At 48.7% G+C, this 143,224-nt stretch overlaps 1 protein-coding gene across 2 annotated transcripts; it reads right to left on the bottom strand.

The window, feature by feature from the left end:
* Positions 1-34,611: 34,611 nt before the first annotated feature.
* Positions 34,612-105,572, bottom strand: VIPR2 (vasoactive intestinal peptide receptor 2). 2 transcript variants are annotated; one of them, XM_058723607.1, is made up of 13 exons: positions 105,385-105,572; positions 103,193-103,292; positions 80,543-80,650; positions 75,096-75,193; positions 54,285-54,382; positions 48,667-48,808; positions 43,268-43,418; positions 42,547-42,607; positions 41,000-41,069; positions 40,400-40,491; positions 37,255-37,384; positions 37,140-37,181; positions 34,612-36,444 (listed from the first exon to the last, which is right to left on the bottom strand). In XM_058723607.1, exons 1-13 carry the CDS (start codon positions 105,445-105,447, stop codon positions 36,271-36,273), a joined length of 1,329 nt encoding a protein of 442 aa, XP_058579590.1. In that variant the 5' UTR covers positions 105,448-105,572; the 3' UTR covers positions 34,612-36,270. The 2 variants fall into 2 exon arrangements, with proteins under 2 accessions (XP_058579590.1, XP_058579591.1); XM_058723608.1 differs by lacking the exon at positions 80,543-80,650.
* Between the last annotated feature and the right edge of the window lie 37,652 nt (positions 105,573-143,224).

Below are 143,224 nucleotides of genomic sequence, written 5' to 3'. Positions count from 1 at the left end.
CCGTGAAGCTCATAAAAGAGAAGATTAATAAATACATCGACTGATGAAAATAGAAAACCGTAGAACAAAAATGCCGTAAATAACATCAAAAGACAAAGTATGAGATGAAAAATATTTGCAACACATAAGACAAAAGTGTATTCTCCTTAAATGTAAAGAAAGCTCAGATCTATAAGATGGACAATGCACTCGAAAATCAGCAGAGACTTAGAAAAGACAGTTCAGGCAGGGAAATACTGATGGCCAGTCAGCACGGCCAAATTCACAACTTCACTACTAATTCAAGGACTGTTTCTCAAGAACAGTAATACCGTTTCCCTCCATCTGATTGGCAAAAATGCTAGAGCCTCACACAACCCAGTGCTGGCAGGTGTGCTCTCAAGTACACCAGCAGAGGGGGTACCTAACCCCAGCTCTTTGAAGGTCATTTTGACATGGTTTGTCAGAATTTAAAAGGCATTGTTGCTTCAAGGAGCAGTTCCCCTGCTGAATTGTTTTCTGTGGCTGCCCTCAGAGCCATGCACAAATACATACACACACCTCTGTTCGCAGTAGCGTTTTGTGCGACAGCAATTCAGGCGTCTGTCAGTAGGGGGCCAGTTCCGGGAGGTTTTATTATGACCAAGACACGGAGCATGGCGTAGCCATTAGGAACAAGCTCCAAAAATGTTAAGTGAAAGCCAGCAGGTTGGTTTGCAGTAGTATGACATGACCTTGCGAATTTAAAACATTAACACCTTCCTGCGGTCGACAGAGGTGACCTTTGCTGTGGGGCGTGAGGAGATCTTGTTCTTTTGGCTTCTGCCTCCTTTTTGTATGCGTGGATTCTACAGTGTAAAAAATGACCTTCTGTTATTGGAGGATTTGGATGTCCAGACAAAATTGAAAGCAAATACAAGACCCCCCCCAACCCCCCCCCAAACAAACACCTCTCAGTGGATCAGAGACTTGGGACGACCCTGAGGCTGGTGCTCCCGGAATCTAACACCAGCTGCTAGGAGAAACTGAACAAACACAAGGAAGCCAAGGAAGCCAGGCTCTCTTTGGCCCAGAGCGAAGGTTCCCTTTAATGATCTAGAAATTTTTATATTAATGTCAAGCATGGATAGTATATTGAACCGTTATCTGTAATAAGAAAATGAGCCATTAATAGTTTATAGTAGGGAGTACGTCTACCAAGCTCCAACTTACCCTAAAAGAATTTAACCTCAAGTTGATATAAAATTGCTGAACCAATAGTCCTGTGAATTAGAATTCTAGGAGCTCATGTGCTCTGTGATGAGTGTATGGGTGCATGTGAGTATATGTGCATGTTTTGGGGATGGTGGTGGAATAGTATCGAGGTGGGAATTTAGAAAATGTGTTCAATGTGGGACTGAGATAAGAAGTGTACTGAAATATTGAAGGAAATTAACCCAATAGCCAAGAGGTGCTATGAGTGTGTGTGTGTGTGTGTGTGTGTGTGTGTGTGTGCGCGTGCGTGTTTTCTCCCAGCAAGGAGGATTCAGAGGAGAGGTCCTATCAGTATTTTTAAGCAGGGCATTTAAGAGAATAGTTGTAGTACCCAGGGTAACACTCATTAACAGACCTCAAACATCAGCTGACAGTGTGGTGAGAGTACCTCCTGCTTGGTGCATCATAGGTGGTGGGGCCTGTCCATGTGGTGACTCGAGCTCCAGGTGTCTTCCACTTTCGAAACTGCATTTCGACATAGGACTTCCAAGGAGAGGAGAGGGCAGAGCAGGGACGCAGGCCACTCCCACCCACAGCCACTGACCAGGGCTGGTCACGTGGTTCCAGGCCACTTCCAAGAAGTCTAGAACACAGCGCACCTGTGAGCAAATCTTACCCAAATGTCTGTGGCATCTGGGTTTGTGCTCTCAGGGCTTGAATTCTGAGGAAATGCAGACAGCTAAAGACCTAAGACTGTGTTTTCTTTCTTTTTTAAATTTAAATTCAAGTTAGTTAACATATAGTACAGTAATGGTTTCAGGAGTAGAATTTAGTGATTCATCACTTACTTATAACACCCAGTGCTTGTCACAAGTGCCTTCCTCAATGCCCATCACCCATTTGGCCCATCCCCACCCCCCTCCCTTCCTCAACCCTGTTTGTTCTCTGTATTTAAGAGTCTCTTTTAGGGTCACCTGGGTGGCTCAATGAGTTAAGTGTCTGACTCTTGATTTTGGCTCAGGTCATGATCTCATGGTTCATGAGATTGAGCCTTGCATCAGGCTCCATCATGAGTGTGGAGCCTGCTTGGGATTCTCTCTCTCTTCTCTCTTTCTCTCTCTGCCACTCCCCTGCTCATGCTGTCTCTCTCTTTTTTCTCTCTCTCTCAATAAATAAAGATTTCAAAAATGCATAGGGTCTCTTATGGTTTGTCTCTCTCTCTCTGTTTTTATCTTATTTTTCCTTCTCTTCCCCTATGTTCATCTGTTTTGTTTCTTAAGTTCGACATATGAGTGAAATCATATGATATTTGTCTTTCTCTGACTAATTCGACTAGGGTAATACACTCTAATTCCATCCACATTGCTGCAAATGGCAAGATTTCATTCTTTTCAATTGCCAATTCCATATATATATATATATATATATATATATATATATATATATATATACACCACATCTTCTTTATCTATTCATCAGTCTATGGACATTTAGGCTTTTTCCACAATTTGGCTATTGTTGATAGCACTGTTATATACAATGGGGTATGTATGTCCCTTCGAATCAGCATTTTGTACTCTTTGGATAAGTACCTAGTAGTGTAATTGCTGGGTCATAGGGTAGTTCTACGCATAGGGTCTCTTATGGTTTCTCTCTCTCTCTCTCTCTTTTTTTTTTTTTTTTTTTTGAGGAACTTTTTGAGGAACCTCTCTACTGTTTTCCAGAGTGGTTGCACCAGTTTGCATTCCTACCAACAGTGCAAAAAGGGTACCCCTTTTTCTGCATCCTTGCCAAAGTCTGTTGTTTTCTGAGTTGTTAATTTTAGCCATTCTGACCAATGTGAGGTGGTATCTCATTGTGGTTTTGAATTGCATTTCCCTGATGATGAGTGTTGTTGAGCATCTTTTCATGTGTCTGTTGGCCATCTGGATGTCTTCTTTGGAAAAGTGTCTGTTCATGTCATCTGCCCATTTCTTCAGTGGATTATTTGTTTTTGGGGTGTTGAGTTTGTTAAGTTCTTTATAGATTTTGAATCTAACCCTTTATCAGATATGTCATTTGCAAATATCTTCTCCCATTCTGTCAGTTGCCTTTTAGTTTTGCTGACTGTTTCCTTCACTGTGCAGAAGCTGTTTATCTTGATGAGGTCCAAATAGTTCATTTTTGCTTTTGTTTCCCTTGCGTTTGGAGACATGTCTAGCAAGAAGTTGCTGCAGCTGAGGTCAAAGAGGTTGCTGCCTGTGTTCTTCTCTAGGATTTTGATGGCTTCCTGTCTCACATTTAGGTCTTTCATCCATTTTGAGTTTATTTTTGTGTATGGTTTAACAAAGTGGTCCAGGTTCATTCTTTTGCATGTCATGGTCCAGTTTTCCCAGCATCACTTGCTGAAGAGACTGTCTTTATTCCATTGGATATTCTTTCCTGCTTTGTGAAAGATTAGTTGGCCATACGTTTGTGGGTCCATTTCTGGTTCTCTATTCTGTTCCATTGATCTGAGTGTCTGTTTTTGTGCCAGTAACATACTGTCTTGATGATTACAGCTTTGTGATGCCCCCAGCTTTGGTTTTCTTTTTCGAGATTGCTTTGGCTATTCGGGGTCTTTCCTGGTTTTATGCAAATTTTAGGATTGTTTGTTCTAGCTCTGTGAAGAATGCTGGTGGTATTTTGATAGGGATTACATTAAATGTATAGATTTATTTGGGTAGTATAGACATTTTAACAATATTTGTTCTTCCATTCCGTGAGCATGGAATATTTTTCCATTTCTTTGCGTCTTCTTGAATTTCTTTAATAACCTTTCTATAGTTTTCAGTATACAGAACTTTTACCTCTTTGGTTAGGTTTATTCCTAGGTATCTTATGGTTTTTGGTACAATTGTAAATGGGACTGATTCCTTGATTTCTCTTTCTGATGCTTCATTATTGTTGTATAGAAATGCAACAGATTTTTGTACATTGATTTTATACCCTGAAACTTTGCTGAATTCAGGGATCAGTTCCAGCAGTTTTTTGGTGCAGTCCTTTGGGTTTTCCATGTGGAGTCTCATGTCAAAGACCCGAGACTGTGTTTTCTATGACAGTTGAAAATAGTCACATTTTACAAATTCCTGATTTATTACCTGTGACTCCTCGTTTGTCTTTAGAAAATACTGTCAAGAGTTTTTACTTATGATTTCTCCCAAACACACTGTTCATCCTCTTTTTATTTTTTTATTTTATTCATCCTTTTTTAAAAAGTAGTTTCCAACGTATTTACCAAACCTGGAGTCACTTTAAATATTCCCATCGACCTGTTGCATTTCACTTAGTGAGCAGAAAGCTAACGGCTCTCTCCGACTGGGGAAGAGCCCAGAGACCTGGGGCACCAGCACTCCTGAACACCATGATCCTTGGCTTCGTTGGGGCTGGACCAGCTATGATTATCTGTTGTTCTAGTGGCCCTCCTGCATTACAGAGAGAGCCCTGGGGCAGGGCAGCACTTGTGCTTTGATCTAGGCTCCCCCCAAACTCAGGAAGTGGCTTTTGGCAGGTTGCTTAACCTCCCATGTCAGCCCTGTGATGTAAAAAATATCAGGAGAACAGGTGCCCTTGTTTCCAATTGCTTTTGAGCATCTCTGCTGGGACGGGCTGGGAAAGTCTAGGTTCATGGCTCATGGGCTGCTGGACTATGCATGCCTCTGTCACCAGAACTAACAGATCCCTCTTCTTTACTGGGATTCTGCATTCCATTTTATTGAACAAAATATCCCACTAGTGTGGGGGGTGGGTATTAAGAGCCCACCAAGCTCTGAGCCTCTGATTCAGAAGCACACTATTCTTTTAGTTGATGGTGTCTCTTCTTCCTGGTTTTGGCTGCCCAGCTTCTGGTTTTTCCTAGCACTTCATGGGTCTCCTAGATGGACAGGTAGGTGGGGGCAGTGGCCCAAAGGACAATACAGATAATCCTCTGGTGACCATGGTGAGGGGTTGGAAGGAAGGAAGATGACAAAATTATTTGCAAAAATAAAGGCTTTGGGATATGAACGGATGTTCTAGTATGTGCCCCTGCTGCCTGCCTATCTGGAGAAGGAGAGCCGCCCAGCCCCGTGTGCAGAGAGCACAGCAGGAAGCCTGGTTCATGACTGCTGGAGAAGCAGTCAGAAGGCTCCAACTGTCTCCCCATCCCCAGCCACTAGTCTGCCATGTATCCTAAGAGTTACATAATTAATCTCCTTGGCTCTTGGGACAAGGGGGCACTGCTGAGAGGGATGGTGGCCTCCCCATATACTCTCACAGCATCCAACCCTGGAACATGTGTCAGAGTGGCTGGGCGATTGAGGCTGGTGGACGGTTAGGATGGGACCGGCAAATTATGATGGAAATCCTGACAGTGAGATGAGGGCAGGGATCCCTGCTCTGGGGATGTGGAGGGTGGGATGGTACAGGTGGGGCTGGGGGCTGGGGGGGCGGTGGGCTGGCATCACAGTCCTGGAGCCAACAGGAGGCATATGGCAAAGATGCCTGTCAAAGGGCTTCTTGATTATCTTGTTATACAGGTGTGGAAGCCTGGGAAACCTGTGTCCTGGTAAGGATAGCAGGATAGCCCAGGGCCTCATGGAAAAGGGAAGAGCTGTTTCCAGGGATTCGGGTCCTCAGCATGAAGTGCGAGCATAAGATGAAAGTCTAACCCCAGTGATTCCTCCCTTCCTTCCTTCCTTCCTTCCTTCCTTCCTTCCTTCCTTCCTTCCTTCCTTTTCTTCTTTCTTTCTTTCTTTCTTTCTTTCTTTCTTTCTTTCTTTCTTTCTTTCTTTCTTTCCTTCCTTCCTTCCTTCCTTCCTTCCTTCCTTCCTTCTTCCCTCCCTCCCTTCTTTTCCTTCTTTCCTTCATTCGTTCGTTCCTTCCTTCCTCCCTCCCTTCCTTCCTCCCTCCCTCTCTCCCTCCCCTTCCTTCCTCCCTCCCTTCTCTTCTCTTCTCTTCTTTTCTTTTCTTTTCTTTTCTTTTCTTTTCTTTTCTTTTCTTTCTTTCCTTCCTTCCTTCCTTCCTTCCTTCCTTCCTTCCTTCCTTCCTCCCTCCCTCCCTCCCTTCCTTCCTTCCTTCCTTCCTCCCTCCCTCCCTCCCTCCCCTTCCTCCCTCCCTCCCTCCCTCCCTCCTTCCCTTCTTTTCTTTTCTCTTCTTTTCTCTTCTTTTCTTTCTTTCTTTCTTTCTTTCTTTCTTTCTTTCTTTCTTTCTTTCTTTCTTTCTTTCTTTCTCTTTCTTTCTTTCCTTCTTTTCCTTCCTTCCTTCCTTCCTTCCTTCCTTCCTTCCTTCCTTCCTTCCTTCCTTCCTTCCTTCTTCTCCTCCTTCTCCTCCTTCTTCTTGTTTTAAGGCGGCTTCATGCCCAGCCCAGAGCCCAATGCAGGGCTCGAACTCAAGAACCTGAGATCAAGACCTGAGCTGAGATCAAGACTCAGGCTCTCAACTGACTGACCTGGGTGCCCTTGATTTCTTCCTTCTCAACTGCAGTCAGTGAACCACGAGTGGGTTAATTTGTGTACTGCTTTCTCAGTGTCTTCAAAAATGAAAATTGCTTGTCTCAGTCCTGTGATGGAGTTTGCGGATTTGAAAGAGGAGCCGGTGAAATCAGCTGTTGGCTGGCGCCTGGCTCTGCGCTGCGGCTTCCAGGGAGCTGGCCAAGCACTCGCTGCCGAAGTGTGGGGAGACCGGGCCGCTGGGCCCCCTCTTCTGCGGCGGAGCAGGTCCTGACCCATTGTTCTCCCATCGTACATCTCAGCGCCTTCCCCAGCGCCACCGCCCTGCGACCTCTCCACAGTTGCCACCACCAAGATCAGCTTGAAAGGTCAGAGAGAAACGTAGTCTCGAGTCTGTGCTGCTCATTGTGACCAGTCTTCAGTGGGCCCAGCCTCTTACTGCTCAGTCTTCAGAAATCAGGCAAACTCAGAAAATGTCAAATCTCTACATGTTGATGGTGAGGATGTGTCACAAGTGTGATGCATTAGATGCCTCAGGATATTTGCTCCCTTCATTTGAAAGGTTAGGCTTCATATGAAAATAATAAAGAAGTCCCCAAAGGCCAGGTATCTTTTTTAGAAAAAGCATTTGACCAAATGTTCTCTAATGATAAGAGCGATCAATGAATGAGGTATAGACGGAATTCGACTGCTAAAGCCCTAACGTCACACTCAAGGTGGGCACCTAGACCAAGAACGGGCAAGGTGCCTGCACTCACTGCCCCGTTCCACACAGCCCGCAGGCACGGCAAAGAAAAAAGAGGCATCCAAACCGGAAAAGAAGTAGGTTGTCCCTGTCTGCAGATGACGTGATTCCATATGTAGAAGACCCTGAAGACCCCCAAGACGCTATTGGAAGTAATACGTGAGTTTAGTAAAGTGGCAGGACACCAAAGTCAGTTGCATTTCTGTATACTAAGAGAGAACCACCTGACAAGGAAATTAAGAAAACAATCTCATTTACAATCGTATCCAAAAGAATGAAATACTCAGGAACTAATGTTTTTGTAGAAATAGAAAAAAATTCCTAAAATTTATATGGATCCAGAAAAGACCCAGAATATCCAAAAACAATCTTAAGAAAGAAGAACAAAGCTGGGAGCATTACACATCCAGATTTTGAGATACACTGCACGGCCTGCGGTGAGGGACAGGGCCTAACTGAACGAGCTTACAAGCTGCGTGGGAAACGGCCTGTGCTTGGAAGGAAGCTGGCTATCCCCGCGCTCACGTCACCCGTGTGTGCAATGTAGCAGCCACGCTATTTTCTCGATGCTCCAAATCCTCCTGATGCTCAACTCGGGAACTGCTAATCTTCTGGATTCCAAGAGTTTACGTGTTTGTGAGCTATTACCTCTTGCAAGGATGAGGCACAGAATCACGTGTTGATCCTTTAGAGCTGAGCCAGCATTGAAGGGAGAGATTCCGAGGACACTTTGTTCTTCAGGCCACCCACAGTTTGATGTTGGGCAAAGGAAAGTCACATTCCTCCTCGTGGGAGGCTGACAAGACTGCTGGAATGCCCCGAGAGAGGCCTGCTGTCCGCTGGCCTCCCCACGGGCCACCCGCATCCAGACGACTCGTCATACTCCTGAGGCGGCATCTCTGAGCTCCTCCAGGCTTGCGCCTCAAAACTGCCATTTTGACTTAATTATAGATGGCGTCCATCTTAGGAAGTGAAGGAGAACATTCACCCCCAATTCCTGCAGGGAGGCCAGCAAGGGACCCAGAGGACCTGACTTGGTGAACCAGAATGCCACAGATGCCAGCTCCCTGCTCCCCAGGGCTGGGGGCTACAGACAGACTGGCGGACAGGGATCTCGTCCAAATCCTCGTCATGGCCTTGGGTGTGACAGGGCCCTGCTGAAACCGCTCCCTCATACACTCTGTCTCTTGAGAAGATTCAGAACAGGGCTCCAGCCACTGCCCTTCAGTTTGGGTGTCCATGGTGTCTGAAGGGCCAGCTGGCTGTCATCGGAAGCCATTGCCCCGGGAGACCCCTGACAAGGTGGGTGGAGGGTGACAAGGCACAGTCCAAACTCACCCTCTTCAGGAGGTATGGTGGGTGTGTGTTCTGAAGCACAATCTGGGTCCTGGATGTGTCACTCGGTTATTTACTTGGACTTGTGAGTGTTGTCTTGTGAACCTAGGGTGGAACTTTTGATAGGGAGGGAGTCTTGAGTTTGCTACACTTAAAGTTGTGGATTGAAAGTGTTCCCCACATGTCCTTTGATCTCTGGTTGGCGTAGCGCTTGAAACCATCAGGCAGGCCTTCCTGCAAAAATTTTCTTCCTCTGCATCTGAACCTCAGAAGGAGGTGGCCCTCCAGAGTCACTGTCCCCCACGTCTGCCCGCACCCAGCCCCGCGGGGCTCTTGTAAACCTTGTGCTTGCCCTCAAGGAGCTGAGAGCCCCTGAGGGAGGTGAAGAGAATGAATCGACACCCGGCAGCCGAGGACTCTTAAAGGCACTGAGGCGTCAGGCCTCGAGAAGAGTGAGGGTGACAGAAAAATATGCACACGTGAGGCAGGGCTGGAGTTAAGCTTGAGGCCGGGTCTTCCTGGGTCGGGGGACAGGGAAGGATGGCAGCATGGTGCCCCTCCAAGGGCGCAAGGGCCCAGGGTCCAGTCCGCTGGAGCCCAGGACCCCAGTGTGTGCGGCTCTGGTGCGGACTGTGGCCCCTTGGTGTTCTTGGGGCAGGTTACGGGGGTGGGAATGCTGTGTGAGGGGTCCTGCCCAGGGCTCCTCAGTGACGTCTGCCCTGGAGTGGAAGACGGGGAACACGTCTGGCCAGCAGGGCTGCGTCCCTGCAGAGAGCTTAGGGCACGCACGTGAATGCCACACCGGCCGCGGGCTCAGGAGGGCCGTAGGGTGGGGAGGACGGCGTGCGACAGGCAGACGTGCAATGCCTTTGGTCCTGTAGTTCTGGGTTGCATTCTTAAAAATGAGGCATCTGAAGAGTGAAAGCGTCAACAAACAGGCGGGCGGTGCGTATCGACCACACGGAAGGGGCGGACTCTTCCTGTGACTCTGTCATTGGCACTCAGGGGTGGATGTGGGCCGGGATGCCTCAGCGCCCTCCTGCTCAGGACACCTGCACAGCCTCACCTGTTCTGGGGTCTGAAGCAAGTGTTGAACCCTCTGGGGCTGGGGTGTGTGCTCTTTCAGAAGGTGTAGCCTTGTTCAACGGCAAAAGCAAGTCCATACAAAGTTGAATCTTACTATGTATTTATTTAATGCTCTTTTGGAGTTGAGGTAGGTAGGTGGTTACTTACCAATTCTTCCATGATTCCTGCATCTTCCCCCCAGCCCCGGGAGTTATCAAGGCAACACGAGCCCTTTGTCACAGCAGAAGAGCCCTGTTGTCATGTGTCCCCTGAAGGTGGCACCAGGCTGACCCCATTCTAACCTTGGGTGAATGGCTTTGGGTAAAAGAGAAGGAGGGATTTCAGGGGGACAAGCCACATGTAGGTGCCTAGAGGTGTCATAATGGGGTAGACAGAGTGGGACAGGTGGAGAGACCAGCCTGGCCACTGCAGTGAAAAAGGGGTGCACCTGGGCCCGATGGGGTGGACCCTTCAAAGTGAAGGAGGGTCTAGATAAAGCCAGTGGAAGCAGGATGCCCCAGACGGCTGGCCTGCCCTGTGGCCACGGAGAGGGGGGCCTCCTCCCTGGGCTCATCTCCTCAAGAGCAAACAAACAGGGTGGGCTGGCTAGGGTCTAAGCTTCCCTCCAGATCAAAAGTGCCGATCATGAAGGGCTGACAATGAGTCCACGACCCCAAAAGGGTGAAAGGCCATCTTTCTCCCAAATCTCCCTTTTTACGTTTCTCATCTAGGGAGGCAGACTTCTAGGGCTGAAGCCACGGGGTTGCTCGCGTTCTGTGTGAAACCTGTTAGACTCTGGCCCCCTCTGCCCCCTGGCCTGAGAATGCTCACGATCTCACCTCTGCTTGCCATCGGGGGAGCTGGGGTTTCTTCTCCAGAGACAATAAAACCCCAGGAGGAGGTATCTATATGTTGGGAATGGGTAGGCAAATATCGAAGGCTTTGACATGAGGCAGAGAGACTGAAATAAACCAACTAAAAATGATCCCAGGGAAAGCAAAGATAAACACAAGAACAGATGTGTTCTTCAAAAGGTTTGAGAGTATGCTAATGAATAAGAACACGATGCCACACACAGAAAGTAATCCAGGAATGGAGAAGGGCTCCTGGAAATCAGAGACATGATTTACAAAAAGAAAGATTCAGTGGAAGTGCTGGGAGGTAACGTAAGGAAACGTCCTGGAAAGTAGAGCAAGGTGACAGGACACTTAACAATATCTAACTAGTAGGAATTATGGAAAACGATGGAAAAAAGGAAGGGAGAAATATCAAAGAAATGTAAGAAAAGTTTCCCAGAGTTAAAGGACACAAGTCTCCGGATTAACTGGGCCCTCCAAGTGAATGCAAAAAAAAAAAAAAAAAAAAAAAAGTCCCAAACCCAAAACCAAATCAAACAAACAAGAAAACTCAAACCTAGGCAGACATCTAGCATCACTAGGTTTCCGAGCACCAAGAGTCAGGAGAAGACCCTAGAGAGTCCCAGGGGGTGGAGGGCAGAGGGATTGATGGAGGGAGATGAGATTCAGGTTGGTAGTGATTCTCAGCGGCCACAGCGGCACAGGCGTCACTTGGGAGAAGGCTTTGCTAGTTCTAGAAGGAATGGTTTCAACCTGAAACAAAGGCAGGTCACCAATGAGATGTAATAGTAGTCGCTTCACATAATCAAAATCTCAGGTAATTTTTTTTCTGATGTACTCTTTTTCAGAAAGCTACATGAGGATGTAACCCAAGAAAACAAGGTAGAAAAAATCAAGAGAAAAGACTGGGGCCCCAGGAACTAGCTGACCCTTGAAGAAAGGCCTGACAGCAAATCAGGTCCCTGGGATGACGAGTGGGTAGATGGGGGCGTCCTGGGGGGGGAGGTGGTGGGGATCTGGGACAGGGAGAGGAGAAAAGTCTCTCCAGATGATCTGACTGCTCAGTGTAGTCGAGTTTGTAGAGAAAATTAAGAATACACAGGCAGGGACAGAGCAAGAGAAGGGGAAGGAGTGTAGAAGCTATACAGCAATGGAAAATTAATCATAACGCTATGCTCAGCTTTATGATGAGCTTTACCTTGTTAGAGCGTCAATGCTGATTGTGCTAATTAAAATCAGGATTTAATTGTTGGTAGTGGAAGGAAAGTTAGGAGGTCTATGAAAGCCAAATCTTTTCACTTAAACAGAAGTCAGTATTTACAATCGATCAGTGGAAGTCCCATTTTTAAGACTTCCTCCGGAAATGTGTCAAGTACCAGAAAACCTGGGATGAGGCTTGAGAGTGTCTGCTTTGGGAACCTGTAGAGGAGATGTGATTCGCACCATTTGATATTTCTGATCATGTGTGTACTTTGCATCGATTGCCATGACCCGGTCATCCTGATACTGTTGTTATTTTGTTTTGAGTTCTGCCCCCTGGAGGCTGTGGCAGCCCTCCGCTCTTGGCACCTAACTGAGCCCGTGTCTCCCAGCTGCTGCAGCTGGCCTTTCACCAAACATCTGTCTCCCCACCCCCCGCCCGCCAAGGGGAGGCCTCACCTGGCTGTGAGCCTGTGGCCTGGGCTCCGTGGCGGGCACAGCTGAGCTCCTGTGTCTTCTGGGAGGAAAGCAGGGGGCGGGGGGGGGGGTGGGTGACAGGTCATTGTGCTGGCATGGTCAGGTGCCCCTGCCTCCCAGCAGAGCCCTTTGACCCCAGTACCTGCTTCTCAGGTGAAGCTACACTTTGACCCCATGCCTGCTCAGGTGACTGTGCTCTCGCTCTCTACTATAAACCCATTCTCTTACTCACAGGGAGATGGCCAGGACAGCCACCTCTGGGTTCAGCGCCCTGCTCTGCCACTTGCCACCTGGGCACTTCGGGTGAGTTGCCTGTCCTCTCTGAGCCTTGGTGTCTCTGCCTGTAACATGGGGTAACAGTAGCACGTGCAGCACAGACTGTGGGGTGATGAGTGTATTTCCTGTTACGTAGACGCCCTCGGTGAGTGTCACTGTTGACGTCACAGTTCTTGTGGAGCACCGTGAACAGTGGACGGTGTACACGTGGCCCCTCGTCCCACGGAGCCTACAGTCTCCCGGGCCTCACCCTATACGGGGCCAGTGAGGAGCAATGCACCTGTTAATGGTCTGGTATTGGTGCGCTTATCCATGTAACTGATCCAGATGGAGGCCTTCCATTTGCAAGGCTCTGTTGGATCACTGACTCCAGAGAGGGGGTGGGCAGTGAGCCGGGGTGGCAGCCCCGTGGCTGGGAGGAGGCCAGTGTGGACGTGCAAACCCTGCTCGCTGCTTCCTCATCGCTTCTGCTCAGTGGTCTTCCACGGGCCGTCCTGACGCCCTGCCGGCAGCTAACCCTCTTCCCACATCAGACTTTCATCTTGGTTTGGGATGGAAAATTGTCTCATGCCGTTCTAATTTTTCTTCACGTGATGATTTATAATGTAAGCTGAGAGCTTTGGATCATCTAGGCTCTTTTTGCAGCTCAAGAAAGCTGTTCTCTCTTAAGAAGCCTGCTCTTGAGTAAGAAGCCTGGGGTTTTAAGACGCAACATCTGAGAGGAGATTTTAAAAAGTGATTTAGAACCCTAGTTGGCTTTGGTTCTAAGCTTTATGCAAGCTCCCATCCCCCAACCCTCAGCTAGCAAATCCCATGGCTCATTTGGTTGCTGTGGGGAAACAGGGAATTTTTAAGGGAAAATAAGTTCTCTCATTTTATCATCTCCCCCCATAGTGAACCTTTGCATTCTGGTAAAGAATCTTTGCTTTTCCTAGCTACTTCCTTGTCCAAGATTATGAGAAACATGTCTCTGTTCTGAACCCCCCCATCCTGGAATAATAAAGAAGTCCCCAAAGGCCAGGAATATTTTTTAGAAAAAGAATTTGACCAAACATTCTTTCATGAGAAGAATGATCAACGAACGAGGTATAGAAGGCACCCAGATTATGGCTCTTGGAGGTACGCCTTGTTTCTGGGTGAAGTTCACGCTCTCCTCCCCTGGTCAGTGGCCTGTGACCTAGCCTGTAGGAGGCAGGAGCACGTGAGAAGGCAGGGTTCTCATACCGAGTGCATGAGAAACACTGGGATAGCTTGTCAATGATGTAGACTCCTATCTGTGTCCCTCCATGTGAGGCAGTCGGTCTAGGATGGGTCCCAGGAACCTAGGTGATTCTTATCTTCGACAAATACCAATACATCTGGTGATGACTGGCCAACTCCAACAGAGCTTGTCACTTATGGAATCTGTAGACAGCAGAGTCCCAGAAGTTGAGACCTGGAGCTAGGTGTCGATGGTAGCCAACATCGGAGATAAGGTGGGGTGGTCCGTCAGGCGGCAGAGCAGGAAGAGCGACCCGGCTGGAAGGGAAGCAGAGACGATGGGGTCAGAGTGTGACAGTTCTAGACTTGCCTGCCGATCCCCCTAGCTGCTGTGGGGCTCCCGAGCTCTCCTCAACACCAGATGACACGTGAGCTCCTGTCACACAAGGTCCGTGGCTGTTGAAGCTCTTTCTGCCCTAATCTCCTTGTGCTTTCAATAAATTCATTAATCAGACCCTGAGCAGGTGTTTATCGCCTGCCACTAAGGTATCTCCTACCTCACAAATGGATGGATTCTTCTCCATTGGGTCCAGTCGATCAGTTAGGAATGCTTTGGCTCCAAGTGACAGAATATAATAAGTAAAGTCCTTTCAGTTTACTTACCTGGGCAGGTGTACTTATTTCCTATGGAAAGAGGTCTGGGAGAAGGTGGCTGCGGGCCCCGGCCTGGCGATTTGCTGATGCCAGGGCCGAATCCATGCAAGGTTGTCACATTTCCCCCATGATCACAAGTGACTGCTCGGGTCCTCACATCTGTGTCGTAGGCAGGAAGACACAAGGAAAAGGTGTTTTATAAACTGGGTCGACATCTCTCATTAGCGACGTGAAGTGGAGGAAATTATTCTCAGTGGCGTGGGTGGGGCCTCTCTAATTACTAGAAAGACGTTAAAGCAAACACCAAGGTTTCCCTAGAGAAGATCTCCCTCAGGACTGTGGAACAGATATCTTGCCTTAGTGTCCAGTCTGCTGGCCTGGCCTGTGGGTTTTGGGCTTTTTGGCCCCATAATTGCATGAGTTGATTCCTTGAGATACCGCCCCCCCCCCCGACCCCATAGACAGTAAACACGGCAGGTAAGTAAACTGAAAGGGTTACGTCTGTTGGTTGATTTGTGTTTTCTGCAGCTATGACCAGAGGATTCACATTTCAGATGATTTTCAGATGATTTAAACAGCCCAAAGCTGGACCTCTGTGGTGCTACGTCTATCTGCAGAGAGGAAATCTGAAGACTCGGCTTCAGGCTGAGCCACCTCCACCCCTCCAGCCTTGGCATCCTGTGTTCAAGTTGTGATGGATCCAGCCCCTGAGCCAAATGACACGCCTCCAGTGCTGTAGACATGACTTTGGCCCTGCAGAAGCAAGGCAGGCACCTTTTCAGAACAACTGCCCTCTGTGGACCCAGAGAAGCCAGCCCTGTGAGAGGGGGGCGGAGTTTTTGATGTCAACTTTATGAAATGAGTTGTTCCAGAAAATGTTCTGCTACGTCGGTGTTGAGTGATCTCATAACTATCAATGCAGGCCAAAACCCACCTTAGCAAATTGTTTTATAATTAGTTAATTCTGTGTGATCAACAAATAATTTATAATCCTTAGAATTATGGCACACTAATCCAAAAATCAACACCGAAAACCCTAGGAAAAGTACTCAAACAATCCTCGAACAGAATAGAAGTCGCCTACTTCTGGGGCCCGGCTTTCCTGAGATAAGAAGCAAGGCCTGAACCCCAGCCCAGCCGCCCCAACCAGCAGGCCTAATGCCTCTCGTCCGCCCTCGGCCTGCTGAGCGGACAGGAGGGGAGCTGTGCTCTGCAGTGAGTCCTCAGGCTGGTGGGCAAGCCTCCCTGTGTCTAGAGCTCCGTGGTGAACAAGGGGTTAATTTGGCAGTCCCTTAGGACCCTCCATGGTAGAGTCAATGCAGATTCCTTTCTATTCTTGGAAGACAGTTTTCTTGCTACTATGTCCCTGATGATGTTATTGTGGACGTACTAAAATTTATGGTGATAAGTTGGTAAGTGGTTTTTGGCCTGAAAACATAACTCAAAGTGAAAAGTAAATTAGGGAAAGATATTTACTTTTAGATAATAGAACCCGAGCAGTCCTCCTCAATTTGTCCTCTGAAATTTTCATTGCAATTCTGCTTAGAAAGTCATGTCTGTGTCAGTAGGTGGAGTTCGGCACAGGCAGGTTGGGCTCACCAATCTGGAGTCCTGGCTGTCAGCCCGACTCTTCCTTGGGTAGGATCGTATGGGTCTCTTGCTCTAGAAACCATCTGCGGCCTTCTCCCTTATTTACCACAGAAACTCTTCTGACTCTCCTGCCAAATACGCACCTCTGCCGGCCTGTCAACTTCTGAAGGCTCAGTAGAAGGAGACAGAGCAGAGCCTGTCAGGGTGTTGCTGGGCCCAATGTTTGGAGGGTCCATTTACTCACAGACTCTGCTGGAGCACGGGTTCCTACCTTTGTTTCCCCAAATGGGCTTCTGGGCATTTCTGGGCATTCACGGTCTCTGAAACTGTGCCCCCAAGCCCCTACCTACATGTCATTTTTCTGGGGATGCCGTGTACAGTAAAACCTTGGTTTGTGTGCAAAGTTCGTTCTGGAAACATGCTTGTGATCCAAAGCACTTGTATATCAAAGCAAATTGCCCCATAAGAAGTAATGGAAACTCAGATGGTTTGTTCCAACCCCCAAAATATTCATATGAAAATAATTACAATATTACGGTAAATACAAATTAATAAAGAAAATACAAAATGTAAAGAAAAATAAACAAATTAACCTGCACTTACATTTGAAAGCCTTCGTGGCTGCTGTGAGGGAGATAAGAGAGAGGAGGGTTACTGTGTAGGACGACTTTCACTATCACTAACAGATGTTGACACAGTACAGTGTTAATAAACTCTTGTCAGAGACTGCATTTAATGTAACTGGCAATGAGGCAGCAGAAGAAAGGGTCTATATCTGCAGGCGGCCTGACCTAGAATGAAGCAGAGGACTGTCCATAGGTGCTTGGCAGTGACAAAAAATATACTAGTGCCAGTTGTGGGCACCTTCCGGTGTTCTGAACAATCACTGATTTCTGCCAAACACCATGGCCTGAGACTGAGCATGCGAGCATGGGAGACGATCACCCACAACCCCCCAGAGAGAGAGAGAGAGAGAGAGAGAGAGAGAGAGCGAGAGCCATTGGCTTAATTGTGATCATGTGACGTTTGGCATCATGTACGACTCATATTGCAAGACATCACTTGTTTATCAAGTTAAAATTTATTCGAAATGTCTGCTCGTCTTGTGGAACGCTCGTGGAACAAGATGCTCGCAATCCAATAGGTTATGGCTGGCTGCCTTCATCGGGGATTTCGGTTTCTTACAAAGGCAGGTACTGCTAGAAATGTCTTCGCCCATGACCTTGGAAAGGAAGCATGAATCAGAAGGATGCTGACCCTTTCTGAGTCTGGGCAAGGGTGAATGGGAAGGCCAGACAGAGGGAGGTGTAAATTCATGAGGAAAACATACGGAAGCATCAGAAAAATCATCTCCCTTCTTCCTCAGGATTTAACCATTTTCTTTTTTCTCCAAACTTAGGGAAAAATATTTTCTACTCGAATCTTCAAATGTTTCTTTTGCTTCAAATCTTTACATGTATAATTAGTTCAAAAAATATTAACGGAGTGTCTCCTGTGTGTCAGGCACTCTTATAAATTCCAGGGCAAAGAAAAAGTCCTGCTCTCATGGAACTTGTATTTTGGGTGGGTTGACCAACAAAACACAATTATTTTATGAGTAAACCAAGTAATGAATAAGAGGTTGGTTTTTTTTTTTTTTTTTTTAATTTTTTTTTTCAACGTTTTTTTATTTATTTTTGGGACAGAGAGAGACAGAGCATGAACGGGGGAGGGGCAGAGAGAGAGGGAGACACAGAATCGGAAACAGGCTCCAGGCTCCGAGCCATCAGCCCAGAGCCCGACGCGGGGCTCGAACTCACGGACCGCGAGATCGTGACCTGGCTGAAGTCGGACGCTCAACCGACTGCGCCACCCAGGCGCCCCGGTTTTTTTTTTTTAATGAAGATGCCAGACATTCTTTCTCTCTCCTTCCTCTCTTCTTTCCTTATTTGTTTCTTTTTTCATTCCCCTTTTCCTCTTTTTCTTTTAGAAACTGGCTTTAGACCTGTAAACTGAACTCTGGGCAAGAGCCTTCCTTTATAAAGAAAGCTTGAAAAAGCATTGTCCAGCCCTAGTTTTTCACCCAAGTTGTGGAGTTTTTGAATTGTCTTGAAGCGTGACTTTGCTGGCGGGAACTCGAGTCCTGGGAGGGGGCTGTGCTGTCCCGGGGAAGGAACAGGCCGGGGAGAAGGCCTGGGAACCCAGTGGTCTTGGTGGTGCCTCAGCCACTCATGAGCCACACTTCCTTCTAGAATGATCTGGAGAGAACCACATCCTCAAGATCTGCTCCTTGTTTGGTTGTAAGGGGTCTTTGAGGAAAATGCAAACCAAGGCAGACAAACCTTGCACTGGAGATGCCCCAACAGGGCTGCGTTTCCCCGAGAACAGTTTATTTTTTTGATTCACAGGCCTGTAGAGACCGCTACCTTTTCCCAGGAGGCCAGGATGGGTGCCGGCACTGGTGTGTTCCCTCAATGTCCACTCTCCCGTGGCAAAGCCTGGAGTGTTCACAGGGGCGGAGCCGAGCCCCAGCCCCTTGGTGGGGACTGACCACTTCTCTCTGTCCTCTGTCACTGTGTTCACACGCGGGTTGGTAAGCCGTGTCGTGTCCTCTAGCAGCGCATTGGAGGGGCCCTTGGACACAGCAGCTAACATCGGAGCCGCCAGACTCCGGGGGCACTCTGACCTCTAAGTGCTGTTCTCTGCTTTCTGGTAAAGAGGCACACGGAGCCCAAACCATCCCCTCTCATGCTCTGAAGTGACGGCTGAGGAGCTAGATTTACATTATTTTTTCAACAAAGATTAATAATCGTTAGATGCTTAAGTAGAGAAACAAAGCAGCAATTAATTAAGTCTCCACTCAGAAATGTTTTCCCAGCCTTTCCCATCGTGAGACGTTGGCTGCAGCCTCTTGTTGTCGGAAGATGAAGTGGGTCAAGCGAGGCATGAAGCCAAGCCCAGCCTGGTGTGCCAGTGTCCCTCTCCGGGTTGGGGTGCACCGCCCTCCTATGTCACTGTCATCAGCGCTCCAGGCTCCGACCAGCTTTACGAGGAATGGGAGGGAGCCCTCCCCGTGAAAAATAGAGAGGCCCGTATGCCTGCCGGACGGAAGGGGGCTATGCTCAGAAGTCCCCCTGTGAAGCCTTTTGGATGTCTGAGCTGAGGAGGACTGGGAGTTGGCGTCACCAAAACCCCCAGTTTGTGCCTGTGGGAAACGAGGTACCAGGGCACCTGTTGTGGGGAAACTTCCCTCAGAGGCTCAGGGGCCAGTGCCACTTCAGTGAGCGTGTGTCCCTGGCTCCCTGGTGCTCAGGATGGCCCAACTCCAGGGCCCGTCAGATCTAGGAGTCAGGAGGCCCCACGTCACAGCAGTGGCACACGGTCAGGTGCACAAAAACACTGACGAAAGGCTTTTTTCTCAAAGGACCCACTGTCCTCCCTGCCTCCACCCGCTGTCCTCCTTGCCTCCACCCGCCGTCCTCCCTGCTTCCATTGTCCTCCCTGCCTCCACCCGCCGTCCTCCCTGCTTCCATTGTCCTCCCTGCCTCCACCCGCCGTCCTCCCTGCTTCCATTGTCCTCCCTGCCTCCACCCGCTGTCCTCCCTGCCTCCACCCGCCGTCCTCCCTGCTTCCATTGTCCTCCCTGCCTCCACCCGCTGTCCTCCCTGCCTCCACCCGCCATCCTCCCTACTTCCATTGTCCTCCCTGCCTCCACCCGCTGTCCTCCCTGCCACCACCCGCCGTCCTCCCTGCTTCCATTGTCCTCCCTGCCTCCACCCGCCGTCCTCCCTGCCTCCACCCGCCATCCTCCCTGCCTCCACCCGCTGTCCTCCCTGCCTCCACCCGCCGTCCTCCCTGCCTCCACCCGCCATCCTCCCTGCTTCCATTGTCCTCCCTGCCTCTACCCGCTGTCCTCCCTGCCTCCACCCGCTGTCCTCCCTGCTTCCATTGTCCTCCCTGCCTCCACCCAACGTCCTCCCTGCCTCCACCCGCCGTCCTCCCTGCTTCCATTGTCCTCCCTGCCTCCACCCGCCGTCCTCCTTGCCTCCACCCGCCATCCTCTCTGCCTCCACCCGCCGTCCTCCCTGCCTCCACCCGCCATCCTCCCTACTTCCATTGTCCTCTCTGCCTCCACCCGCCGTCCTCCCTGCTTCCATTGTCCTCCCTGCCTCCACCCGCCATCCTCCCTGCTTCCACCTACCGTCCTCCCTGCCTCCACCCACCGTCCTCCCTGCCTCCACCCGCCATCCTCCCTGCCTCCATCCACCATCCTCCCTGCCTCCACCCGCCATCCTCCCTGCCTCTACCCGCTGTCCTCCCTACTTCCATTGTCCTCCCTGCCTCCACCCGCTGTCCTCCCTGCCTCCACCCGCCATCCTCCCTGCTTCCATTGTCCTCCCTGCCTCCACCCGCTGTCCTCCCTGCCTCCACCCGCCGTCCTCCCTGCTTCCATTGTCCTCCCTGCCTCCACCCGCTGTCCTCCCTGCCTCCACCCGCCATCCTCCCTGCTTCCATTGTCCTCCCTGCCTCCACCTGCTGTCCTCCCTGCCTCCACCCGCCATCCTCCCTGCTTCCATTGTCCTCCCTGCCTCCACCTGCTGTCCTCCCTGCCTCCACCCGCCATCCTCCCTGCTTCCACCTACCGTCCTCCCTGCCTCCACCCGCCATCCTCCCTACTTCCATTGTCCTCCTTGCCTCCACCCGCTGTCCTCCCTGCCTCCACCCGCCATCCCCCCTGCCTCCATCCACCATCCTCCCTGCCTCCACCCGCCATCCTCCCTGCCTCCACCCGCCATCCTCCCTGCCTCTACCCGCCGTCCTCCCTACTTCCATTGTCCTCCCTGCTTCCACCCAACGTCCTCCCTGCCTCTACCCGCCATCCTCCCTGCTTCCATTGTCCTCCCTGCCTCCACCCACCATCCTCCCTGCCTCCACCCGTCATCCTCTCTGCCTCCACCCGCTGTCTTCCCTGCCTCCACCCGCCGTCCTCCCGGCTTCCACCCCCCCGCCCTCCTGGCTTCCACTCACCATCCTCCCTGTTTCCACCCCCCGTCCTCCCTGCTCCCACCCATTGTCCTCCCGGCCTCCACCCGCCGTCCTCCCTGCTTCTACCCACTTCTGTAGAAGTTTTTTTTTTTTAATTGGATGAAAGGTTCAGGTATTTTAGAGGAGTATTTGAAGTTTAATCACTACTATCAGACATACTTTTTATATAGTCTTGATCTGAATTATCACAAAATCCAGTTGTGGAGATCTGAATTGTACTAAGAAGATTTACTCATAAGAAAATACATTTGGGGTGCCTAGCTGGCTCAGGCATTTGAGCATCTGAGTCTTGATTTTGGCTCAGGTCGTGGCCCCAGGATCGTGGGGTCGAGGCCCGCATTGGGCTCCACACTGAGTGCGGAGCCTGCTTGAGATTCTCTCTCTCTCTCCCTTTGCCCCTTCCCTACTCATGCACACATGTGCATGGGCTCGCTCTCTCTCTCTTTCAAAGAAAAAGAAAATAAAATATACAATTTATTTGGCACTTTGATATTTTTCAAAATTAATATACTCATATCATTAATTAAAGAAGCTTTCCTCTTCATTTAAAGCCATGAACAGGGGCGCCTGGGTGGCGCAGTCGGTTAAGCGTCCGACTTCAGCCAGGTCACGATCTCGCGGTCTGTGAGTTCGAGCCCCGTGTCGGGCTCTGGGCTGATGGCTCAGAGCCTGGAGCCTGTTTCCGATTCTGTCTCCCTCTCTCTCTGCCCCTCCCCCGTTCATGCTCTGTCTCTCTCTGTCCCAAAAATAAATAAAAAAAAAAACGTTGAAGAAAAAAAAAAATAAAAAAAATAAAGCCATGAACATAAAATATTACACGAAAGTTAACGTAAAACATAAATAAAAAGCCAAGGTAAATACTTTTTTTTTATTACCCAAGTCAGTCGAGAGCTTGTCCTTTCCTTCCCCAGTGGTCCTCCGCTCTGTGTGGCTCACGAAGAGGAGTAAACCTCACGTCCTGTGCGGGGAGGAAGGGAGCGTCCTGAAGCCAGGCGGAGTCCTACAAGCAAGGCCAGCTCTTGGCAGGTGCTTGTTCCAGGAGACAACACCAAAGGTGAATCGCCACAAGAGTAATCGTGCAATTGTGTGTTAAAGCCAAAGCCTGAAATTAAGCTCTTGGTCGGGAATAACTTCATAAGAAGAAAATTATTTTGATCAAAATGGTAAGATTTCATTTCCACTTAAAAGTGTGATGGTGGCTATAACTTACCAAGTGTGTGTTTTGAATAGTAAATTGTTCTAAGTGTTTTATACTCATCATCTCTCATTGTCCAAGCCACACCTCAGGCAGGGTAAGCGGTGCTGTAGTCTAGAGGAGCTAAATTCGTTGCAACATTGCCCCATTGCGAATGGCAGTGTACTTTACGTGATAAGGACGTGCCTGTAACCCAGACTTTCACTATAATGTTTTATTTATTTTTGAGAGAGAGGCAGAGCACGAGCAGGGGAGGGGCAGAGAGAGAGGGAGACACAGAATCCGAAGCAGGATCCAGGCTCCGAGCTGTCAGTACAGAGCCCGATGCAGGGCTCGAACCCACGAACTGTGTGATCATGACCTGAGCTGAAGTCGGCTGCCCAGGCGCCCCTGTAACCCAGACTTTTGGAAGTTTTGTTTCCATTGTGTCTGTTGTATTTTTTCCTTCTCATCACAATATCAGTGCCCTGGTACCTCCACCCCTTCCTAGACCCGTTCTTGTGCCCCTGATTTATACACTAAATGTGGATGGCACCTGCTGCAGCCTGTCCTGATTTGTCTCCTACCAGCCATCTCCCTTGACTGGGAAGCAGGTGCCTTGGAGACAGGTGCTCTGTTCTGTCCACTTCCGAGTTCCCAGTGTCCTAAGAACACTGCCTGGTAAATATGAGGCATTTTATACATGTTAGCTAAATGCAAAGAAGCATGAGCTTCTGAACTTGAATTAACAGTGCTTCCAGGAATAGCCACCTTAATATTTTGTGAATTTGTTTTTAGTGTTTTTAATGTGTTTTATATGAATGAAGGATTCTATATACAATTTAAGTGCTTTTTTTTTTTTTTTAAATTTAACTTCCTAAGCATTATTTTTTATTCATTAAAAGTTCACAGACATCCTTGGTCACATGATATCCCAGTAAATGGGCACATTGGGTCTAGCCCTTTCTCCTAGTTCCAGTCTGTGGGCACAGTTCCTGCCATTGCCATGTGTGCATTTTGTATATAAATATGTGCTTCAAACCGGGTTAATTTGCTTAGGATAGAGTTTTTAAAATTTTTTCTTAACGTTTATTCATTTTTTTTTTTGAGAGAGAGAGAAAGAGAGACAGAGCGTGAGTAGGGAAGGGCAGAGAGAGAGGGAGACACAGAATCCGAAGCAGCTCCAGGCTCCGAGCTGTCGGCACAGAGCCCGACATGGGGCTTGAACTCAGAAACCGCGAGATCATGACCTGAGGTTGGATACTTAACCAACAGAGCCACCCAGGTGCCCCTAGATTCTTAAGAAATAAAACTATTTGGTCGAAGTTTACAACATTTGTAAAGTTATTGTTGTATTTACTGAAATGCTTTCTTGAAATTTTGGACCAATTTTGTCCTATCGGTAGCATTCTATGTCGAATATTACTTATTTATTTTTAGAAATTATTGTAAGTATTGGGAATAAAAATTCATCACTTTACTTCCTTGTGAGGTTGAACAATTTTCACATATTTATTAGGCATTTTTCTTTATACTTTGTCGCTTGGCTACTTATTCATGGTGTCTGAGCAGTTTGCTTATGGACTGGACCTTAGGAATACTCACTCCTTTTCAGTTCCCACAAATATTTTTCTACATTATTATTTGCCTTTGAATTTAGTGTATTGGTTTTTTTATATGCAGAACTTTAAAATCTGGTAAAATGTAAGAACTTTTGTGTGATAAAATGCAGCAATTTTCTCTGACATTAGAAAGGACTTTCTCAACCGATGATAGAGACATTTACCTGCTTTTGACCTTTTTTGTTTTTGTATCTTCTTTTGATCTTTTTTGGTTTTGATTTTTAGTGTATTAACCCCTTATCCATCTGAGATTCATATTCGTGTGTAATGCGGAGCACCATACATGCTTATTTTTTCTTTTTTGGTTTTAAAAGTGAACTCTGGTTTTGTTTTCCTCAAGAGGAACATCGACGGGCCCCTGTTTAGGCGAGGCACCCACCGTCAGTGCCTGGCTGGTGGGGTGCACATGAGCACCCATGGACCTCCTCCCCCGCCGGGACCCCAGGGGCAGCACCGTTCGTTTCCCACCACACATGTATGCTCTGGACTTGCACTTCCCGGGGGCTGGCGGGGCCTGGATTTGCCATTTATGGCGACAGGCAGCAGCAGAGCTGAGCCGCCCGGTCAGGGGGACATCTGCGAGGACCCGACGGCGGACTCCAGCCGCCTCCACGCCACCTGCGGGTCCCTGGTCCAGCCCGAGCTCCAGCTGCTCTTCCCCAGGGTGGCCGGAGGGAAGCCGGATGCCCACAGTGTGGCTGCGAAATAGGCGCCTTATTCGACTTTGGCTTCAAACCAGATCCACCTGCCATTTGAGAACAGGATGATCTTAAGGAAAAGATCCCATCGAAACAAAACCAGGAACTTTTTCTCTGAGGAAGAACTCTGAAATTTCTGGACTGATTATTTTTCATTCCATACCGGTTGCCGTAGCAACAAGAATCTTGTGCTAAGGCAGATAGGAACCAAAGTGACATGCTTGAAAAAATGAGTCACTGTATTTTAAATTAATTTTTGTTCCTTGTAAAATTGAATATTTTCAAATGTATTTCCAAGGAAATAAGCCCAAGGCCTATATAATCTTGACCTGGTCTAGCATGAGCTGCCCAGACCTGCCAAAGCCCGCTACCCACCCCCCCCCAACCTTGGGGGCTATCCTCATGGAAACTTTTAATAAAAATCTCGAACCCTTCAGAAAAAAACCCAATTTTTCTTCTTAAGGACATATGTGAATGTTAATAAATCTGCGGTCCGCATTCCTAAGCGATGCATAGCGGAGGTCACCGTGCCCCTTCTCCACGGGTAATTTGAAGAAGGACAGGTAATTGCACAAATCCCCCAAGGGCTTTGGCCTCTCCTCCGGCTTCGATTTCCCTAGATGTCCTGTCACCAGGCACAGCTGTGCAGCCTGTGAAGTCCCAGGTGCTGAGGCCGCATCCCGCGGCCCCAGGGGCACCTGGGCGGCTGGTCTTCAGGTACAGGTGCCTCCTCCGTGCACGTGCAGAACGAGCACCTTGAAACATTTGTGAAGAGCCGGTTTAAAATTTACTGGGATCTGTATTTCCTGGAAAGGTCTCTTGAGGCTAGTCTTTAGGAAGTCTGTTACTAAGTAGCTGTTTTCTCGCTCCCTGCAGAGGAAAGTGTCCATGCACGATGCACCTGATTGGAAATAAAACCCGCAGTAGCCTGTTGGCCAGCTTGTTCTGAAACATCCACCTCATGGATTTAAAAATCCCAAGGGATATGTCTGTGAGGTGCTACCTTGTAACGTGGGCCAGATCCCTACATACTTTTGGAGGCAGCTTGCTCTCCTCAGCCATCATCCACCAATCGTTATGGGGCCAGTTGATGGGAACCCGCTTTCTGCAGTGACTTGTCTCAGGGATGAGGATGCAGGGTGACCGAGACCTCATTCCTGTCTCAGGACCTCAGAGTCCAGCGGAAAAGGGAGCCTGGGACCTCCCTAGTGAGCCTTATCACCAGGGGTGCGGGAGGTTTGCAGAAATCGGAGGACGAGCAGCACAGAGGAGGGTAACGGCAAAGCAGGAAACGTGACGCAAGACTTCCCTGAGGCTGATCCGACTTGGAGAGAGACTGGCCATCTGCCTGTGGTGCGGCGGCGGAGGGCATTCCGGCCGGGGCCAGAGCGGCTGTGGCGGGGGTCGCCAGCCCGTCCGTGTGGGGGGAGCAGAGGATGTGTGTGAGGCTTTTGCGACACTCCCACATTTATGGTGGCAGAGGGCTGCCGAAGGCGACGGGGCTCTGGACCCCACGCCGCCGCGGGACACGCCAGGGAGCGGTTTCTGTGGCTGCTTTGGGGCACAGGTAGCGGCGGGCCAGTCTGACTGAGAGACCAGTTAGGAGGCTGCTGCTGTGACCCCTCGCAGATAGTGAGGCTACAAAGAGGGGAACGCGGAGCAGCATGAGAGAGGGAGAACAGGAAGACGCCTGGGTGTATCGGCCACGGTGGGGGGCTGGATAAGGAAGAATTCTGGAAGACTCCAGGGCTTCCGGCTTGTCAGGGCAGAGGAGTGACAGACTGGGGAAGAGGCTGTTGACGTGTTCTCGCAAAGTGGAAGCAAGGTCGTTCATTGACTTCTCTGATTTTCTTTCCTAATGTCTGTAGTTTAAGTTATGAAATTTCCTCCAAGGGTTGTTCTAGTTGTATCCTGCAGATATTGATGCAGTATGCTTTTGTTTTCATTTGGTTCAAAATGTTGTATAGTTTTTTTTTATGATTCCTTCTTTGATCTATTCAGACATGAGTTGCTTAACTTACTGTTGGATATTTCCTTGTTCTTTTTGTTACTGATTTCTAGTTTAATTCCATTGTGATCAGAGGACCTACTGTGTATGGTCTCGCTCATTTGAAATTTGTTAAGACTTGCTTTATGGCTTAACGTATGGTGTATTTTGGTCAAGGTTCCATGTGTATTTGAAAAAATATACCTTCTGCAGTTGCTGGGTAAAGTGCTCTATGTGCATTGATTAGGCCAATTTGGTTGATATTTTTGGTTAATATTATTCACATTTGTCTACATCTTTACTGATTTTTTATAACCTTTTTCTGTCAATTCCAGACAGAGAAGTGTGTTTAACTCTCCAGCTATGATGGTGGGTTTATCTATTTCCTCTCTTAATTTTGTCCGTCTTGCTTCACGTGTCTTGAAGCTCAGAAGGTGCCTGCACATCTAGGACTTTGTCTTCCTGTCGAGTTGACTCCTTGTCATTCTGATGTGGGAGGCTGCTGAGAGTGGGACGGCGTGTCAGGGGATGTGGGACACGCAGGTGGAGATCTGGGTTTGGAGCCCAGGAGGAGGCGCCGCGTACCTGAAGACGTGCCGTCGTGTGCATTGTGGCTGAGACCGTGTTACGTGAGCTGGCCTCCTCCTTCTCCAGTACCTTTGATCACCGAGTGGCCACGTTTCGTCCTTTAATACCCTTGCTAGGCGCGTAGTAGGCTCACTAATTTGTGTTGCGTTGCTCACGGTGTGCCCGGCAGGTGGTTACTACAGGGACGCACACGGGTGCGCATTTCAGGTCGGACCCGAGAGCTGCCTCAGGCAGTAAATGCCCCTCCGATTACACAGGGTGCTTACTTGTTCCTCCGGCCCACACGTAGCTCTTTCCCGTAATGTTGATCTTGTTCAGGGTGCCCGGCCTGTATGTGACTGACTCCCTGCGCTTCTCGGAAGGATTGGCACACGGCCCTCGTGCTCCTTGCAGTGACCTCTCCCACGTCAGAGTCTCCGTTCGGAGTCTAAACCACAACTGACTTCACCACCCTTTCTCGATCAAACATTTTTATTGTTTCCAATTCTCTGACATTGATACTGTAAATAACATCACGATGACGGTCCTGTACCACGTCATCCAAGGTCCCTCACGATGACGGTCCTTGTACGTGAATCCCTGTGCACAACTCTGAATATTTGATTAGGGAAAACCCCGAGAGACGAACTCACTAGCTGGAAGGAACATTTCCGTAAGTCCCATTTTCTAAGTGTCGGTATTTTTCTTAGTTACTTACAAGCTCTTCACAGGGAGCTGGACCTCCCTTCTGTTAAGAAGTAGCAACAGCTAACCCTCAGCTCTTATAGGATTAGGACCGATTCCAGGGCTTTCCCCAGTTAACAACCGCATCCTCTCAGAAGTCCTGGACCGGCCACAGGTCCAGCAGGTGGAGGGAGTTCAGGGCTCACACGTGGGTCCTCTGGACCCAGGGTCTGCTTGTTAACCCCCAGGCTGTGCCGCTCACGGGGACCCCTCGACCATGCAGTTGTAGGGCCTCCGACAAGCTGGCACATGCCGCCTCACCCGTCCCGGGAACGGCTGGAGCCCCTGGGATCCTGTCCGCTGGAAAGTGCTCACTGAACCCCTCTCTGATCAGCTGCCCCTGGACGGAGGTGGGCCTGGGGGAGGGCTGAGAGCCAGGAAGGCTGCAGGAGCCCCTCGGAGAGCAAACGGGCTCCGGTGCCTGTTAGGTTCCCCTCTCATTTACGTGAGAAAGTCCCAGGGCTCCTGGTCCAACTGTCCCCTTTCTGCCTCCGGAACGACTCCTGTTCTCTGGAGCGTGCACCCTGCAGGAGTGCTGAAACACTGGCTGAAACCGACTAGGCCTCAGGGCCTTTCTGGAAGAGTAGGGAAGGACAGAGGGGCTGCAGGGCAGTGTGGCCGATCCCACGGGAGGACACCTCTCGGCTTTGTCACCGGATGGAGCACCAGCCGTCTCTCAACCAGGGCGCTGACGCCAGAACGGGGGCTGGGGCGGCAAACATCGACCGGACCCTCCCCACATCCAAAGGGGAAGGAAAGGGGGCTGGGGCTTGGATGGACTCTCAGGAACTCTAGTCAGAGGAGAGTCAAGCATCTCGCTTCTCTTGTTCCCTTTGCAAACAATCATTCTTTCAACCTGCAGTTACATATATTTTCAAAAAGTTTCTCAGAGATGCTTCCCCGTGTCCCCCCAGGCCCCGGGGGCTCTGGAGTTGATTTTCTCTCTTACCTCCTCTCCACAAGCCCTCCCCGGGCATCTGATGGAAAGCAGGCCTCGCTTCCTGGAGCTGAGGGGCTCCCTTCTGCAGCCGCCCCCCAGTGAGCTCTCCGGCCAGTCTGCCCATCACCCTCCCCGAAGGCGGGCTGCCTGGAACCTGCTGCGCTGCTCACCGAGGGTTCCTGAGCGTCCCCGCTGACCCAGACCCAGACTGCCGTGACGCGTCCTCGGCCTCAGGCTCCCACTGTCTCTGGCCGGCCAGCCCAGTCATGTGTCTTCATGAGTTTTGTCCACGTGGGCAAGGAGTTGGTGGAGGGGCCACATGAGTGGGAGTGTGACGGTCCTCAAAATAGGCGGGAGGGTGGCGAGGAGGCCCAGATTAGTCAGGAGCTTACCCCAAACCACTGCAAATGCTGCGGCTTCTCCAGGGCAGCGCTGACGCTGTGGGCCAGGAGCATCATGTGCATTTCAGCTCTGCCTGAAGGTCCCAGCACAGACCCCCAGGAAGCTGAAGCCTGTGCCCCTTTCTAATTTCCTCTGCCGGGTGCTCACATCCAAAGAACCGTCCTGCATGCAGGGAATCCACCCTGGCCAGGGCCAGAAACAGGAGGGGACTGCATGGGGAGCCTAGGGAGACCTTAGTGTGACTGGCCAGTATGACTGGCTGGATGGCCACAGGACTAGTGGGTTTTTTGAGACAGGGAGGGAGAGAGAGAGAGAGAGAGAGAGAGAGAGAATTGTGCAAGTGGGGGAGGGGCAGAGACAGAGGGACAGAGAGAGTCCCAAGCAGGCTCCATGCTGTCAAGCACGGAAAGCACGGAGCCTGACGTGGGGCTCGATCCCACAAACCCTGAGATCGTGACCTGAGCGGAAATTGAGTCGGATGCTTAGCCAGGCACTCCCCCTCCCCCGGCCCCTTTACAGGACTGGTGTTTTTATGTATCGCTTTATCGGCTCTCACCCCCAAACAAGCCGGACGGCCGGCAGGCACGCAGTGGGGGCTGAGAGCAGGGCTGCTGTGGTGCCAGCTCTGGGGGCACGTTCACCTCGAGGCCCGAGCAAAGCGCCTATCTGGGCCGTGCTGACCGAAGGGTGGACGCCGTCCCTCGGTGGCAGGGACGTCATCAGTGTGTGGTGCTGACCAGAGTCTGGGGGCACTACGACGATGTGAGGTGGTTTCCTGCCATCCCCGGTAACCTGCTTCGGCCCCCACAGCGGCCGCTGTGGGCGAGCAGGCCGGCCGGACAAATGTGCTGAGAGATGTGGACCCAGGACTCGCCTTCCCTCCTTGTGGGGTCGCCGGGGGCCCCGATGACAGGGTCCGTGAGGCACACCCGGGCCCAGCCTCACAGGTTTTCTCAGCGGTGCCTGTGGCACAGGGGGCACAGTGCCACACCGCCACCCTCACAGTGCTCTGAGGCGGTTCGGGACCCAGCCTGCCTCGTGTTTGGGGCGTGACTGTCCCGCCCAACCTCTCCTCCCTCCCGTGGGGCCTTTGCCACCTCTGTCTTGATTCGCCGTTCCAGACCTCGGCTGGCAATCCTGTCTGCTGACCCTGGAGGGTAATTCTCACGACGGACCCCTCCCCTCACAGCCCCTCACGGCCCCTGCCATCCTGGTGTCACCTCTTGGCTAATCCCCAAATAGGATTCTGGGCTGTGACTCACTTAAAATCACATTGCTCCTGGGAGCCCGCTGACAGCAGAGTGGGGGGGGGGGGGCAGGTGGTCACGCTGGGGTCTCAGCGTGGAGCTACCGTCTGTTAAAGCGGAGGGCACGTGTAGCCGAGAACAGCTCGCCGGGTGCGGCTCAGATTCATGCTGGACGCTCTCTCTTTGCTCTCGCCTGGACCCAGTCGAGTAGATTTTATGCATAGATTTCTTTCTGGTTTCACAGGCCAGTGAAAAGCGCATGTGGAATCTGTCCGGTTTGGAGTTGTCCGAACTCACGTGAGGTGCTCCGCTGTCGGTTGTCTTTCCCCCATGTCCCTTCTGGGGTGAGTGGGTCTGAGATGCGCCTGTGTGAGCACGGCAGACAGAGGAGGAGGCGCCCCACCACCCAGGCCCTCGGACACCCTCCTTCCTAAGAAAAACTTCCACAGGGCAGGAAAAACCAAAGGCTGTTAGTTCCATAAGCCAACTAATATCTCTTTATTTTTATTTTCCGTTTTCGAGAGAGAGGGAGGGAGAGAAAGTGAGAGGGGATGGGGGAGGGGGGAGGGACAGAGGGAGAGAGAACCCCAAGCCTTCAGTGCAGAGCCCGACGTGGGGCTTGAACCCACGACCCGTGAGGTCATGACCTGAGCCGAAATCAAGAGTCAGACACTTAACCGACTGAGCCACCCGAGTGCCCCCAGACGAATCTTTTAAATGCATTCATTTTATTCTAAAAGTGCCAGAGTAACGGCATGAACACGCAGTCTCTTGTCAGCAGTGTGGGTCACTGCCGTATGGGCGTCCAGGGACTCCTCTGCCGTCCCGGTGCCACCTCTTGGCTAAACCGCCCTGCCAAGGGTGTGGTTCCCCTTCTCTTTGCCTCACTGGCCCCTGCCCTCCTCCCCATCCTGCACAGGCCAGGGCACGGATGTCCATACGGGACCCTTCCTCTCCCCCGCCCTCCCCCCCCCCCCCCCCGCCCCACCAATTCACCTCCCGAAACACTGCCTCAGCCGTGTCATTCCCCAGCTCAAAAGCCTTGAAAAACTCCCGGGTTTCCAAGGAGCGCCCATTTCACCCACTGTGAGCATCTGGTGATTGCCCGTCCGCCTGCCTTCCTCCGCAGAGCTGAGTAGAGCCCTTCCGCAAGCATTAGCGATGTCGGCCCTACGTTTCCTCTGTCCGTTCCATATATCCCCTCTCACCGCATTTAGGGCCTGTTTCTTCCTCAAAACCCTTCTTTCCCTTGCTGAACTGCAGGTGCTGTCTTCTGCAAGGCCGTGAGCAATCACAGGCTCAGATACACCGACAGACAACGGACATGTGGGTAACTAGGCACAACGCAGACCCGATGTGCTCATTGGTCCGTGAGCCGCGGTTTCACTCGCAGGGAAGTGTTCTATGGGATCAAAAGCACAAAGTCCGGGGCGCCTGGTGGCTCCGTCAAGTGTCCCACTCTTGATTTCAGCTCAGGTCGTGATCTCACGGTTTGTGAGCCCCGCATTGGGCTCTGTGCTCACAGCACAGAGCTGGATTTTCTCTCTCCCTCCCTCTGCCTCCTTGCCCCACCCCAGGTAGTTCTCACTCTCTCTCTCTCAAAATAAATAAACTTAAAAAAAAAAAAAAGCACAAAGTCCATGCACCTAAAGGAATTTTGAGTAGTTCACATGTTTTCTTACAGCACGGACACCATTCCTGGGCTGTGGACACCATTCCTGGTCTCCTTTTCCCTCAGTTCTTGCTCTCGGCTTGGAGCTGCTCCTGGGCTGTGTCCACCAACCCTGCCCAGATGGAGGCCTCTCTGGGCCTTCTTCTCTGCCTGCAGTTCCCCATCTCAAAGCCCCAGAGGCTGTCTGACAAGGAGGAGCTCTCTTTGGAAGGAGGTAAGAGAAGGATGCGGGAAGCCAGCCAAAACCCTGTCCAGAGGCAACAGGGAGGCAGCATGGAAATGCATCCCGTCCCCACAGTGTGTGTGCTTCGTGCAGACATGCAAAACTGGAGTTAAGTTTATGGAGACTGCGCCTTCCACACGTCCAGCTTCCATAGAGCTAATAACAGATCAGGGTTTCCACTGCAGGTTAATCGATTTGGGAGACCATAATCTACCCACACTAGGTAAAACTCTGCAGAAGCATGAGTCCCCTTGTAGCGGGCTTTAGTGTAGTGTGTTTTCAAGTCTGAAATGACTCTATTTATGTTATGATTTGAAAATAACAAAGTTTGCATATTCCAGATTCACAATTAGTTAAGCCATAAAAGCCGTGTTTCTAAGGTGTACTGGGTTTGTGGACTGTTTCTTTGGCTTCATTACCTGCAACCTTCAGTACATGAGAGGATATGTATGATCCTAAATCTTACAAGGTCCTGTGCTAGCTCTGGGGGTCAGTGTTCACGCTCCAACCTGCCACTCAGGGCTCCGTCTGGGACACCCCTGGGCAGGCAGAGGTGGGGCTGTTTCCATGAGCGAGGAGATCACCTGCTGACCACCTCTGCCCGCTCCACTTTCCCTGTGAAACCTTTAGAGAGGATGAAGGAAGCAGGCATCTTTCTTCCCATCTTCCAAAGAACACTTTTCTGTATAAAAGATGCCCTACATCTTTTTGCAAGGTCCACAAGCCAAGCGGTGCCTCTTCAAGTACCTGGCGGTCGTGACGCAAATCTCCCACGGCCTCTGCTGTGTCTCGTCCCCGTTTCCCAGGACTAAAGAAGTTAATCTGTAAAATTTCAGCAGACCTGTGTTGAGGTGGGGCGGCCACCAGGAGGGAAAAGGAGCTGGCCATCTGACCGCAACGTCAATGGGCCAGGCTGAGGCTCTGCCTTAAATCAGGAGCAAAGAAGTGCTCACAACCCTCGTGCCTCAAGGCAGGCAGATTGGGGGCCAGGAAGAGAGGAAATGTCGTGATGCTGGGGTTCATGGGTGGGGACCACAGCCTTGGCGAGAGGGACTGCAGCTGCCCGGAGCTGACTGTGTGCCTGCGCCCGTCATTTCCTCTTCCGGGAGCTTTTGCTGTGGGAGCACGAGGGCAAACGTCCAAGCACTCGCCAAACCACCAAACGTCCATTGGCGGGCGTGGACGGGACAAACCAATACACCCCGTGCCATGGAACAGCATGCGGTTGTTAAAAACAAGGCCCGACTGTAGGTTCACAGGCAAGATCCACACAATGTGTCTTAACCAAAGAAGAAAGTTGCAGAAGCTTCTACACAATAATATGACCTTATTTCCACGACGACCAAGAAGAAAAGGAGAGCGGGAGACAGAGGTTTGCATAAACAGAGGAAAATACCGGGAACAATATCAATGACTCATAATATTTACCTCCAGAAGCGGGAGGGGCAGATGGGAGACGGAATTCAGAGATTTTTCACATTGTAGGTGACATTTGCCTATAATATTTGAACTTCCATAACTCCTCTGTTTAATTTCTGTAGCCTGAAAAAAGGCCACTTGAAAACTGCCTTTCGTGGTTAGAAAGGAGCGCGCACACGTTGGAGAGGCGGGATCTTCCTCAGGGTGGCCCCCAAGCACACTCAGCCCCGCCCTCTCCCCCGGTGTCCTTCCCCTCAGCGACTGGACCCTTCCATCCGCCAATAGCTCACAACATACGGATACCCGGAAGCCTGGGGCTCGACCGGGCACCGAGCCGCCTCTCCCAAGCTGGTCCGTCTCACCTGCTTCTAGTCTGGCCTCCTGCAGGTCTGAGTTTTAGCAGTGTGTGGCAGTCCTCCTGAAGGGAGGTGTCTGGGTGAGCAGGGAGTGTGCCAGAGCTAGGTTTTATTTGCCTGTGACATACGTGAGGCTTGGGGTCAGCGTGCAGACACGCGCACACGTGCGTGCACACGTGTGTCGGCCCTGCCCCCAGTCAGCAGGTTCTCGGGTTCCTGTGTGTGTGCAGGGCCCTCACCCCCAGGGCTGCTGGGGCCACTGTAAGTCATGATGACCGTGGACCAGGATGCTCTAAGGAGGATGTCCTGGAAGGCGGCCTAAGTGCCTTGGGGAAGGGTGGCTGTTTCCAGCGGCCGTGAAGGTGCCAATGCCTTCTCCTTTCCCTCCTCTATCAGAGCTCCGCTTTACGTGTGGATTTCCCCTGAAGGTGATGGTGCTCAGCTAAAAAGTGCAACCTCTCATCAGTGTGAGACCCGAGGACCACAGGACTTGCAGAGTGAGTCTACCAGCCTACAGATAGGAAATGGGGTTTTATTGAAGTTTCCACACGTGACTTGTGGGTGTTCCATACACATGGACAACATTTAAGATGACACATGTTGATTCTTAGACCACCAGCTCCTGCTGTTAGTAAATATTCAATTTCCCGTCCCCCTTCCCGTTCCCAGGCAGGACAGACCGGTCGACGCCTCACTGGGCCTTGGCCATGCCGGCTGAGGAGAAGGTCCCTGGATGGCCAGTACATGTCTAACCCCGGAGCATAGCCTGCGGCCCCACATAAGCCTGGGTCTGGCTCTCCGCTGGCCACGTGGACCCGGTTACAGTAAATCATCTGAGGTGGGGGCCCTGGCTCCAGGTGGCCTCTGAACACAGCCGCTCTGCGTCCCTGTCTGTCCAGGCCTTTTACACACACCAACTTGAGCTGCGGGACCCAAGACTAGCGGCTTCCACTCTGGCCCGCCCCCGTCTGCCCCACCCCACTCCCTGGCACCGGCCATCGAGGCCGTTGGCCCTGTGGCCTCGGTCTGTGGTGCCTCAGGAAGAAGACTTAGTGGCCTCATTTTGGGGGGGGCAACGGTATCATAAAAAGGGTTGAGGAACTGAGTGCAGCAGCCGGATGGGGTTTGGGCAGAACGCCCGTCTATGGGGTGTGCAGGGTTAGGGCCGGGACAGTGTGGCCTCAGTCTGCTCGCTGACTTTCTGCCCCCTCTGTGGTTGCTCGGCCACCCAGACCTCCCTCCAGGTCTGTAGACATCAAGGGAACTGGAAGCTAGGACTGCTGCTTGTCAATTCTGGACAGAAGCGCTCAACACATTTTTATATTTTGTTAGACTAATTCTCCATTTAAACAGAAATGACTTCAAGATGATTTTCATTAAGAGGAGAATAAGATTCTGCTCCCACTAAATAAAATGCCTAGAGTCTCTGTCGCCCCGATGACCAGATCCCACAAGCCCAGCCTTCTCACTGCTCTTGGGGGAAGAGGCCTGAAGTGGCCTCATGAAGAGTCTGTTTCAGTGGTTCAGGGCCCCTCACAGAGCGCAGGTGCCCTTGAGGGGTGATGTGCCACCCCTCCTGCTATCATCTGACAGCTGTCTCTGCACTTTCCTTGGGCCAGGCCAGCTGTCCTGGTGGACAAGCGGGGAGAGGAGGCCCTGGGGCAGGAGGGGAAAAGCAGGGGCGCCCAGCAGGGGCAGGTTCCACCTGGACTGGCCGGAGTCTCACAGAAATCCTCAAAGGGCTTCTGTGCATGAGTCCTGCAGACAAGAGGGCTGCCCAAGTGGGGACCGGCCAGTGGTGGGGGTCATGCAGAGGGAGGGCCCAGCCCCCAGGTCAGGCCACTGCCTCCTGCCCAGAACTGGCATCGAGATGAGAAAACCCCCTTGATTTCTTCCCATTACAGTTGGACCCGAGTTCTGGTCAGGGGCCATCTCTGTCTCCCTGTTCTCTTTGAAAATGGGTCTATTTGGCCAGACGACATGGCCAGACGTCATGGCAAAATGACCTACCTGCTGGAGTTTAACACTAACTGGACTTAAGACCCAGTTACAGCGTAACCCAGTCCCGTGATGGGTGAGCAGAGGCCAGCCCCATCATGTTATGGAGGGTTTCTCTACGGTGCTGGCTCCAGGGGAGGCCCGAGGGCTCTGGGGAGTCTGCAGCGTGGTGGCACGCTAGATGACCGAGGTCTCTGTCTGCAGGAAGGATGGGGCACAGGAGCCCCGGTGGAGCTGCAGGGCACTCTCTGAGCCGTTCCTCGAGACCGACGAGCTGTGGAACCTGTGGTCCCGGCCGCAGGGCTGGCTTGGACACCAGCCCCGCCACTTCCTCTTCAGCTCACTCTGCACCTGCGGTGGGGGCAAGGCAATGAGGAAGTGGGGGTCACACGGGGTGTGAGCTTGGAAACGTAAACTCGGGTGCCCTCGAGAGAGGCCCCCCGGGCCGGGTCGGCCCCGACAGAAGGCGCCACCCCAACAGCGAGCTCCAGGAGGAGAGGTGACAAAACAGAAGGAACCGGGGGTTTTCCTGACTTAGGGTGGGGAGTCGGTACTCGGGAGCCCAGTGACAGAGGTGAAGGGTGTTTGAATTGATGGAAGGGAGAGGGATGTGGTGAGCAGGTACACAGAGCTGCAGGACAGGAAGGACGTGGGAAATGGCATTCAGCGGGCAGAGCAGGGCTCAGAGGGGCTCACGCATGGACGTTCTGATGAGATGTGGGCTGCGAACTCAGGGGGCAGGATTCTCATCTGTGCGTCCCTCCCTCCCCACTCGGCCCCATGTCCAGGGTCAAGGAGCAAGATGGTGACCGTGCAGAGTGGCAGGGTCCCTCCCAACCACCCAGCCGGAGAGCCTTCCCGAGCAGGGCCGGGGGAGGCCAGGGCGACCGGCACTGCTGGTGTGGAGAGAAGGAGGCGGCCGTGGCCATCTGGGGCACTGGGGCTGCCCGACAGCAGACCTGGACCCTCGTTCAGGTGGGGGGGGGGGGGGCACATGAGGAAATCCCGCACAAGCTGAATGTCACCTGCTGTGACAGGGCACGTACTTCACTGTTGAGAAAACAGTAGAGAACCGCCACCACCAGGCCCTGAAAATGAGAAAGGGTCGTCAGAGGCCACTCGCCAAGCTGGGGGGAGGGCACGGTCCCTTCCCAGGTGTACCTGAAACGATCCGATGCACAGTTCAAACAGTATCTGGTATTTGGAGGAGATGCCGATAGGAAACACGGCAAACACCATATAGTGCACTCCAAACAGGGGGATGAGCAGCAGAGTGGACTTGGTCAGCCTCCTGCACCGAAGAGAAGGGCGCCGAGCTCAGGCCTGTGCCGGCACGTGCACGCAGGCCCACGGCCAGGGCCTCCCCCGTCTGGGCCTCGTATCTCACGGATTTAAGCGACACCCCCGCCCCCGCCACGGTCAGGGTGTGCCAACGTGGGGAGGAAAACGAGCATGCCCGGGCAAGTTCTGAGACGATGTCCCCACGAGTTCGCCAACTGCGACGCCGGCCTGAGGGGCCTTAGTGCCCCGGGGTCGGGGCCCATCACCAGCACCTGAAGGGCAGAGTTTTACTCTGGGATCAGAAGAGCAGACTCAGCAGGGGTGCAGCTGAGCGCAACGTGTGGCAGCAGGGCGGCGACCCACGCTCTGGGTCCCACGCGTTCTGTGGAGCATGTGCAAACCCTCTGTCCGTCACATTCCCGCCCTCCCCGGTCCGGTCAGAAAGCAGATCTTCCGCTCACTGCATCATGTGCTGGGCTCGCTCTGCCCTCCCCACAGCTGCACCTGTTGTCTGTGTCCCCGTCCCCATCCCCTGAGCGAATACAGCCTCTGTCTCCAAGCCAGTGCTTCTGGAGCCTCAGCCGCACCAGAGCCACCTGGAGGGCCAGCTCCACCTTCGGGCTGCCGGCTCTGAGGTCTGGGGTGTCATCTGAGAATCCGCATTTCTATCAGATTCCCAGAGGTGCCACGGCTGCTGACTGGGAACCCTGCTTTGAGAACCACTGCTCTGAGCCGGGAACTCTCACCACTGCACGTGACCATCATGCAGGGATTCAAACAGCTCAGTCCAGCCTCCTCACTCCTATTAAATCAGGTCTCTGTGGGCAGCACTGGCCCTGGCAGTTCTGGTTGGTTCCAGTGTGTGGCCAAATTTGACCCTTGCAGCTCCAACAAGGTCTGTGTCAGGAGCATTGGGGTCAAGTCGGGGCTGGTCAAGAATGAGGGTCTTGTCCCCAGGCCAGTCAGGCCACCTGGTGATGTGCGTGCAGGTCAAGACGCCCTAATGAACACCCTGCAGCCTCATGCTGAGGGAGATGAGGGAGGAGGCCCCCCCCGCCGACCTTCTCTAGTTCGTTGACCTTACCCAATGCTTAGAAAAAGTCATGAATTTCTTTACATATTTTTGAGGCACATGCTTCAAAGCTAGCACCTAGAGCCTGGGATGTAAGTTCTGGAAGTTTCCATCTCTTCTGATTTCCCTCACAACAAAATACCACGTCCTGTGGCATTTACAAAAAGCAGGGTGTCTCTTATTTCATGCAATCTGCACAAACCCCAGAAGCCCGGGGTATGACCTAAGCCTCGTCGCAGAGGATGGCCCATCAGCAAGCATTGCCCCTTCACAGCCCCAGACGTCTAACCTTACAAGGTTGCTGCCCTTAACACCTCGGTTCAGCATTAGCCTGTGGACAGAAGGCGGGGCTGTGTGGGGGCCTGTGTCCTTCAGTTCACTGTGAGACGGGAGCCTGTCTGAAGGCCCTCCTGTACTATGCACCTTGGCAGCTTGCTATGATGCTTGTCTCTGGAGGGACTTCCAGCGAGGCTGGTCCTGTTCTGTTACTGCTACTGTTGTAACAATAGTTACAGAGAAGAGACATCAACATACAACCAGAGGTCAGCGTCACAGACATGCTCTGCCTTTTTTGCTATCCTGGAAAAAGAACAGATTCTATCTCCCTACTTATTTTTGTTTCTAAAATACAAGCAGGTATCTGTAAGACCTACCCTAATGAACACTCCCAAAGAACCCGCAGAAAAGGTCAGCATGGGAGCTAGACCAGACTGTCCCCAAATCAAAATTTCAGTTTCCAGGGCAACCGAGAACAGTCCCAGCCCTGAGCTGCAAGTGTGGGTGGGCTCCAGGACCTCCAGGTTTATCCTTCGTGGTTCGATGTGGGATCCCATCTCTAGGTCTGGCCTTTTATGCAGCCTCCTCTGACGGGCCGGGCAGAGAAAGCGGTTCCTTGGATTTCACGTGCCCCGGGGCACAAGCAGATGTGTCTGTTTACCAGACTTCCCCACAATACTTACTAGTGCCGGGGACTAAATGTCTTTAAAATATTAACTCAGTTAATCTTCATACCTTAGTGACAATTACTATTATTTCCACTTTACAGATGAGGAAACTGAGGCAGAGGGCAGTGGAATCACATCCCCAAGGCCTCTGGCTGGTATGTAAACCCAGCACCGGGCCTCTGACCACGAGAGATGCTGCCTGTCTGGCTTCTGGGTCCACTCCTGTTGTCTAAAGGGTGGAGAGGAAGGAGACACTGCGTGGGGCCACCCCCGGCCACTAGTCAGATAACCTGCCCAGGGTCACGCAGCTCTGGGTGGCTGAGATTCCAAACCTGGTCTGCCTGGTCCTGAGGCTCCCACGGGCTGGACCAACCACTCCACGCCAGTGTCCACTTTATAATAGAGATGCGGGTTTTACTTTTTCTTTATAAATTCTCGATGGCAATTTATAGAAGAATCTTTACGTTCTTTCATAGTCCTCAGGCCCTCATTAATTAGCTGGATGACTGTGGGTGAGTCACTTAGCCTCTGCTCTCTTCCCCAAGATGATTGCCGTCTTCATGTAATCACTCAGCCAATAAACGTGAGTTACTACGAGGCCCAAGCCTGGCATTAGGTGCCAGCGTGAACCGCGTGGTCTGATGGGGAGGAAGAATGAAGCATAAAACACAAATAGTGTGTGGCCAAGGAGAACAGGCAGATTACAAAACGGAAAAGTGGGCAAATGCTTCGGTAAGCAAGCTCACTAGAGGATATCCATGCTGAAATGAAAGACGGAGGCTTGCCCCGAATACTAACCATGGCACCATGGCAACCGCCCCCCCCCCTCCCCCAGAGAAGACACTGCTGAATTAGCCACAAGCACAGTCCTGCCCCTGAAGGGGGAGAACCTGGGCCATTTCTTGGTGCACAGACCCAGGACCCTAGTGTCTCTGCTCTCCATACATGCCCATCCTCCCCACTCTCGGTTTCCAGGCAGCTCAGCCCTTGGACCCACACACATACTCACCTATACTGTGACTGGTCATTGCCGCCGACGTCTGGGGACGTCAACTTCTGGAGTAAAATCCGTATAATACTAACAAAAAGGACAAAATTGACCTGCACAAATAGAGACAACATGTGGTATGTGAGGTGGGTGTGTGGCCAGGATGTGTCAGCCCCCCTGGGTCGTCTCCTCGCCTGGGACAGAGCTCCAGGCACCTGTCGCAGAAGCTCAGGAGCCCTGCCCAGCCTGGGTCTCCCCCAAAGTTGCAGCCTTGTCTCTTGACTGCCTCGTGTCTCACAAATGAATTTGAGATGTGAGATGTTAAAGGGAAAAGCAAGTGAGCCCTAACATTGTGACCTGGTGACTGTGACTCCCACAGGTCTCCTTCCCCACAGGGGAACGCGCAGCTCTCTCCGCTGCCCCCGCCCTCACTGAGATCTCATCCTGAAGGGGGGCGAGTCCACCTCTGCGACTGTGGGAAGGGGCCGGGCCGCTTGTGTGTGGTTCTCCAAGACCGAGGAGAACAGGGCTATTTATATTCAGTACAGGGAAAGGGGCTTCTTCTCTGCCCAAATGTGCAACCCGAGGGATAACTCATGTTTCGATACCGGAATTACTTACTATAATAGATATTAAAATTGGTGTTCGTATAACCCACCAGGGAACACTGTGGTCATTGGTATCCCAGCAACTATTGAAAAGAGAGAAGGAAAATCATGTTGCCTCTGATTCATCCACAAACCAAGCACCCAAGGGTCCGTGCACTGCCTGTGGCCTCGCCCCTGACGCGTAGCTCGTGTTCATGCCAGCCAACATCAGAAAAGGGAAGTTTCTCTCCCGAAAATTAATTTCCTCTCACCTCCCAAATGTTTTGTATTTGTATCTTTCTTAAGTTTATTTTTGAGAGAGAGAGAGAGAGAGAGAGAAATAATGATTGGAGGGGTGACAGAGAGAGGGAGACACAGAATCTGAAACAGGCTCCAGGCTCTGAGCTGTCAGCACAGAGCCCAACGTGGGGCTCGAGCTCCCCAACTGCGAGATCATGACCTGAGCCGAAGTCAGATGCTCAACTCAAGCCCCCCAGGCGCCCCTGTATTTGTGTCTTGAATGAAGGGTCAAAATGCCTCTGGAACAACTGAGGCAGGCACAGCTAGGAGTGTCTGTCTAGCAGGGTGTCTCCATTCTCGGTCTCCAGCATAAGGGTGGTCCCCAGTAGGAACTAGGATGGGGTGCTTGCAAGTGTCTCCATTATTCCGTCTGTCACCCACACCCCCACAGTGGGGCTTTGCAGCCCCTCCCAGCAAGGGCAGAGACCAATCCATGCCTCTGAATCTTAGCTGGTTTTGGCAGTAGGATGTGGAGCCCTTGGAACCTGCAGGATAGAAAGGAGCCTTCCGGCTGGTGCTGCCTCAGACTCGCCAGCTCTCGGCCGACCCGGCAGGTGCCCGTGGTGTGTGAGCAAGCCGGGTTGAGGCCAGAAGAATGCCATGTGCACAGAAACACACCATGTAAACCGTGATTATGTAAGCCACTGAGTTTCAGGGCGGTTTGTTACCGGGAGTAGATAAGTGGTAAACCCTGAGAACCCTTTATGAGGCACAACATTCATGGGGGGAGCTGGTGGCACCTGAGTGTGGGGCCATGATCCAGCTCACTATGTATGTGAAACAGAGGAGCTTTGGGCCCTGCTCACGCTGCATTTTAGAGAACAACTATCTCAGAGAGCTGCACTCCCGCTGGCCATTTCAACCTGGTCTTCAACTGGTCACCTCTCCATACTTGGCTCCGGGCAAACAGCGCCTGCGTTTTGCTTGGTTCCCTTTTGTGAACACTGCTTCTCCTACCTGATGCTCCTCCCCTCTCTGCCTGCGTTATCCCAACCCCAGCTTCGCGCAGGACCTGGTTCAGTTCCCATCCCTCACACGCAGCTTCTGCAAACACTCCCGCCCCAAACAATTCCTCCCTTGTGAAGGTCAAGGTCTTCCCCATGTTCAAATGTTCAAATGATGGCCGTGTTACTCTCCGCGTGGCTGCCACTGCAAACGCAAACCTGCCTTCCAAGCAGATAATAAGCTGCTTTCTAGTTTCCAAAGACGTAACGATGCCAGCAAGTAGCCAGCATAGCTCAATCTCACTTTAAGGGCAGAGTCTATGAACACAGCACTCACCCTGTGTCTTCTAAGGAGAGCCTGGCCGCGGTCCATGCGCCTGTGCAGATGGTGGGGATGCCTGCAGAAAGACACCAGATTCCCCCCAACCCCGCGCTAGTTAGCAGCTGTGAGCCCTCCTTCACCAGAGTCAGCAAGGACAAGGGCTTTCTGACGGAGAGAACAATCGCACAGAAGTTTATGCTCATGCCATACAAAGCAGTGACGATACACATGTGTTTGAAAGCTGGAGCTTCTCTGGGTGGAATGCGTCATGGTGCATCGTGAGTGTGGTTACTGTGGGCTGGAGCGTGGCAATGATCGCAAGAGGTGACCCTCGCTGTGAACGTGGGTGTCTCGTGGCTTCACAGCCCTTCCAGTCCTGACTAGTGGAGGCTCCTGCTACCTGGCATGTCATTGGGACCTCCTGGTAGAGGGCTTTCTCCTCCAAGGCCCTTCTTTCTGACTTTCCCACCACTGGGGGAGCCCCAGGAGTGGGAGCTTAGAATAGCTTTAAACCAGGTTCCTGATTCCCAGAAATATGCAGGTGTTGTCTCCAGGAACCTAGTCACCCGAGAAAAGCCCGTCCTAATAGGACCTGAAGAGCATCGTACAGGGGCAGCAAAGGGTTTTCTGAACTGAGAGGTCTGCGTTTATAGATGAGAGGGGCAGGAACAGAGGCCTGGAGGGTTGCTGGGTGGGAGACAGGGTGTCGGGCACACACGGGGAGGACAGTCCTTACCCCATCCGATTAGGAGATAGGCCACGAAGCGTCGGCCGGGGGAAAATATGGCCACCAGGAGGGTGTGCAGGTACAGCCCCTCCACCAGCAGCCAGTAGAAGTTCGCCATGATGCAGTACTGGAAAAGCACCAGGCTCAGCTTGCAGCCGACCTGGAAAGTCACGGACAGAGCAAGAGAACATGTTCAGGCCATGATAAGACAGCTCACGGTGGGCAGAAGTGCTCCAGGGCACAAGCAGGCACACGTTTGTGTGACGAGCTGAGGACACCAGCACAGCAGTGTTAGAGTGAGGCCCCTGGCGTCCACAGCCCTGGGACCCAGAACTTGCTGGAAGAGAAACACGGGCAGGAGGCAGATGTCCACAGACGCCTCTGAAGGCAGCGAGCTGTGGGACTGTGGCAGTGAGCACACCCGCCAGTGCCCCCTGCCCCCCCCCCCCACCCTCTGCTCACCTACCTGCCCCGCTCGTCCTCACCACCCACTTGAGAGGAGACAGAAAAGTAAAGGGCAAAACAAGGGAATCCAGCAAGCCCTCACGTCTCCAGGCATTTTGAAAGAGGTTCACTGGGAACAACCACACAGCATATAAAATAAATGTATTTTAACCTCTCAGACCTTCACATGAACGTACGGGTGTTTTAGCCTCTTGAGCAAATATGAAATTGAGGCTTTTAGTCAGTAAGTTTGTTCAAGTGTACTAAAGTGATCAGGACTTCATTTCTATTCTTCTATATCTCTGCTGCCTCCCCTCCCGAACACATATGTATCCAGGTGCGACAGAGATGCACGCATACTTCCACGTGCTTATATGTATGTGTGGGTATATTTGATATATGCGTGAGTATGCCTCTATAGATGTGGATATGCTCACATACATGTGGATATACCGAGACACGCGGATGTTCTGTAGAGGAATATGCAGGTGGACACACATGTGAGGTAGACACACGTGTGAGTATGTGGATATACTGACATGCTGACCTGTGTATTTGGGGGCTGATGTGCTTACAGAAAACTCACGGTAGCCCTTCCAAACTGGTGCCCGGGGCTGATGGGAGCGCTAACCAGGTGGCCCACTGAAGATGCCCCTGCACTCTCTCCGGTATTGCCACCCTGACCCTGTTCCGGTCTCTCTTTCCTAAGTAGGGCAAGGCTCAGCTTATCTTTGTAAGGTGCTGCACGGAGAGTAGTTGCGGCTAGTTGAGGCTGAGGGCCAGATGCCCGCAGGGCCGGGAGCAGGGCTGGCACGTGGAAACCACCCACAGAATGTCATGACCCGGGTGCTGTGAGCGGAGAGGCGCATGTGGGGACGCAAGTACGGGAGCAGGGAAACTAACCGAAGTGAACTTGTGACTTGGTGCCACAGAAGTGCGTGTTCCGCGCCCACCAGACGGCAAAGCTCTGAAAAGCTGCACGTCATTGACCTCTGGGAAAGCCAAGCGGCAATGTTTGTTTCAGTTTTTAAATACACGTGCCCTCTGGTCCGCGGTCCCTCGTGACTTCCTTCTGAGGGAAGAACACGGTGCATGAAGACACGTGTGCACTGACGTCTGTGGTGCTTGTAACTGGTGGGACGATGAAATAAGGTCACGTCCACACGCTGCACTATTGTGCCACCATTCGATGTGACACACCAGGGGACTTGGAGGGTTGCCATGGTGTCCTGCCGCTTGAGGAGGAGAGACGCAGGAAAAGCCTGTTTAACTTGACTCCATTGTCTTGGTAAAACAGCGAAAACGCCGTCTCTGCCTTTCTTCTCATTTGTTCCTTGACCATCAGCACAGTGTACAGACAGGAGGTCTGCAGTGACAAGCTCTCTGCTGACCTCCCCTTCCTGGGTGGTGGTTTCAAACTGCATCCCTCAGGGCAGAGAGCATGGCAGGACCGCCTCTGGGACACGCTGCAGCCCGGACAACACACACACACACACACACACACACACACACACACGTGCATGGGCCAAGGCCCGTCCCCTGGTCCCGGAGACTCCCACCAGTGTGCATGGCTGGAGTCAAGGGGAGCAAGCCAGGGGCTCCTGCTGAGGGTCAGCGTCCAAGCACCCACCTGGTTGTTCATTGTCTCTAGACTAGACTATGACTTTCCAGAGGCCAGACAATCGCCAGGCAAAGCCGTGCAGAGAAGGAGGCCGTGTGTGCAGAGCTGGGCGGTGGTAGGGAACTGGAGGTGGGGCACTGCCCCCTGTTTGGCTTTATGGTGGAACACAAGGCACTTGGCCTCGAGGCCCAACTCCCTGGAGAGAACAGGAAAAGCTGAACCCACCTCCAGGTTGTCAAAGGTAAGAGTGAGTAACACACCTCACCGTGCAGAAATGTAAGGCGTGTCCCTAGTCCCTGGGAGACTTATGGCATCTGTAGTTGTTGGTTAAAAACAACAAAAAAAGAGGCTATTTAAATGTGTGAAAACACCATGAAGCCGAGGGCTACGGGGTGAACGCGGCCCTTGGCGCATATGTGGGCCTGGCACGGCAAGCGACAGAGCTGTGTGCCTGTGGTGATGTCCCCTTGTGCAGCTTCACACGTGTCCTGTGTCACAGCAGTGCCACACTAGAGGATGTGGGGCTCCCACCGCACCACGCAAAGCCCAGACCAGCAGTCCTTTCAAGCATAGATCCGAATGCGGACAGAATAAAGTCTGAAGGTACATGTGTGTTCCTGTGTGTGTGAGTCCCCCTGTGGGTGCACCCATGCTTGTGACTGTGTGTGTGCACCTGTGTCTGCACACCAGTACCTGTGTTCATGCAGGTGTGTACCTCTGTGAGCATGCATGTATATGTTTGCATGCATGTGCGTGTGCACACTCTCACTCCCTTCCTCCTGACCCCGGCCATTCTGACCTGGGCTGTGGACTGGCACAGCCACTCGGGGGGCCCAGGAGCCTCCATGATGTGCAGACGCTCAGCCTCCAGCCTGAGTCTGTGCCTCCCATCCTATCCCCAGCCCCCCCTGGGGCAGCAGGCAGTGGCCAGGTCAGAACTTAGCTCTGGGCTGGGTGCATCCCTGTTCAGATGTTATGGCTTCATTGCAGAGCTCATAGTTGCCATGTACGTCCCGACCCAAGCCCTCCCTGGGGCAGGCTGCACTCAGGCTCTCAGGGAGCACCTTGGAAAGCCCGAGGGTGGGTTTTTGAGAATCCTTGTCAACTACACATGCCATCTGTTCTGGTCTCAGTGCTAATAGACTGCCTGTTCCAGCCCCCTCGGCAGCCAGGAGACACACTGTGCCCAGGGGTCACTGTTACGTCCAGGGTGTGTACAGAGAGGGGCCGGTGGAGGGAGAAGCCTTCTCTTGGAAGGAAACAGACTCTGTCGGGTTCCTGGTCCTGCAAATGTCTTGAGAAACAGACTCCTGGACCTATGTGGAGGAGATGTGCCCTGTGTTCGTCCTGGGAGCATAATGTTGGTTTGATCAAACCCAGCTGAGAACAAAAACGTCCACACAAATGCAACTGTAAGAAAAGATGTTTTTTCTGTGCCTCATGCTGCGGGCTGACTGCATCTCTGACTAACTTACGCAAAACCTCCAATTCTCTGGGCACAATAAGAAGGAAGACGCAGTCCTCCTTCTCTCCTGCCTTCTTTCCTCTGTTGGCACACAGCTCAGTGGCACCGTGCTGGAGGGGTGCAGCTGGGGACTGGGCAGGGGGACCCTGTCCCCGCTCCCTCCTTCTCACACTTCAGTCCTCAGACCTGGATCCTTGGGGGATCTTTAATGCCAGAGCGTGCTGTGCACCTGTGGCTTGAGCCCTGCCTGCGGCCCCATCGAGTCCACCCAGCTGCTGGGCTTCCCTCAGCCTGTGTCCTCATTCACAAATTGCTCTCTGGAAGGTCACTGGGCACTCACCCTCAGTGTCCGTGCAAAGAGCCTTGTCCTCTAAGACTCTCAAGAAATGGCTGGGCGAGGCCCCAAGTGTTGGGAATGGCGGAGGGGTCTGTGATTCCCAGTGTAGGGGCAGGCGGGGTGCGGTGGGCAATGGCAGGGCACTTGCTCCCTCCGGTCCCCGTCACTTCACTGCCCCTCAGGAGCCCACCAGGTCTTGTCTATGTGTCTGGGAGCACGGCCCCGGGCTGGACGCCCCACCAGGGCCCAGTCCTTTAATAAGAAGGAGAGGAAGGAGGGCTTCTTCCAGCAGAGCTTTGAGGCCCCCCAGAGAAGAGAGTGGAGGTTTCTCAGCAAGAGGAGAGCCCGGACTGGCTTTGGGGCTCACCCCTTGTCACCTACGTGGGAGATTCCATGGTGGGGCGTGAGCCCCAGGGGCCCTGATGTCCCCTCAGGGGTGGGAGTTTGCTAGGTGAAGGATCTTGTGTTAATTTTATTATTACAGCAAACTCCTTTTATTAACTCAGTCCAAGTGTGTTATGAGCTGATTATCCCCAGAAATACGTTCACCTGCAGCCTCGGAAACAGCTGACGTTCTGTGATGTTGCAAAAGGCTTCACTGTCTTACAACTAATTCCAATCTGTTCAGTCCAAAGCCACAGTGCCACGCAGATGAGTCCATCTGCTTGGAACTCGCGAGGAGAGCCGGCATGCTGGCTCCTTAGGAAGACAGGGGCCAGCCTCAGAGCCTGCGGTCAAATCCAGACTGAGGCACCGGAGCCCAAGGCCCTGAGGACACTGCATTGTGCGGCCGCAGAGGAAACTCAGTGGAGGGACTTGCGTATCGGAGGGCACAGTAAATGCACCAAGCACTAAAGGCCCGCCAACACCCACCACGAACACAGCCAGGGGCGAAGAGCGGCACCAGTGGTGTGCATTTCTAGAAATCATTGGCACGGCCTCCCTTGTATCAAAGAGCTGGGCCCAGGCATACTCACAGATGCGCACTGGGCTCCTAGCAAGTGCTGCAGGAAGGAGTTCATTCATCACACAGGTGACTTCCTCCCAGCAACCCATGGAAGCATCTATGCTCATAATCTGGGAGATTTGGGGTGAAAATAATGGCGTTGTGCATCTGCATCAGGTTTTCTAGCCCAGAGCGGCTGCTGATTACTGGAGGCAGTGCCCTTGTGTTGTTCTGCCTCTGCCTGGGCTTCAGTGCTCAAGGCCCGTGACCTCCAGTCTCTGGAGGTGCCTGGGACATTGCAGGTGCCTTTGTCATTGCAGGTGAGACAAAGGTGAGTGTGCCTTTGTCTCACCTGCCCACCTGGACCTGCTCTGAGCCCCAGCCTCTTGGCCAGGCCCCTGCGCTTCTCGGGCCTGACCCCTTGCCCTCACCAGTGCCTCAGAGACCCCTGTGTGCTGGCTATGGGACTTCATCACAGTGTGAGCTGGGGACAGAGACAAAGGGGTGGGGCAGTAAGGAGGCAAGGGCTCTGGGGCCGTTCACAAAGGCCACCCTCCCCTCAGTGACAAGATCCTGCTCACAGGGATAGCCTTACCCAGGAGGATGGCTGGTCAGGGCAGTGCAGCGTGCCTGAGCTGGAGTACAGAATATCGTCCTTGACCAACACTGAGATGGCTCTTAGGATGAAGGAGAGGAACAGGTTCAGGTGGATGTAGTTCCGGGTACAATGCAGCTTCCTGTGGTGGGGAAGGCAGGGATGAGGGGTGGGGGAGGCAGGGATGAGGGGTGGGGGAGGCAGGGATGAGGGGTGGGAGAGGCAGGGATGAGGGGTGGGGGAGGCAGGGATGAGGGGTGGGGGAGGCAAGGATGAGGGGTGGAAGGCAGGGATGGGTGGGGGGAGGGTTAGATAATCAAACTCGGATGTTGTGAACACATTAACAATTACCTATGTGGCTTTAATCTTAAGGTTTTCTTCTTTTTGTATGGAAGTTACTGTTCCTTACTGTATATTTGGGATGTTTTCAGTTTTGCATTATGGTAACTATTTTTCTACATCAAGCTTTTCCTTTATTTTTTGATGAGCTCCTTAGGCTGGGGTTGTGAAATAGGATTTCAGGATAACCCTGTAAAGCAAACGGTGCTGAGTCCGGAGCCTGCAATGGCGTGTGCCCCCTTCCAGCCGCCAAGACCCCACCTCCTCACAGCCAATTTCCTGCGAGGCCCATAGCAGTGATCTGCCTTGGAACTCAACTTTAATGATACCTTGCTTCTCTGAAAAGTGCTCGGAACATTTTGTTTCTAATTCTCTTGTACCACTTAAATTCTGCTCTGGAGAACACTTATTTGGGCATTTGATTTGCCGTGGACTTTTAATTCAGAGCCCTCAGGAAGCAAGCTTCACACAAGCGCGCTCCCACAGTCACTACTAGATCTTTAGGGTTAAGTAAAGGTGCCATTTTTTGAAGGACATTAGAAAACACACCACAGAAGTCTTGCATGAGAGGCTGGAAAGAAGCAGCTTATCTGACCACCTCCCCCCAGGGGGTCAGTGTGATTTCAGAAAGCCACCTGAGGACTCAGGATTGTGGCCAGAGTGGCCAGGACCTAGAGGGCCAAAACCCAGGTGAGAAGGGAGACACCGAGATGCACCCTACGTCCTCCCTCCGCCTCGGGTCTCCTCATGTGAGGCAGCTACCCACACAAGGTGTGCCGTGCTGGGTGAGAGGCCAAGGGATGAGGCCAAAGCAGTGGCTAAGGAAGTAAGGCTGGGAAGAAATGTTAGCAATCTCACGCACTGAGCAACGGCTACTGGGATTCAGGGTCTGCAGGAACAGAGGCGCTCCTGGGCTTTAATTAGAAACCTCGGAAGAGCTATGGTCTAGGCACTATGACAAACCAGAAACAACAGACTTCCCAAAGCTTGAGACATGGTCTCAAATCAGCTCAACCCCCGAGTGGCTCAGGGTGATCTGCCCATCTTGTTAGAAAAATTAAATCCTCTCTGTAGCAAGATATCACCCAAAGCCTCTACAATTTAATTATTTGTAATTTCAAAAATGAATTACAAGGCGTGCCGGGAACAGGAGCTAATGATCAAATTCAACAAAAACCCCAGGGAATAGAAGGAGATTCAGATACTGGCATTTTAAGACATGCACTGTCTTGCTCAGATTTACATAGTCAAGAAAACTGATGAAGAGGTAGAGAATTGTATTAAAGAACGGAATTGATTATAACAATCAAATGGAACACTGAAAACTCAGAAAGAACCCTGAAATGAACAAATAGCTGAGTCTGATGTTAGATCAGACGTAGTACATGAGAATACTCTGAATTAGAAAACATATCAGTGGAGTAAGTACAGATTAAAGCAGAGACAAAATGAGGGAAAGCACAGAAAAAGTGGAGGAAATATAAGGGAAAATGGTGAAAACCCCGAACCCATGACAATACGGTTTGGGAAGAAACAGGAGACAAAAAAGGAAGAAGCAATATTTAAAGAATACTAGGTAAGAATTTTGGGAAACTAGTAAAACCCAGTAACAGATTAAAGGAATGTTATTAACGCCGAGAAGGAGAAATACCAAGGAAACCGCATTAAGTCCCATGATGGTGCAGCTGCTGAAAACCCGAGACCAAACAAAACCCTCGAGGCGTCTGGGGAAAACGACGCATCCCTTCAGTGCAGCAGCAGTGAGACTGGCAGCTGACTTTAAAAAGAAAAACGAGGCTCATGTTTAATGTGATGACAGAAAATAGTTGCCGATAAGGAATTCAACACTCTTGAAAATATTCTCAAATGAAGGCAAAATTAAGGCGATCTCAGGCAATCAAAAACCATGAGGAGTCATTGCTGGCAGGCCTGTGCTGACAGATACCGAAGGGGGTCGTCAGGCAGAAGGGGAAGGACCCCAGGTGGGGACACGAAATACAGGAAGGAACTCGGGGAAGATGAAGACGTCTCTAAATAGATACTGACTCTAAATGACGGCAACTATAATGACCTATGGCCTTAAAATAGACGTCGGATTAAAATACAGCACAAAACACAAAAGGCATGGGTGGGGGTAAGTGGAATTAAAATGTTGTAAAGTCTCGAATTGATGGGGAAGTGGTAAAAATAGCAATTGGAGGTTAACTCCTAGGAGACAAGGAGCGTGTTGCAATTTTGGGGTGATGCCTAGAAGAAGAACAGAATGTATAACAATCTTAAAGGGAAAAATTAATAAAAATATTCAACAAATTAAAGGAAATAGGTAATGCGTGTGAAAGCCTGCTCCTCGCGGGAACAGCTCTCCTGGAAAGCGGCCTCTTTGCCCCACGTTGTCCTGTGCCCACTGCCCCTTGGGCTGGCTGCATTCACTCATCTCTCAAACCACCGTTCTCTCTTCCCTTCCCTTCCCTTCTCTTCCCTTCCCTTCCCTTCCCTTCCCTTCCCTTCCCTTCTCTTCCCTCCCCTCCCCTTCCTTCCCCTCCCCTCCCCTCCTTTCCCCTCTTCCCCTCCCTTCCCTCCCCTCCCCTCCCTTCCCTCCCCTCCCCTTCCCTTCCCCTCCCTTCCCCTCTCTTCTCTTCCCCCTCTCCTCCCCTCCCCTCCCTTCCCTTCCCCCTCCCTTCCCCTCCCCTCCCTTCCCTTCCCCTCCCTTCCCTCCCCCTCCCCTCCCCTTCCCTTCCCCTCCCCTCCTCTCGTTCCCTCCCCCTCCCCTCCCCTTCCCTTCCCCTCCCCTCCCCCCCTTCTCTCCTTCCCTCTCCTTCCCTTCCCCTCTCCTCTCCTCTCCTCTCCTCTTCTTTTTTCTCCTTCTCACTCTCTCTCACCCATGACTTTCCCCTGAGTGCAGTGGGGGGTTTATCGCTGTCACTCAGAGATGAACACACACTAAATCCAAATAAATCACATTTGCTGAGTTTCTTAGCTGAGTCCTTTATCCCTCAGCGCTCAGTGTAACATTTCACTTCCGAGTATGGATCTGCACTGGATGAAGGGTGGAGCGGAGACCGTGGCCTCCAGAGAAGCCGCGCTGGAGCCCGCTCAGGCTCGGCGGCTAGAACGGAACCCCAACAACTCCCGAGGGTGGAGGGAGGGGCAGGCAGTGGCGCATCGGTCCAGTTCTGCAAGCTGGGTGCTCCGCACCTCTGTGGGCTGCCCTCCTCTCTCGGGTAGGACGGGGACAGCAGTGGCACTTCCCTGCCTGAGCTAACGTAAGGACTGAGTTAATAAACACCTATAGAGTGTGTGGTGTGGTCTGTGTTAGCAACCGGCGCGGTTACTCCTGGGCTCGTGGGATTGGAGCTGCTTTGTCAAGTGCCCGGACCTCACACGCACTCAAAGATGGTGGCTGTGACGACCACCCAGCGAATCCCACGCAAAACTAGGTCGTGTGTTTGTTATTCAAGTCTATGCTGCACTTTGGACTTGGCGTAGGAGATACGTCACACCGTTTCTGTGTGTGTAAAAGAAGAACATGGTTACTTCATGCTTTCTTAGCTATGAGGCCACTATGAACAGCAAGTGTTCCACGACTGTAAGTAATTCTGTTTCCTGAGTGGTATTACTGGGTTGGAAATGGAGTTATTTTTACAGTCGGGAGTTTGAAATCGACACTTGTGGCATGGGACACATAAGCACAGCTGACAGATGGAGGCAGCAGCGTAAGTGCCTCTGTGGCCCAAGGTGGAGGCGGACCTGAGGGCTTGCACATCAGCTCTGGACACTTTTCCTGGCGGCCGTGACACTCCGAACCAGCAGCAGAATGACACCGAAGCAGACATGTCCTTTCCTAACCAAGTGTCACCAGTGGGGGACTAACGAGGTCCATGTATAAAAGACTGTTTGATACTCACGATGCCATCTGAGATTCTCTTAAGGACCCACATCCACATTTGCAAAACTTCCAAAATGCCATCAGGCTGGCTAATTCAGTATGTCATGTATCACAAATCTGAGAGAAATCGCCAATGCCGTGGATACGGATTGTTCAACATGGGAACTCTTTAAACATAAGCTGAAATTCCTCTAGTTCAAGTAACCCTTATCGAGTCACCAGCTTACCTCCCTACATTTTCCCCTTCTTTTTCTTTAATCTTTAACCATTTGAAGATTTAAAAATACATAATAAAATACGAAAGATAGAACAGATATCAATGTTGCACCAGAGTTGTTCCTTTTCTTTTCAGAACTAGAATATGATGGTGACTACCCCACACGGTTCTGGATTAAAGGTACTGACGTACTCTTTCTGAGAATTACGACCCTCTAGATATGTTTGAGATGCCTGAAAAAAATAAACGACTTTATTACATTTGAAGGGATTCTCAGCTGCGTTCTTCATCAGCTTTCACTTGTTTACTTCCAAGTATGGATCTCCTAATGGGCTGTCTGTTAGTTTCTAAAATATTCCATTTGTTTTATCTTTGATTTTATCTGAATACTGGCCAACGTTTGAACTAATTTGTGTGAAGATAAATAAGATTAAATCCCTGTTAAAATAAGTGGGATATCATCCAGTTTACTTAGTGCTGGTGATACTCAAGCTTTTCGAGCCAGAAGCTTCTGTTCTGAAACCAAAGCCTCTAACCCTGACCAACCAGCTGTATACAGTGTATGTTGTTAGTTACTGAAAAGACCTACCAGCGGTTCAGGTCGGGGGGAACTCTAACCTCACCAGCAGGTGAATAACGCAAAATTTAGAGTGCTGACTGCATGCCACAGAGCTTCACTAGCACCCACACTTTACAGGTCATAGACAGGTTAAGTAATTTGTCCAAGGTCATACAGCTACTAAGAGACTGACCCAGGATTTGAACCCAGGCAGTCTGACCCCTGCTTTCATATTCTTGACCACAGTGTAGTGTCTCTTAATAAAGCACTGATGCCCCAAATGTAGCTGCTTTCTGAGTAGCAAGGGCGAGATCACATTGCTTCTATATTTTCAAAAGATTTGCACAGTGGCTAACATTCAGTAAACAGCAGTTGAACTGAATTCTTGTCCAAAGGCAGTATTATCTCTTTATATAAGAAATGCAGAATAGTTAAATAAAAATGTAAATATTAGCATCATATTTCACACAAGCATTCCCCGAGGGAGTTTTACTGATTTAACACACAGAGAGAGGGCTTGGAGGGAGTGACCTTCTGTCCTCCTCTGATGGGCCTAGACGGCTTAAATGGACAATTTCTGGTCTCTTAGTGCAGAACTGCTCATTTCTGATACTTACCTGAAGAGGCAAAGAATTATGCTTCCGGTTGTCAGGGAAATCAGGGAGACACTGTAGCCCAGCGTGTAAATGGCTTTCACCAGAACGTAAAATGCAATCTGCAAAGAAAGAAAAACACACATGTGAGCTTTTGGTGCCCAGCAGTGGACAAAGCATAGGTTCCCACATCCGGCCACATGCTTCCTTTCATGCAGGGCTCTTGGCTGCTGATGGCTGGGCACACGAGAGACAGTGTCACTTCACAGCCCACCTCCATTCTTCTTAATGCTTATTCATTTTTGAGAGACAGAGTCCGAGCGGGGGAGGGGCAGAGGGAGAGGAAGACAGAATCTGAAGCAAGTTCCAGGCTCCGAGCTGTTAACAGAGTTCCAGGCTCTGTTAACAGCGGGGCTTGAACCCATGAACCATGAGATCCTGACCTGAGCCGAAGTCATATGCTTACCCGACTGAGCCACTCAGGTGCCCAAGCCCACCTCCATTCTGAACCCAGACATTTTATTCACCTCTTTAAATGCCCACCTTTTTCCTTAAAATTCATCGTGGATGACTTTGTATGGAGCAAGGAGAAGACTGACCTGAAGGGGTTCCCAGCTTCACTGTCTGATCACTGTTCTGCTGCTGAGACCAGAGGGGTTTGGAGGGGTGCTTCCTGTGAGAGAGCCCCAGCAACCACAGGAACTGGCTGGTTTTGCAAATGTGTTCTGACCTAACTGGGTTTACACTGCCCTGGGCCCTGGGAGTGGGGACCATGGGACATTCTGCACTGGCCCTGATTTCTCCATAGCCCGGTTCACACCAGCTTAGTTCGAAACTGTAGAGGGGGGTTGTGCCCAGCAGGGACACACTGAGAAGAGCCCTCACCCTGGGGTCATTGAGCTAACTCAGGTGCAGGCTGGGGCAGGAGGGGTGGCCCAATGAGGCCTTTGCTCCTGCAGCTTCACGGGGCTCGGTCACCGCCGCAGGCCAGCGGACCCCTGTAGGCTGGCCTGTACCCACCACCCATCCCCTGTGTTGTTCTTAACATCAAGGTGATGACTTCAACAAGGGTTTTCCCTCTCTGTTACCCTTGTTATTGGAGGCTCAATACTGAGTAATGACATATTTCAGAAGTAAACTATATAATATTTGGAAAAATGAGTTTCTAGTTAAGATTTAATGAGAAAATGAAATAAATTAGTCTAGCCTCTCGAATAGTTCAGGCAATCAAGGTTAGCTTGAAGTTCGACCTGGCAAGCTAATGTATTATCTGATATCAGGAGAATTTTTCCTTGTTGAACCTTAAGACGTAAACCAAGATCCCCGTTTTAGACTTTAAGGAGTCTGCACCTGTGATGACACTGTTGGCATTCTTTTTAGCTCAAGAAGAGAGGCGAGGGCATGCTGGCATTCTGAAAGTGTCTTTGAAAACTCTAATTTTAAGTCTTTGTCCATTTTCTATTCTCTGTTCTGAGTGAGGGATTATAAATAGGACTGGTGATTTTGTTTTGTGGTCAGAGTTCACATTAAATAACGGAAAATGCAATATTTTAAACCTACCAAAAGCTTAGAAAACAATATAATGTATACATATCATATAATATCTAATATATACATAACATGTAATATGTTACATACATATTAATATAATACATCTATATATCTATAATATATGTTATATGTTATATACATATAATACATCTATAATATAATACATCTATAACATACCTACCAACAATCACCAAAACCAGGACGACAACTGAGTCAGACCCCGGGGATGTCCCAGGTAACCACTTTGCTTATGCTGGGGTGCTGACCCCCATGATGCCCTCGCAGGGTGTGTGCATGTGATCAGTACCTTGTGCTATTGCTCTGATGTTTTAGTTTTATTCTGTGCACGTGCTGCGTGTAACTTTTATCTCCCCGTCAACTGTGTTATTTGCTGTCCAGTATTTACTTTACCTTGTTTTTTAGTGCTTTCTGCCTAATTTTACCATTGCTTAAAATTTTTTTTTATGTTTTTAATTTTATTTTTATTTTTATTTTTTTTTATTTTTTTTTTTTTTAATTTTTTTTTTTCAACGTTTTTTATTTATTTTGGGGACAGAGAGAGACAGAGCATGAACGGGGGAGGGGCAGAGAGAGAGGGAGACACAGAATCGGAAACAGGCTCCAGGCTCCGGGCCATCAGCCCAGAGCCTGACGCGGGGCTCGAACTCACGGACCGCGAGATCGTGACCTGACTGAAGTCGGACGCTTAACCGACTGCGCCACCCAGGCGCCCCTTTAATTTTATTTTTGACAGAGAGAGAGACAGAGCGTGAGCAGGGGAGGGGAAGAGAGAGAGGAGACACAGAATCTGAAACAGGTTCCAGGCTCTGAGCTGTCAGCACAGAGCCCAATGCAGAACACGAACCCACGAGCTGTGAGATCATGACCTGAGCCAAAGTCAGACGCTTAACCAACTGAGCCCCCCAGACGTCCCTACTGTTGCTTTAAATAGTCAAGTCTTTGCTAGGCTTCCTTATCTATCTATCTATCTATCTATCTATTTATTTATGCTTACATTATTTCTTGATTCTCAGTTCTTTCTGGCTTCATAGTCTCCCCTGAAGCACATTCCTTGGGCATTTTTAATGAGGGTTTGCTGGTTGTGGATCCTGTTGGTTTGTTTTTCTGAGATGTCTCCTTCCCTTTCATTTTTGGGTGGAAGTTCAGCTTCAGCACAGTCTGAGTGGACGGTCATCTTCTCCAGGCCCTTGGAAGGCACCTGCTGTCTGTCCTGCTGCTCTTGTGCATGCAGGGGGCCGTCTGTTCTTGGTCTCTGGCATTTTCTGGCATCGGCACCATTGCCTGGCCGTGGCTTTCTCTCTGTATTTGGGGTGATCCTGCTCTCCGCATTGGAGAACTGGTGCATCACCCGGGCTGTTAGCCATGGCATGTCCTCCTGCCAGGCCTGCCGTCAGACTGACCAGCTGTCCTCCCGAGTGGTTCCCTCTCCCTACCGCATCTGGTGCTGCGTCCCTGGTGCCCACACTCCTCACTGCAGAGCCTGCCTCTGAGCTCCTATGTAATATATCTTCCTGACTTTTATTTTTAGGTCGATTTTTTCCCAGATAAGGTCTGGCTACAGCATCTTGTTTCAGGTTTATATTTTTAATTTCCACTTTTTCAAAAACATTTCAGATGCACTCATGCCTGCTCACTTCATTACTTGAAGCTTTGAGGATGTAGCCTCACTTTGGTACCTGCGGACTTGCACACACAGTGGCCCCGTCTTTGTGTAGTTTGTGCACTGGGGAGACAAGCTTGTCCTCGGACTTGGTCTGTGGGCACTTGAGGCCTGGGTGAAGATGCTTCCTTCCAGAAGCACCTGTGTACTGGAGCCGGGCACCCCCGCTGCATCCAGTTCAGGACACTTTACGTGAATGTCCCAGCTTAGGGTTTCTGTACCAGGCAGAAGACACAAATGGGAAAACCCAGCTTTCGGGGGGACACACCTGTGGTGACAGATTTTTAGATTTTCCTCCTGGAAAGCAAATGCGGGTAAGAAAATTTTCTTTGTCACCTCCGTGGTCTGATTTTTGGTCTAGCTCTCAACTCCAGCCGCCCACCACCATCTGCACTGGGAAGCCGTTCATCCCAGCTCTTCATGATGACCCAGCAGTTGCCCTGGGAACCAGCCGCCCCTGTTGCCTGGCACCTGTTCTCAGCTCTTTTATTGAGATTTTTTTTTTTTTTTTTTTTTTACTTTCTTGAAATCTCAGCTGTGCATTTTAAAGCAGCATTGTTATACCTTACTTAGTATTTTTGGGTGATTTGTAGTGGGAAGTTTTTACCCCCAATTTCTTATGTAAGATTTTTATTTCTTGCTGGACTTGTGGTATTACTGGTTAATTTAATTCATTCTGCTCAACCCATTACCGAGCACTTAATTGGAACCAGACACTGAGCAAGGTGCTTTGGGTACAGGATGAGTGAGAGAAGGGCCCCACCCACGAGGAACAGGACACAATGCATGAGCTGGACATTGAGATAGGTATGAATTAAAAAATTTTTATGTGTTCACTAAAAAAAAAAGGAATAAGAGAAAAAAAGAGGAATATACACATTTCAATTTATATTACTTTGCTTAAAGCTGGTTTAGGTTTTCCCCATCTTATGTTTTCAATCATTTAAGAAGGGTTAATTTGGTCATTTGCAAATTGCCTCTGCTAAGGCCTTTGCAAAGCAGAGCAGACCCCAGGGCGAGCTAGAGACCTCAGTGGAAGGCAGCACTGGGGAAGTCTCACAGAACAAAGCACAGAACAGCCATGTAGCAACAACTGAGAACCGTGATTACGTGCAGCGTGCAGTGCTTAGCAGACAGGAAACTTTCACACAGCCGACTTTTAAGAGAATGAGGCAAATCACAAGAAAATCAGGGGTGTCTGCAGGATGACAACTTTTGGGGTTTCTTCTGGGTGCACCCAAACTCCTGTAACACCACCTATGTGGACAGAACTGAAGAATAAAAATTAATGTTTAGAACATGAACCCTGAAGGACTGTGTGGAGTTTTCCATCTTTGATGCAAGTTTAAATTTATTTTCACTAGAAGTGGCTAAAACCAGCTAAGTGGTTTCAAGAACCGCACAGAGGGTCTACACAGGTGCTTTTGTCCCCAGGTTCCAGGGTCTTCCCAGGTCCTACCTCCCAATCCCGCTTTCTTCCCTGGAGGTCCCAAGTTAGACCCTCTTCCTCAGCCCCTGAGAGACCGCACATCCCCATTTGGGGCCTTCTGAGTAAATGCTTGTTTCCGAGAGGCTCCATGATCCTCGGTCCATCTCGTCATGAATACTGACTTACATTCTGCATGATTCCCAGCTGCTCTTAGAGTGATGTCCAGACCCATTCTCACACCCAACTTTGACCCAGGGCCCTGGACTCCCCCTTGCCCACCAAGGGAGTTCAGCCAACAAGAAGGAAACCTTAAATATTAGAAAGAGCGTTCACAAGAGAACAGATGCAAAGGCTTTATCCTTTTACTCTGGATCCAGATAAGACAAATGAAGAGTCATATGAGCTCCCAAGTGTTTCGATAAGTTGGAATTCACTGTGTATAAAAAACAGGAACAAAAGGCACAGTTATATTGCCCAGCACATTGCAGAGAATCATTAAGTATTTGTGGGATGAATGAGTGACTGCACTGTCAGAGTGGAGAACATAGGTAAATAGAACAGACACAAATAATCAGATCTATAAAATCCTGTTTTTAAAGCTCATGGGACATGCTATGTATGATCGTAAAACTGAAAAGAGCAATGCAACTAATGAATATCCAACTTTGTTCTTAAATACACCTTTTTTGATTTTTTTGTTTGTTTATTTTTGAGAGAGAGAGAGAGAGAGAGAGAGAGAGAGAGAGGGCATGAGCAGGGAAGGGGCAGAGAGAGAGGGAAACAGAGGATCCAAAGCAGGATCTGCGCTGACAGCAGGGAGCCCGATGCAGGGTTCGAACTCACGAGCGGTAAGATCATGACCTGAGCTGAAGTGGGACGCTTAACCGACTGAACCACCCAGGCACCCCTTAAATACACTTTTAAAGAATAAAATTAGAACTAGAAAAACAGTAATTCATTTGAAAAATTTTGAATGGGAGCATTTCATAACAAATGTGTCAAAATTATAATCAAAGGCATAATTACGGCCTTAAATGTCATTGTTAATAAATAAGAAGATAAAGCATCAACGAAAGAAGCCAGAAAAATAACGGAATGAGCCGAGTAAGACAAGAAGGAAGTAACGATAGAAACAAGTCAGAATCAGTAGGCTGGGGCTCCCCAGGAAACAAGCCCACGAGGACACAAGTTTTCGAGTGTTTATCTGACATAAGTATGAAAAGCCTAGAACAGTGAGGACTCTATAAATCGTTGACATAAGTAAGTTAGGAAATGGTCAGACTTACAACACCACAGAGTAGTTTTTTTCTGTATAGGCCAAGATGAGATATGCAGTTGCCAAGTATCTAAAGGGGAAAAATAATGAGAAACAAATATCTAAATTGTATTTTATACACACACTCACATGTTTTAATTAAAGTACTAAACTCTGTGCTAACAAAGTCAAGATTTTACGAAAATGGATAATACTCTGGAAGCGTAAAAATTATCAGAACAGATTTAAGGAAAACCTAAAAATATCAATAACCAATGAAGAAATTTTTAAAAAGTTGATGACATACAATCTGTAAAAGTGACACTGGACCCAGCGGCTTTAACAAGTGAGTCCTTCCATATTGTCTAAGCCAAATTATCCCTGGGATGCAAAAATTGTTCCAGAGCATAATAACAAAGGAAAAGCACAACATTTTATTAATGAAACTATCATAAGTCTGGTATCAAATCCAGACAATATACTAAAACAAACAATAAAAATAAACAAAACTTACAGACTAATTTCACTTATGTCTGCAGAGGGAAAAGTCCCCCATAACTGTGCTCTCCTCGGCTACGCCTCCCTGAGCGGCCCGCGCTCCGCTCCGTGTCTCAGCCTCACGCCCTGCCCTTTGTGGCACATCTACCTCCCTCGGGATGGATGGACCTCTGTCCACCAGCCCTTGCTGGACTCCTAGCATCATTCCCTCCTTGTCCCTCTCCTCCTTCTCCAAAGTGTTGATGGGTCCCCATGTGGCTCCTGCTCTCCCCCCTCCACACACTCTCTCTGCAGGGTCTCAGCAGCTACATGCAGTGCTGACTCAGAAACCGGAACGTCTAGGCTTGACTTCTCTGGCACTTCCAGGCATTCTGTCCTCTGGCCTTCTAGAACTTTCTACCTATGCATTTCTAGGCGTCTCACATTCAGCATGCTTGAAAACTAATGCATGAACACACCCCTCTTCTGCAGCACTTGGCCTTAAATCTGGCCCTCCTAATGCCCACCCCATTTCCCGACATCAGCACAGCAATTCAGGGTTGTCTCTGTGTGCGGTCTGTCACACACACTTTCAAGCAGTCAGCAAACCCTACCACGCAGGGGAGGGGCAGTCTGACTCTGAGCTTGCTTCCTTCCCATCCATGCAGCACACACCCTCTGTGTTCTGTCTACCCCGTGGCACTGGTCCTGTGGGCCACAGAGCAAGCTTCCACACCGGCCGTTTTCAAGCTTGGATGCAGGTGAGAACTTCCTGGCGCCCCCTTGTTGGTCTTGGTGGGGCCTAGGCTCCCAGGTGACTTTAGTGTGCATCTGGGTCTGAGAACCGTGATACCAATGGTTCTCCCAGTGTGACCCCCCAGACGAGCAGAGACAGCAGCACCCAGGAACTTGTTGAGATGCAAACTCTCTGACCCATCTGTCCCCACCTGCCCCAGAATCAGAACCCCGGAAGGTGTGGTCCTCCAGGTGAATTTGATGCAGCTCTGCTTCCGGAACCTCTGGTCTACACTGCAGATAGGGGTGAAATGTAAGTGTGACCTTCCCTGTCTCTGCTCCAAACCCCGCACAGAGGCTGCTTGTGAGCGAAGCTGTAACGAGGTCCCTACTGGCCCTCCTCAACCTTGCGCCTCCTACAAGGAGCTGGGAGCAAGTGCCAGCCACACGCTGTGTCCCTGCATTTCCATCTTTATTCTCCTACCCAGCCCTCAGCAGTTTTTATGAGGGGCCCTTCCTCTGGGAAGCCACCCTCCCTGGTCCTCTCCTGCCCTCACGAGGTCACGCTGCGGTGGCTGGAACTCCATGAGAACAGGCACAACTCCTGTCCCCTTCCCGACCCAGCCTGCAGTGGGCCCCTGGGAACCCGAGGTGCAAAGCCTTTATGGTTTTCAAATCTCTCGTTACCATGTCATCCGATCTTGAGACTGCGGGGAAACAGGCCGGGGTGACTGTCTCTGCCGAGCAGAAAGGGAACTGCAGCTCTAGGGCAGTGAATAAGTGGCGTGGGAGGGGTGGGTTTGGTCGCCCGGTGCTGACCCCCAAGTCTTGGTCCTTCCGTGGGAAGTGGGAAGGACAGCACCACGCCCTTTTTCTCAAAGACTCGGTGACTTAGCACTGGAGTGGGGAGCTTGGCCGTGGAACTGCCTGACCTCTGGGCCTTCCCTGAGGGTTTTCACAGGAGCATCTGGGGGTTACATCGGGCTGAACGCAGAGCTGATTAAGCACAGCGAACAGATAAGTGTGAAGTGACTAAATCAGAGTGGCTTCAGTGCCCACAGGAGACCAGAGCTGCCTGGGCCTCTGATGTGGCCGCCCTCTCCTTGCCTAGTGGACACGCGCTTCTTCCAGATCAAAGTTACGTCTCTCCAGGGCTTCACACATCTCTCAGATTCTGATTCTTGCACTTCTTTCAGATTTTCCCAAGACTAAGGAGGGGTCAGGGCCGTTTGGCCACAGCTCTGCTTCCTGAAGACCTCTGTCGATGGGCACCGATGGGAGAGAAATGTGCCTCCATTTCCGCATGCAGGTGAAGTGATACATTCTGGCTGTGCCGTCTGACTGTGGATTTAGCCACCACGGGTCAATCAAGTGGGCGAACTGGCTTTGTTTTTCCCTCCAGTGAGTGGACAGAACGGATGTCCCGTTCTTAGCTGCCAGTGCCGTCCTGCCCTGAGGCAGCGCGAGAGCCGGGGCTCAGGGGACCTGAGGTGGGTGTGCCAGGATGATGATAGAGGCGAGGGAGCAGGGCCCTGGCTCGCCGTCCCTGAGCACCAGTGGCCGACGACAAGGAAGCATCTCCATCTGAAGAGATCCCAACTGAAGACCTCAACGTCCGATGGTTCAGAACCTGTGATTTCACTTTCACAAACACTCGTTTTCATGTTTGCTTTGGTCTTTTTAACATTGTCTTGTTTCCCCACAGACAGCTCCCGGGTGTGGACACAAGGGGCCTGGTGGGAAGAGCCTGGCCGGCGGAGGGAACCCAGAAATGACGTCGCAGTGTTCTCTGACACAGAAAAGGCTACAGATACTTTGGGCACTGAGTGCCACGGCACGGGGACGCCCTGCAGGCCGAGCGACCAGCAGCCATGTTTCACGCCCTCCTGCATGAGTGCCAGGATAATCCCAGGTCCCCTGCGGATGTAGAGCCATGTGTTATGATCACATATTTGGGGCTGATTTACTTGGAAAAGGTTTTCATCAGCATCATCATCACAACATTGGGAAGTGAGACAAAACGGTCCAGGAATACTTTCCTGTCTCAATACTTCCGAGAAGCCAGAGGCTCTGGAGGAGCCTGTGGTGGGCAGTGGTGGTGACGGGACCCTCCGCTCTGAGTCACTTCTGAGTCGTGCAGGCAGGCTCTATGCTCAGCTTTCGGCTGGCGGTCCTGCCTGGGAGGCAGTGACGTCCCAGCAAGGGGCCAGGTTGGCCTTTCCCCGTCAGCCTGTCACCGGGGCTGCTCCCACAGCAGCTGTGGTGGACAAGGTGATTTCTATGTCTTCTTCTAATTTTCCACGAATGCATGTGTGCTGGTGCTACAAGGGCAGACAGGGCCCTTCTCAAAATGCAGAAGCCCAGCCAGTGTTTTGCAAACAGTGAGTCATCACGAGGGTGACCACCCACTCCGATTTGCCCCGGGGCCAGGCCTGGCTTGCATCTGGTATCCTGGAGTAATTATTAATAGCTCCTCCTTTCTCTTTCGAAGGGCCAGGTTTGGCTGACATATGATACAGTCACCCTATTTATAACCCATTAGTAGGTTATGTGACCCATTTAGTGGGCAGTGACCAACGTTTGATGAACAGTAGCAGAGAAAGTGTGGTTTTGTGAATGTTTGTGCTGGGTTGCAGTGTGAAATGGATTTCCAACTGTGCACTTTAATCAAAGGCATTGGAAGCCCCTTGGCTAGACCAGAGACTCGTGACTCAGCTGTCCCAGAAGCTTTCTGGTAAGAGCTGCACCCACCTCTCACCTTTCCCTTCAGCAAACTCAAGAGACGGACACTCAGCTGTGTTTTCTTCTGAACCTACTGATGCCTTCATCACACGCATCACTGTCCGGAAAGCAATGGTCTCCCAGAACCCTCTTAGTGAAGATTAACCTGCCCATCAGCAAGTACCCCTCTGCACCAGCGGCAGAAGAAACAGCTCTCAGAGAGCGTGTGTCTCAGGATGGGGCCCACACAGCTCCTGTCCTTAAGGTACACAAAGTCCTGTTGATAAACAAGACCAATACATGCCTGAAACATGAACGAGTCGCTGCTAACCTGCCTTTCTAACTCCGAATTCAGGCTGCATGGCCGAGGCTTGAGCAGGGGCAAGAAGTGGGTGGTGGGAGGCGGGGCCTTGGGTGGGGAAGGACTATGGTGCAGGTCCAGGCTGGAGGGAAGGGCAAGCTGGGGGGACGCTGGGCAGGAGGAGCAGGGATGTCCGGGCCCCAAGCGACAGCACTGGTGACACTCACTCTGCTTCTCCCTGACTCCGGGACTCGGGACTCGCACATTCCATTCCCCCCAGGTGGCTGCAGGCAGGGGTTGAGGGCGGTGCTTGCTTCACTCTGCAGGACACCCCGGATATGCCAGCAGGTCCAGGGGCTTTCGCCTTGGGGTGGCTTCTGGGCATGAAACCACCTATTTTCAGGGGGAGTGTGGTCCAAGGTTCCATTTATTTCCTGACTGAAAGGCAGAACACCAAAGCCCCTGCCCGAGACTTACACCTTCTCAAGATGCAGGATGAAGCCCAGGATCGCGTGTTGTAAAATGTACCAAGTTGAAGTTTTCTTCCCGCTGGTTATCGGCAAAATATCGTGTAAGACCCGCCTATTCTACTACAAGCCATTCTGCTTGGGAGGCTGAACAATATTCAGACAGTGCTGCAGCTTCTATAATCCAAAACGTAGCCCAAAGTTCATTCACTTCTCCCAGCAACTTTGGGAAGGAAGTGGACTGAGTGTTATCGCCATGTTCCCATTACACTAATGAGGAACCTGAACCCCAGGCGGGGAGAAGCCAGTTTAAGGACACAGGGCCCTCAAGCTGCAGAGGTGAGACCGGAGCCCGAGCCCCACGGCATCATCCGTCTGGGAGAGACCAGTTACCCTTCTGTCCCGATTTTTTTTCTTCAAGAGGAATTAGCTGCTTGAAGGAGCTTGGATGTTGCCACCTCACCCTGATAATGGTAAAAGTCTGAACGACGTGACAAATCAACCACTTGTCATGGATCTGCCAGGGGGGAGGACACAGGACGAAGTGCTGCCCCAGGATTAGACAGACAGACGGTCACAGGGAGTCACTGCCAGGCACAGTCACGAGACTTATGACCCACCGGTTCAGCTGCGGTAATCCAGCGGGCCTGGTGCAGCAGGAGGTCAGGCAAATGTGCCTGTGGAACAAAAGGGAGCTGGGACAGAGACCCACATAAGCGGGCACTGAAATGTGACAAAGGAGCAGAGTTGAGTGGAGGAAGGACAGTCTCTTTTCCACATGCCACGGGAATGGCTAGACGTCTGCACGCAAAACAGGAACAGACACTCAGATCTCACACCTGCTCAAAAATTAACGCGCATAGATCACAGATTGAAATGTGAAATGTAAAACTGGGCAAGTCCTGGAAGATGTCTGAAAGAATGGAGATGCCCGGGTGTGGTGATCCTTCGGAGCCACAGCACCACAGGCGTGGTCTGCGGGAGAAAGAGTTGGTACCCTGGGCTTCATTAAAGCTAAACTGCTGCTCTACAAAAGCCCACGTCCGAGAGCAAGAAGGCAGGCACAGGCTGACAAAGGACTGTCACTCCAAACAAAGAACTCCCAAAACTCAACAGGGAGAAAATAAACAACCCCATTTAAACAAAACGGGCCAAACACCTTGACAGACAGCTCACCCAAGGACATGTCTAGATGGCAAGTAAGCTCACAGAGAGACGCTCCACACAAGGACACCGCCCATGCTCCCCGTGGAGCTGAGACCCACACCCACGGTGCACGGGGTGGCAGGCACGTTCTCCGGCTCAGGCTTACGTCCCATAAACACACAACACCGCAGGCTCGTTCCCTTCTGCTCTGCTTCCCCCCCACCCCGCCCAATCAGAAAGTGACCGCAGTGCTGTGTGTCCTGGCTTGTCTGGGAATTAAATGAGATAGTCCATGTAGAGCTTAGTAACTGCTCTTAGTAAGTGATTTATGTTATGTGGTTTGATTTTATAATGAGAACCATTTTTATAATGAAAGAGATGTTAAAAGTTATTAATGCAATGACGCAAGTCTTTGTTCAGTTGAAGAAATAGTTCTCAAACTTCCTTTGTGCATGTTCTGTGTTCACAGAAAAGGTCAGAACACGCTGGAGAGTGGTCTCCTCTTCCCCATCCAGCCCCGACTGGCATTGCCGTGGAAGGGAGGGGCAAGGCAGGGGCCCCAAGCCAGAGAATCCCTGTGGGAGATTCTGGGTGGTCAGAGGCACAACTGGAGGCCGCACAGAGGGAGTGGGAGAGCCCTGAGCTGTGACTTGGGACCTTCTCCAGTCCTTGATGTCCCACTTTCAGAGTCGAGGAGAGGTGGGCACTGATCTTGTCTGCAGACATCAGAGACATCTGGGCAGCAGGGACAGGTCCTCACTCCAGGAAGGAGTTGGGCTCCGAGGTCAGAGGGCATACGAGGGCACATGAGAGCTCAGTGCTGATGACCCAGGAGACGTGTGTGTGACCAGCAGGTGTCTGTCCTGGCATCTCATGCCTTCCTCTCCTCTGTGAGGTCACCGGCTCTTCTGAGGAAGGAGCAGACATCTGGAAAATGCCTCTGGAGAGCTCAAATGCCTCATGGAGGAGCGGGTGAAGTCAAAGATTGTCCGATGACTCCTACTCCGAAATAAAGGCTGATCTTCCAGAGAAACTCTGCACTGTTATTTAGCTTGGGGCCTGCGGCGATATTGGAAATGTAATTTTGCAGCTTCTTCACGCATGGCTGTGTGTTGAAATTTTAAAGAGGAGAGGCTCGGTGGGGAGGTGGTCGTGTCCCAAGGGGCTGCCACACCACTCAGCATGCAATTCCGCCCTTTAGTTTAAGTAACTGCGTGGAACATTCCTATGTTGGTGTGGAGGGCTGAGAGGAAAAAACGATTTTCTTTTAAATCCAAATAGGACATTTCTGAGGCAAACAGCCATAGATATTTTGGGGGCATTTTATCCCACTGAGACCTGAAAGTCACTATGAGAAACATCAGACAAATCCCAACAGACAGGCATTTACAACATCATAGGCCTATATGAAAGAGAAAGACTGAGGAATGTTCCAGATTGAAAAACACTGAAGAGTCATGATAGCCCAGTGCAACACATGACCTTGTACTGGGCACTGACTGAAATGGTGCCTTGATGGCAGATAAGATAGCATTGAATTTCCTAAATTGGAGAACAGTGTTGAGGTTCTATCAGAGAACATCCTCACTTTAAAAAACCTGCCCTCACGTTTTAAGTGGTAAAAGGCGTGTGTGTGCAACCCGCTATGTGCGGCAACGGGCATGCACCCGCAGCTCGCCGGGACACAGCAGAGCAGATGTGGCAAGACGCTGCCTGGAGAATCGGGCTGGCGACGTGTGGGTTCCCCGCACCATTTGAACATGGAAACTACTTCCAGGTCATACCACAGGCTCGACAGAGACAACGGGACCGTCAGGCATCCTCATTGTCCCCACAAAGTCCAGGGTTAAAAAGCAAATGTAACTGAGAAATGATCTGACAAACTTGGCATAAATGTAAGTGTTTTATTTTGTTTTTGGACTAAAATTAGATTTATTTGAATACAAAAGTAATATATGTTTACTTCTGAGAAAGTAGAAAATGGAACAAAGACTTTTGAAAGGAAGAACACGGCTATTACAACGACTCCCCGCTGCCAGGAGTTTCTGTCCTTTGTCAGCTGGGCCTCTGGCTCCCCGAGTGTCCAGCCACGACCTCCTCCAAGTACATCCAAGTGACTGACCATCAGTAGGTGAACTTCGGCAAAACTTCGTCTTTCTTTTGCTGGCTCTTTAACGGAGCTCTGTAGTAAGCAGTAAAGCAAACACTACTGGTTTCCATCCTTTCTTCAGTTATTCCACTTGGTCCTGACATGTGTACATCAAATGAAGAAACTAGTTGGACCGTCCAGTGAGTAATCTGGCTGCTCCCCAACCAGCCAGAGGACCAGGGCCTTCCCTCCCGTCCCCACCTGAGGGCCCGGCAGGGGCAGCCAGCACCCCAGGCTTGCAGACTCCCAGATGCCTGAGCCCCAAATGCCTGTCCCCCCAGGCAGGCTGCTCACAGACAAGCCCAGTGAAAAGGGAGCATCAGGGAGGTCAGACCCTTCCCAGGAGCACCGTTCCGGGCCGAGACCAGCCTGGTGCCGCCCACCCTTCTGCCAGCGCTTCAGCCCAGCTCCGTGGACACCCCCCATCCCCGCCACTGTTCTACGAGAAACAGAGGCCTCCGCTCATCAGGGCAGGGCCCTGGGCTTGTGACCGAGCCTTCCCAACCCTGTGAGACTCCCTGGGTCTCCTTCCCAATGACAGGTGTTCTTTATATCCCTTCTTAACTTCTCATCCTGTTTCTCCTTTGGCCTGGGAAAGACTCATTTCTTTATTGGGCAAGCACTACACATTATTGTTACAGGTTCAGTTAGAACTAGAATAAAGATAGCTAATAACTGTGTCTGTCCCATGAATCTTGTGAATCACGTTTCTGCTCACGGTCAGATTTCTGCCCGGACCTGAGCAGCGGTCTCACGCGAGCTCAGGCTCCTCCCCGTGGGCAGCGGGGTGTTGTGTGCTCTGGTTATGGCATTCTGACCCAGTCCTCCTGCCCCGCGGCCCCTCTGGGTCCTGTCTGAATCTCTGAGCCCGGGCTTCCCAGTGCCGGCCTCGCTGTCCAGGATCCCAGTGTCACCCGCTGCTGACGAGTGGTCCACCTCAGCTGGACTCACAGTGGGAAGCTCCCTCCGGCCATCTGATGTGAACCGAGGCAGACACAGCCCTTGGAGCTCGTTCAGAAGCTGAATTAAATGGCCAACTGTAAGGGAAGCAAACACCGGGTGTAGGTGGCCCAGATCTTGGTCAGGTGGCATCCTCAAGTCTGCCACCTGTGCACACTTCGCCATGTTGGCTCCAGCTCTGGCTCCCTGTCCAGTGGACAGCTGCTCGGCACACCCCCGAGAGACTCCTCCCAAGCCGTGGGCTAGCAGCGTGCTCCTACAGGTCCTTCTGAGGACCAAGCGAAAGGCCCAAGTGCAGCTGACCTGGGGGCACCACAGACACCCGAGTGGCCGTGACCCTTGTTGTTGGGTGGGAACCCTCAGGGAGGCCACACTGGCGGTTAGGCAGAAAGAGTTACTGGTGTGTCTGAAAGCTGAGAGGAGAGTGCAACAATATTTTTAGGAATATGGCATAATATGGAAGAAATGTGTCCACTTGATGCATGGGGAGGCTGAGATGCCAGACAGTTCTCTTGGCTAAATTTAGCTGAAGTGCTCTTTATTGAAGAACTATGTAGCAAATATATAACACAGGAGACACATGGAGCACACTGCTTTGGGTGTCCACTGCTCAAAGGACGCCAGTGTGTTGCTAGGGCTGCTGTCCTTTGGCGGGATGGCCTGCACAGCTGGAGGGCAGAGTCCTGCGTGGTGACTAAAGCCCCGGGTCAGCTGCAGCCCTGGGTCCTTCAAGATTCATCAGGAAGACTCCTGATACTCAGGGAAAGGAGGTACCCTGGCCCCACAGAGACTTGTGGGTGCTAATTTCTAGGTGTTTCCATGTTTCACCAGCTCTCAGCAGTCCTGGGAGATCGGAGAGGTACAGACAATGGGCAGCAGGAAGACACTAAGTCAGGGAGCCTGGCTGAAGGAGTGTCCCCACCTGGGGCCTCAAGACAGCCTTCACCACAGGAAAAAAGCCAAGGGATTGGGATCTGGACAATGTGCTGTGGCAGGGAGCTGCCCTGGTCAGGAGAGCCCCAGGGCAGGGGATGGCCTGGAGGGTTGGATGACCAGACACATGACTCCAGGTGCAATGATGCTTACTGGAAGTCCCGCCTGAGGCTGAGAACGTGATGCCAGGACAGGAGACCCTCAGCTCCCATGGGTGCGGAACCCATGTGCCCCATAAAAGGGTGGGGGGCAGCTGAGAGGGTCTTGTGGTCTATACCTGACCCACCTTTCCCTATAACATTCCACGGGCTGGGGCATGGGAAAGGACACAGGGCAGCTGCTGGTGTGACCCCTGTGGGTCCCTGGGGGTGCTCCTTAAATCCCGTAATGTGATGAAGCCCTTTATGCAAAGACCCAAAGATAAATGGCCCAAGAGGAAAATGCTCCTACGCCAGGGCACACACCGGAAGGTGGTTTTGGTGGGAGGGGGACATAGACTAGGAAGACTGCCATATGGAAACCAGGGACCCAGTGACAGAGGGAGTCTGAGCCAAGCCTGGCCAGCTTCATGATTTCACTGTGAAGACCAGAAAACCGAGGCCCAGACCATTGCCAAACCCCCTTGCGACTCATGGGCCCCCTTGGTCCAAAGTGAGAAGCAGCTTCAGCAGCATCGTTCCTGCCATTGTCTGAGAGGGTCTTTGACACTTTTTTCTTCCATGTCTTCGGACCCTCTGGGGTCTTTGGACACTCTCTTTCTCCATGGGACTCCCCCTTCCCGACTTCATTTTATTTGGTGATTCCTTTGCCATTGTAGACAAGCCTGTGGCTTTGGTGGAGGCTAACTTTTTTCTTGAACTTAATTAATTTTGAAGTCAACAAAGATTGCACACACAATACCCAGAGCAGAGCTGCTGTGTGAGAGCAGGAAATCCAATCAGAATCATAAAACCGGGAGGAGACTGAGCCACTGATGAGCCGAGGAGTGACATCAGAAGTGGAGTTCATTAGGCTCACGGCAAGGCTGTCCCCCCCCAGCTGGGCTCTGACCCACCAGGCCCTCTGTGCCGCTGCCCCGCCACATGCTTTCCATCTTTGACAGGATTCCTTAAACAAGCAAGTATTCAAGGTATTTGAACAGCGGAAACTGCAATCAGGGAGAAAAATTACTCACTGTGGTTTTGTGCCATCATTTTCTTCTCTTGTACACGTTAAAATATTTTGACTTTCTAATCCATTAGTAGGGAATATGCGTTCATGATATTTGTAGAATCTCCAAAATGTTTAATTAAGAAGAAAAATAGCTTTTCAAACTGGATGGAAAAGCATCAGAAAAGTAGGGATGCTCTGTGCTTCATGCAGGCAGGATTCAGTTCCAGGCTTTTCCAAGGACCAAGCGGACCCAGAAGAGTTTTCCATCAGTTTCCCTGGGAAGTGTGACCCGAGGGAAATGTAGAGAAGGAGGAGCTGCCGGCTTTGAGTTGGGAAGTTGCTAGTATTGCCTCAGATGTCAGTTAGTTCCCAGCTCCTGCTCACCCGCGACTCCAGTACAACCAGGTTGGGTTCATGGTAACTGAGGACAGACTCAGAAACTTGTGGTTCCCAAGAAATGCTTGTTTGTTGAATGGATGAATGAGGACGGGCCCATCCTCTTACAGGGACCTACAGCTGGCTCTGAATAAATGCTGCTCGGGATGTCTTGGGATATTCTGCTTCCACCCCACACAGGAGCCTGGGACGCCTGCACGCAGTGGAACGAGAGGTGTGGGTGGTCGAACTTGGGTGTCAGAGCCCCCACCCCCCTGGCCACAGAGATCCAAGACTTTCCTGGTCGTTGGGACCTGTTGTCTCGCCCCTGAAATGGTCTGACAGCCGTCCACCAGGGTCACCTGGGAGGCAGGTGACACGTGACAGTGCTCCTGGAGCCCTGCTCATCGTGAAGTGGGGCAGTCTCCGTTCCTGGTCAGAATTCAGGGTCTGCAGAACAGGCCCTGTGAACTCTTCTTGCTACAGAAACCATCCTGACACTGGGGGTAAATTCTGTACCAGTTCAAGTTTTATTCTTAGAAAGCCAACAAGACCGTCTCCCGGGTTGGCCATATTAAATAGCTAAACAGCAGTTGGAGACTAGTCTGGAACCGGAAATCCACACGTATCTGCCTTTGAAAACATGTTCTCAATTTAGATCCAACATGAACAGGTCAGCGACTTAGGACTATGCTCTATCAGCAGCCAGGAACATGGCACCAGTCCCCCCATCTTCCAGCTGGGGCAGCTTAAGCCAAATGGCTGCCACAGCTGTCGGCCACCATGTTCAGGGCTTTCTAGCACCTCACGTTTCCTGCCCGACAGGGAACTCATGAGAGGCCGACATCTCACTGGGACTTCTTGCAAAATCCAGTAAATATACAAAGAACGATATGAAATACGTCCAAGGCTGAGCATCACTCTGGCGTGTAGCACAGCCCCCCACAATGTGCAAAGTCCGAGGTGATTAGACCCCAGGATGCGCACGACGGCTCTTACCTGGAGGCAGAGGACAGATGGGAAGCAGGCGAGAAGGAAGAACTGACAGGGTGTTCCGTGGCGTTAAATTCTGAATATGTGGGGCGCCTGGGTGGCTCAGGTGGTTGAGCATCTGACTTGATTTTGGCTCAGGTCATGATCTCACGGTTTGTGGGTTAGAGCCCCACATAGAGCTCTGTGCTGACAGCGTGGAGCCTGTTTGGGATTCCTTGTCTCTCTGTCTCTCTGTCTCTCTGTCTCTCTCTCTCTCTCCCCTCCTCCCCCGCTTGCTCTCTCTCAGAATAAATAAACTTAAAATTTTTCTGAATATGTTACATTTTAGTGACGTCCTGAGATGCTCTGTGTCTACCCTCTCTGTTCACAAGCCCGGCTGAGGGTGGAAACCACTGCTCGCATGTCTTGGCACATGCGGGACGGAGTGCACTGGTGCAGTTCCCTGTGTCCCGGGTGCACACAGGTCGCCAAGCGGCTCCTGCTGGCCAGAGAGAACACAGGTGCCACAAAGGTGACTGCATGCCAAGGGGGAGTGAAATACATTTGACGCAAAAAGTCAAATTTCAGTGATTGTGCACAAGAGAAACAGAGCTGGGGCCTCTGACCGTGTCCTGTTTTCTCTGAGCCTCAGTTTTTCTATCTGGAAGGTGGTCTGTCATGAAGACTAGATAAGAGGTGGGGGAAATTTGGGCAGGTTAGTCAAAGTGCACAAACTTTCAGTTATAGGATGAATGAGTTCTGTGTCTCACCAAAAAAGAAGGTAAATAGGTGATGGATAATTAGCTCGATTGAGGTATTCATTTTACAATGTATATGTACATATACCCATCAAAACATCACACGTACCGTGTACAGACATGCCTTGGGGATACAGTGGGTTTAGTTCCAGACCACCACAGTAAAGCAAATACTGCAATAAAGGGAGTCAAATGAGTTGTTCGGTCTCCCAGTGCTTATAAAAGTTATGTTTACACCACAGTGTAGTTTCTTAAATGTACAACAGCATTATGTCCAAGGAAATAATGCACACACTTCTGTTAAAAAATGCTTTACTGTTAAAAAATGTTAATCATCATCTGAGCTTTCAGTGAGTCATAATCACTGATCACAGATCACCATAACAAATACAATAATAATGAAAAGGCTTGAAATATTGTCAGAATTAGCAAAACGTGACACAGAGAGACGACGTAAGCAAACGGTGCTGGAAAAACGGCCCCCAGAGACTTACTCGACACAGGTTTGCCACAGCCTTCAACTTGTGAAAGCACAGTATCCGCCACGTGCAGCAAAACGAGGTGTGCCCGGACCTTAAGTATGTACAATGTTTGTCACTAACACCTCAATGGGAAAAGACCGCATGAGACAGTACTGGTAACTGACCCGGCGCCCAGTACGGCTCAACACTGTCCACTCTTCTAGCACTCCTCCCTCCCTGACTACTGGCCAGGCATCCAATTAGTGAGAAATCGGCTAAAATGGAAGCTACTTCCTCTTCTAGAATTTAGTGATTTGGTGGGGAAAACTGGCTTTTAACCATAAACCTTAGTGAGGAGAGCAAAGACAGCCCCTCTATAAAAAAGGGGCGTGAAAGATGATCCCGCAGGAAATCGTATCTGACGGTGACATCAGTACCAGTCTCACCAGCGGCCGGATGGCAGGGCCCAGGGTTGGCGGGAGGTGCACGAGTAGCTAGGTAGGCCCTCAGGCTCTTTCAAAGGGCCTCGAGTATGTTCCTACACAGCAGACGTCTGCGGAAACACAGCACGACTTCAGGGTAAGGAGGCGTTCACCTGTCCGTATGGCGTCAGGGGTGAGTGAATGTAGCCCAAGGGGCAGGACAGCGATCTGGTTTCCTGGTGGTACACAGAGTAAGACTACAGTGGTACAACGTTGCAGAGTGAGTGTTCCGGAAAGAACAGCGACGCCAGCCCTGAGGCTGTGGGCTGAACCCACAGACAGGACCCCGAGCAGAGTTGAGCGGACTTGATTTGACACATCATTTAAGTGATCGCATTCTCAGAAAGGGGTCATCTTGAGCACACCGCCACGGCCCCCGTACACCATGCCGACCCCCAGCACAGCCCCCAGCGCGACTTGGGCACTTGGCCAGAGACATGCTCCCTCTCGGTTTGCAAACACCCTCTATGCCCAGTTCTGTCCCCTGCTGCTGGCTCGGGGTCACAAAACTACCGCGGGGCTACTTGACAGCCCACGTTGTGGCAAAGCCTCAAACCCATCGGGGGAACGGATGCTCGTTAAAGCTCACTTCAGGCAGGCAGTGCCGCTCAGACACACTGAAGGTAGGCGAAGAGAGCCAGGCTTTCCGCCTCCACAACGGCAGAACAAGAAATGACTCCAAGTGCCTGGCGCAGAACTGAAACAGGGCCGTTAAGAAGTAGAGGAAAGGAAACCTGCACAATTCTCGCAGGGTAGCAAATGGACGCTGTTTTGTGTGCACTTCTGGAAAAGGGGCTGAAATGTGCAGGGAACCATGCAGGGGCCCTTACCTTGCTCTCGTCCTCAGGGTCATTATAGCCACACGCGTCTATGAAATCTGGAAACATCTCTGACCACCCATCACTTGTGCAGTTTTTGCTTATGTTTCCTAGAAGGTAAAGTTCAGGTGTCAGGTCTGTGGGTCCACGACAGCGGCCTTAGCAGCGACAGCGTGGGCAGTGCTTGGAGGTATGTGCATTCACCTGCCCGGGCTTCCCACCCATGAAACCTGGGTTGTGCAGGGCCTCGGTGGCTCAAGGGAGAGCTTCTGTGTCGCGAAGCACAGTGGTGGTGCCCGTAGCTATGCCGGCGATGGCTGCAATGTCTGGTGTTATCATTATGGAGCACGGTGGGCAACTTGTGTTCTGCCCAGTGACGGACCATTCTGGAGCCCGCTATCCCAGTCCACCCTCACTCAGCTGCCCTGGGCACAGTGACCAGGGAGCACAGGCCCTCTGACCACTGATGTTGGGACCAGGGAGCAGGGACCACTGACCACTGATGTTGGAGGAAGAGACTGTGGGTGTAAGATTTAAATCACATAAGGTAAAGGCAGTTTTGATCTTACAGTACCATTTTTTTTGCTCCTAATTAATGTAAATGTGTATGTTAAACTCAGGGATGCAATGTTCCCTCAGGCTACTGAAATGAAAGTGTCCTCAGCAGGTGACCACAGTCATTGAGTGGTGATGAGTGAAATCAGGGCTGGGCACTGGTGGCCTGTGAGGGGGGCGGGCGGGGCTGGGGCTCACTGGGTGGGCTTTGGGAGGCTGGAGCCCGGGAGGCCCTTCCTGCCTTGGTGATCCCTACCAGCGGCTGACCCCCCAGAGGGTCCTCTGTGACTCACAGCCCCAGCAAATCTTTCCACTCACACGAGCCCAGACTGTAAGGCAGACTTGGTGGGCATGACTGCTCATGTTTCACCTGAGAAAATGAGATTCTGAGGGTTCCGTCACACGCCCGAGGTTCTGCAACGACTGAGCCGCAGAGATAGGTTTTTGAACTCAGAAACTCCTTATTTTGTCAACCCCAGGGCAGCCTACGTGTTCACCCGCTTTGATCTATTAATCAGACAAAATTGAAAGCAAAGTGCGTTCACATGGAGGTGATAATATGTGTAAGCGATTCCTGGCATGCCGTGTGGAGGCAGGTGGGAGGGCCCAGACCCTGACCTGCTGGCAAGTGGGGAGGGGGTCTCAGCAAAGCCCCCGGCAGCATCACCTGGGCTCATGCTGCCCGGTCGCTCTCCAACACCACCGTCCCGTGCATTTTTCTGACTCCAGGCCCCCAACCCTCCTCCTGCTCCACCCCCAGAGGGTGTCCCAGGGGAGTCTGGGGGCGGCTGGAGGGCAGGGACCATAGTAGGGAGTGGAGGCAAGACAGAGTCCTGGGAGATGAGGCCCCACTGCCCTATTTTATAGATAGGGAGACAGGCCCACAGGAGATAAAGATCTGCCCAGAGTCAGGAATCAGAACAGCAGTGGGAGTGGTTGTGGCTGCATATGGCTCGCTGAGCTCCTGCTGTATGCCAGGCTTGGTGCCCAGGCCCCCATTTAACCCTGAGACTACATGGGGGCCCTTTAGTGGTCCTATGTCACAGGTGGGGGACCTGAGCCGACAGGCGAGGGGCCCTGTTCCAATCCCAGGCAGTGGTCTCCTCGTCTGCACAGCACACCTGCTGTCTGGCCCTCATTGCCCAGCTCTTGGGACCTGTACCTGAGCTCTGCGGATGCGGCCAGGAGTGGGCATTGAGCCAGTCATTCCTCATTAATACACAGCAAACACTAAAGAAGACACTGAAATGTCAAGATCCCACACAGGTTCTCCATTTTGCCTGGAAGACACCTGGAGGCAGAGGCAGAAGGCATGCTTCCAGGAAATGCTTGAGGCAGCAATGTGTAGAGAGGGGCCTGGGAGGTGGGAGGGGGCCTGGAGGGGGGTGAGCGAGGGGCCGGGAGGTGAGAGGGAGACCAAGGAGGTGAGAGAGGGGCCGGGAGGTGGGAGGAGGCCTGGGGGGCGGGTAAGCGAGGGACCGGGAGGTGGGAGGGGGCCTGGGGGGGGTGAGTGAGGGGCTGGGAGTTGGGAGGGGGCCTGGGGAGGTGAGTGAGGGGCCAAGAGGTAGGAGGGGGCCTGGGGGGGGGTGAGTGAGGGGCTGGGAGGTGAGAGAGAGACCAGGGAGGTGAGAGAGGGGCCCGGAGGTGGGAGGGAGCCTGGGGAGGTGAGCAAGGGGCCGGGAGGTAGGAGGGGGCCTGGGGGGTGAGTGAGGGGCTGGGAGGTGGGAAGGGGCCTGGGGAGGTGAGCGAGGGGCCGGGAGGTGGGAGCGGGCCTGGGGGGGTGGCTGAGGGGCTGGGAGGTGAAAGAGAGACCAGGGAGGTGAGAGAGGGGCCAGGAGGTGGGAGGGAGCCTGGGGAGAAGAGAGAAAGTCCAGGGAGGTGAGAGAAAGTCCAGGGAGGTGAGAGTGGGAACATATAGGAAAAGAGGGGAAGCCACAGCTTTATGACTCAGGAGCTTGGACCTCCTTCTCCCTCCTCTTTGAGTGGACCGCTTCCCCACCCTGGCTCTGTGGGTGCCATCTGCTCAATGGGAACCTTCACCACTTTGTGAGGACCTCCCAGTCTTTGTGAACTCTTCCTGCTGTAGTCCCAAGTTTAGCAGCCATGCCTGGCGCCCTGAGCAGAGCAGTGACAAGTGTCGCTCTCGCGTGCTCCCCAAAGCTGATTATAAGCTCACTGGGTGTAAGTCTGTGAGGGTCCTTGGTCGTCTGCAGAGGCGGGGAGGGTGAGTGTGCCTGCACAGGGAGCACTGTGCCTATTGGGGCGTGGGGGTCCCTGCCCTCCAGACGACCCAGTCTGATGTGAGAGCAGCTCCCAAGTGTGAGCTCTGTGTTGCAGGCACTGCGTTAGGCTCCATAGCCCTCAGGGTAAGGTCTGACCACAACCCCAATGCCTAGCTAGTTTCGGGACTCACTCTTGTCCCCCCGGGACAAGTTGGCAGAGCCAGAACTCAGAGCCAGGCTGCTTGGCTGCAGGGCCTGTGCTCTGGACCATTTTGTTGTCCATCTGTTTGGGCTTTCCCTCCGATGCAGTCACACCCACTGTCTGCCTGCCCTGGAGAAGCGCTAAGTGAGCAGGAACCACCATGCCCTAAGGGGTCAACTCTTCAGAACAAACCTTAGTCTATGAGCCTGCCTCCCTCCTCCACTTGATGGTTTGTCGCAGTCCCTTTTAAAGATTCATCCTCGGTGCTAAACTGAGTCCCCACAGCTTTCCTGTCACTCTGCTGGCCTGTGGGAGTGGATTTGCACCCCATATCCTAGCACAGCTCAGAGGGGCCTCCCACAGACCCTGGAGCTCATGCAGCATGAAGACAGCAGACAGCAAGGTGCTGGTTGCCATGACATCATCTAGAGAGCCCACCCAATTTCCCGCTACTGGAGGTAGGAGAACTCAGAAGAGAAAACAATTTTCATGAAAGCACAGATCTGTCTCTTGAACATCTGGGTCTATGGGCTGAAACAGTCACAAGTCACTCTATGATCTGGCTCTCCCCACAGGTCACTGTGGGAGCAACTATCACATTCTAAGTGCTTTCTGCTAACTGGGAAGTAACATACAGATTCAAGCCCTACTGGTTCTTAACTGTATTTCAAGACCACACTTTATCCCTGCCAAATTTCCTATTTGAGGCCTCCACCCATTGCCATCCAATGCCTGTTGGCCCCAGCCCCAGCCCTACCCAGCCCCCAGCTCCGGATTATGTTCACGTTTCTCTAAGGCCCACACTCTGTCCAACACTCCTAGAGACTGCATTCCATGTGGACCACAGTTTGTCGACAGTCTGTGTAAGTGCCTCATGGTTCACATGTTTTGTGACCAGTTAAATAAGGGGATGCATATACTTTTCAGATCACCTAGCTGTTTTATACAGACTCAGGAGAATTCCCTAGTAGTAGAGATCTCCCCACAACAGCAAGGCAGTGTCATGCTCCCTGTTTGGATAAAAAAAGAGCATCAAGCATTTAACCCAAGGCAGACACGGAGTCTTCATTCTCCATAGCAGCACAATGACTCATAGCAGAGCCAGATTCTAGCCTGACCTGGGCTGGGTGCCCCAGGTGGCTCCCCTCTGGCAGAGGTTAGGTGCTCACAACAGGTGGCCCATTCTAGCCTGACCTGGGCTAGGTGCCCCAGATGGCTCCCCTCTGGCAGGGCCACAACAGGTGGCCCAGAATCAGAACTCTTGTGCTCTCCAGTGTGCAACCCCCGGCTGCCCCCTGGAGGCATTTAAAACCTACCCTCTATTAGGGGAAGCCTAAGTCTATGCCAATTCATTTGAGATTTCTGGGAGAATATTTATAGTCCAAACCATTCAGTACAAATGTTATTGATTAGATAGGATATTTTTTAGAGTTTAGATTTTCTAAAATAATTTAGTTTTTCTGACTTGAAGATGACCAATGTTGCTTATGCAGGTATGACCCCAAGTCCCCTCAAACTGCTTCATTGACTAACTCAGGAAGAGTCTCACCTTGCAAGTCACAGGGATAAAAGGAAACCTTTCTTTTCCTCCATCCCAACCTGTGCCACAAATTTCTGCTTGAAGTGTTTCAACAATTCTACTTCTCAAGAGTTTTTACCCTGTAACGCTTGCTCAAGATGAAAAAAAGTTCTCTACAGTGCTTAAAAGTATCCTGCCTTTCTGATTTCCAGATGTATCTCCTCTTTTCTATTCTTCCGGATAGATTTCTTCATGTTATAAAAGTCTGGATCCTTTACAAGAGAAAACAAAAACCACAGCACAGCACAGCACAACCACCTTCCTGGGAACAAGCCAAGAGATGTTGTGGCAGTGTGTGGAGAGCAAAGGCGCAGGACCGGTGGCACGCCAGCCCTGCCAGCCCCTCCGGACCCTGGAGACAGAGAGACAGTGAGTCTTCTGACCACATGGAGCCGGTTCAGAAAGTGGGAGCTGGGAGCTGAGCTCGGTCCAATGAGCAAGATGTTTCCTGTAGATGAGAGACTGCTTCTGGGCTTGAGGAAAGCCTGGCCACTGTCCCTGAGCATCAGGGCGCCTCAAAGCATCTGGAGGACGCTCTCTGATGGCTCACGGACACCCACGAGTGGCAGGGAGGCACAGGACTGCACGGATGTTTTCCTCAGCGCCTGAAGCCAGTGGCTCCTCGTCTGCATTGCCGCCCGCCCCCTTTGGGGCGCTCCCGTATCAGGCTCACTCGTCCATGCTTGTTCCAGGCCTGCTCTCCCCTGCTGTTTCCCTTGAGGTGGCTGACCTGGCAAGAAGCTTCTCATCCTCCTGCTCCTCAAACCAGCTTAGTAGATGATGGCACAGCTGTTCCCTGACTCAGTAAAGGAAACCAAGGAGCCTGCTTCCTGCTGCCTTCCATGGAGAAGCCAGCCCATAGCCTCTGCGGGGGTTTAGACACAACGCTGACAGACGGTACCTGGTTTGCTGTAAAAATTGCTGAACACTGTAGGACAGGGCACTGTGACAGTCTCGCCTACGTCCGCAGGGCGCCAGCACGTAATGTTGTCCCAGACGCCAGTGCAGGCTAGGAGGAGAGAGACAGTGTAAGAAGGACTAACCAGTGCAATGGAAGCATACACGTGGCTGCTTGGGGGATGCCTAGGTCAGCAGGAGCACATCTGTTCAAAGGCTTTGCAAGTAGATAGTCCCTTACTTAGGTAACTATCTTGCAAATTACCTTTTTGTGAAACAAGTTTGCACCAACAGAATTGCTGAGAATATAGTTAGCGTCTGAGTTCATTTTAATCAGGTTTGGAGAAATAACCAGATGTGTGGTAGAAAGTATTTGAGTAATCCAATGTGCAATGTGCACTGATGAACTTTAATAGAATCGTTACTTCTCTCCTGCTGAGGTGCTTCCCCCAGTGTGATAATATGGGTACTCTTGAAGGCTTAGGTTCCCCTGGATGAAAGCATACTTCTGCTTTTAGGGAATCTGACTTCAAGGATAATTTGCACATTTAAATATTTGATAAGATTTACTTGATTTAAAAAAATTTTTTTAACGTTTATTTATTTTTGAGACAGAGAGAGACAGAGCATGAATGGGGGAGGGGCAGAGAGAGAGGGAGACACAGAATCTGAAATAGGCTCCAGGCTCCGAGCTGTCAGCACAGAGCCCAACACGGGGCTCGAACTCATGAACCTTGAGATCATGACCTGAGCCGAAGTTGGACGCTTCACTGAATGAGCCACCCAGGTGCCCCAAGATTTACTTGATTTTAATAGTCAAGATGACATCTATGTGATGAAATCTTAGGTTACCCTCATGCAGTTATCAAATAACCTAATTTGTATAATGTTATGACTTAAGTCATTCTCCAGATCTCTTACAGGGTCTTAGCAACCACCACACCCTATGCAAGGATACAAACGTGCCAATCATCCAAGGTGAAAGGCAATGACCTCTCAACGTCACACAAACCATGACAATCCACATTTGAACCCAAGGCTTTTTACTACAAGTCCCAGGTACTGATACTGTATTCATTTCAATATTGGAGGTGCTAGCCTAGGTAAAAACAAACAAACAACAGTTCTGACATGCCATCCAGTCCTGCACAGGAACCGTACAAAAACACCAATGAAGTATTTACATTCTTGGTTCGAGCACAGGAGTGTTTTAGCTCAAGAATGCAGATGCCTCTGATAAGTTGGGTATAAATCAAGTTTTGCAGGTGAAAATACTTTCTAGAAGTTTTAAAAATAAAAATGGGGCACCTGGGTGGCTCAGTCGGTTGAGCATCCTACTTCAGCTCAGGTCATGATCTCACTCCTCCGTGAGTTTGAGGCCCGCGTCGGGCTCTGTGCTGATATTATGGAGCCTGCTTGGGATTCTGTCTCTCCCTCTCTCTCTGCCCCTCCCCTGCTCATGATCTGTCTCTCTCTGTCTCAAAAATAAATAAAGACATTAAAAAATTTTTTTTAATTTTAAAAAATAAAATAAAAATGAAAATATATTCATTCTAAAAATTTAATTAGATACCAATGATTAAGTGAGTAATAAATTCATACTATATTAATGTCCTTACATATGTGAGGAAAATATTGCTCTTAAAGAAATATTCAGAATAAGTCATCAAGTACAAATGAGTCACTAGCTACTCCACGTTGTGCCTAGGCTGAACAGACCAGGGCAGGGAGTGGCCCTGCAGTGACACCACACATGATGCCTCCGGACGCCGGCACAGGAGGGCAGGTGCTTGCTGAGCCTTGGATAAGGCAGGTCAGGGCCGGGGTTCCCAACAGAGCTCCAACGAGGGGGAAAGTGAGGTGTCCAGGTCTCCAGGGAAACACAGCAGTGGCCAAGCCTCTCCACGGTTGGGAAAGCAGTGTGTTCTGACCACTGGCCGTTGGTCATTGTGAAGGTTCAACCGTCCTCACCACAGAAATGACAAATTTCTGCTTAAATAATGAAATCTTAATGGAGACATATTAAATCCACGGGTTCATTTCAGTCACTTTTCCCATTATAGTAAGATTTGAGTTAAGTACCTAGAGTCTGATGGGTCAATCCCTTCAATCGCTGGCAAGCCATCCCTTTATTTGTGCATTTACTGGACCCACGTGTAGCGGGCAGTGCAGGAATCAGAGGCTGTTGTGGCCTTCCCACCTACGGTGAGCGGGGAGAGCCATCTGCCCGGCCCTGGGGCCGGGGCGCAGGAGGATGGCAGGCTGGTGATGAGGCATCCACACCTGTGGGGAGTCTGAGGGCTGGAGACCGCCAGTGACGCGTCCATGGCTTCTCTCTCCTGCTTCCCAATCTCACAGCAATGACACCCACAAGTGTGAAAGGGTTGCACCCAGAGATGTCGATAAACTTTGAAGATCAAAAGCATACATGTGCTAAATAATGAGGCAGCACCCACAGCAGGGCGAGAAGCAAGAGGAAGGCGGTGTTTGCGCACTGGAGGGGCCCCGGACGCAGGACGCCGGGCGCGGGGTGACTGAATTCGAGAGGATCACGTCAAGTGTGACTTCTGAGCATTGAGACTTCCATCCTTCCTTCCCCCATCAGTTGTTTGTGGAGGCTGACTTTTTTTTTTTTTTTTTTTTTTTTTTTTAAATTTTTTTTTTCAACGTTTTTTATTTCTTTTTGGGACAGAGAGAGACAGAGCATGAACGGGGGAGGGGCAGAGAGAGAGAGGGAGACACAGAATCGGAAACAGGCTCCAGGCTCCGAGCCATCAGCCCAGAGCCTGACGCGGGGCTCGAACTCACGGACCGCGAGATCGTGACCTGGCTGAAGTCGGACGCTTAACCGACTGCGCCACCCAGGCGCCCCATGTGGAGGCTGACTTTTGCCACCTAACTGGAACAGGACCACGGGAGGCCCCAGACCAGCCAGGCCAACTGGGGCAGGAGGGTGGGGGCCCAGGAGAAGAGGCTCTAAGGAAGAAATGGCACTTTATGATAACCTCACGTTATCCAATTGTCTTGAGAGTATTTTGTTGTTCTGGTACAAAGTTTGATGCCTAATTACCAATAGATACATAGAAAATGAAGGAATAGAAAAGCCAGGCATTTACTGTTCCAGGAAAAGCATAAAGTTAGACAAGGAAGGAAATATTGATTGTTACGTGGTCAGCTGTGATCATAATAATGCAAACCGACAATTGCGACGTGACCGCTGGAGGGCAGATTAGAGGACGGATGGAAGTGTGACAGGCGGGGCCATTCCCAATAAAAGAACAGTATGAACGAAGATAGTACATTTGGGAGCAGAGACTAGTCTGAACAATGATGAGCAGTGTGGATTGTCTAAGACACAGCGGCCAGGGGAGGCAGTGAGTCAGGCCTGCACGGGGAGCTTACTGTTGACATGCACTCGTAGCAGAGTCCCTCTGAAAGGAGGAAAAGTCTGTGCATATCAAATAGACTCTGAAAGGTTACCCGACCGAAGTTAGCAACCATTCCTGATGGTCAAAAACTCCAAATAAGAAAATAATATAGGACACTTTAATAGGACAAAGACCGTTTGTTTAAATTAGAAAGTATTATTAGAGATGGCTAAACACAGTGTGCAAGCAAAGTCAGGAACCTGGCTGGAAACTTGCTATCACCATTGTTATTTAACAAAAGCCAGCAGTTTTAGCTAAAACAGTAACTAAAAGAAAATGAACCCAGCAGGTACATTGCTATAAAACTGAGAAGTCCCAGAGCTGCACTTTCCAGTATGGCAACCCCTTGCCACATGTGACCATTTAAATTTAAATCTAAATTAGTGACGACTAAATACAATAAGAATTCAGTTCCTCAGTCGCAGTAGCTGAATTTCAAACTGGAGCTCAGCGGCCAGGCGTGGTTTGTGGCTGTGACATCACAGCTCAGGTGGAAAACACGGCTGTCTTCACAGGAAGTTCTCTCGGAGCTCTAGTTAAAGGAAGCCACCAAACAGCCCACTAAAAGCCACTCTTCCAAACTATCAAGAAGCTTAAAGCGAAGAGAGAAAATGGAGCCTGTCATTGCTGTCTCTGTACTCTAGTGCTGAATGTAAGCCAGTCCGGACAGGTGAGACTGTCTCCCTCTGCTGGTTTATCAGCCAAAAGTGCCCACGCACATTATCTGAAATACTCTATGAAGAAATATGTGAGACTTTTTTGGTAAAAAATGTATTTTCCACTTATCACACAAATATTTTCTGTCTTTCAAAACCCACCAAAGAGATGTGGAAGAAGCCCTCTCATTTAAGTGATGGTTAGTAGCTTGCTGAACTGAAAAGCTAGGGGAAAAAAAAAACAAAACCTAAAACACAGGGGTGCTGGGTGACTCAGTCGATTAAGCCTCCGACTTTGGTTCAGGTCACGATCTTGAGGTTTGGGAGTTTGAGCCCCACTTCGGGCTCTGGGCTGACAGCTCGGAGCCTGGAGCCTGCTTCGGATTCTGTGTCTCCCTCTCCCTCTGCCCCTTCCCTGCTAGTGCTCTGTCTCTCTCTGTCCCTCAAAGATAAATAAGCTTTAATAGAGAAAAAATAAAACACAAAAGTGTATGTTTATTACTTACACTTGGAACATATAGCCAAAGCCTTTCCTTTGAGCATGGGCCTGCCGACTGGGCTTTGCAGAGTCTCTCCTGCATACACATACCTGAAGTCTGTCTAGGATGCCCACTCTGAAAGTCTGGACATGGGCCGACAGACTCCTTCCAGACTAGATTTCCAAAGCTGACCCCAGCTGTCATTCTCACCTCCAACTCTACCACTGTTTGGCACCTCGCTTTTCCTAGTCTTCCCAGAGCGCACACGCTAGTTTTCTCAGAGACAAGTGCTTCTGTGGCTCTCCATCAGCTTGCATGCTATTTCATGGAGCAGTAGGGTGAGTGACAGCTTTAGGGGGCACTTGTATGTTGCAAAGTGTCCCAGAGGCTGCAGGGGGGTGACAGGTGGGCAGGGAGAGCCCTCGCCAGGAGCCTGGCCAAGTTGCCTGGGGCGAACCTGCCAATTTCAAGGGAAGAGCAAGTACAGGTGCCCAACGTAAACCGCACTCTAGACTCAGCAGCTTGGAAAAACTGACCCTCCACGTGTGCGGCCTGCAGACTTTTCTTAAACCTCACGGCATTGTCAATGGGGTACACACAGGACGTTGGTGAGCAGCGTTCAGGAAAGGCTGCTGTTAGAACACGTTCACGTGGATGTGCTGGAAACACGGGCACAGAGAACCGAACTCTAAGGAGGCACCTGTAGCTCAACCTTCTTGAGATCATCTCGTCAGAGGGCAGAGTCTCACCACGTGGGGAGGAATCTGCCATGATTAAGAGGAAACTAATCCTTCTACCAAATTTTCTAAAATATTTCCAGGCAAGTCATAACTCTCACAGATGACCGTGCCTGTGTTGCTTTGACTTCTGGATTTTTTTCTCATTATCTCAATGACATAAACACCAACGAATTTTCAGGGAAAGCACAACGTGCATCTCACTCCTGTCATGTCACACTTTCTGCAGGAAGAAGGCCTGTGAGGCTGTGCTTCGTCCACACAGCTGTGACCCACCCACTGCAGAGAAGTCTCTTCGCACCTGCACATGTGCACAGAGGGATGCCTGTCAGTGCTCCTGCAGCAAACATCAGGATTTATGTTTCAGACGAGGCTGTGACCACGGCCACACACACGGATACTGCCCTCTCTGTGTGAGGTTCCTGGGGCACTGTGGGCAGCAGCCATGCCCCAACCCATCTACCTTTCGACCATGAGAGAATCCAGTCCCTTATAAATACCAACTCCCGGAGAGAGAAGCTTAGGAAACCCTGGTGGGCCGGGCTCTTAGAGATGGACTGTGAGGTTCCCACATTCACAGAGTGATGGAGGCCCATTTTCCAGCATGCACCAGGAAGCAGTGAGTAGTGACGGGGGGTGGGGTGGGGGGGGTACTCAGTGGCTGCAGCCCTGCCTGTGGAGGAGAGGCTGGGAGACCTGCATCGGGAGGCCCTGTCCTCTGAGTCTCCGGGCTCTAGACAGAGTGAGGGGTGGGCCGCAGGAACAGGTGAGTGGGGAGAGGAGAGAAAGAGAAAACTGTTTCTGGCTGGGCACTGGTTGGCAGTATGCCTCCCTCCACATTTAAGAGTAAACATTACCAATAACTTCCTGCATTCAAAAACTCAATGTAAGTTTAAAGTCACGAGCAGCAAAGCTTCTTCCAGAATCAGACATTGCAGGGAAGCTTGGGAGGCCTGCCCAGAGCTCCCTCAGTGGGCACAACGGCTGCTGACCAAGGAGCCTTTCTTCTTCCCTGTTAACCGGGCATTCGCCAGGTGGGAGCCCTGTGCCTCTCCAGGGGCAGTTTCTGCAGATGGACTTCTCTGCCGTCCCCACTGCCAAAATCCTGAGCAAAGTCCCGGAAGAGGAATTTCAGTGGGTTGGCTGTGGAGGCGTACTCTGCTAGGAACCATTTTACTGGCTTCCAGAAGCTGTATATGAAACGCTGTCAGCTGAGTCCATCTGCGTGAACACGCGAAAGAAACAGTTTTGATGCAGTGAGACAGAGACGGGTCCTCTGTCCTGGTCCCTGTCTCTGTCGTGCGGGTGGCTTGAGTTCATGCGCATGAGAAGATGGGGGCGGGGGAGACACTGAGAAGTACTTAATAACAGAGGCAGGAGGGGAAAAGGGGAAGGGCCTCCGTCTGGGATCCTCAGCCCGCAGTGGAAACACACCATCAAATCCAAGGGCTTTCATGACAGATGCTGAGTTTTCATTTACTTTTTAGTTTTTAAACCTTGCTCAAGAAAGACCAGAAAAACAGCACATCTGGTTCTGACCACGAGCACATGCTTAACTTTTCTAAACCTCAGTTTCCTCCACTGCAAAGTGGAGGTGATCCCTGACAGCGCCCCGGGCAGAAAATTTGGAGGCTACGAGGCAAGAGGATGCTCACCAGGCAGGGACAGCGCCTCACGTGCTCCTAAGGGTGCTGAAGTGCCCGCCCCTCCTCTGCACCTCCACAAACCCAGGAGTTGAGCCCGACAACCATCCCCTCAGATGTGGCCACTAAGAGAAACAGACGGGGCCACAGTGTTAGTGGTGATGGTGGCAGAGCTGACCGAGAGAACACCTCCTGTGGGTGAGACACTGCCCTCAACACTCTGGACACGTGAACTCATTGTGTCACCAAAACCCCAAAAGGCCACTGGTGTATATTGCACAGGAAGAGGCAGGCACAAGAGCCTGAACCCCTGGCCCACACAGCCTCTGTGTGTTAGGGACTTAAGCAGGGTGGGGTGTCGACAGCCAGGGGGCCCAGTCTTGGGGGCAGCAGCCCATGAGGCAGTCCCTGGAAGTACCAGGCAGGCGGCTCTGCCCGGGGGTGTGGGGCCTCTGCAGGGGCTGCCCCGGGGGGCCGCTCCCTTGCAGCCCCTGTGGCCTGTATTTTGGTCTGGGGTGACTCAGGCCAGATTAATCACTGGACATCTCTGAATAGGGAAAAGCACTTTAAAAACAAATGTCACCTCTCACTCCATTTGTCATTGCCCTCATCGGTCCCTCAAAATAAGTACCAATGCTTTGCCAGGGACAAAAAGAAAGTAGGAAACGTGACTGTTCCGAGGGTCAGTGGGACAATCATTCTAAAAGACGCAAAATTTTGTCATCGGGAAGAGACTCACAGCTCATCTGGGAAACACTGCTGTGCGGCGGGGAGGTCCTACCTCAAGAGGCTGCGAGACCGTCTCAGGTCATGAGACCCACTGGGAACACATCCAAGCCCTCATCAAATCCCACTGCCCCAGCATCTGTCCACTGAGAACTTCTCAGTACTTAAGGTCACAGTAAAAGCACCTCACTGAAATATGTCTTTAAAATTCTACGTATTTTTCCAGGTGTGCATTCTACACCCACTGGAAGCATGTTTCCACGTCAGATGAGCCCACGAAAGAGGAGAAGGGAGACACTGTGCCCACGTCCCTCTCCTAACAGTCTAGCGTGCAGCATGCAGGGAAACTCACAATTCTCATGTTTGTTAAACCGTGCGCTGATATGCCTGTGCCAGACCTGATCTGAGAGGGCGCCGTCCCTTCGTGCCTGCCCAGTGGGAAATGCAGGCTGTGCCCCTCGAGTTTCTGATGACTGTGGGCTGAGGCACAGTCTGGTTTCCCGATCAGATATGGGCAGCCAGCGGCCTGTGGTGTGGCAGGGGCAGCGAGGGCTGGGCGGGCAAGGGGCAGATGTGCCCAGTGTGTCTGGAAGGCTGAGAGCCTCTCTTGGTGGAAACCTCCACCCCCTCCTTCCCTGTGCAGTCGGACAGGGCTTCTGTCTCTCAGCCACAGCCCCTGGTCCCTGCAGGCCAGCTCCTGGGCAGAGGACAAGGACGAATTCAGGGATGAGGCTGTGGCCTGTGCCCTCATGGGGACTCATCCCATAGGCCCTGAAAACGCCTCCAAAGCAGCTACTCCCTTTTGCTTTCAGAGGGCTCACTCATTGCTATTGACTGAAGACAGAGCCCCGCTTTGCACTCTGTTCCTGTAGGACAAGGAGGAACCAGACAAAAGCTGAGATAAGAGCCCCACAGCACATGCGGCCTCACCATGCGGCCTGCCACCAGGAATGCCTGGGCCCTGTGAACTGTGTTCTCAGTCCCTCCCATCCGAATGAGAACTGGAGGAGTCCCGACAGGCATGGCTTGGCAGCCACCTAGGAGCTTTCCACAGATCCTCTGAGCTCTAAAATTCTTATGTAATGGTCTCTTCCTTTTGGTCATCAAAGTCATTGATCTGTTTCCCATTTCCAGCCCCCCTCCATGCCTATTATCAATTTAAAGAACTAAAAGTTCAATGGAATGACTCACCAATTTAGTTGGAAGAAACCTTTTGTACACAGTGCTTTGTGAACACAGCCATTTGTTCTGACCTGAATCCCCAGACAAGCCGACTGCTGCCCAGCCCCTGCCTGCTGGCCCCACAGAGTTGGCCCCAGGGCCGTGCTGCACCAGGCTCACTGAGGGGACATGAACTTTTCCTTTCCTGCTAGGTGCTCACAAACAGGTGAACACACACGCAAGTCTCCGAGAGCCCCAGAGCCAGGAAGACTCTGTGACCAGCATTCTCCCCTCACTCCAGACGCCACATACTGGTGGGCACCCAGGATTCAAAGGACCAGATGTAGCCCCAACGGGCAGCTCTGGACCCTCTAATTTCTCCCAGTGGCGGTCAGCACATCATCAAGTAACCCTCCCACCTCGGGGCCTCAGGTCACTGTAAGATTTGTCCCATGTCCTGCAGTCAAAACTGGGCTACTTGTAAATTCTGCTTCTGGAGTCTTCAATGGGCAGAAATGGCAACAACTTAACACTCTCCTCCCTACCCAGCTTTGACTTTCTGCTCAGAGACCACCCCCATACACACAGAGACCACTTCCCGACACTCAAGGCAGGGTTTCCCAGGAGCCTGAGCTGAGCACACAGCACAGGAAGGACCCCAGGGTCTCTGTGTCCCGAGCTCAGGGTGCATGAGGTAGAGACACGGCAGTCCTCCCTCCAGCACTGCCAGAAGCAGAGAACGCTTCGTGCTGGGCTCGTCTCAGCATTTACTGTAAACAAGTCTCCCCAGTGTGGCTGACAAAGTCCAAAGGAAGCTGCCTGGAGATGCCCAGCAGGTCCAGATTCCCAGCCCTGTGGACAGTGGACAGAATCACCGGTAAACCTGCCACTGGGTCCGGAGGCTCCAAAACACACTTCCCACTCCTAAATTTTCCCACCAGTCCTTCCCTGGGTTTCTGGTTTCCTCCTTGTATATTCTTTGCATGTTGCCAGTTGGGGGCCAATTACAAATATCCTGTTACGCTAAATCCTATAGAACCCTAGTTAATCTGAGCCCGAAAAGTGATGATCAAATCTTACTAGATGAGGGATTCCTTCTTTCTGTTGTTCTAAGGATGCATATTTACATCGTTTGTTCTTAAAATATTTACCAGTAAGATACGGCAAGATACATCCATGCATTTGCTAAGCTGGGTATGGTGCCAAATGCTGCTTTAAAAACGCTACAATCATGGGGCGCCTGGGTGGCTCAGTCGGTTAGGTGTCCGACTTTGGCTCAGGTCATGATCTCACGGTTCATGGGTTCAAGTCCTGCGTTGGGCTCTATGCTGACGGCTTGGAGCCTGAAGCCTGCTTCGGATTCTGTGTCTCCTCTCTCTCTGCCCCTCCCCTGCTCATGCTCTGTCTCTCTCAAAAGTGAATAAACATTAAAAAATGTTTTTACAATGTTGCAATCAGGAATGATGAAAATAATGCTTACTGGCAGAAGCACAGCAGAAAGGGGCCTTTTGAGGGGACGTAGCCAATGCAGTAACTCTTCAGGACTAATGAATGTGCTCTGGACATTCACAGACCATCAGTGTAGGTGAAAGACAAGCACACGCCAGAAGCGTGTTCCTGGAAGGGTCTGGAAGACAAGTTGATAGAACAAGCTTGGGGCATGGTGACAACCTAGCTGTCTGTTGTCCGTGGAGGCAGAAACGAAACAACACACTGTCCAACCAACAGCCTGCACTTTCTTCGTGATGTAACAAGCTCGTAGCTGACATGAGCCACGCCCTCTTATCATCTGCAGTAACAAGTATTCATTGCTTCAACCCGTGTTTAGTGAGCAGCTGCTATGTTCCCAAGGTTGCACTATCACGAGTTACCTCTGCCAGGAGGGCCTTGACCAAGATACAGCAGGAGAATACACCACAGAGACATCAGCTGGGGACTGGTGCTTCATCATTCCTGGGGCTTGTGCATGAGTCCACAAAGCAGGTCCCTAAGCCTTAGGTCCCTGAAAGAAACAGCTAAGCAGGCCTGGATGAGGCCCTGGGGCCATACTGCTTCTGTAGGTCACTTGTGAGACACCTCGATTTTACACATTAGAAAACCCAGGTCCCACAGCCGACCTGGACTCCAGAGACATTTAAGGTGCTACAAGGAATATTTTACAGGGAAGGTATTTTTCAGACAATGCCAGGATACCCCAATATTCTGTCTAATTAGGGTGCCGAATGAAGTAATGCTCTTCTCAGTAGCCTGGAGGTGAACTACAACTAAGGTCTGGAAATACCATTTGCTACGACATTGCCGCTGGATGGCACTTTGATAATAGATCGCTTTGAAACTTTGCATCTGGAAGCAGGAAAGTTTTATTTTGGGGTTGGTGGTGCAGGTGGATTCCATTAGTGAGAGTCATATTCTGGGACTCAAACTCACATTAAACCAAGACTCAAAACCCAGAATTAACCAAGGCTGTTAACCAAACAAAGGATTTTTCAAAAAAGAGATCAAGTTTGAACTCACGTTTTAAAAATATGCCAAATTTGGGGCACTTGGGTGGCTCAGGTGGTTAAGTGTCCGACTTTATCCCAGGTCATGATCTCACGGTTCGTGGGTTCAAGCCCCGCATCAGGCTCTGTGTTGACAGTTCAGAGCCTGGAGCCCTGCCTCAGATTCTGTGTCTCCCTCTCTCTCTCTCTGCCCCTCCTCAGCTTATGCTCTGTCTCTCTCTCTCCCTCAAAAATAAATAAAAAAAAAATTTTTTTTAAAAATTTAAAAATATGCCAAACCCAATAAATCCCAAACATCAGAATGCCCTCCAAGTTGAGCCTGAGTGAATCTGATGCCTGTGGGTGGGACCCTCCGGTCAGCACCGCTGCCCAGGGATGGGCCGCCAACACCTCAAAGGCCAGGGCAGCACCCACGCCCTCCTCAGGCCGCCTTCAGAAGCCTGTGTAAGGCCCTAAAATGGTGTCGGTTTAGGGAAACTGATGTGTGTGCTAAATCGTGTCAACCAACTTGTGCCTTTCACTCACTGAAGTGTTTGCTGTTATCGCCGTTTACAAGCAGCCTCTGTTTCCTTAAATGTCAAAAATTCTCCAAAGCCTTGCTCCCAATGTCTTCGACAAGTCGGGACCATGTGAACTCCAGGCGGGGCAGGGCACTGCTCTGCTGAGAGGCTAATATGCTGGGCCTCCTGTCATGTTATTCCCAGGATAATCCTCCACAGATTTATGATCGGGACTTGGGTGACTTCCCAGGATCGTTCCAGGACATAGATCTACCAGTGTTATGAGGAGCGTGACAAATCGTCCTCACACACAGCACAGCAGGCGCACAGCGGAGTGTGACCCTGGGTGTGAGAACCAGCCCAAGCACAGACACGCCCGACCCTGCTCCTCCAAGCCAAGGGTGCTCCAGCTCCCTCTGGGACCGGCCGCTGTGGGAAGTGCAGCTGTTAAGAAGGCCAGTACGACACAGCCGCCAGGGTCCCCATGAGTGTCTGCCAGTCAGTGCCCCGGGTCCAGGTCTGGTGACCTCCTCAGCCCCATCCCCCCAGGAGTGTGGGGGCCCCTGATACCTCACCCTGTCCTCCCTGCCCGCCTCTTCCTTCAGCTCTGCCCTTGAGCTCGTGTCTGCACGCAAGGCCTTCTGCCAAACACAGTCCCACCCGCTCAGCGGCCCTCTGGCTCTGCCTCTCTCTTCGGCTCCCACGTGGGCTCAGTGGTCCCCACCCCAAGGCACCTCTTCCTCGGCCCTCAGCTCTGTCTCCGGCTCCTTGTGCACTTCTGGGGGGCAGCTGACTCACACCGTCCAGCCCCCAGGGCCTCCCGGTCGCCATCTCTCCGCAGTTGGGCTGCTGGCTGCACCATCTGTGGCAACGGCTCTTCCCCTCCTCCCCTACAGCGGACACCTTCACGTCCCGCCTGGGATGTTACTCACTTAGCAGGCTGCTCCGCTCCCAGGGCCACCCTACCGACTCCTCTCAGAAGCCTCTGCCCCAAGAGCCTGCCTGAGGTGCAGCTCACTTTCCAGAATCCCTCGATAGGCTCTTTATTCTCAGCAATCCAGGCTGGGGGTCAACTCCGTTTTCCTTTCCCTGTTCCTAGCCCTTCCCCGGGCTGACGCCCTGCACTCCCAATGCGTGCCTCTCCCCTTCACTGTTGGTCCAAGCCCGGGAGCTTGAGAACACAGCCAGCACCCGGCCCCCCAGTGGAAACACTCCCTCCTCTGAACTCCTGAGGAGCAGGCAGACGGGCTTGCGTGGATCTTTTAGTGTCTCAGGGTACTGAGCCCAGGGGCTCACAGGACAGAGCTGAAGTGCCGGGGAAGGGGCGGTAGGAAGGACGTGCTGCCCTTGTCATTGGGGCTACGTGGGCAGGGCCCCACCAGGCATCCTGGCTGCACCCCCACTGTCCTCCCAAAGAGGCCTCTGTCCTCTCTCCGCAGGAAAGGGAGGAGCTGGGAAGAAGTCACAGATTTAAAAAGCTGTGTTAATATCTCCCTGGGATAGGAGGGAGGGAGTCTTTGGAAGTAGCTCTTGGGCTGCCAGAGCACTGCTGACTGAGTCACAGTAAGCATGCCATCCCAGGGGGGTGCAGACGTCTGGGAATGCTCTGGGCCATGGATCTGTCATCCCGGACCTCCCGGTCTCCACCTGCAGAAAGACCACAGCAGCCGGTGACAGGCTTATGTCCACACAGAAGAGCAGAGGACTGAGGGACCCCACCAGGGGTGTGATGAGGAAACTAAGGCCAAAGGCACAAGGTACCAATCAAGGTCTTGTCCCGAAACTTCAAAACCATTACTGTAGGCCAGAGAAAAGGAAATGCTGATTTCACAAATGACGGAATCCCTTATGCAAAGAGGTAGCTTCAGCTGAACATGCTGACAGTTAAAGTGAGCACTCAAGAGACTTAAGCACAGTCTCGGCTAACAGATCGTGTAGTGTCAAAGGAATCTCCTGTCTCTTTGAAGCAGACACTAAAGAGGAAGGAAAATCCTTTTCTAAAGCATGTTCTCGCTAAGATACCAAACGTGGCTTTGTAAAAACAGCATTTGACTAGGAGGCCAGGGACCTGGGCTCTGTCTGCCACCAACTTTGGACGAGACTCTCAGAATGTTCTTTCACATTTCTATACTTCGACGCGCCTTGATCCAGATCAGGATGGAGGGCTGCCCTGACATCTGCCGTGTGCACACCTGCCTCCTTCGTCCTGAGACAGGGCCCAGCCTCTCAGGGACACAGCATGCCTGGTGCCTCCCTCTGCCCTGCACACTGGTGGAATTTGCACAGCCTGTGCTTCTCAGATCAATCCGTGCCAGAAAGGAAGGGTCCCTCCAGCAGATGCCTTTGTGCCAAGAGGCTGAGGAACCCGGAGAAGGGACGCCTGCAGTACAAGAGGGCGTGTGCTCACTGTCATGACAGAAGCAATACCGAGATGCAAAAGGGCTTGGCCTGGTGGCAGGGTGTCTGGGAGCCGCCAGGTGGGAGTGAATCCATCCCAGGTCTGACACAGGACACATGACGTCACTGAACAGGAGGACTGCTGTGCATAAAGTGTGTGTAGTAAATTCGCAAAATACTGGCCGCTGATTAGCTTATTATCAAAAAGCATCAATTTTTCTTGGTAGTGTTCCCACCCACCCTCACTCTGTCTTATCTCTGAGTAAAGATGATGTAAGTCCTTAATCATTTTTCTATCACTGTCAGTTTCTGGTTCCAAGTAAACTGATGTTATTGTATGCCTACATTCTCTGGTTTCCCCTCAGAAATCTTACTGCCTTTTGACTCAAAGCCCTGTTATCCCTGCTCACCCCATGCCGCTGGGGACGTGATTTGGGGTTCCGAGAGGGGGTGATCATGTTCCGTCCAATTTCGCTTTATGCCTTCCCTCCTGGTATACACTCCATAAAAACATGCTGAAAAAATTAATGAAAGACAGACTCAGCCAATGTGTCCGCAAATGACAAGACAGCCTCATTTTCACTCATGCCATGATACAAGGCAGCCGCTCAAAACCAGAGGCTTGGCCACAGGGCATTTCAAAGCAGCTCCCCAGAATTGGTGCTTGACCCAGAAAACCCTACAAAGCCTTGCAAATGAACACCTTCAAATCTCCAAGTCCTTGTCAGGAAGGGCTGCCCAACAATCAAAACCGTGCAGGAGAAAATCCACCAAGGATCTGAGGGGGTCACGCCATAGTGATACTCGTTACCTTCCATCCTCCAAAGGCAGCACTGGGCCCGTGCCAGGACAGCCAGCGCCAGGCAGAAACCGTGGCTCTGTCTGACGTGTGTGCACAGAGCACAGGTGCGGCGGGGCTGGGGGCCTCCACAGGGCTCTCGTGCCAGGGCAAAAGACCCCAGAGACAGCAGGCTGTAGAAACTCCCGCCTGTACACACTGCACGTGATGGGTGCGCAAACGGGAAACAACAGAACATCAGTCGAATCCGAACTTGTGCTGCCAGGGTCATCTGGAGAAGAAACCCGGCTTTACAGCCCAATTCCCACCAACCAGAAGAGCAGGAGAACATGCCACTGGTCCTGTGAGAATCTGGGGGAAGGAAGAAATTTGGGCTTAGAGGGGAACACACGAAGCAAAGAGGCAGAAGCAGGGAAGGCCATCGTTGAGCCGCTGAGCTGAGCCTTGGGGTCACCAGCACCAGGGACTTGGGCCGGTCTTAGAAGGAAGGACAGGAGAAGTGACCCTGGTCTGAATCGGTGCAGTGCGAGCCCACTTCGAAGTCCCTTCCTGGGATTTAACCTCAGGTTATAGGCTGCTTCTTCCAAATAAGATCAGCGATGGCCGTGGCTTCTAGGTGTGCAGGCATCTCACTTACGAGAAACCGATTTCTTGTTTACGATTCCTGTTGTGAGTCTAAACATAAAAATTTAATTCAAGGTAGAATCTTTCTCAGTGAGATTTTTTTTCCTGTAAAAAGTAAACTTAGAGTCATTCCTTTCAGAAAATTCAATACATGATTATTGATTATTTATATAACCAAGGCTACTAGCTGATTCTAAGGAGTTTAGAATTACGAGAAATCTAGTCCAGAAAAAAAAAAAAAAAAAAGACCCAGTTCAATGGGAAAAAACAGATCAGGCTATTTAATCTATCGGCCCAAAGAGATATTTGGACTAGAACAAGAGCCCACCACGTCAGTGGGGAGGGGAGGGGGAAGAAGCAGGCCTCTAGCACCACACTGACATCAGAAGGGCAGCTGCATTCTCCTTGGCCGTGCCGTGAACTTCCAGAATGCCTCCCTTCAGACCCACATGAATAGAAGACGGTGGGTACTCTGTTTACGCATCTGCTCGCGTGTCTGTAAGGACCAGGGATAGAAAGCCACGAATATGGAGCTTGCTCTTCAAGGGCTCGTGCTCTGCACGGAGAAAGACAACCACAAAGCAGATGAAGCATGTGACAGCAGGGCTCTCTGTGCACGGGCCACGCTGGCCAGAAACAGGTGCCTCGGACAGGTGGGGATCCAGGAAGAGTCTGCAGAGGAGACAGCTTCCTCACTTGATTTTCTGAAAGGGTTTAGTTCCCTTTGTGATAAAAAGGTGCAAGGAAGAGATGAGACGTAAAATGGGATGTAATCACTTACATTTTATGTGACAAAACCATCACAGAAATAAGAAAGCTGCTAACAAGTTATTCAGTCACATGAGGAGAATGTTTCAATTTCATGATCAGTGGCTTGAACTCCACTGTCAAACGCTGGTGAAGTATTTTATTCACATGAACAAATGCAGGCCTTAGAGCACAGCTTGTAAGCTCCCTAAAAGCCTAGGAGCCTGGGACAGACGGATGAATAGTATGTTATAACACTACGCATCTCTTAATAGAATATTTAAATACACAGCCGTGACCAAATACATTGCTGAAGTTAAAAACAAAAAGAAAGACCGAGTACAGACCGGAGTGTATGGGTACGTGGTGCCTGGCTCACGTCTGTACAAAAGGGAAACGGGGACACATTACACACTGTGTGCGCACGGTCTTTAGGAGGTAAGGGAGGGGTGCTGGAGGTTTGGAGTGGGGAACATTAGCCATTAGACACGTTTTTGAATGGTATTTTTTCATGTGCATATATCACTTAATTTTTAATGTGAAAATTTTCATTAAATTGTTCAGCAAAAGCTTATTCAGTATCTTTTTAAATGCCAAGTACTGTGTAAGACCTTGGGCCGTGATGGGGACGAAATGCCCTCTCCCCCTTGAGGACAGTGTGTGGGGGTCAGCGAGCCATGGTTACGACAGTCATGCTGTGGAGAAGAAGAAGGACATTCAAGCCTACTGAGAAGACGCTGTCCTGGGAAGAGCGCTGACAGCTTTGTCCCAACTGTCTTTTTGAGAATGTCTGTGAAACAGGTTTGACAGACAGGCACAGTGCCTCCCTCTGGGCTGAACCCAGTAAATGAGAGAGCATCTTTCTCTGGAGCAAAGGCTGGGCGGGAGGGCCAGCAGCCTCCCGTGACACTGAGGGCTCCTCAGCTGTGACACAAACCGCCCGCGGGCACCGCGTCAGTCCTGTGGGATCTGGGGAAAGGGAGTATGTGAACATGACACCCCAGCTGCCTGTTTGCTGGGAGCGGTCAAGTCTGTCTCTGACCCAGGGCCCCAGGCCTGCTGTCTCTGACCCAGGGTCCCAGGCCCGCAGGCATCTGTGAAACCGTGGCAGCCCAACTGGTTAGCTTGCAAGTATGGGGACTCCAAACCCCTCACAGCTCTTGACATGTCGATCAAAATTAACGTAGTAAGCACCCTTTGTTTAAAAAAGTCAGAGAAAAGTAAGTCTTCTAGTGGAGCCCTTCCCATGGCCCTGGTCCTAAGCTAACATTTGCCATCACGGCCATTTCAGCCCAGCACCTTCATGGTCCAGCTCAGGGGGTGGAGCTGCCCGGAAAACCCAGGTGCCACCTCTGCTCCTCTCAGACACAGTCCACACCCCTCCGGGTCTAGGCAGGAATAATACAAAGTCCCACGGAAGTTCCTGTCCGATCTGTGCACAGGCAAAGCCTGCAGGAGCTGACTCATGCCCTCCCCACGCAGGTCAGCCCGGGCCACCGCTAGGGAGCACTGCCGGATTTTAGCTGTATTTTTAGGCACCTGTGGCCTCGGAAGGCCTCATACGTCTATTAGGAGCATTAAGTTAGTCTTGTCGATGAATTAATATTAAGTGACAAAGCTCTAAATACTTCCTAAGCTTTTCTTCCTTATAAAGTGAACACTTTAAAGGGGTTTAGAATTGAAATTGTTTATTTTGTCTGGATTTATGTGTTTGTGTTTGTTTTAGATTCAGCATGTAATAAAAAGAATTCCTTGTCAGATTTATACGAATCACCTTACTATAACTGAAAGCTGGTTTTGTTTCTGTTTTCACACCAATTTCTGAATCCTACAAATTTAAAAGTAGATACTACGGACCCTTAATGTCTCCTCTCACTTTTACTTTTGCCGAAAGTGAGCAAACGTACACTTTCATCCGATCAGAATGCCTTCGCTCTGCTCCTGGCTTACCTCATGTACAGTGTCTTTATTCTGGTGATTTATTACTATCTATAACCCTGGCATTTGAGCTCTGTATATTTCAAAAAGTAAGAAAAAAAGGAATTTAGGGGCGCCTGGGTGGCGCAGTCGGTTAAGCGTCCGACTTCAGCCAGGTCACGATCTCGCGGTCTGTGAGTTCGAGCCCCGCGTCAGGCTCTGGGCTGATGGCTCGGAGCCTGGAGCCTGTTTCCGATTCTGTGTCTCCCTCTCTCTCTCTGCCCCTCCCCCGTTCATGCTCTGTCTCTGTCTGTCCCAAAAATAAATAAAAAACGTTGAAAAAAAAAATTTAAAAAGAAAAAAAGGAATTTAGAACACAAATTGTCTCTTTTTACAGAAGCTGATGGGTGGCCAGGCCTAAAGGACTGTCACAATGCCACCTGTCTCCTGAAGGGCAGCTGGCCTGTTAGCGGGCGCTTCCTGCAGACCCAAAGGTGAAATGGGTCACACGCAGATATTTTTGCTATAGAGCTAATAGTAATAATAAAAATTTTCAATTTAAGAAAATGTCTAAGGACTCACACTTTGTCATTGCAAGGAAACCGAGGGACGTTTTTCTCTACCACTGCACACAAGGAAGATGTTTGACGGCCTCTATCTAAAACTACCATGTTCTCTCTGCTCCAGCTGATGTCAAGGTGAACTTAGTGATTTTCAAAGACTCTGCCCTTACTTAGATACTGCCGTCCAGCCATCTGGTGTGGGTCACAGACAGATCACCTCTGAGACCCTGAAGACGAAGGCGGGAAGGGCGTGTGGAGACCCTAATGAATGTTGGAAACGTCCTGACCCGTCTTTGTACCGTCACACGCAAGAATCTGACAGCTTTCAGGCAGTGTCTGTCTGCCCCAGAGGGGGTTTGCTTGTCTCCTGCCAAACTTTTTAAAAGAACTAGTTGCAAACTCTTAAGAAATTGGAATATTTTATGTATAAGTTTGCATTTCCGTGTTCTCTGAACACGGGAACTGGGCAGGCTGGCACCTGCATTTCCTCATGGTAACTGAGGGTCGTAAGGAGGAGTTGCCATCCACAGTTCCTAACATCCCCAACGTCCCATGTTGCCCCTGCCCTGCCACACGGCCATCAGCTCTCTCTTAGGCCAACACTTGAGACTCGTGAAGGGCTGGCCAGGGACTAGGGGTCAGACCCGTGCCTTTGGAACAGAGTAAAACTAAAAGGACATTGTTTTGAACTAATGAATTCCACACTCCATCTCACTGTGTGAGAGTTGTCTCACTATGTGAGACAACTAGGGATAAAGAATCTTTCATGGGGCGCCTGGGTGGCGCAGTCGGTTAAGCGTCCGACTTCAGCCAGGTCACGATCTCGCGGTCTGTGAGTTCGAGCCCCGCGTCAGGCTCTGGGCTGATGGCTCGGAGCCTGGAGCCTGTTTCCAATTCTGTGTCTCCCTCTCTCTCTGCCCCTCCCCCGTTCATGCTCTGTCTCTGTCTGTCCCAAAAATAAATAAAAAACATTAAAAAAAAAAAAAAAAAAAAAGAATCTTTCATATATTAAAAAAACCCTGATTGTGGATCGTAACATCCTATTTCATAATGGCAGAAAACCTAACTTCCCTGAACTAGTCTCATTTCCCGCCACACAGCACCCATGAGGTGAGTCACTGGCACAAACTTACAGATGCCCCTTCTGTCCTGCTTTGTCCGTTATCCAGCCACCCCCTGGCCAACTGTGAGGGGATTCCTCAGAGGGAAAGTCATGAGCCATATTCTAGTTTTTAAATGTTAAGTGTTCCTTGCTGCCCACTGAAACAGTGCCAGTTTTCTATTTGTTAACAAAATGTTCTTGATGAATGTGGGTAATCAAGAGTGACAAACAAGACACACTAAGCATTCTAGGAGCTTTTCCCTAAAACGTCAGTTGTGAGAGAAGCAAGGGGAGGGAAGTAGACCCCAGATGCACGCGAGGGACAGGTGTGTTGTCTGCAAACAATCTATCAAAAATCATGAAATCGAGTGCAACCTGTGGGCATGTGCCAGCCATGTCAAGGCAATCTTCCCTCCCCCATTTCGGGAGTGTCTGTGCGTATCCACAGCGGATGGCAGAGGGCCTGGGGAGTCTGCAGGAATTGGACGTGTTCGGCCCCATGGAGCCTGTGAATGAATGTCCTTTGAAGACTGGAAGAACTCACATGAAGAAGCAGGTCTGTTCATGCTCCAGGAGAAAAATTAACGCCAGTGAGTGAACACCATTTGTGGGCAGCCTCAGAACACGTCAACAACTTGACTGTGCAATAATGGCGTGAGGGGGTGAAGTTCCCACTCTCCAGGAGTCTGTGGACAGCCCGGGGTCACCTACCGAGGATGCAGCAGACAGCATTCCATCCCCCTTCATGCAGGAGGCAGTGTGGACGGAGCTGCAGGGCCCTGGGTCCACTGGCCTCTCACCAGACAATTCTTAAGTCTGTCTCTTCTCAGCATTTATTTGTCTTAAATCTCTTAATTTTCACCACAGGGAACAGACCTCAGTGGCCATGACGACTGTTTCATCTTGAGGTTCTGGCTGCCCGAACCAGTGTCTCCTCTGTCCTCACACCTGGCTCATGGTCAGCATAGAGTTCTGCACAGGAGTGACGCCTGGTCCACATTTGCTGTGGGGCTGAGCTGCTTCATTCGCCTTTCTCTGGTCAGAGCTCTACCAGACCATTTGGAAGATGTGGCCTCAGGGCCATGTGTGCGTTACCAAAATCACAGATCTTTAAGGCTGGAGGAGTCCTGGGGTCACAGACCTCATTTTTCAGCCAAGCAAGCGGAGGATCCAGAAGGGACCAGAAAGAGCACAGGATGTCTATGTTAGTAGAGGTCTGGTGCCATACTGTCCAGCATGGGAGCCACTGGCTGTGGTGAGTACCCGAAAGGTGGCGGGTCCAAACTGTAGAGCAAAATAAATGCTGGCTTTCTAAGACTTGGTATACAAAAAATGTAGATTTCTCATCAATATTTTCTATTGATTACAAGTTGAAATGATAGATTTGGATGTATTTGGATATACAGGCTGGGTTTCTAAGACTTAGTATACAAAAAAGGTAAAATTTCTCATCAGTATTTTATATTGATTACTAGTTGAAATGATAATGACTTGGATACAAGTATTAGGATAAAGTATATTAAAATTAGTCTCACATTTTTAAAACTTATTTTAATGTGGCAACTAGAATATTAAAAATTCCCTATGCGGTTCATATTCTATTTCTTCTGGACAGTGCTGGTCTAGAACAAAGCCTGTGTCTGTAAGTCTGGTCTGAAGTCCCTCTGCAGGACACTAAACTATTTGAACACATAACACAGTCTTACTTTGATTTTAATTTGAAAATGGACAGAGAAAAAGAAAGTTGAAGGACAAAAGGTTTTTGCTACTGTTATAATTTGGGTGTTGTCACAGCACCTTCTGAGTTTATAGACCTGGAGTGTGTCTAACTGGAATGTATGTGGTCCCAGCATGTGTCCTTTGACCTGGAGAAAATAAAAGGAGCAAATTCACGGTATTCACAATAGGGGTTAGACACAATAGTGTCTTTGGGAAAACACAAGTCTCATTTTCTTGTTTGATTTCTGACATTTCCACCATTCTTTTTTTTTTTTTTTTTAATATATTTGGTGGGTTTGTTTTTTTTTTACTGTTTATTTATTTATTTATTTTGAGAGAGAGAGAGAGAGAGTCAGAGTGTGTGTGTGTGTGTGTGTGTGTGTGTGTGTGTGTGTAGGGGAGAGGCAAAGAGACAGGGAGACAGAGAATCCCAAGCAGACTCCCCACTCAGCATTCATCAAGGAGCCCAACACAGGGCTTGATTCCATGAACCATGACATCATGACCTGAGCCAAAATCAAGAGTCGCATGCTTAACTGATAGAGCCACCCATGCGCTCCTCCACCATTCTTAATTTGACAAAAATAATCTGTGATGTGACTACAGTTTTTAAAGGAAAGAAATCAGATACCCATTCCGTAGAAATGGGAGTTGCTTTTGCAAAGCATAACAATGCCCATGAAATTATTTCCGTAACTGTTACTATTATGTTAAACGATGGATACCGTTAGTATTAAGGATTACGGCTTTCTTTTAAAAGGTTTATTGTGTGAAGGATTCTGCCGCCCCTAATATTCATAGGAGTTTTACCAGCATTCATTAGAAAACAGTGGAAACAGACCTTTTCGTGAAGACGCAGGTGACCTTAAAACCTCAATGTTTAGAGTGAGGCATCAGCTATCTGCCCGTCAGGTTATCTAGCTAGGACCATACACTCACCCCGTGACTACCTTACCTTTGTATTTTTCTGTTTGAGTTCTTAGAAGCTCTGCACATTTTGTCTCTTCCTCCTGTATTTCCAGATGAAATCGACATTCTGGGTGAACACTGTTCACCTGGTCAAGGTTTAAAAAAATGGAAGTGACAAAAAATTCCACCAGAACAGGAAAGTCAAACAACAGTTCTACAAAATAAAATAAAACACCCTTCGGTTCCAAAGTGCTCCCCAAATAACATTCATTTAAAAGCAGTCACCTTCATATTTCTGGCATGGTTATGAAAACAAATTCACTTTGTGAAGGAATTCTAAAACAAACATAAAATCTAATAAAATATTTTTTTTTTACTGAGCAGGAAAACAGCTTACTAACATCATACACTGTATGATGTTGGTACTAATCTGGCAGTAATAAAGCTCTTTGATCCTAATCATCTTTCAGTATTGGAGCCCTCCATTTCGTGGTCCTTGATTTAATTAAAGGATGTACATATCTCCTCACAGACCATTCTCAATGCCCACACGCTAGCCCAGACGCCTACACGCCTCACCTAAGGACCACAGCCTCTGCATCTCAACAGAGCTCTAATAGGATAACGTTATTCGTAGAGACTGCAGGTCACATCTGAAACTTTGGAATTGGTGCGAAGGAGATTTTCAGGACGATCAGAGGGGTAAGCAGGGAGACAAAGCGTGGGAAGGGCTGCGTCACTGTGGTTGCCACCAAACAAGAGGTGGTTGATTTCCCCTCCCTCTCAATGGGTCGCAGGAACCAAAGGTGCAGTTAATATTGCCCATTAACGGTGAAAAGACAAAACGACACATTTCAGCCTTAGAAGAAAATATTCTCTGATTTGCTTTCATGAAAACCCAATGTTCTCTGTTTTTATTCCCCCACCCCAAGTGCTCACACAGCAGGCTGCATACCCCGTCCCGTGTCTGACCAAAATTTTATTTTTACTCTAAGAGAGTCATGCTCTGGGTAGTATACTATGGTCATCTATACTTAATTATCCTACTATCAAAGAGGTCAGCTAGAACTCTAACCAGGAATCCAGTTTCTGAACAGAATTAAGAGGGAAACGTTGATACTTTCGCCACATCTACCCTCATTTTAAAAAAGACACCAAGCGCCTCCCTGCAGCCCACTTCCGGACAACCACCAAACTATAGAAACTCCTGGTTTCAGACAGATTGTACCTTCCTATCTGAACAAGCCAATGGTTTACATTTCAGAATTAGGAAAGTTATGTTGACTTAAAACATGTTTGTCAAGGTATAAAAAGACACTGTGGTTCCTGACGTTCTTGGAACATGCAGAGCAAGGACTTACTTTGGGACATCTTAAAAATGAAAGCTGCATCAGCCAGAATAACTCCTGGTACTCCTAACTCGCTGGCTCTTTCAAAGCATTAAAATCACTAACAAAGGTCTTGTCCAACCGCCTTCCTCTGAGGGAGGAGAGGCCTGCTAAGCCTTAGCACCAGACAGGGGAGTTAGTAGGTTCTCTGCCCCCCAAGCAGTGCGATCACCACCTCCCTACATAGCCCCGCCCTCGGCCTCACCTCCTCAGGAGGGGCTGGGGCTCGGTGGGGCCGGGACCGGCTGCAATACGCACTCAACCGGCCACAACGGCCTCGCTCTACGGGGGAAGCAAGACACAAGGCTGACAATTTTGTTTAAAAGGTCTTCAAATGACAGGAATGTCCCACTAATACAGTCATTTAACAAACTGCTCTGCAGGGCATCATTTCCTGCTGTGCTCTCGTAGCGACGAAAAGGGTATTTTTCCGAGAGGAAACTTTCTTTAGCCACAGCGTGTCCCTCGGTGACACCCCGGAGCAACTACGGGAGGTGGGAGACTCCTCACTTCCCTCCGGCGGGGGAAGCCCGTGCAGGTGGCCGCAGCCCGGTCCCCTGACCCCGCTCGGGGCGCCCCGCGCCTCGGGAAGACGCGGCTGAAGCAGCTCCGCCGGGACCAGCGCCCTGGAGGAAGCTGGGTCCCGCGCCCCGCGAACCCGGGGCTGCAGACGCATCTCCCTGAGCCGCGGGGAAGGGTCCGCAGCTCCCCCAGACACGGGGCGGGGCGCGCGCGCGGGCGGGCGGAGGTCTCGGGCCAGCTCCCACCCCCCACCCTCCACCGCCTGGACGCGGGAGGGCAGCGCAGCCGGGGAGCCAGGGCGCGGACCCGGGTCGCGGGGCGCACTCACCGGGGCGAGCAGCCAGCCGCAGCAGGTCAGCAGCGCGGGCGGCAGCAGCGCGGGCGCCCTCATCCCCGCGCCCCCGACGCCCGCATGGGCCGAGCCGCGGGCGCGCACCCCCGGCTCCCGCGGTCCGAGCACCGCGCGCCCTGCAGCTGCCGTGGGGCGGCCGCCTGCTTCCCCGCCGGCCCCGGCTGCTCCCCGCGCCCCGCGGCTCCGCCCCCCGCGCCCGCGGCCCCGCCCCGCGCCCCCTCCTCCCGCTCACCGCCCCACCCCCTGCCCCCGCTCGCGCCTTCAGCCGCTGGGAAAGCGGAGAGGAAATGGCAGCGGGGGGGTCAGGCGCTCGCAGTGCCTGCCCGACCCCAAGTGGAGAGGTCAGGGGAAGAGCCACTGGGGAGTGACCCCCTTTGGGAACAGGCTCCAGGTGTGAACCGAGATGGGTTTGCGCCCACTTGTGTCCTCCTTGTTAAATAATAAGCGAAAAGACGCCCAGGAAAGTGTCCAGAAACCCAGTTAGGGTGCGTGTGCTACCTTCGAAGCCGGGGGAGGGGGCTAGGGGTGGGGGTGGGTTGGGGCAACTGGAAATTAAGAGGAAAATCAGAGTGCGTTTGGGTTTGGGCAGATTTCCCCCTGGTGGCAGGTCCTGCCTGCGTCCAGCGGTGAAAGCCAGAGGGGCCGGCAAGTGCAGAGGCCTGAGACAGAAATGAGCATTTCCTGAAGCATCGCGTCCGCTTTTAACTTCCCAATGGATTATTTTAGCATTACAGCTAGTTGCTGGGTAGCTAGCAATGAAGAATGAAACAGGTAATTTTGTTGTGGTTTTGACTTTTCCTTTGAAAATAATTTCAAACTTACACAGAGGTTAGAATAAGAAAAGTTCAAAGAACACCCTTTAAAAAATTATTTTGGGGGCACCTGGGTGCTCAGTTGAGCATCAGACTTCGGCTCAGGTCACGATCTGATGGTTCGTGGGTTTGAGCCCCAAATCGGGCTCTGTGCTGACAGCTCCGAGCCTGGAACCTGCTTCAGATTCTGTGTCTCCCTATCTCTTGGCCCCTCCCCTGCTCATGCTCTGTCTCTCTGTGTCTCTCAATAATAAATAAACGTTAAAATTTTTTAAAAAATTATTTTTAATGGTTATTTTTGAGAGAGAGGGAGAGACAGAGTGCGAACAGGGGAGGGGCAGAGAGAGAGGGAGACACAGAATCCCAAGCAGGCTCCAGGCCCTGAGCTGTCATCATTTATTTAGATTCAGCTATTAAAGTTTTACCTCATTAGCTTTTTATCATTTGTGTCCTCTGACCACTCCTCCCCCTCCCCGCATGCATCCATTAATACGTATCAGCCATCTGTCTATCGTCTATCTATCTGTCTGTCTATCATCTGTCCTTCTGCTGGGAACAGTAGGAGAGGCCAAGATCTGGATGCTCTACGTGTGCAGTTTGGGGTCTAGAAGCTTATTGATCCTGGGTCCAGTTTGACAAACATTTCTTTTACTCACTATTCAACCCTGAGCAAGGCAATGAACTTTGAGCTGTATGTCCATTTGTAAATGAGAATAAGGGTAACTGCCTTCCACCTCAGAGTGTGGCTGTAAGAACCAAGATCATTAATGCATGCATATATGTTTTGTTGTTGAGGGCCTACACTCTAAACATTACTACATCGGGTTCAGGGCAAGACACAAGGTGTCTTCCCATGTCTGAGTTCATCTGACGTGAAGGAAGCGGGATGACAATGAGATACAGGCTAATGGGAGAAGGAGGAGTTGGCTTCTTGTGGGAGGGGCTTGGAGGAGTGGACACTTAAGTGTGACCGTTCAGAGGAATGGTTACAGGTGGGAGACCAAGACTGGAGAGTGGAAAGCATCTCAGATAAAGACCTTGGGCAGAAGCACAAGGAACAATGAAGGTGCTGCCAGCATCGGAGAAATCATGAAGTGTGGCCAATTTGGGAGGCTTGAGAACCTGACAGATAATCAACCCGATGGGGAGCAAAATCCATCCTGTATGAGAGCCACAATTATACACCCTGCAGATGGCACGCACAGCCAACTGTTCTTTAGTTCTGACTGTTCTTACCTTGTTCAGAATTCCCCCTGATGGTGGGATGGGTGGTGCTGTCCCTTTTGGATAAATGCCCACTCTCCCAGGAATTTTCCTACTTTCCTTGAAGAAGGGCCTATGTGTTCTCAGAGCCGGGAGAGGAGTTACTATGTGGGGGCCTGATGCGCTGCAGCATTGGCCTAGTTTTCTGGGCCTTTGGCACTGGACTTACTGACCGTGTTGTGCTGATGCCTTGCAGAAGTGTTGGTCCCTATCCTGGGCTCTGGTCACAAGGGCCCTACCTCTGCCTCCTGCTCCCCCAGGTCTTCTGACCACACCTGCCCTCGGCACCTGCACTTCCCAGTGGAGAGGGCACCCAGGAGGGGGTGGAAACTGTAGGACACATTTCAGCTGCCCTCCCCACCTGCTGCCTGGACACCTCTTCTGCCAGCACTCCCTTGCCCACACAGCACACATTTTCTGGCACTGTTTCGCCTGTGGCTCCCCTGGGTTTTCCAGGCTCAGCTCTGAGTGGAGAGAACCAAATCTTTCATGGTGGAAGCTTGAGCAGATTAGAAGCCCAGAAACCTATTGATTCAGTGAGGGGAAGCCTCAGATCTTCCTGGTCAGAAGGGAGTGAAATCGCTCACAACGAAATACCAAAAGAGGAAAGTAAGCTTTGAATACACATGACTCTGAAGTCCTTCTGGTTCCTCTGCCGAGATGAGTAATTCTGGGCACCATATCTGCTTGGGTGGAGGTCATTCCTACACCCCCCAAGGCCACTGTTAACTTGTACCTATGAGGAAATTCGCCATTTGCTGTATCCCAATTTGTGTGACTTTTAAAAGCCTGGATGCTAGATTTCAAGAAAACATGTACTTCCTCTTGCCCCCTAAAAAAAGCCTGGGGTGTTGGAGAACACTTTTAGTCATTTGCCCGCTCACAAGTGTGTGTCTAGGGGGATCAGAAGGCGGTCACAGGCAAGCCCTTCTGGGCCTAGACCCTGGCCTTGCACCCCATGGGTCTCCTGTGGTTTCCAGTTCCTATAGGCACCGAGCAGCCTGGCCTCTTATGCTCTATGTACCTCAGGGTGCCCTGGGGCACAGAGCTGATGCTCAGTGCATTGTGCCACATAAGATTGCATTATTTTCCCAAGCTGTGGAGAATTCCTGACATGTGTGTGGCCTATTTCTCAAGATGATGACAAAGATAAAAATCAAATATGAGCCATGCAGAGCCTATGCAAACGTTTTTAAAAGTATATGGATGTGAAGTGCGGCCTTGGGAATGTGTCCCCCTTGGCCCCACTCCTGGCTCTGGCTGCCTGGATGGACAGATACAACCCAGGCTTCAGCCCCAGGCTGGGTTAGTGGCGTCTGGCTGCAAGTCTGCCCGTGCCATTTCCGGCCCTTCCTATGTTCAGCCAAAGCTGACCTATCCAGTGAGGTGGGTTCATTTAGAGTAAATTCCCTTTACGCCTGCAGCCTTGTGAGACCCTGGCAGCCCTAGGTCCTTTTCTGGTGAGGATCTCTTTTCCAGATAGTAAAGTCGCAGTGCTGTGGGATGACAACTCTCAACTGCTTAATTTAAAAGGTTTCTCTCCCAGCAGTCCTTATCAAAATAACACCAACATTCTTCACAGAGCTAGAAAAAACAATTCTAAAATTTGTATGGAACCAGAAAAGACCCTGAATAGCCAAAGTAATGCTGATAAAGAAAACCAAAGCTGGAGGCATCACAATTCTGGACTTCAAGCTGTATTACAAAGGTGTAATCATCAAGACAGTATGTTACTGGCACAAAAACAGACGCTTAGGTCAATGGAACGGAATAGAGAACCCAGAAATGGACCTACAAATGCATGGCCAACTAATCTTTGACAAAGCAGGAAAGAATATCCAATGGAATAAAGACATTCCCTTCAGCAAATGGTGTTGAGTAAAACTGGACAGTGGCATGTAGAAAAATGAACCTGGACCACTTTGTTAAACCATACACAAAAATAAACTCAAAATGGATGAAAGACCTAAATGTGAGACAGGAAACCATCAAAATCCTAGAGGAGAAACCAGGCAACAACCTCTTTGACCTCAGCCACAGCAGCTTTTTACTTGACATGTCTCCAGAGGCAAGGGAAACAAAAGCAAACATGAACTATTGGGACCTCATCAAGTTAAAAACTTCTGCACGGTGAAGGAAACAGTCAGCAAAAGTAAAAGGCAGCCTACAGAATGGGAAAAGATATTTACAAATGATATATCAGATAAAGGGTTAGTATCCAAAATCTATGAAGAACTTATCAAACTCAACACCCAAAAACCCAAACAATCCAGTGAAGAAATCGGTAAAAGACACGAATAGACACTTTTCCAAAGAAGACATCCAGGTGGTTAGCAGACACGTGAAAAGATGCTCAACATCACTCATCATCTGGGAAATACAAATCAAAACTTCAATGAGATACAACTTTACACTTGTCAGAGTGGCTAAAATTAACAACTCAGGCAACAACAGACGTTGGTGACGATGCAGAGAAAGAGGAACCCTTTTGCCTGCTGGTGAGAATGCAAACTGGTGCAGCCATTCTGGAAAACAGTATGGAGGTTCCTCAAAAAGTTAAAAATAGAACTACCTATGACCCAGCAATAGCACTACTAGGTATTTATCCAAAGGATAATAAAAAGTTGATTCAGAGGGGGACATGCACCCCAATGTTTATAGCAGCAGTATTGACAATAGACAAAGTATGGAAAGAGCCCAAATGTCCATCAACTGATGAATGGATAAATAAGAAGTGGCTTATATATACAGCAGAATACTACTTGGCAGTGAGAAAGGATGAAATCCTGCCATTTGCAACAACATGAAAGGAACTAGAGTGCATTATGCTAAGCAAAGTAAGTCAGAGAAAGACAAATATCATATGATTTCACTCATGTATGGAATTTAAGAAACAAAACAGATGAACATAGGGGAAGGGAAGAAAAAACAAGATGAAAACAGAGAGGGAGACACACCATAGGAGACTCTTAAATACAGAACACAGACTGAGGGTTGCTGGCGGGGTGTTGGGTGGGGGGATGGGCTAAATGGGCGATGGGCACTAAGGAGGGCACTTGTTGAGATGAGCACTGGGTGTTGCTGCATGTAAGTGATGAATCACTAAATTCTATTCCTGAACTCATTATTACACTATAGGATAACTAACTGGGATTTAAAATAAAAATAAAAGTAAAAAAAATAAAATAAAAATAAAAATAAAAATAAAAATAAAAATAAAAGGCCTCTCTCCCAGCCCAGTCCTGTGCACGGCATGGTGGGGTAGGAGCCTTCACACGACTTTACCACTGTAGCCTGGGCATCCTCCAGGCCAGAGGGAGGGTGGGAAGAGTCAGACAGCCCTACTTACTGGCACAGCACGGGCTGCTTTTTGAGTTCCTCAGGCCTCCCCTGATCCAGTAATGCTGGAGACACCTCCGCTGTAGCCCTTTCTACGTGAAGGATGCCTCTCAGGATGCCTGCAGCTCCCACAGGTTTCCCTTCTACTGGGGTTTTCTTTCCTCTCCAGTCTGTCTGCCTGAAAGGAAGAGTTTCAAGATATTCCATGGGAGTTGACAGCTGGCTAAGGAGAATAAAAACACACCCTTTGTTTTGCCAAATGGGGCAGTCTGCCAGATGTGGCCTCACCTTCAGACTCCCTGGGGGTCAGAGTGACTCCTGCTTCCTTCAGAGGACACAGGCCAAGCTCCCCAGATGGAGCTTGAGGTGCTATACTTGGTCTGAGGGAGGGGAGGTGTCCCCTCGCTCCCTTATGGGGAAGGGCGGTGTCAGTGGGGGCTGTCCTCTAAAAGTCCTGCCTTCCTGGCCTTCTTCTCCCACTCAACTTGGAGCAGAGTCTTTGGGGTCATTCCCTCGGCAACTCTTCTGTTGATGGTCTAGCACCTCACTTTGAAATGTGGGGTAATTGGTCGTACTTTTTTGGCCTTTGAGTTTAAATTCTGACATAACTGGCTGAGTCGCCTTTGATGTTCTTTCACACAGCCCTGAGCTGAGCCTGGACCAGCAGCCTTCAGAAACACTGGAGAGGGGCCTGTTCCTTGCCCTCCTACCCCCTCCCCCCAGAATAAAGGAAGCATGGTGGTGGTGTGTAAGATGCATCTGGAAAGGTGTGGTTGCAGTTACTGTTCACAGTAAAACTGAGTAGAAAGGACACAGTTCTGACATCCCCTTCACATTCCACATCACTGCATTGTTTATGCATGACTGACATAAGAGTTTCCTTAACATTGTTATTTCAATACCTGAAGCTGTTCTGTTACCTCTGGGCTCTCATTCTCTCCAATTTATACAGAGAAGCCCATGCAAATAGGGAGAAGCTCAGTATTGGCTTCTCCCTCCATAACTCCCACTTCCTCCACTGCCTCCAGGACCAGAGCGTTCTCTACCATATGGTCCCCCCATATTCCTGCTGCCACCAAAGTTTCCACTCTTCATTTGACTGTTGTTAGAAAGTTACTGTTTACAATTTCCAAAATCATCGTAATTCCCACCTCTGTAATTTCCTCCTCCAAGGTTGTCATAATACGCTCATGTGGGGCTCAAACTCATGACCCCAAGATTGAGTCACATGACTGAGCCAGCTGGGTGCCCCAGTTTTCTCTTTATTAACATCTTGTACTATTGTGTCACATCATTAAAACTGATTAGCCAATGTTATTATTAACTAAGGTGTGAAGTCTACTGTTTCCATAGTTTTGCTTTGGAGAATGTCACATAGTGGAATTATACAGTGCATAGTCTTTTTAGATTGGCTTCTTTCACATGACAACATGCATTTATGGTTCCTCCATTCTTTTTCTTTTAGACTTGGTAGCTCATTTTTTTTTTTTTTTTAGCATGGAATAGCATTCAATTGTCTGGCTGCACGTTTGTCCATCACCTACTGAAGGACATCTTGGTTGCTTCCAATTTTAGCAATTATGAGTAAAGCTGCTATACATATTCATGAGTGGGTTTTTTTGTGTAGACATAAGTTTTCAACTCATTCAGGTAAATACCTACAGGTGGAATTGTTGGATAATATGGTAAGAGTGTGTTTAGCTTTGTAAGAAACTGCCAAACTCTTCCAAAGTGGCTGCACCACTTTGCACTCCCACCAGCGATGAAGGAGAGTTTCTGTTGCCAGCTTTTGGCATTATCAGTGTTCCAGATTTTGGCCACTCTAAGAGGGGCATAATGGTATCTTACTGTTTTACTTTGTATTTCCCTGATGACATATAATGAAGAGCATGTTTTCATATGCTTATTTGCCATCTGTATATCTTCTTTGGTGAAGTGTCTGTTTCAGATCTTTTGCCAATTAAAAAAAATTGTGTTGTTTTCTTATTGTTGAGTTAAAAAATTTTTTTGTACCTTTTTTATTCTAGTCCTTTATCAGATAGGTGGTTTGCAAACATTTTCTCCCAGTCTGTGATTTGTCTTCTCAGTTTCTTAGTATTTCCTTCACAGAGAAAAATTCTTTAATTTTAATAAAGTCCCACTTACCAATTTTTTTGTTTCTTGGGTTATGCTTTGGTGTTGTATATAAAAAGTCATCATTAAACCCAAGGTCATCTGTAGTTTCTCTTGTGTTAACTTTTAGGAGTTTTATACTTTTGCCTTTTACATTTAGGTCTGTGATTTATTTTGACTTAATTTTTGTGAAAGGTATAAAATATGTGTCTAGAGTCACTTTTTTTTTTTTGGATGTGAATGAGTTGTTCCAGTACTATTGATGAAAAGACTATCCTTTCTTTATGAATTGCGTTTCTTCCTTTGTCGAAGACTAGTTGACTGTATTTGCTTGGTCTATTTCTGGGCCCTCTATTCTATTCAACTGATTTGTCTACTCTTTTAATTGTTTTGTCTTTTAACATATTATTTTAACACTGTCTTGATAAGTATAGCTTTGTAGTAAGCCTTGAAGTCTAGTATTGTTAGTCTTCTGACTTGTTTCTTCTTCAATTCTGTGTTGGCTATTCTGGATCTTTAGCCACCATATAATTGTTAGAATCAATTTGTCCATACCCACAAAATAACTTTTGGGATTTTGATTGAGATTGTGTTGAATCTACAGATTAATTGGGGAAGAACTGACCTGTTGACAATATGGAGTCTTTTTATCCATGAACCTGGACTATCTCTCCATTTATTTAGTTCTCCTTTGATTTCATTAATCAGAATTTTGTACTTTTCCTCATAGAGGTCTTGTACACATTTTGTTTGATTTATAGCTAAGAATTTCAGGGTTTTTTTGGTGCTAATATAAATGGTAAGTTATATTCCAATTGTTCATTACTGCTCTGTAAGAAAGAAGTTGACCTTTGTATATTAACTTTGTATCCTGCAACTTGGCTGTAGTCACTAATTGGTTGTAAGAAGTATTTTTGTGTTGATTCTTTGGGATTTTCAACATAGACAACGATATCATTTGTGAACAAAAATGGTTTTATTTCTTCAATCCCAATCTCAATCCCAATCTGTACCTTTTCTTTTTCTTGTCTTATTGCATTAGCTAGAACTTCCAGTATGATGTTGAATAGGAATGGTGAGATGGGACATTCATGCCTTCCTGATTTTAGGGAAGTATCTAGTCTCTCACCATTAAGTATGATATTAACTGTAGGAGTCCCCCCCTCCTCTGGATGTTCTTTTTGATTTTACCTTATTTTCCCTTTTTTATTACTATTTTTTTCTTTTTCAAATTTGTATTTAAATTTTAACAGTTAGCATATAATGTAATATTGGTTTCAGGGATAGAATTTAGTGATTTGTTGCTTACATATAGCACCCAGTGTTCCTCATAACAAGTGCCCTCCTTAATACTCATCACCCATTTAGCCGATCCTCCACTTATCTCCCTCCATCAACCCTAATTTGTTTTCTATCATTAAGAGTCTGACTGACTGACTTATTTCACTTAACATAATATACTCTAGTTCCATCCATGTTGTTGCAAATGGCAAGATTTCATCCTTTTTGATGGCATTTACACACAGACACACACACACACACACACACACACACACACACACACACACTAGTTTCTTTATCCATTCATTAGTCAATGAGCATGGGCTCTCTTCATAGTTTGGCTATGGTTGATATGAATCATATCCTGCTATAAACATCGAGGTGCATATATTCCTTCAAATTTGTATTTTTGTAGCCTTTTGGCAAGTACCTAGTAGTACAATTGCTGGGTCGTAGGGTAATTCTATTTTTAACTTTTTGAGGAACATGCACACTGTTTTCTAGAGTGGCTGCACCAGTTTGCATTCCCACCAACAGTGTAAGAGGATTTCCCTTTCTCTGCATCCTTGCCAACATCTGTTGGTTTCTGTGTTGTTAATTTTAGCCATTCTGACACGTGTGAGGGGGTATGTCAGTGTGGTTTTGATTTGTATTTTCCTGATGATGAGTGATGCTGAACATTTCTTCATGTGTCTGTTAGCTGTCTGGATGTCTTCTTTTTTTAAAAAAAATTTTAATGTTTATTTATTTTTGAGAGAGAGAGACAGAGTGTGAGTGGGGGAGGAGCAGAGCGAGAAGGAGACACAGAATCCAAAGCAGGCTCCAGGCTCTGAGCTGCCAGCACAGAGCCCGACGCAACGCTCGAACCCATGAACCATGAGATCATGACCTGAGCCAAAGTCGGACACTTGACTGACTGAGCCACCCAGGCGCTCCTGTCTGGATGTCTTCTTTGGAAAAATGTCTATTCATGTTTTCTGCCCATTTCTTAATTGGATTATTTGTTTTTTGGGTGTTGAGTTTGATAAGTTCTTTATAGATTTTGGATACTAACCCTTTATTTGATGCATCATTTGCAAGTATCTTCTCCTGTTCTATATGTTACCTTTTAGTTTCATTGTTTCCTTTGCCATGCAGAAGCTTTTTATTGTTGATGAGGTTGATATATATTTTTATGTTGATGTATCCTAATAGTTCATGTTTGCCTTTGTTTCCCTTGCCTCTAGCAATGTGTCTAGTAAGAAATTGCTGCGGTCCAGGTTAAAGGGGTTGTTGCCTGTGTTCTCCCCCAAGATTCTGATGGTTTCCTGTCTCACATTTAGGCCTTTCATCCAGTCAGAATTTATTTTTGTGTATGGTGTAAAAAAGTGGTCCATTTTCATTCTGCATGTCGCTGTCCAGTTTTCCCAGCACCACTTGTTGAAGACACTGTCTTTTTTTCCATTGGAGATTCTTTTCTGCTTTGTCGAAGATTAGTTGACCATATAGTGGTGGATACATTTCTGGGGTTTTTATTCTGTTGCATTGATCTATGTGTTTGTTTTCATGACAGTACCATCCTGTCTTGATGATAACAGCTTTGTAATATAGCTTGAAGTCTGGAATCATGATGCCTCCAGCTTTTCTTTTCTTTTTCAGGATTGTTTTGGCTATTTGGGTGGATGTTCTTTTTTAAATTGAGGAAGGTCCCTTCAATTCCTACTTCATTGAGAGTTCTTATCATGCCTAGGTGTTGGGTTTTGTCAAATGCTATTTCCATATCTACTTCATGCAATTATATAATTTTTCTTTTGTAGCTTGTTGATGTAATACATTACATTAATTGATTTTCAAATGTTGAACTAGTTTTGCATACCTGGAATAAATCCCACAAGTTTGTGCTGTGTGATTATTTTTATAAATTGTTGGATTTAGTTTGTTAATATTTTGTTGAATATTTTTATATCTATGACCATGAGAGATATTGGTCTATAGTTTTCTCTACTCACAATGCCCTGGTCCAGTTTGGGTGTTAGGGTAATGCTGGCCTCGTAGAGTGATTTCAGAGTAGTCCCTCTCCTTCTATCATCTGGGAGAGATTGTAGAAAATTTTTATGTTTTCTCCCTTAAATGTTAGATAAAATTCACCAGTGAACCCATCTGGGCCAGTACTTTCTGTTTGGAAAGGTTATTAAATGTTTATTTTAATTCACTTTAATAGATATAGGCTTATTCAGATTTTCTATTTCTCTTTGTGTGAGCTTTGGCAGATTGTGTCTTTCAAGGAATTAATTCATCTTACCTAAGGTATTAAACTTTGGGGCATAGAGTTGTTCCTGACTTTCCTTTATTATCCTTTTAATGTCCACAGGATCAACAGTGATGAACCCTTTTTCATTTCTGATATTAATAATTTGAGTTTTCTCTTTCTTGTTCTTAGATAACTTGCCTAGAAGTTTATTAATTTTACTAATCTTTGTAAAGAACCAGTTTTGGATTCTTGACTTTCTTATTGTTTTCCATTTCATTGATTTTGCTGTAATTCTTTATTTTTTTTATTTTTGGATTTAATTTGTTCCCCCCCCCCCATTTCCTAAAGTGAAAGCTTAGATTACTGATTTTTTATCTTTCTTTTTCTCTAATGTATGCATTTAATGCTATAAATTTCCCTTTAAGCACTGTTTTTCCCGTATCCCACAAATTTTGATTAGTTGGATTCAAGTCCACTTTCAAATAACACTATATCATGAAGGAGGACACATCCCTGTAGAGATGTAGTGACAAGACAGTCAAAGAACAGGAAGAGAAAAAACACTGAAGTCAGCAGCTCTGGGTTTGCGTCCCAGCCGGGGACTGGCGTTGCTTCCTCTTAGGGCATAAGAGTCCCCATCTGTGAAATAAGGAAGTTGGACAAGACAATCTCTCAAGCCTTCCTCTGGTTCTAACTCTTCGAGATTTTAATATGTCTTTTGGGGAATCTGTTAATATATGAAAGTGTCCTCTTGAGTAAATTTTTCTTCACAAAGTGAAAAAAAAAACCCACATTGTACCACTTTATAGGCAGAACAAGTACCTTATAACAGAGTATTCCCAATAAATCCTTCTGTCTTTTATAATTTGTCATTCATTTTATGTGTCAATAAGCTATAACTAAATGCACTATTCTATCAGTATTTTGAAAAATTTGTTATCTGTTAGATCAATTAGAAATAAAAAAAAACCCCCAAAACCTTAAGTTATTCCTTCTCTACCAATCTTCTTTATGGAGATCCAAGTTTCTAACCTACATCATTTTTCTTTTTTTCTGAAGAATTTCTTTTCATATTTTCAGCAAGGCAGGGCTACATGCAATAAATTCCCTCAGTCATATTTGTCTGAGAAAGTCTTTATTTCTCTTTCACTTGTGAAGGTTAATTTTCATGGATACAAAACTTTACGTTGGTAGGGTTTTCATCAGTGCTCCAAAACATTTCACTCCTTTTTTTCTTGTTTGCAGTTTTTCTGAAGAGAAGTTGAGTTCAATTTTTTTTAACTCCTCTATATGTAAGGTGTGTTTTTTCCCCCTTCCTCTGGTTTATTTCAAGATTTTCTCTTTTCTTAATTTTCTACAGTTTGAATATGTTATGTCTAGGTGTAGATTTTTTGGTACTTATTCTGCTTGATATTCTCTGAACTTCCTGAATCTTCAGTTCCCACCATTAATTTTGGAAAATTCTCAGTCATTATTGTTTCAAGTATTTCTTCCATTTATTTCTCTTTTTCCTTTTCTTCTTTTCCCCATTATGTGTATGTTACAGCTCCTGGAATTGTGCCACAGTTATTGGATATTTTGTTCCATTTTTTTCATTTTTCCCCCTCATTATATTACAGTTCTGGAAGTCTCTATGGACATTTCTTCCAGTTCATTGATTCTGTCCTCAGAATCAATGTATGTCCTACATGCATTATATGAACCCATCACTTGTGTTCATTTCTGGTGATAGTGTTTAATTTTCTAGCATATCCTTTTTTAAAAATTTTTAAATGCTTATTTATTTTTGAGAGAAAGAGAGAGAGACAGAGTATGAGTAGGGGAGGGGCTGAGAGAGAGGGAGACACAGAATCAGAAGCAGGCTCCAGGCTCTGAGCTGTCAGCACAGACCCCGACGTGGGTCTCCAACCCACAAACCATGAACACATGACCTGAGTGCAAGTTGGAGGTTTACCTGACTGAGCCCCTCAGGTGCCCCAACAAGCATTTCCCTTTGACTTATTCTTCGAATTTCTCCTCTCTGCTTTACATTAGCTATGTGTTCTCCCATGTTGTTCACTCTTCCCCGTAGAGTTCTTAATGTATTAATCATACTTGTTTTAATTTCTAGGTCTAATAATTGCATCATTTCTGCCATATCTGAGTCTGTTTCTAATGATTGCTTTGCCCCTTCAGACTGTGATTTTTGTCTTTTAGTAGGCCTTGTGATTTTTTGTTCAAAGTTGAACGTGTTGTGCCGGGTAAAAGGAGCTGAGGTAAACAGGTCTCTAGTATTACTTTTTATGTTTATCTGGCTAGGAGTTAGGCTGTGTTTATGGTTTGCTGTAGCTGTGAATATTAACGGCTAAAATTCCCTCTGGTGTCCTTGTTATTTCCTCCCTTGCTGTTGGGCTTCTTAGAGACTTCTTAAATAAGGTCTGAGGTGTGCAGTTTGAATTCAGTGTCTTTCCCTATTGTTATACGTGAACCCTACTGATGTGTGGTGTGAGGTGGGGGAAGGGAGGGCTTCTGTAGTCCTAGGATTGGGTCTTAGTCTTTTGCGGAGCCTGGGCCCCCAGACCATGAACCCCACTAGTACTTATCAGTTTTTCTTCTCCTTAAGTGTGACAGAATGGTTAGAGTGGGCTGCAGTTGAGTATTTCTCTTTCCTCTGGGTGGTCTAGGCTCTGGTAGAACCACAGCAGGTTAGGAGGGGGTTAGCTAGTTTCCCCTGAGGCAAGCCTTACTATGAACAGAGTGCTCTTGTGTATTTGGAAATGGGTTCTTTTCTTCTCCCCTGCTGGAAGCATGAAGGGATTTTTCTCTGATATTCACTGTGAGAACCTGGTCCATTCCTGGAGGTGAAGTCACAAAAGTGTGAGGCCCCTTAGGTCTGGGTCTTCCTACAGGTTTTAACACACGAATTTGTCCTTAATGACTATATCTGTTAATCAGTTGCAGGCTAGGGTCTCCTACCCCAGCTCTGGTTCCTGCCAAGGTTTCTGCTGCTGGGATTCTGCTCCCAAAAGCTGTGATTCTCTGCATCAGCCTGTCTCTCCGGTCCTGGGAGCAGTGGTCCATGCTCTGACCTCAATTTTGTGGCGAATCTAAGGTAAGTTTTTGATTTTAAGTTTCCTCAGCTTTTTCTCCTTGAGAAGACAGGAGTGATACCTTGCAAGTCTCTCGAATGCTGGATTAGAAATTAGAAGTCAGGGGGCGTGGGGGTGGGGTGGGGCTCAGTGGATTGAGCATCCGACTTCAACTCAGGTCACCATCTCGCATTTGAGGAGTTCGATGCCCGTGTCAGGCTGTGTGCTGACAGCTCAGAGCCTGGAGCTGCTTCTGATTCTGTGTCTTTCTCTGCCTCTCCCCTGTTCATGTTCTGTCTCTCTTTGTCTCCAAAATAAAATAAACATTAAAAAATAAATTAAAAACAAAGAAATTGGAAGTCTATGGAAAGCTACTTTTTCTTTTTTAATGCAAGCCAGCAGTAGAGTGGAATGTAGAATATTTTTATAAATGTACTAGATTACTCTTCAAAGTATTTTCCAGAGTACACATCAGATGGACTCCAATATTTACTCAACATTTGATTGAGTTCAGGGAGAATGAGTCAACTGATTAACTGATGAGCAAATTAAAGGATAAATCAATGATGAGATTTTCTGTACTTTTTAAAATCAGGAAAGCCTCAGTAGGTATAATTTAATATTTTACATAGCAGGCTAACTTTACAGAGCTGATAAATTCAAACCAAAAGGCTGAAAATGAACAGCTTGGAGAGCAGAGCGACCTCAACTGACTGGTGCCTTTTACTCCTGCTTCACTCACTCCATTTGGTCTAGAATCCTTGGAACTAGTACAGGCTGTACATTATTTGCAGCAAAAGAGAAGGGGGAAAACAGAGCAAACATGTCAACACTCCTTCTAACTCTATTTGGCTTCTACGACCCACGCTCTGCAATCCTGTTCTATGTCCCTCTTGTCTCTTGACAGAAATTACCCCTGTAATGGTGTAGTTACAGCCCCAAAGCAGCTGCCTCTTTCCTACTAGCTGCTGTGAGCACAGAGGGCAGAGCCCAAGAACTCAAGCATGGCCCCTCCTTGTCTCGTCCTTTTCTGCTCATACTTCTCCCAGGTCACTTTCAAACAAGGCAGTTGCTTCCAGTTTACGCCAGAATCTCCCAGTGCTTCATCTCTTCCCTGGCTTTTTCTTTTTTTTTTTTTTTTAAATTTTTTTTTTTCAACGTTTTTTATTTATTTTTGGGACAGAGAGAGACAGAGCATGAACGGGGAAGGGGCAGAGAGAGAGGGAGACACACAGAATTGGAAACAGGCTCCAGGCTCCGAGCCATCAGCCCAGAGCCCGACACGGGGCTCGAACTCACAGACCGTGAGATCGTGACCTGGCTAAAGTCGGACGCTTAACCGACTGCGCCACCCAGGCGCCCCTTTTTTTTTTTTTTTTTAATTTTTTTTTTCAACGTTTTTTATTTATTTTTGGGACAGAGAGAGACAGATTCCCTGGCTTTTTCAAAACCTCACAAACAGCATTTAGTGCTTTAGATGCCTGACTTGCAGGTATTTCTGTACTAGGGGACCAAAGCCGCCAGCAAGGATTTAATGCTATTTCTACCCTGGATGGTGAGTCCAGGGCACAGGACAAGCCCTTTGGGTGCATGATATCCTTCCAGGGAAAACTTGCTCTGGATGCCTCCCCTCCCCCCAGCACTCACCTCCTCACCACTCAGGTGTCTACCCTGTGAGACCAGGCAGGCTCTGCTTCCCACTGGCCCCCACGGTCGTGAACTGAGTGGCTGGAGTGAAATGTGCCTTAGACCACTGGCTGTCTCTGGGTGGTGCTGCCCCTGCCTGGCTGTGTGCGACCCAGAGAAGAGCTTCTGGTTGCCGGCACCTGGACTCTGAGAGCAGTCTGCAAGGCACAGAACAATTCTTTGCCACAAAGAACGTCCCTGACAAAACTGTCAACAATAAGCTCGGGAGGATAAGACCTGGTCCTGTGAAGAAAGCGAGTGGTGTACGTGAAGGTGACGATGGTGTGGGCTGAGTGAGGGTTCTCAGAGGTCTTGAGGCCCATCTGACGTGTCTTTTACGAAGGCGGCCCTGAGCACGGCGTGGAGAGAAGTCACATGCACGGAGAGCTGTGCACCAGTAGAAAAAGTCAGGATCTGGAAGACTGTGTTGCCTTTCAGAATGGCTTGTTTCTGTTTTGTAGAGAGAAGAGAAGAAAGTGAACAAGCTCGAAGGAAAACAAAATAAAGATCTCCTCTTTTCAACCACATATTCAGCAGAAATGAGAATTAAGAAGTAAATTTGTAAATGGGACTTAGTTTAAAGGGTTGCCTCTAAAATAAACGGGGAAGGATAATTAATCACTCAAGTGGCCCTAAAATATTTGATAATGTCCTCCCAGGAGTAGTGGACGTGCCACATGAAAGCAAAGGCTTTTCTATACTCACTTGTTCCCATTCGTAACCCTTTTATACACAAACCAGAGTTATTAATGAAAATATCAAACGGTTTTGTCCTTGTCCTTTTATTACAATGTTGTTGCATAATCTCTGCCCTTTAGTCTTCCCCACACTTTCTAGTCTCTCTTATTGGTCCTTCTGTGATACCACAGGCACTTTGGGAGGGGGGTGAAAGGGCAGGAACCAGTGCAGCAGTTTTGTGCTGAGCAGAGTGCTCCAGAGTGCTGTTTAGCACTGTGCTACCTGGGGTGACGCTGCCCCAGACATCACGTAATGGCAGCTAAGGAAAAATTCCCTCTCTGACTCAAGTGCCCAGCTATTATTTTTAACTCGTGATAGCTGAGGAGAAGAGACTTGGGAATCTAGGTTTTGCCCAAGTCCTGCTGCATGAGCCTGCATTCATTTTGCCTCTCGGGACACATGTCTTCTCATTTGTAAAATGAGGTAGTGAACAGGCTAGCGGACTATTCTGACTACTTCTAACACTCTCAAAGCAAGCAAAATTGATATTTAAAAATTAGAGTTAGCTGCATTTTCATATTTATTGTAGTCTTTAAAAGAACAAAATGAGGCTTTAACTTTTTTTTTAATCTTAATTTTTTGTTTTAATTTTTAGAGAGAGAGAGCAGGGGAGAGGGGAAGAGGGAGACAGAGAGAATCTTTTTTTTTTTTTTCAACTTTTTTTTTTTTTTTTTTTTGGGACAGAGAGAGACAGAGCATGAACGGGGGAGGGGCAGAGAGAGAGGGAGACACAGAATCGGAAACAGGCTCCAGGCTCTGAGCCATCAGCCCAGAGCCTGACGCGGGGCTCGAACTCATGGACCGCGAGATCGTGACCTGGCTGAAGTCGGACGCTCAACCGACTGCGCCACCCAGGTGCCCCGAGAGAGAGAATCTTAAGAAGGCTCCATGCTTAGCGCAGAGCTGAACATGGGGCTCCATCCATGACCCTGGGATCATAACCTCAGCTGAAATCAGGAATCTGACACTCAACTGACTGAGCACCCAAGCACCCCCAAAATGAGGCTTTTTACTTACTCTGGTGTCAAAGCTGGAAATAATTTCCTTTTTTTTTTTTGTAAGTGTTTATTTATTTTTGAGAGAGAGACAGAGAGACAGAGAGACAGAGAGAGACACGTGAGTAGGGGAGGGGCAGAGAGAGAGGGAGACACAGAATCCGAAGCAGGCTCCAGGCTCCGAGCTGTCAGCACAGAACCCGATGTGGGGCTGGAACCCATGGACCGTGAGATCATGACCTGACCCGGAGTCGGACACTTAACTGACTGAGCCACCCAGGAGCACCTAATTTCCTTTCTTATAATTTATTTTATTATGCATCTGTAGAAGACAAAAGTTCAGAACTGTTTTCACACCTGGAAGCAGTGAAAATAGCCTGTTACTGTGTCTGGTCTTACCCTCACTGTGCAATTTTGACCTATAACTTGCAAACCAGCGTGAGTTCTTCATCTGAGAGAGAAAAGTATCGCCGTGACCATTCACTTATCCAAAGATGACCTTGCTAGGAGATCACTGCATGGCCTATGTCACTGGCAGGAAAGCTGGCAAATGACTCTGCTCCTCAGGGCTGGGGACTCACTCAGGTTGGTCACCTCCGTTTTCACTGGGTGTGGAGCTTGGTTATCTGACTTTCTGGCGGCCAAGTTCCAAGAAGTTTAGAAACTCTGAGTCAAGTTTACAGAAAACCATAAAAAATTAGCAGAGCAGATATTAAATTAAAACAAAAAGACACAGGAACTGAAAAGTCATGCCAGTGGGGTATCTTTGCACGTAGATGGTGTTATCTGGTATTCACCAAGGTGTGGCTGAAGAACCAAGCAAATGCTAGGCACTTGGTACCTTTAGAAAGCTGAGAAGTGAGAACATTTTTCACAAACGGTGGTTAAGGTGGCCTCAAAGAGTAGGCTTCAGCAGGTGGGTGGGACATTTGCTCCTGTGGAGCACCCTGCTAATGGCTAAGGCGAGGCAGGTGAGGCCCAGTAGTCCTGCATAGAAAGCGAGGAATGAAAACTGCTTCTGGACTCCGAGGGACTCAGGAGGGGCTGGCTGGCAAGATGCTGCATAGCTAAGGTCTAGGGACAGGGGCGCTTTAAATCTGTATTCGAGTTGTTTAAAACATATTTGTATTTTACTTTTCTGTCGGCATCAAGATGCATTATGGAGATGCTTGTCACATTTGTGCTTCGCATTCAAAAATTTCAGGGGCGCCTGGGTGGCGCAGTTGGTTAAGCGTCCGACTTCAGCCAGGTCACGATCTCGCATTCTGTGAGTTCGAGCCCCGCGTCAGGCTCTGGGCTGATGGCTCGGAGCCTGGAGCCTGTTTCCGATTCTGTGTGTCCCTCTCTCTCTGCCCCTCCCCCGTTCATGCTCTGTCTCTCTCTGTCCCAAAAATAAATAAAAAGCGTTGAAAAAAAAAAAAATTAAAAAAAAAAATTTTTTTAAAACCATCTGTAGTGCTTTCTGAACTGCTGTGTGCAGGCCCGGGCAGCCTGGGAGCCCCCGTCTCTGTGTCAGGACATTCTGTGCCTGCCTACCTCGCTGCATGCATGCCCAGGTCAACACTTTGTTGTGCCCTTGGTTAAAGAAGGTTGGACTGATTGTCTTAACTTCCAGAGGGGGAAGAAGCCAGCTCACATGGCCTAGAGGGGTCCTTAACTGGGCATTTTAGTTTGGTGGGGGCCAGTCCTGCTGCCAGGTGGACTCTGTGTAATAGAGACTCGAGGCCCGGACTCGAGGCCTGTGTGAGGCTACCAGGGTCCAAAGAGCATCTTTTGGGTGTCAGACGGGTGCATATTGATGGTCCTCAGACCGTGGATCCAGCTACTTGGGCCATTTTGATGACTTAACTGGACCTAGTTGATTTTTGTATCATTAGCTAGAAAGATGATCAGATAAGCCATTTCTTAACCATAAACTAAAAGAGGACATAGCAAGAACCACCCAGGACCCTACTCACCCATCCTCAGTCCTTTCAGACTCCAAGGCTGCTGCCTGGAGCTTCTCGGGCAGGGTTTTGGCTTCTAGCTCAAGGCTTTGGTCAACGTTTAAATACAGAAACTGGGTGGGGAGCCAGAGCTTTACATTGGACAGTAAGGGAGGGCCGTGCAGAAAAATTGGGGAATGAGCCATGGAAGAGGGAGACAGAGGTTCTGAGGATCAATTTGTCAACTCTGACTTTAAAACTTTGTTGTGGTTTTAGTCTCGACTGAGCTACTGTTGTGATGGTCATTTTTGCATACTAAAATGCAGGGCTCTAATCTGAGTCTTTTGCATTTTTTTATATTTCTGTTTATTTTTGTTAAAGTTCCTAAACAATTACTTTATAAACAAAAGCAAAAGTTATTTTTGAAGTTTTTAATGGAACAATATATACCTGTAGAAACACATTTTCTTTGGTCTGTTTTTTCTCATAGTTTCTAGCTATATTAGGCTTTATAAATACTTATACATTTGTTAGAACATCTGTGCCGTGCACCAAGCCAGGTGCGGGAAATGTGAGTCACCAGAGGTGGGTCTCTGCCTCTCAGGGGCTGGCACCTCGGGGGGCTAACGGAGTCTTTAAGGAAAAACATGTGTGCTTGTGCTTGCACACACAGCACGCCTCATCGAGAAGATGGGTGCATTTTATCCCTCATTTTAGTGCTGAGATTCTCATAAGATTTTGGGATGTCCCACTTCCAGCTGGAAGAGGGGCAAAGAATAAAAGTGTCAGAAGACTCATCTTCCAGGTACTTAACTATTCCATTTGTGACAAGTTTTGAGTTTAAGGATCTTAGATGAGAAATTTCCTACACAAATGGACAGGAGAGGACAAAGACAAGCCTTCCCGGCGGCACATTTCCCAAGAACCGCGTCTGTCTCTCTGCCTTCTCCAGCTCGTACTGCCAGGTGCCAGCAAGTCTCTGTGTGCCAGGCATACACACGTTTCTGGATTCAACTAAACAGCGCACGTGTCTGTTCTTTGAAGCACCTTTCCCTCTTTCCTTTCTCCGGTTGATGTGTGTTTTACATATGGGCACACCAGTGGACCCAGAGCTGGAACATTTCCAGAAGCCAGGGGCTCTGTGGCCTCCTCCCCGTCACTGTCCCGTCTCACCACCCAACACGGTTGTGTCAAGGCCACAGTGAGGCAATGAGGAGAACACTGGCAGGGCCTGGCCGTGCAGCACAGAGAAAATAGCAGGGCCTGGCCGTGCAGTACAGAGACCATGGCAGGGCCTGGCCATGCAGCCCAGAGACAATGGCAGGGCTTGGCTGTGCAGTATAGAGACCATGGCAGGTCCTGGCCGTGCAGTACGGAGACCATGGCAGCACCTGGCCGTGCAGTATAGAGACCGTGGCAGGGCCTGGCCGTGCAGTACAGAGACCATGGCAGGGCCTGGCCGTCCAGAACAGATACTGTGACAGGGCTGTGCCACTCATTTTGATATTTAATCCCGTGTTGATCTGTGTGGCTGCCTGTTTGTTTATGGCTGTGCCACCTCTCAGCTGAGTTGTAAACTCGTCAAGTTCAGGCCATGACTCACATTTCTGTTGCCCCCTGTGGTGCCAGTTGGGGCCTCTCATATGGCCATACTTGCTGTGAATTAATCTGCAACATTCCATCACTTGCCAGCCTGTCTTCAGAGGACCACACAAGACAGAAAACCTGATTATCCAACTGACTCTTCACTAGTCAGCAAGTATTTAGTTAGCACCCAGTATGAATGAAAGACATCACTGAGAACCAGACTTGCTGCTGGGCTTGAGGTCTTGCCATCTGCAGGGGAGACAAAGATCCGATGACTGCAGGAAAACCATGCTCTGCTCTAGCAGCTCGGCTAGCCCATTACACAGAATGAGTAACTAGATAGGTAGTTGGGGAGTAAATGAAAAAAGTTTTGAGCTTTAACTGAAATGCCTTTATGAGTCAATGTAACAGCTAAATGCATCAACTTGGACACATTGCAACTGCAGAAAAGGAAGATTTGTTAGCCCACAAATCAGCCCACATTCCTCCTGAAAATGTTCCTTCTTATAATTGAGAGCACTTTAGCTGATTACTTAAAATGTTTCATCCTTCAAACAGGTCACATCCTGCTTTAATTTTCTTTATGGAGTGTACTGTCCTTCCAGCTTGTCAAATATGGTTGAGAGGATTAAAAATAGAATGTGCGGAATCTGGAGGAGGTACCGAAAAAGCAAAATGCAGACAGGATATTACATTTCCCTTGTGTTGGTTTTCCCACACCACCCATAGGAGGCCGGCAGTTTCGGGGACGCCCATTTGTTTCCTTGCTCCGGAGGCACCGTGTGTGGGTGGCTGCAGTTGGGTCATATGAGATTGGTGGACTCCATAAGGCTGCCACCTGTCCACGGTTCCCCGGGGAATTCCTCAGCGGTGTCCCCAGGTGATCAGCCACAGGGGCCGAGGGAGGACACCCCGTGGGGACACTGGCTAGCCGGTGGGTGAGGTGTTTGCTGCAGGGCACACCTGGGCTGGTGGCTTCGAGACAGAGTTCCCTGACCCATGCTCCCTGCTCCCCTGACCATGGGGCCTGAGGCCCTGGAGGACAGTCATGACTCCAAGATTTCGTCCCCGCCACTGTCGCCATCTGTGACTGGCTGGGTGCGGCTTCTCAGAAGGCTGTGATGAAAGGATTTGAAGACCTGACCCAGGACACTGCAGAATTACCAATTCTGCTCCCGGCAAGAAGGGAGGGGCAGCATGGGGTGCTCAAAGCTGTAGTTCAGGGCAACTTTTGAGTCCAGCTCACCAGCTCTGGGCGAGTGCAGAGCAGGGCGGCACCTCTGTGAATCCTCCCCAGCCACCTGCTGCCTGTTCCAGGCTGCCTCCCTCGGGCCCTGGCCGGGAGCCAGAAAGTCAGGCACTGTGCACAAATACCTTATGAAACCCCATTAAACCCTATTGCGCAAATGTCATTAGTATTTCTATTTCAGCGACAAGGAAACTGAGAAGAGAGTGAGAAACTGAGATATTAGGTGATAGAGCCTGATACAGAGTCCCAGTCACCTAATTTCAGGGACCATAACTTTAATGTCTACCTTATGTTCCCTCCTTGTTTTAAGATGTCTTTCTTCTGGGATTCAGAAGGGCAGGAGCTGGCAATCTAGCAGGAACCAGTTGAGCCTCTGCCCTCTAACAGATTGGAGTGTGGCTGGGTGCCCAGAGAGGAGCTTACCCTGGCTGCCTAAAGGTTAATTCAGCCACTTTGAGATAAATGTGGAGCAGACTAACTATGGAGGGAGCTGCCCAGCAAGGGCCAAGCCTGGGCACCTCCCTGCTAGGCCCTGGTCTCGTGTGTCCTAAGGAAGAGAGAATCCCATGACACCACAGTCAAGTCCTTGTCTGGTCATCAGAGAAGAAAACCTCAGTTATCCAGGGACCATTGTTATACTTGAGAAAACATGTCATTTGTTCATCTAGAGACAAGGCCCAGCCCAACCTGCTACAAATATCATAGACCTGTTTTTGTTCCTCCTCCTCTCCCCTCCCCTCCCCTCCCCTCCCTTCCCCTCCTTTCCTTTTTCTTTCTTTCTTTTCCTTCCTTCCTTCCTTCCTTCCTTCCTTCCTTCCTTCCTTCCTTCCTCTCTCCTCCTCCCTCCCTCCCTCCCTCCCTCCCTCCCTCCTTTTCTTTCTTTCTTTCTTTCTTTCTTTCTTTCTGGAAGAAAAAGACTATTTTAAAAAAGAGCCATTGATTTCATAGACACCCAAATGGATGGACCAGGTAGTAGCAAACTCCTTAATTTCAGGAAAGGGAATAAATGAAGGATAGATTTAGGGGATTAGAGAAGTCCATTAAACACAGGTCAAAGGTCACTACGATCTTATTACTGCAGTTTGGCTGCTTCACATTGTCTTTCTTTTGAATGAAAAACATCTCTTTCAATATTTCCAATTCCTGACAGCCCTTTATGAGCAGAAGCAGATGAGGTATACGCTGAATCCATTTGAGGAAAGACTAAGATCTCTAACATTTAACTTCTTGGATTCTTTTTAGCCAGTTGGTGGATTTTCTTGTATATTTTAGACACTTCACATGACTTCAAGAGACAGTGAAAATGGTACAAAACTGAGAGCTGATCAAAATACTCCTTGAAAATAGCAGGCACCATGTCTCAGTAGCATTGTTCTTGGCTCCATCAGGAGGAAATTTTCACATCACACACCTATGCAGCTAACACTGTGCAAGGGGTCTGACTGGGAGGTGGCCCTGAAGTGCCAGTAGGACAGCCGGGACAAGAGACAGGGAAGGGAAGGGTCGTTAACAAGCAGATTGCCCGCGTGGAAGGCTGGGGCTCAGGGTCTCTGGGGGTGATACAGAAAGTGCCTCAGAAGGGTTTTGCCCAGGGGATAGGATGCCAAAGCAGTCAGCCTCCAGGTCCCACATGCCCTTGGAGCCCCTGGGGCAGTAACGCTCCACCAGAGTTCCAGGTAGAGACTTGGAATCCCTTAAGGCAGGCATGCCCTGGAGAGGTGAGTGGCTTAAGCCCCGACACAATGGTGCTTCCCACCCACATGCATTCAGAATGTCAGAATTCTTTCTTTCTTTTTTTTTTTTTTTTTCTTTCTTTCTTTCTTTAATTTTTAGAGAGTGTGAGTGGGGGAGGAGCAGAGAGAGGGAGACACAGAATCTGAAGCAGGCTTCAGGCTCTGAGCTGTCAGCACAGAGCCTGACGCGAGCTCGAACTCATGAACTGTGAGAGCATGACCTATACTGAAGCCGGCACTTAGACTGAGCCACCCAGGCACACCAGAATTGTTTCCAAGTTACATTTTAAAATCAAAATAATTTTTTTTTCCCTTTAGCACTTTTTCTTTTGTCACAAATCTGGTTTTAACACCATGATGAAGTGGAGACAATCACTCTGGTATTTCAGACAATATCTCCTAGCTCCTGGTGTAAAAAATTAAGGGATCTTGGTCCAGATGAAATCCTTTCCTGAATGGCTCTTTTGCTGAGGGGATTAGTCTGCCTTTTTTCTCCCCTTTGGTGTCCTCATCCTTTCAGATCCCCTTCTATTTAGTACAAGGAAAACTGTTAAGACTCAGTGAAGGCGTGCTCCCAAGCTCAAGTTTCATTTATTTCCAGTAGAGAGAGGGATTTTGAATATAAATTATTTTTTTTTCCATTTGAGCTTGCAGCCCAAACTCAGTTCAGACTCCAAACGCAAGCTGTATGTAGAACAGAGCTCTCCTTGCGATTTGTCCTGCAGGGAGAGGGGCCAAGGGGAAAAGACCAAGAAGTAGAAACAACTGTTCTGAATTCACATCTTTCAGGCCAACATCCACATAATGTTTGGGCTGCTAGACTGTGCAGGAATGTGGCCATTGGCCCCGGGAGATTTATTGTCACGACCTGGGACAAACTTTGGGGGAACATCTACTAAATGAAACCGAGGATCTGATGCTAAGCCTGGATTTGTGCTGTGCCAAATAAACTCCTTCACCTCACCCTCCTTTTGGCGTTGGCTATCACATGCGATGTCACTGAGTCATTTATAAAGATTTTTCTCTGGGAGACTATAATGTACAGAATTGGCAACAGGGAAAATCACTGAGTTTGCATTGCTTTGAGAGCAGAACATAGTTTCTGACTCAGAGCATAAACCGAGTTTATCCCAACACTGTGTTGGTCCCTGTGCGACACTTTGCTTGGGCTTCGTAACCTTTAGAAGGCAGATGAGGTCTTTAGCAGCAAAATGAAGATAATAATAGTCTCATCGACACAGGCTATTATGAAGATCAAATGAGACGAAACACACAGAAAATCTAGAATGGGTCCAGGCAGTGCGAGCACTCAGTAGGGGTTAGCTGGTCCTGGTGGTGGTGGTGTTTCTGCTCCTGGCACTGCTCTGTTCCCCTAAAGGCTCTTTGTCTCCACCTGCTTTCTTGCCACTTTGCTCAGCATTTCCCCGTGGGCCAGTCTGTTCTTCCCTGCACTGACCTCCCCCGCCCTCTTTGGTTCCCCCCCTCCCCGGAGCCCTGTCCTGTTCCCCCAGATTCCCCTACAGGGCAAGCTTCAATCAGGATTAAGCATTAAGCTATTAATGGGTAGTCACAATTTAAAGTGGCAGGCCACGCAAGTGACCTCCTACTTCAGGCTTTTTAATTCAGCCTCCAAGGGTTTAACCCAAAGGAGTGAGTGAAACAAGGAAGCAAACAGACAAACAAATAAATAAAGCTAATGGTAAAAGTTCTTAGGGACAGAGGAGGCTAACCCTGCTAATGTGTTTTTCAATGTTCACCTTGATCTTAGTGGGCCTCTCTTACTAACCAGCCCACTTATGTTCACCACAGCCTCTACTGAACAGCAAACGTCTCATCTTGCAAGACTAAAGGGCACATGTTGTTCCTGGCTGCGTGCAATGCTGTCTGTCCACCTCCGTCATTCTACAGACCTCTACAGAGGGACCTCGCTGGCACCTCACACCTGGGGGATCATCAGCAAGTCACTTTTGCCTCTTTGGGCCTTGATAATACAACAAGAGGTCTGAGCCTTGGCACTTTCGCTCTTCCTGAGGAGTCCCTGGAAAACACCATCATCCCCAAACCCTCCTCTACGCCAGAAGCTCCTCCACAGCAAGCCAGAGAAAATGGTTTTTGAACTGCCTGTGGCTGGACTGACAAGCACAAGCAAGATTTATGACTTTATTTTCCAGACAGAAGGAAGTCTAGTTTCTTAACATGTGCAGATTTTCCATCTAAGAACCTTCGCTTATTCCCGTCAGTCATGGGCACGATTTCAAAGCAAGTCACTGCCACTTCTTGTGTTTCCTCCCTACTTTTGCATCTTGGACCCAGTGCGCACTTAACCATCTGAGGCCTTGGATGCAAAGGCTGTTGTCCCTCACGTACAAAGGCAGTGTGAAACTACTGCCAGAGACCCAGTGACAAGAGCTCAGCTGGCAGTTTGAGTAGCTTCGTGGGATAGAATCTTGTTAGTGAAATGCCACTAGTGTGTGTTGATGTTGCCTTATTAGTAATTACAGAAATCATTTTGTGTCAGTAAAATCTCAGTTCCCCTGGTGACACAGGAATTCTTAGTAGACCAAAGGACTTCATTTCTGAAGACCAGTCGTCAGCCCCAACACAAGTAGTCACTGCCATTCATAGGGTGCACTACTGTCCTGGAGCCCTCGCTTGCCCAGGCAGCCTGTGTTCACGTGTCTGGTGTGTTCACGGCTCTGTCGTCCCCCAACCTGGGATCATTCCGTATTCTGATGCCGCTTCCACCTGATGAGTTCGTCAGCGTGGTGCTTTTAAATTCTCTGTTTTTCTAATCATGGAAATAATCAATCTTTGCTGCAGGAAACTTGGTAGTCATAAACAGAATTAAGTTTCCAAATATCTTTCAGGGATTGTTTCTGTAATGTTTTGATCTATGTTTTCCCCCATCTTTTCATATCTATGTTCCCTTTTTATTTATTCAATGTGCATATAATTATTAGGGGCTTATGGTGCGTAATGGGCTATCTGGAGGTGTGGGAAATACATTGAATTTCCTCAAGGGCTAAAAAAGTTAGCAGAAGACATCAAATACCCATATTCTTTCATTTGACAAGCATTTATCAGTATCTTTTAATGAGTGTCCTCAAGTGGCTTAGAGTTTAGGGTGATGGTGGATACGGCAATAGGATAATGAGGTGTTGTGAGCCCACAGAAGAGATGTGCTACACATGTGTACAGAGTGTTGCAAGTCCGTATAAGGGGTGCGTTATAGGGGCATGCAGGGTGTCGTGAGTCCGTAGGACAGATACGTTACCAAAAGTATGTTTTAAGTGTGGATAACAGAATCAATCGTCGTATCCTGCAGGTACACTACTCCACAGTGTCAAATAGTAGTCTAAGGCAATCATGTAAGAGATGTCACATGGCCAAATGTTATTAACTGCCAAAAAGGTGGTAAGCATACTCTTTAATTAAAACTGAGATCGAGATTTTTTTACAAGGGGCTCCAGGAGTTGAAGGGGCAGAAATTGCCAAGTGAACCCCCAGCTTGGGGCCTGGAGCCTGCTTCGGATTCTGTCTTCATCTCTTTCTGTCTCTACCCCGCTCATCCTCTGTCTCTCTCAAAAATAAATAGATAAACAAACAGTTTTTAAAAAAATTAAAATATTTTTGACAAGCAAAACAGAAACTTTGTCATAAGAAGCATGAATTGTCTAAAGGAAATATGTAAAGTCTGCTTAAAATATTTAAGAAGGACAGTGATACTGGATGATAGAATCTCAGAAATTCAGGGAGGAATAAAGAACAGTGAAAACAGTGAATATGTGTGGTAATTCTGAGTAAACATGGATTGTATAAAATAATAACAACGATAACAGCAATAATGTCTGAAAACATTTAAAATATATGTAATATGGGGCACCTGGGTGGCTCAGCTGGTTAAGCATTTGACTTCGGCTCAGTTCATGATCTCCTGATTTGTGTGTTCAAGCCCTGTGTTGGGCTCTGTGCTGACAGCTCAGAGCCTGGAGCCTACTTTGGATTCTGTCTCCCTCTGTCTCTGACCCTCTCCCACTCCCATTCTGCCTCTCTCTCTCTCTCTATCTCTCTCAAAAATAAATAAAACATTAAAATTTAATAAAAATAAAAAAATATATAAGTAGCATGATTTTTGGGGTGGCAAATGAAGTAAAGCATGTTCTAAATCCCTTGAAATTTTAAGAAAGAGATAAAACACTAATTTAAATTTGAATTTTCTAGTAAAAGATGCATGTAGTAGTCTCAAGTATAACCAAAAAGAGAATAGTAATAGAATATATAACTACCAAGCTAATAGTTAGAAGAAAAAAAGGAAAGAACAAAAAGTCAACTAAATGGGATGTGAATAGAGAAAAAGAAGAATGTAGAACATATGAGACAAACAGAAAGCAATTAATGAGGTGACAGATTTCAGCTGAAATATATCAACAATTACGTTACATGTAAATGAAACAGATACTTAATAATAGGACCAAGATTAACCCCCAAATTTATATGCTGCTTCTAAGAGATACACATAAAATATAAAGATAAAACTGAAAGTAAAAGGATAGGAAACAAATCACTATGCGAACATAAATAAAAAGATTATGAAGCCATATATCAATGCAGATGTTAAGATAAAAAGTACAATTTACTGGAAGCTCTACTAATGCTAATTATGTATACTCCAAATAACAGTGTTAAATATATATAAAGAAAAAAGTAGGCAAAACTAAAATACAACAAAACCCCAAATGCCCCGCAACAACAATGGGAGAATTTCATGCACTTCTGTCAGTACTTGATAGAATAAGGAATCTAAAAATGTCAGATAAATTCGGCTTGTGTGTGGGGGAAACTAATCCTCCAAACAGCACAATACATATTTTTATCAAATACACATGGAACAAAAATTGGCATGCCATAGAGTACTGAGTAGATTTTGAAGAATTGAAATCAGATGAAATATCTTTCTGATTACAGCACTGTTAAGTTAGAATAAAAGAAGGAAAAAACATAACTATAAAATTTCTTTGTGTTTAGAAATTAAAAATACACTTCTGGACTAACTGGATATTTGTTGGCTTTAATGAGTTATTTTAATTTTTAGTGTGTAATATGTAATTGTGGCTAAATTTTTAAAAGATTTCTTATAAAAGAAACATGATTAAATAATTATGAATGAAATTATTTAGTGACTGGAATATGTTTCATAATCATCCAATAGAATGTATGGGAAGATAGAGAAAACAAAATTGGCCCTATATAAGATTGGCTGATAATTATTGAAATAAGGGATAGTTTTATGGAGACTATTTTCTCTTCTTTTGTATATTTCTCAAAATACCTATTACAGCAGGTAAAATAAATCTATTTTAAATAACTATGGTTCAAAAAAAGGCAAAAAATAAAAAAATATTTGGAACTGAAAAAAGTGAAAATACTATATACATCAAAACTTGTTATATGCATAACCAAATGAGCATAACAAAAACTTTGAAAAATGAATTGCTATTGTAATTACTACCTATATAAGGTGGGACAAAATTTTAGTTTGAACCTAACCAGGTTGATTGCCTGATAGAACAAAATATCAGTGTTCTCTAGAGGGTTTAAAAAAATTTTTTTTAATGTTCATTTATTTTTGAGAGAGAAACAGAGTGTGAGTGGGGGAGGGGTAGAGAGAGGGAGACATTAAATCTGAAGTAGGCTCCAGGCTCTGAGCTGTCAGCACAGAGCCCGAGATGGGGCTGGAGCCCACAAACCACGAGATCATGACCTGGGCCAAAGTTGGACGCTTAACCGACTGATCCACCCAGGGACCCCTAGAGGATTTTAACAGCACCCTCACAATTTAATAGACTAAATGCTAAGTATACCATCCAAAATTCCTCAAAATACTGCAAACCAAAAAGTATGTCCAATTCTTAAGGGAATTGATAATAGATGCCAGCCTTGAGATGATTCAAATGTTGGAATTATGGGAAAGACTTTAAAGCAGCTATTGTAAACATGGTCTGTAAGCACTTTTGAAATCATGGACATACAGAAATTCTCAGCAGAGAAGTAGAAACAGTTACAAAAATTGGGTGTTTTGGAACTGAAAAATATGTAAAATAACAACAATAATAAAATAATAATGAAAATAATAGCAAAGCACCTTATTGGATAGCAGAATGGAGATAACAAAAAAGACAGTGAACTTGAAGAAGAAGCAATGAAATTTATCTGTCTGAAGGACAGAGAGAATAATAAGGAAAAAATTTTGGCAGCCTGAGGTATCCATTGGACAATACCAAAAAGTATGATTTTTATGTGCTTGGAGTATCCTAAAAATAAAATAGACTGATGAAGAAAAAAAAACATTTGAGGATAATATGGCTGAAAACTTGATGATTTGGTGAAAGACATATTTACAGACTGAAGAAGTTTAGTGAACTTCAACCAAGACAAACTAAAAACAAATAAACAGACAAATAAATTGCATGCAGATATACCATCATTAAATTGCTAAAAAAAACAAAGATTAAAAAAAACCTTGAAAGCAGCTGAGAAAAATGACATGGCAATTTGAGTGACTGAATTTCCCATCAGAAAGCATGGAGGTGATGACAGTGAAACATTTGTAAAGTGCTGGAAAGAAGCACTGTCAATCTAGAATTCTGTATCTAGTGAAAATATACTTTAGGACTGAGGGCAATGAAAACATTTCTCAGATGAAGGAGAAGAAAATATTTTTTTATGCTGTATAGAAATGCTGAAAGACATTCTTCAGGTGGCAGGAAAATGGTAACAGAAGAAAACATGGAACTTGAAGAATGAAAGAAGAGGAACAAAAGTGGTAAATATATGGGTAAATATAATAGACTATCTTTCTTCTCTTAAGGTCTTTTTTATTTACTTTTTTTAATGTTTATTATTTATTTTTGAGAGAGAAAGAGAGAGAGAGAGAGAGAGAGACAAAGCATAAGCAGGAGAGGGGCAGAGAGAGAGGGAGACACAGAATACAAGGCAGGTTCCAGGCTCTGAGTTGTCAGCACAGAGCCTGATATGGGGCTTGGACCCATGAACCATGAGACTGTGACCTGAGCTGAAGTCAGACATTTAACTGACTGAGCCACCCAGGCACCCCTCTTAAGGTCTTTAAAGCATACAATTGTTGAAAGCAAAAATTATTAAAAAAACTTTTTGGGGTGTCAATGCATGTAAATGTAATATATTTGGAAGTAGAACATAAAGGCAGGAGAGTAAAAGGACTTTTAGACCGTGATGCTTCTGTTTTACTTAAAGTGGTGCATTAATTAATCTAAGTTAACACTATAAAAATGAATACAAACCATAAAAAACATGATAAAAATAATACAAAGAGCAAAAATTTAGATAAATTAAGGTGGAATACTATTAATACTCAAATAGCCCTAAAGAAATCAAGAAAGGTGAAAGAGAAAAACAAAGAAGAAAAAAAATAAAATGGTAGATATAAGTCCAAATATCTCAATCCTTATATTAAATGTAAATGGTCCAAACACATCAATTAAAAGACACTATCAATTTGGATAAGTAAAGAAGACCCAACTACATGCGGTCTATAAGAAACCCATGATATACCATGCAAGCACGAGTCAGAAGTGAGCTGGTCAGTAGTGACCATATCATCAAGAGACAAAGTAGACTTCAGGACTAGGAAAAATAAAAGGCATAAAAATGATTTTACACAAAAGGTCAATTCATCAAGAAGACACAATAATTCTAAATGTTCATGAACCTAGCAATAGAGCTTGAAAATACGTAAAGCAAATATTAATAGAAGTAAGATATAATCCACAATTATACTTGAAAATGTCAATACTCCTTTCTCGGTAATCAAGGGAACAAGTAGACGAAAGATATATATCAGTAAAGATATACACATCTGACAAACATTATCAAACAACTTGACCTAACAACAGAATATACACTTCAAGTGCATCTTCTCAAGTGCAGATGGAACATTAATCAAGATAGACCATACTCTGGATCATAAAGCAGTTCTTACTGAAGTTAAAAGAATTGAGACCACAATGTGTGATATCTGATTATAAAGGAATTTAATTAGAAATCAATGAAAGAGAGATAGGTGAAATTTTTCCAAATATTTGGAAATCAAAAAAAAACATCTCTGGGTTATAGATGGGTCAATAAGTAAATATCAAGGGGTGCCTGGGTGGCTCAGTCGGTTGAGCGTCTGACTTCGGCTCAGGTCATGATCTCACGGTTCCTGGGTTCAAGCCCCGCATCGGGCTCTGTGCTGACAGCTCAGAGCCTGGAGCCTGTTTCAGATTCTGTGTCTCCCTCTATCTCTGCCCTTCCCCCACTCATGCTCTGTCTCCCTCTGTCTCAAAAATAAATAAACATTAAAAAAAATTAAAAAAAAGAAAAAAGTAAATATCAAGATAAATCAGAACATATTTTGAATTGAATGGAAACTAAAATGAGGCATATAAAAATTTGTGGGATTAGCTAAAGCAATGGCTAGAGGCAAATACTCTGGCATTAAATGTTTTCCTTAGGGGAAAAAAAGAAGGAACTCTACCTAAAGAAAGAGGAGAAAATTAAACACAAAGGAAGACAAAGGAAAGAAATAATAAATATAAAAACAGAAATAGATAATATTGAAAACAATAAAGAAAATTAATGAACTCAAAACCTTGTACTTTGAAAAGTTCACTAAAATTGATAAACCTCTAGCCAGACTACCCCATGATGAGAGAAGACACATATTATTATTATTATCAGAACTAAATAGAGACATCACTAAAGAACCTGAAAATATTAAAGGGAATTTAAAGTACTACTACAGACAATTTTGCACCCATAAATTGATAATTTAGATCAAATAGAATAATTTCTTAAAAGATACAAACTACCAACTCTCATTCAAGAAGAAACAAATGATCTGAATAGCTCCATATTACTAACAAATTTATAGTTAACAACCTTCCAACAGAGAAAACTTCAGGCATAGATGGTTTCACTGGTAAATTCTAGAAAATATTCAAAGAAAAAAACCCCTAACTCTATACAATCCTTTCCTGAAAATAGAAGAGGATAAAAAAACTTCCCAACTCATTTTATATGACCAGAGTTATCCTGATGCCAAAACCAGAAAAAAAATTACAAGAAAATAAAACTACAGACCAATATTCTTCATGAATAGTGACAGAAAAATCCTCAGCAAAATTTCAGTAAATCGGATCCATATTTAAAAAGGGCTAATACATAGTGACCAAATCAGGTATATCTCAGGAATACAAGGCTTGTTCAACAGTCCAAAATCAAACAATGTAAGTCACCTTCCTGCATTATAATCAAAATAATGTACCAAACAATGTAATCATCATATTACAGACAAAAAAGAGAAACTATATGATCATATCAATAGATGCTCAAAATGCATTTGATAAGTCAACATCCACTCATGATAAAAGTTCAAGATACACTAGGAATAGAAAAGAATTTTCCCAACTTGCCAAAGGATGAAAAACCACCATGCTTAATAGTGAAAGAATGTTTTCCTTCTAATATGGAAAAGAAGACAAGCTGTTATTGTTATTGGTAATAAATCAGTAGGAAAGCTCACACCGCCTGGTCCTTCTCACAACTTCTGTAATAAATATAAGTTTCCATTAATATTTCAAGTGAAATTTTTAGTCTAAACATGATACTATCAATTATTTTAGAGAAAAATGAGCTATGTCACCAATCATAATCATAGCAAAATTAATTTTTCTGTTTGGTTTTTAAATTCAAAAAAAGTTATCATCTTTTTTGAGAAAAATCTTATGAAACAGGAACTCAAAAAATAATTTCCAGTTCACAGACAAAACTATTGAATTTAGAGTAGTATAGCCCATTGGCCTAAGTGAGACACTCCGTCTCATCACCCTGGGTGTTTTCTTCACGATGCTAACGCAACATGCATTGTAATCATCTTGTTCAGTTTTGTTGTTTTTAAACTCAATTGTATGCCTCCCTGCCAGAATGTCAGCACTGTTGGAAACTTTCTTGGCACTTGCTTGGCATGAGATAGGTGTTCAGCCAGTTGGTTGAGGATTGAAGATCCTCCTGACGTTCAGTCTAAATGCTGTGTGTCTGGCCTTATATTGCATCCAGGAATGAGGGAGGCCAAGCCGTAGCTGGCTCTCAGATGTAAAATGCACCAGTGAGGACTGTATGGTAACATGAACAAATGCTTATGCTACAGGGCCGCCTGGGTGGCTCGGTCGGTTGAGTGTCCGACTTTGGCTCAGGTCATGATCATGCAGTTCATGGGTTCAGGCCCCGCGTCGGGCTCTGTGCTGACAGCTCAGAGCCTGGAGCCTGTTTCTGATTCTGGGTCTCCCCCTCTCTCTGCCCCTTCCCTGATCATGCTCTGCCTGTCTGTCTGTCTGTCTGTCTCTCTCTCTCAAAAATAAACAAACATTAAAAAAATAAAAAAAAATACTTATGGTATAAAGATTACTGTAAAAACAAATTACAAGATTGTACATATACTATGATTACTTTTCTTTTTGCACAAAATATGCATATAAAAAGGAATGTAAAGAAATTTATTCAATTGGTTATGTTAGCCATACTTAGTGGTAAGATTAATGATAAGAATTTTTCCCCTTTAGTTTGTTTTCAAGATTTTCTCAAATGTGATTATATTACTTTGACCAACTACCCTAATCCAAGAGGCAATACCCTGCATTACTTATTGTATTTATGAAGAGAATAAAATGCGCATGGTTTGCTTGCTCCTTGGGAGACAGTGTGGTATAAGGGGGCACGGTGGCTTGGAGTCAGCCCCACCTCTCCCAGCCCTGCTTTGGGTCTAGATGTGAGCCACACAGAGCTATGTGTGCTTTGTATGCTCTGCTCTCTGCTTCGGAAACTTCTCCAATCATCCCTCATTCACGTGTCTGGCTAACTCCTTTAGGAATCAGCTCACAGGCCCCCTCCCAGAGAAAGCTGCCCCAAGCCTCTCGTGTGGAATTAGGCCCTCCCATGGGCTTATCTTACGTCTTTGAATTACCTGTTTGCCTGTGGTTCCCCCATCTGGACTGTGTTTTGTCAGAGAACCCCATCCTGGCATGTTACAGAAGTTCAGTACACACGTGCCGGAGATGTGAATGGACAAGTAAGTGAGAGACTCTCACTGGACTGTGCTCCTTCATATGTGTCTTTGGACGAGTCTTTTGGCCTAGTTAGTATGTGTCTTTGGACGAGTCTTATGGCCTAGTTAGTATGTGTCTTTGGACGAGTCTTATGGCCTAGTTAGTATGTGTCTTTGGACGAGTCTTATGGCCTAGTTAGTATGTGTCTTTGGACGAGTCTTATGGCCTAGTTAGTATGTGTCTTTGGACGAGTCTTATGGCCTAGTTAGTATGTGTCTTTGGACGAGTCTTATGGCCTAGTTAGTATGTGTCTTTGGACGAGTCTTATGGCCTAGTTAGTATGTGTCTTTGGACGAGTCTTATGGCCTAGTTAGTATGTGTCTTTGGACGAGTCTTATGGCCTAGTTAGTATGTGTCTTTGGACGAGTCTTATGGCCTAGTTATATGTGTCTTTGGACGAGTCTTATGGCCTAGTTATATGTGTCTTTGGACGAGTCTTATGGCCTAGTTAGTATGTGTCTTTGGACGAGTCTTATGGCCTAGTTAGTATGTGTCTTTGGACGAGTCTTATGGCCTAGTTATATGTGTCTTTGGATGAGTCTTATGGCCTAGTTAGTATGTGTCTTTGGACGAGTCTTATGGCCTAGTTAGTATGTGTCTTTGGACGAGTCTTATGGCCTAGTTAGTATGTGTCTTTGGACGAGTCTTATGGCCTAGTTAGTATGTGTCTTTGGACGAGTCTTATGGCCTAGTTAGTATGTGTCTTTGGATGAGTCTTATGGCCTAGTTAGTATGTGTCTTTGGACGAGTCTTATGGCCTAGTTAGTATGTGTCTTTGGATGAGTCTTATAGCCTATCGGTGGTGATGTGCCACCTGCAGATGACAATGCAGAATTCCAGATGCACATTTCTCTTACCCTTTGCTCCTTCCTGTTTTTCTCTTTCCCTCCTTCCTTCATAAAATTTTGTGAGCTCCCGTCATCCACTTGCCAGAGAAGGAGACAGTCCCCAGAGGGTCAGAACAAGTGTCCCCGCTCTCTGGAAGCTGAGAGTCCCCTGGCCTTGAATATGCCAGATGGACAGCTCCTTCATCCCCTTCCTTTGGAAGTGCCAATGAGCTTTTAGTCGTTTGTATTAGCCATTGGGCCTATATACTAATGAATTTGTCCCTTGGGTCAACTTCAGGATCACTCTCCAGGAGGAACCCTGACGTGGGTCTGCATAACTCAAGTTCTGCTCTGAGCATGGCTGTGGACACTGGGCCTAGTGGAGAACAGGGCACCAGGCAGAGACAGGCAGGATCTTCCTGGAAGGAACTCCAGCACTCTCCTCCTGTGTGGGTGGGTCTCGCCTTCTGTCTTCATCAACTTCTTTTTTTTTTTTTTTTTAGTTTTTTTTTAATGTTTATTTATTTTTGACAGAGAGACAGAGCATCAGCGGGGGAGGGGCAGAGAGAGAGGGAGACACAGAATCCAAAGCAGGATCCAGGCTCTGAGCTGTCAGCACGGAGCCTGACGCGGGGCTCGAACTCACAGACTGTGAGATCATGACCGGAGCCAAAGTCACACGCTCAACCTCAACCGACTGAACCACCTAGGTGCCCCATTCATCTTCTAATAGAAGTGTTTTCCCAGTGAAAGGCTGAATGATCAAGGGAAGAGGTAGGTCTCTCCTCCCCACCCCATGCCTATAAACTGAGAGGCTCGACTTGTCTGCTTTACACAGTGATTTCTATGGGTGATTTAACTTGAAAACTTAAAGAAAGGGTGTGTGTGAAAACTACTGTTCAAATAGATCTTTTCAGGGGTTTACTGTAAGGCAACCACAAAACAGGGCAGCACACAGAACTTACTGTGTCCCACCTCAATCCCACACATATATGCACATTCATGGGGTGCGCACTTGTACACACAAGCACACACCTCGCATGCTCATGTGGGCACACACTTACACACACGCATGCCCATCAGTGCTGTCCAAAACCCAATAAAATCACAGATTGAAGGACCTACCAGCTCTCTCCAGATAAGTTCCAGGAGTGGAGGGGACTTAACTCCCCAGGAGCAAGGGACTACTCGAAGTGTGGTGGCCACCCACGGACAGACGAGAGAGCTTCCAGAAACCTTACAGCAGCGTAGCACTCCTGGTAACCCAAAGTGTGAGCTCCCTGCCGTCCTGGGTGGGCAGAGGCAGCCCTGGTGGTGTGGAGCTTGTATGTGCATGGGTGCTGTCGGCCACTCCTGCACAGCCGGTCTACCACATGGGTGTGGCTCCTTAGGACACATTTGTCAGTCTGACAGAACAGTGACTGTGACTTTACAGAATGCACAGTTAGTACCGATTCTTGATGAGAGGTTGAGGGTACAGCTTGCTTCTCTCCAGGAAAGTTAACAGGGTTACCCTAAGCCTGCTAAAATGATGTCTTATCTTTCCTTCCAACCCATCAACAACCTGCATGCCCCAGGAACCTCGGTCAGACGGGTTTCTCTGAGCTTCTAAAGACCAAGCACGAAAACTGGTGGGATGTACATCACTGCTGCACACAGTGTCTCTCATCTCTCCTGCTTAGATTAGATACACCAGGCAAGAAGCAGCTTCATTTGTTGCCTCCGACACTTGTTACCTCCAAGACTTGAAATGCTTTCAAAGCATGCATGTGGGCAACTGCTTTCATAAGT

Source organism: Neofelis nebulosa, chromosome 4, assembly GCF_028018385.1.
Source record: "Neofelis nebulosa isolate mNeoNeb1 chromosome 4, mNeoNeb1.pri, whole genome shotgun sequence".
Taxonomy (NCBI): domain Eukaryota; kingdom Metazoa; phylum Chordata; class Mammalia; order Carnivora; family Felidae; genus Neofelis; species Neofelis nebulosa.
This window is presented reverse-complemented; position numbering and strand designations above follow the sequence as displayed.

What these genes read in the sequence shown, in the direction of transcription:
- VIPR2 (XM_058723607.1), bottom strand. Translation starts at nt 105,447, where the DNA reads ATGAGGGCGCCCGCGCTGCTGCCGCCCGCGCTGCTGACCTGCTGCGGC. An exon ending in GCGGCTGGCTGCTCGCCCCG is followed by an intron (nt 103,293 to 105,384) that starts GTGAGTGCGCCC and finishes AACCTTGACCAG; the next exon opens with GTGAACAGTGTTCACCCAGA. An exon ending in CTATCTCCTAATCGGATGGG is followed by an intron (nt 42,608 to 43,267) that starts GTAAGGACTGTC and finishes GTCTTTCTGCAG; the next exon opens with GCATCCCCACCATCTGCACA.